We start from the raw sequence: 144,179 nt of genomic DNA on the forward strand, positions 1-144,179 counted from the left end.
TCAAGGAATACTAAGGACTGTGGCATAAACTAGGAAGAGGCAAAAAAGATTATTTTCCTACGGCCCTCAGTGGAACAGGTTACTATTATCCAGTACTCGGAAAGAATCCCTTTCTGTTGATTTAAGCCCTCCAGTTTGAAGTAATTTGCAATGGCTGCTCTAGGAAACTAGTAATTCAATTTAATCCTGAAGTGAAATATTACAGAACTGACATAGTCCTACACCAAGTGCCCCAAATGGCTACATAAAGAATGTATGCTTATTCTTTTGTCTTATTTTGTCTACTTGAGTAGGAGGATGAAGGGGAAGGGGAGCAGGTGGATAATTTACTGTTTAATTAAAATATCAACATTTTATTTTCTAAGAAGGTCATGTTTATTAACATAAATATATCAACAATTATAAATGAACTCTGGAATATTTGTTGAAAAATACATTCTAAGATTGAACAAAGAAAATCAACAAACACTTTGGAATTATATCCTCTTAGGATTGATATTGTTTCTGATTTCAAGACTATTGCTTCTTTATATTTATTGCCATTTATAAATATATAATGTCACATCCTGCATTAGACTGTGAGCCCCCTATTTGGAGGAACCATACTCCAATATTCTTGCCTGGAGAATCCTGTGGACACAGGAGCCTGGTGGGCTACTGTCCAAAGGGTCGCACAGAGTCCGACACAACTGATGTGACTTAGCATAGCGTGGCATAGCATATGTATAATAAGAGCTATTTTACCTCTGTTATTTGAACAGTGTCTGACATATGATTAGCATTCAGTAAATACCTACTTAATTATAAATTATTAAATGAACATACAATTGGTGTTAACTGTTTCAAACACTAGGGTGATGGTTTACCAATGTATCATTGAAAAACACAGGATGAAGTCATGACACTGGCAATGTAATAGGAGAAGGAACAGAAAACTAGGAAAAATTTAATGGAAAAGGTCAACAATCTGTATATATAAAAGATTTTGTTTCAAAATATTCAAGAGCAAAACCAATTGGTAAAGAATAATAAAAGTTTAACACATAAGAACAGAGAAAGCCTCAAGAGAAGGACCTGGCCATGTGGTAATAATGAAGATACACATACTACATGCTCACAAAAATAAAGTATAACCCCCAAAATTGTTCTACCATGGCTATTTCCAGATGGTGGTACTTTATTTTGTTGTTGTTGTTGTTGTTGTATTGCTAATATGTTTATTCTAAATCTTACTTCATAAATATGTACTATTTTATTTTCTTAAAAATTATAATATACAATACCTAATGACAATTAACTTAAAAACATAATACTTAATATTAAGTCCTAAACCGTGCCATACACATATCCATCAATTTATAAATAATAACTACCATCATTGCTATTGTGATTGTTGAAAAATTACTAAGGGATAGTGCCTCATTGGAAGGACTGATTCTGAAGCTAAAACTCCAATACTTTGGCCACCTCATGCAAAGAGCTGACTCATTAGAAAAGACCCTAATGCTGGGAATGACTGAAAGCAAGAGGAGAAGGGGGTGACAGAAGATGAGATAATTGGGTGAGATCACTGACTCAATGGACATGAGTTTGAGTAAGCTCTGGGAGCAAAGACAGAGAAGCTTGGTGTGCTGCAATCGTCAGGTTTCAGAGCTGGACACAACTGAGTGACCGAAAAACAAGTGCCTGCTATGTGAAAATACAGTGCTGGTTGACTAGAGAATAACAATGTCTGTAACCTCAGATAAAAATTGCACGCGTGTGTGCATTCATATATATCCGTTTGTGAGACAAGAAGCGTTTCTCATTTTCTTATCTGTTTTATAACTAGGATTATAATGATTAATCCCATGAACAGTATGAAAAGGCATAAAGATAGGACATTGAAGGATGAACTCCCCAGGTTGGTAGGTGCCCAATATGCTACTGGAGATCAGTGGAGAAATAACTTCAGAGAGAATGAAGAGATGGAGCCAAAGCAAAAACAACAGCCAGTTGTGGATGTGACTGCTGATAAAAGTCTGATGCTGTAAAGAGCGATAGGAACCTAGAATGTTAGGTACATGAATGGAGACAAATTGGAAGTGAACAAACATGAGCTGGCAAGAGTGAATCTCAACACTTAAGGAATCAGCAAACTAAAATGAACTGGAATGGGTGAATTTAACTCAGATGACAATTATATCTACTACTGTGGACAAGAATCCCTTAGAAGAAATGCAGTAGCCATCATAGCAAACAAAAGAGCCCAAAATGCAGTACTTAGATGCAATCCCAAAAATGACAGAATGATCTCCATTCGTTTCCAAGCAAACCACTCAAAATCACAGTAATCCAAGTCTGTCCCAACCAGTAATGCTGAAGAAATTGAGGTTGAACGGATCTATGAAGACCTACAAGATCTTCTAGACTGCTGCTGCTGCTGCTAAGTCACTTCAGTCATGTCCGACTCTGTGTGACCCGATAGACGGCAGCCCACCAGGCTCCCCCGTCCCTGGGATTCTCCAGGCAAGAACACCAGAGTGGGTTGCCATTTGTTCTCCAATGCATGAAAGTGAAAGGTGAAAGTGAAGTCGCTCAGTCGTGTCTGACTCTTAGCGACCCCATGGAATGCAGCCTACCAGGCTCCTCCGTCCATGGGATTTTCCAAGCAAGAGTAACTGGAGTGGGGTGCCATTATGTTCTCCATCTTCTAGACTAAACACCCCAAAAAGATGCTCTTTTCATATAGGGGATTGGAATGCAAAAGTGGGAAGTCAAGAAATACCTGGCAAAATTTGGAGAAACTGGCAAATTTGGCCTTGGAGTACAGAAAGAAGCAGGACAAAGACTAATAGAGTTTTGTCAAGAGAATGCACTGGTCATAGCAAACACCCTCTTCCAACAACAGAGAAGAAGACTACATACTATGCATGGACATCACCAGATGGTCAACACTGAAATCAGGTTGATTATATTCTTTGTAGCCAAAGATGGAGAAGCTCTATACAGTCAGAAAAAACAAGATCAGGAGCTGACTATGGCTTAGATCATGAACTCCTTATTGCCAAATTCAGGCATAAATTGAAGAAAGTAGGGGAAACCAATAGACAATTCAAGTATAACCTAAATCAAATCCCTTACGATTATACAGGGGAAGTGAGAAACAGAGTCAAGGGATTAGATCTGGTAGACAGAGTGCCTGAAGAACTATGGATGGAGGTCCATGACGTTGTACAGGAGGCAGGGATCAAGACCATCCCCAAGGAAAAGAAATGCAAAAAAGCAAAATGGTTGTCTGAGGAGGTCTTACAAATAGCTGTGTATAGAAGAGATGTGAAAGACAAAGAAAAAAAGGAAAGATATACCCATTTGAATGCAGAGTTCCAAAGAATAGCAAGGAGACATAAGAAACTTTATTCAGTGATAAATGCAAAGAAACAGAGGAAAAAAATAGAATGGAAAAGACTAGAAATCTATTCAAGAAAATTAGAGATATCAAGGGAACATTTCATGCAAAGATGGGTACAATAAAGGACAGAAATGGTATGGACCTAACAGAAGTAGAAGATATTAGGAAGAGGTGGCAATAATACACATAAAAACTATACAAAAAAGATCTTCATGACCCAGATAATCACGGTGGTGTGCTCACTGACCTAGAGCCAGAAATCCTGGACTGTGAGGTCAAGTGGGCCTTAGAAAGCATCACTACGAACAAAGCTAGTGGAGGTGATGGCATTCCAGTTGAGCTATTTCAAATCCTAAAAAATGATGCTGTGAAAGGGCTGCACCCAGTATGCCAGCAAATTTGGAAAACTCAGCAGTGGCCACAGAACTGAAAAAGGTCATTTTGCATTCCACCCAAAGAAAGGCAGTGCCAAAGAATGCTCAAACTACTGCACAATTCCATTCATCTCACACTCTAGCAATATAATGCTCAAAATTCTCCAACCTAGGCTTCAACAGTAATGGAACCATGAACTTCCAGATGTTCAAGCTGGATTTAGAAAAGGCAGAGGAACCATAGATCAAATTTCAACATCCGTTGGAACATCAAAAAAGCAAGAGAGTTCCAGTAAAACATCTACTTCTTTATTGACTATGCCAAAGCCTTTGACTGTGTGGATCACAACAAACTGGAAAATTCTTAAAGAGATGAAACTCCCAGACCACCTGATCTGCCTCTTGAGAAATCTGTATGCAGGTCAGGAAGCAATAGTTGGAACTGGACATGGAATGATAGAGTGGTCCGGAGTACGTTGATGCTGTATATTGTCACCCTGCATATTTAGCTTAAATGTAGAGTACATCATGAGAAATGCTGGACTGGATGAGGCATAAGCTGGAATCAAGATTGCCAGGAGAAATAGAAATAATCTCAGATATGCAGATAACACCACCCTTATGGCAGAAAGTGAAGAAGAACTGAAGAGCCTCTTGATGAAAGTGAAAGAGGAGAGTGAAAAAGTTGGCTTATAACTCAGCATTAAGGAAACTAAGATCATGGCATCCAGTCCCATCAGTTTATGCTAATAGATGGGGAAACAGTGACGGACTTTATTCTTTTTTTGGCTCCAAAATCACTGCAGATGGTGACTGCAGCCATGAAATTTAAAGACACTTGCTCCTTGGAAGAAAAGTTATGAAACACCTAGACAGCATATTAAAAAGCAGAGACATTACTTTGCCAACAAAGTTCCATCTAATCAAAGCTATGGTTTTTCCAATAGTCATGTATGGATGTGAGAGTTGGACTATAAAGAAAGCTGAGTGCTTAAGAATTGATGCTTTTGAACTGTGGTAGTGGAGAAGACTCTTGAGAGTCCTTTGGGCTGCAAGGAGATCCAACCAGTCCATCCTAAATGAAATTAGTCCTGAATATTCATTGCAAGGACTGATGCTGAAGCTGAAACTCCAATACTTTGGGCACCTGATGCAAAGAACTGACTCATTGGAAAAGGCCCTGATGCTTGGAAAGATTGAAGGCTGCAAAAGAAGGTGATGACAAAGGATGAGATAGTTGGATGGCATCACCGACTCAATCGGCATGAGTTTAAATAAACTCCGGGAATTGGTGATGGTCAGGGTCAGGGAGGCCTGTTGTGCTGCAGTCTATGGGGTCACAAAGAGTTGGACAAAACTGAGCAAATGAATTGTACTTCAGTGATAATGATTAAGTATTTGATGGTCTGCAATTTTAGCGAAATGTGTAAGAACAAGTAAATCAACAATTTTCAGAAGGGAATGATCTGATAAAATGATCAAAATGTTTCTGTAGATGAATCCAAGTTCTGTTTATTCTACCTAATGGGATGCCACTTTGATTAAATTACTCAAAAGCCCAGTAGCCTCTTTTAAATTCTATAGAATGTTATTGATTTAAGTGCTACTTAACTGTAATAACAATACAGTCAAATGTTCATATAATTTTGTTTTTCTTTGGTACATTCTAATGAAAGGGGGAAAATATCTGGCTTAAGATCAATTTGTTAAATCCTTAAACATCTAGATTCAATTTTAAATTAAATACAAAGATTTAATTAAAAAATAAAAGATGTAATTTATGGAATTGTAAAGTTAGTATCGAATACCTGACAAAACAAAATCAGTACAATTTAGTGGTAACTCTCTAATTTTACTAGCAGTTATTTTACTATAAATTCAACTCAAAAGGTAGTCATTGAGAAACAGCTACTTATATATTCCAACTGATCAGGAGGCTCAGAAAATATAGTGTTTTTGATAATGAAACATTCTTTTACTTTCTATGACATGAGTGGTTCAAAGTAGTGTCTCACTAAATCTCCCTCGAAATGATTTTATTAAAGAGTTAGAATTTATTTAATAATATGTCCATAATAGGACTTTGAAATTCCTGTTATTAAAAATATATTTATTAAGCATTTCATCTTTTTTTCTGTATTACTTACAAGAAAATATAAATGTTGCATTGCGACTCTTCCCTTACTTCTTGCCATAGTCTCATTTTTATTAATTTATTTATCCATGTATGGTGAGTGTATTTATAACCTTTTCCCTGTGTACATGTAATGATATCACACTGGGAAGATTTCTGAGCAGAAATTTCCCTACCTTAAATAAGCTTGGATTTAAGAAATTATCACCATGGTAATCTTAAGAAGATTAAAAATAAGAGTATATATGTATATATAAATACCTGCAGTCAAGATGTATGTTCTAACACTGTGGAATTGAGGTGACTGGTATAAGTGCCAAACATACCCCAAACAATTATACTGAAAAGAGAACAAGGAGAAATTATTTTTGCTCTTATTTTCAGCAGAGAAAATCTGTATTTCATTAGATAAATTATCACCCATTCAGAAAGAGAGTCTTTTAAAATTACATCAAAATATGTGCTTTTCTTAGAACAAGTCTGAAGTAGACGTTGGGGACGCAAATGCAATTGGAAACATTTCATTTCTACATTACTTCTATAGTCTCTGTTATTACAGTTTCTCTCATAGTTAGAGAAGAAATGGAGCACTGAACTTTATGTCACCCAAAGGGAATAGAAAAACAACCCCCAAACTCAGTACTGTTTAGTCCAACTTATGAAGTGATTTGAGGCTGGTAATTCAGAAGCTGGAAAAACTGTCTTTCACTTAAGTACCAAAAACACCTAACTTAACACAGTTGCCATTCATCCCTGACAGGAAAGCTGATTCATCTTCACTCTAGTATAGGTTGCTACTATATGAAGTGACAGGGAGTTTACATGTTCTGCTTGTGTATTTATTTTTTTGAACAGAGCTGAGAGGCCATCATTTTTCAATTCCGTTTGCCATTTAATTTTTCATTCTAGGAAGACTCAAAGTATGAAATGAACACAGTGATCTCATTATTTTAAATTAACTTAGCTTCACAAAGAGGAAATGATTAGTTAAATAATTTGCACATGCCTAAAGATGGAGGATATTAGTATGTCTCCTGATATCTTAAATAAATCAAAATTATTTATTAAAATTCATTCTATGAATGCTTTTAAATAACTGCTACCCGCCAAGGTTTGAATAACAAATCTTTCTACCTTTTTTTTTTTTTTTTCCCTCTTTTCTGCTCTGTGGCTAGCATTTTAGTTTCAATTTCTACCTATTTATAAATCTATCTACCTGTCTACTAAAGAAAGCTGAGCTCTGAAGAACTGATGCTTTTGAACTGTGTTGGTGGAGAAGACTCTTGAGAGTCCTTTGGGCTGCAAGGAGATCTGACCAGTCCATCCTAAAGGAGATCAGTCCTGGGTGTTCTTTGAAAGGAATGATGCTAAAGCTGAAACTCCAGTACTTTGGCCACCTCACGCGAAGTGTTGACTCATTGGAAAAGACCCTGATGCTGGGAGGGATTGGGGGCAGGAGGAAAAGGGGATGACAAAGGATGAGATGGTTGGATGGCATCACCAACTGGATAGACATAAGTTTGGGTGAACTCCGGAAGCTGGCGATGGACAGGGAGGCCTGGCATGCTACGGTTCATGGGGTTGCAAAGAGTCGGATATGACTGAGTGACTGAACTGAACTGATTATACTTGGAATAATTTTTCTTCTTTAATCAAATTAAACAGGAAAACATTGAGTTGATTCTGATATTTGAAAATGATTTCTTAAAGTACAATTTTGTTTCAAAGTTAATAAATGGATGAATAAAAATTTAATGTTACAATGTGTTTTTAATGAGAAATATACTACCAGCATCAAGAACTAGTATAAAATAATTTTCATTTATTCAACTTTTTCTACTCATGTATTCAAATGGAAAGTATTTTAAAAAATATTTGGGAGAGTGAAGGCTTTAAAAGATAGTTATAAAAATGCTGAAATATGTGCTTTACAAGAGTATCTCCATAAGAAATATTAAAGATCCAATTCTGAGAATTCTTATTTAGCCAGTGGGTTTGAAGTATTATTGGGATATTCAAGGCATATTCCTTGAGCCCTTCAGGCAATTTATTTATCTATCTAAATGTGTGTGAAGAGATATGAGCTTAATATCATACTTTAGACACATTTCAACTTCAGAGATGTTAAAAAAATTTCCAGGGTGTTGATGATTGCTTTAGGTTCAAAATGTCTTGTCATTGATTGACCAATTTGCACTTTAAACTTTGGAGTGAAAGTTTTGGCACTGTCCTGATAGTTTTTGAGATCATAAAGAAGGTAAAGTAGAAAATAGTATAAAGTCACTTCTAGAATATTTTCACTTTGAATTATAACTTTATTATTATGAATTATGCATCATTATTGGAGAAGGAAATGGCACCCCACTCAAGTATTCTTGCCTGAGATTCCCATGGACAGAGGAGCTTGGTAGGACATGGACAGAGGAGCCCATGAACATAGGAGCCATGGACAGTCCGTGGGGTCACAAAAAGTCAGACATGACTGAGTGTGCACACACACACACACACGCACATGCACCATTAGTTAATTAGATTTAGCATTTAAAAATTAATTAATTAGCATTAAAAATAAATATATAATCTGCTCCAATCCCTAGGATCTATTCCAAAAATAGTCCCAGGTATGCATTCCAAATAACTGTAAGAAAAATGTTGAATTTAACACTACGTTGACAGTGAAAGTTCACTTCTTGAAGTGAAGCAAAACATTAAAATATTCTTAGGTCATTGACTTTGTCTTTTGTTGGAGAGAACATTCAAGGATACTAAAAAGCTAATTGCTCTCATATGCAACACACACACATACACACACACACACACACATGCACGCAATACACTAAACCACACAAATTCTTTCTCTTTTGTGGAAATTAAATTTACATGTGCACTGTAGTCAGTTCTAAATTGATCTTGCAAAATCTATCTTTATGTATTTGTAAGAGGAATCACTTTGAAGGATTGTTTGGTTATTTTTTTTTCTTATTTTGATTTCCAGTGATGCTTTTTATTTCCCTTCAAAACTTTCTGCCATGATACTTGTGCTTACTAAATGGACATTTATCAAACACAAACACAAAAAATGTATATATGGACTCTATATTTAGCTTTGGCAATGGAAAAGTAAATGTGACATTGTTAATTGCGTTTCTTGATACAGCACAATAGAAACAATTTTGATTCAGTAAAAGTATTCAGTTTCTGTTAATCAAGAAGTTACTATTAAACAGATGGTCTTTGAGATAATTTTTCAAAATACAGATGTTATTAGCAACAAAACAAGCTCTCACAGTTTTTCTAGTCATGCACTAATAATAGAATCATTTTGGGTCTCAAAGCGTTTAAAACATCAGTTTCACTTTAATTCCAAAACTTGACCAAGATTTTTAAAAAATTGAAAAAGAGACTCTAGACCATCTTATTTGTGGGGAAAAAAAAAAAAAAAAAGTAATAACTAAACTTTAGCTAATTAAGTCTTGTTGTTATTGTTGTCATTGTTAGTTACTAAGTCATGTCTGACTCTTTTGTGACCCTATGAACTGCAGCCCACTAGGCTCTTCTCTTCATGGGATTTCCCAGGCAAAAATACTGGAGTGGATTGCCATTTCCTTTTCCCGGGGATCTTCCCCACCAGGGGATCATTCTCCCATCTCCTACATTGACAGGCAGATTCTTTACCACTGAAAAACCAAGAAACCCAATTGAATCTTCAGTTCAGTTCAGATGCTCAGTCGTGTCCGACTCTTTGCGACCCCATGAATCGCAGCAGGCCAGGCTTCCCTTGTCCATCACCAACTCCCGGAGTTCACTCAGACTCACGTCCATCGAGTCAGTGATGCCATGCAGCCATCTCATCCTCTCTTGTCCCCTTCTCCTCCTGCCCCCAATCCCTCCCAGCATCAGAGTCTTTTCCAATGAGTCAACTCTTCACATGAGGTGGCCAAAGTACTGGAGTTTCAGCTTTAGCATGAGTCTTTCCAAACTTACAATGTAGCAAAAAAAAAAAAAAAGAAGCCAAACCTAGAAGTACATCAATATGTTTCACTGCATACAGCAATCAAAAGAATAAAGCATTATTATTCTACCAGTACAAGCTATTCAACTATAATTAAAATAAAATAAAAATAGAAGGGAAAAATAGGATATGGTTACTGGACAGTTATTTTTCTCTCAAGACATTGACATTACTATTCTACCGTCTTTCAACTGCTGCTGTTGATCCTGAGAAGTTACCCATGGGTCCCACTGTAAATAATCTGTCTCTTTTCGGTTGTCTTTGTCCTTTTTTTTTTTTTTTTTTCTATTCTGATGTATGTTCACGTTTTTGTTGTTGTTAAATGATTGTGTTTGATGTACCTTGAACTTCTTTAGTACATTCATAGTACCTTAGGTTTTAAGAACTTTCATCTATCACCACAATGGATATTTTTTTTTATTATTTGTATTATGTCTAATGAAGCATTGATGCTATGTATTAATATTTGGACTTCCCATTCAATTATCAGTGAGTACAGTATTTTATTATTTCCTGTTTGTTTCACCATAAGGTATTCTGGATAATTTCTTTGAATCAGCTTTTAATGCTCTATTTCTATTTTCTGCTGATTTTCATCTGCTCTCTAATTATTCCACCGATTTTATATTTCAATTACCATAGCATTTGCTTTCAGAAGTTTTAAATGCACTATTTTTCATTATGATAGTTATCTCTAGTCCTTTGATTAATTTTTAAAGCCACTCTTTAACTTTTTAAAAAAATATTGAACATGCTTATTTTATTATATAATCTTAATTGCCTAATCTAATAAGTAAAATCTTATGGAACTCATTTTTATGTCTGATAATATCATAACTCTCTTGTGGGGTGCCCTGTTGTCATGCTAACTTTGTGATTTTGATAATGAACTGAAGTTGTCTTCCTCAGAAGGCATATGCATTCAGTTCTATCCATCACTTGAGGCGCTACTAACCTAGGAATCTTTTCACTTAAATTCTACCCATGAGGTGTTTTATCACAAAATCAGGGCAGTATAGACTTAGTACACAAAATTATATACAGATTGGTGGCAATCAATATTCCTGGAAGTTGCTTTCTCTAGCAGTAATCCATTTAGAGTGACTGAGATGAGAAGTGGCTCATCTTCTCTCCTTGTATTATGGATTTATTTATTTTATCTATCTTTTTTTGCAAAGTGTAAATGCCATTTAATCCTAAATTCTGCTTAATTTCCAATTAGAGTTCCAAACTTGAGTGAGCTCCAGACATGTTCTCCTGTGTGGCCATGTACCCTGTGCAACCATGAAAATGAAAGCTCAACACACCCAGGGTCAGAAGACACCATCAGTTAGAAACTATGGTGCTTATTTTTCTCCCCAAACATCTAATTTCATTTTGTTTTTAGTCTCTTAAGACTGTATTTATCCCTCAGAATTTTAGAAAATTGTTTTCGTATTAGATAATCATGTATACTGATGGAAAACATTTCTTTCAAATAATTCTCATCTTAAATATTAACTGCTCTGATTAGTGTACATTAGTTTATGACTTTTAATTTTGAGAGGGAGAATTTAGCCCTATCTTGGAATATAATTTTATCTTATTTTATCCTTAATTTTTAACCCCAAAATCCCATGTATATACATACAATGTTTGTTTGTTTGCTTTCTCTTTATAGCCACTTAACCTCCTTTATGTCAATATTTCTTTAGCACTTTACTTCTCACAATTATTCTATAGGTGGGCTTTATCTTATTATGAACATCAGAATTAAATCAAATTATAGAAGTTTATTTCATTATTGAAGTACAGTTGCTTTATAATATTGTGTTACTTTCAGGTATACAACATAGTTATTTAGGGTTTCTTTTCCAAGTTATATTACATTCTAATTTATTACAGTATGTTGGCTAGAATTGCCTATGCAGTGCAGTAAATCTTGTTACTTATCTATTTTATGTAGAGTGGTTTGTGTCTGCTAATCCCATATTCCTAATGTACCCCTCCCCTTTCTCTTTCCCTTGTGGTAACCATAAACTTGTTTTCTATATCTGTGAGTCTGTTTTTTGATTATGAATTTATTTCCATTAGTTTTTAGATTCCACAAATTTGATAACATGTAGTATTTGTCTGTCTTTGCCTGACTAATTTCAATTCACATTATATTCTCTAGTTCAGGGGTCCACAGCCCCAGGACTGCAGACCGACACAGCCAAAGGTGAGAAGGAGGCAAGTGAGTGAGGCTTCTTCTGCTGATCCCCATTGCATCCCATTACTAACTGAACCATCCCTCCCTACACCTACCCCTTGGTTCATGGAAAAATTGTCTATCATGTAATCAGTCCCTGGTGACAAAAAGATTGGGAACACCTAGTATAGGTTCATCCATGTTGCTGCAAATGACAATATTTCATGAATATGAAATATATCTCCTAATGCTGATTTTGGCTCTATCCAAAAATGGAATGAGATGACTTCCATCGTATAGCAAGCATTATCAGAGTGCCAGCCCTCATATGTGAGTACTTAACACTTGTAACACACCTGCTGTGATTCTAATGTCACATATTTTTGGTTCTGTCCTATACAGAAAACTTCAAGATTCCAATTATATTGGTATCACAAGTCCAACAGATGTTGGCAATTTGATTTCTGCTTCCTCTGCCTTTTCTAAATCCAGCTTGTACATCTGAAGTTCTCAGTTCACATACTGTGGAAGACTAGCTTGAAGGATTTTGACCATTACCTTGCTAGCATGTGAAATGAGTGCAGTTGTGCAGTAGTTTGATTATTTGGCATTACCCTTCTTTGGGATTGGAATGAAAATTGACATTTACCATTCCCATGGCCACTGCAGACTTTTCCAAATTTGCTGGCACATTGAATGCAGCACTTTGACAGCATCATCTCTTAGGATTTGAAATAGTTCAGCTGGAATTCCATCACCTCCACTAGCTCTGTTCATCATAATGCTTCCTAAGGCCCACTTGACTCCTCAGTCCAAGATGTCTGACTCTAGGTCATACCATCATGGTTATGATGAACCTGGTAGGCTACCATTAAAAACATTTTGTATAGTTCTTCTGTGTATTCTTGCCACCTCTTCTTAATCTCTTCTGCTTCTGACAGGTCCATACCATTTCTGTCCTTTATTGTGCCTATCTTTGCTATTCTTTGAAATTCTGCTTCAGATAGGTATATCCTTCTTCTTCTCCTTTGCCTCTAACTTCTCTTCTTTCCTCAGCTATTTGTAAGGCCTCCTCACACAACCACTTTGCCTTCTGGTATATAGTTTTCTTCGTGATGGTTTTGGTCCTTGCTCTTGTATAATGTTACCAAACTCTGTCCATAGTTCTTCAGGGACTCTGTCTACCAGATCTAATCCTTTGAATCTATTCATCACCTACACTGTATAATGATAAGGGATTTGATTTAGGTCACACCTGAATAACCTAGTGGTTTTGCCTACTTTTTTTTTTTTTTAAATTTAAGCCTGAAATTTTCAATAAGAAGCGTAATATCTGAGCTACAGTCAGATCCTGGACTTATATTTGCTGACTGTATAGAACTTGTTTATCTTCAGCTGCAAAGAATATAATCAATCTGATTTCAGTATTAATCATTTGATGTTGTCCGTGTGTAAAGCCATCTCTTGTGTTGTTGTTAAAGTGTGTTTGCTCTGACCAGTGCATCTCTTGACAAAACTGCTAACCTTTTAATTAAAATTTTTAAGGTTTTGCTATTGTTCTTTCAGTTGATTTTTCTGTCTTCTAATTTTGCTTCACTTTCTCTTTGTCTGAAATTATCTGAAACAGTTATTGCCATCTTGGATAGGTGTCCTTATGTGAAAGTGTCCCTATACAAATTGCATGTGTCCAGTACCTTTGGTGGGAAAGCTGAAATGTCTTTTCTCATTGTGTTCTGACAATGGTTACCTAGGTAGGAGGTGGAGCCTGAAAAGGGGGCACTAAGGCAAAAGCCAGGTTTAATTCAGAGTTTTCCCTCTCCTCAGTCATTGTCACCACCCTATCAGGGGCAGGGTCTAGATTGCATGTTGCTAGAACAGAAACCCTAAGGTTTGGGTCCTTAGGGTCCAAGCTGACTCTGTTTCATCCAAATGTGTGCATTTCCTCATCTCAGCACTGGAACCCATCCCCAGAGGTGAGCAGGGTTTGACCAAAAGGGTTTGGAATGTATACTAGACATATACCAGGCTGTGGGATGTAGCTGTCCATCCAGTTTCAGAAACTGAGACTTCTTCCGATGTGCCTCCTGTGAAAGCACTAGAAATGACTGCCCAGACCTTATTCAGTCACCATCTTGAGCCTAAGTCCTCTTTGTCTCTGGAGGCTGGGCTCGCCACCAAACTTGCTGAAGAGCAGTGCCAGGGCAGACAGGATCTGATAGTCTCTCAGCCTGTGCTGGAGTGCAGGCTGTGGTGATCTGGCTGCAGACGGAGAAGGGGCTGATTCTACACCAGCGATGGCCACCTCCATCCTGCTCAATGTTGATTTGGGTTTGAGCCATATGAGCTTTGTCTGTTTCAGAGCCAAGTTCCCAAGTGGTTGGAGTGTTTACTCAGCTCAGACTAAAGTGCTCTCCAGGGTAGGCATGGGAAATCAGCCAGCCAGGCCTGCAATTTGTAATCTATCTTCTCTTCCCTGCCTTATGAGCAAACAAGTTAACTAATGTGCCTCATGATTAGAATTTAGGCTTCCCACACTCTCCTGTAATTCCCACTGACCCTCCAACCAGTCAAGGGGCTTGTCTTCCCTGTGTCATGATGTGGGACTGGGGGATCAAATATGTGTCTCAAACTGCTCAGTCCTCAGGGAGTGACTCTGCCCACGTGACCTCCCTTTTAACCTAAGCTCTTTCTCAGAGACTCAGAGCCTGACCTGCTCATTGCTCTTTCTTCCAGATTTCATGTGGATCTTGATTATAGCCTTGGTTGTACAGGAATCTTTCTGCCAATGTCTAGTTAGTTTTCAGTGATAATTGTTCCACGTGTGGATGAATTTTTGGTGTGTTCACTGGGGAAGGTGAGTTCCCAACCTTCCTACTCCACCATCTTGATTCTTCCAAGAATCTGTAATTGACTTCCAATATGTGCCCTTTATAAACGCTCATAAATGTACATCAGAAGACATGTATGAAAATGTCCACACGTTGGAACTCATATTACGGGAACTGCAAAGAGTAGTGAAAATGCCTTAGTTCCTTTGTCTGCTCACCTGCGAAGTCCCACTGGCAGCAGCTGCAGGAGTAGAAAGATTAAATCTTTTCCTCTCAGCCTTTCGATCACTGGGATTACAGATGTCGGCTGGTTCCTCCAGAGATATGCACTCAGGCCACAGTCATTCTTTTTGTTAGTTATGTCCAAAGGTCAAAGTATCTCTGGGAAATGTTGCCTTTTCTTGCTTCAGGATTTTCCATAGCTGGCACTAGGTTTGGCCCTCACATGACAAGTGTGTCTTTCTAGTCTGTAGCAAAGCCCATGACCTTGTTCACGTCATGGTGACACTTCTAAAGTGATGCCAGGATTTGGGATTGCAGCAGGCAAAAAAGGCAGTAGGCATATACTCAGGATGCTGAGGGTATCTTTACTTGGAAAATAAATTTATATCATATTTAATATGACTTACTTTAATAATGTATTTCTGCTAGTTGACCTGTATAAATATATAAAAATATACCCATGTGACAATGTCATCTATCATTATTTCTGAAAGTTAAAATTAGGCTGATTTTTAAATACTATTTTGCTAGTTTCCAACATCGCATTAATTCTTCAAGTAATCAAATAATTTTAAAAAGAGATATTTTTCTGACTCACTTAAATAGTAAAGCGATGTGTACACTATGAAAATATAGATTGAAGACAATTTCTTTGTAGATAATAGCTCTAATCCCACACTCACACACCTACAAGACATTCTGGAGATGTAATAGTTTACCTACCTTGTTAGAAACTTGATAATTGAATATTACTTTTGAAAAGTTTTAAGTTTAAAATATCTTTGCTTTACACACTTCATAGTTTTCTATGCAAATACTTATCAGCAAAAACAACTGCATTTCAAATTAAGCATAGCATGCTACATCTAACCTCTTTTGTAAAAAGCACTCTTATGTAAAAATCAGCAGATACATTCACAAGAATATAATGCTAAAATCTAATGCTGCTAGAATAGTTTCTATTAACTCACAATGCTTCTAAAGAAACAAAATCCAGATTATCTATTAAATCTATTTTGCATTCAACAAGCACTTTTACAATCACTTTGTAAAATATGTTTTTGGAAGAAGTGTATTTTCTATTAATTAACTATAGCTTCCATATGCCTTAAAGATCAAAGGCCTATCTGCCCTTGTACCCAGGTACACTACACAGTAAAAGCTTTATATTCTCTTTCCATGCTTAACCAGTGCAGAAGCATGGCAATGTGAAGTGTCTAATTCTCTGCACAAAATTTCAGTAGTTGAAGCTCTTCTGTTTTCTTAGTCTTAAACTAATAACTTAGAGAATCTTCAAAATGCAATATGATTAGTCATTGTTAATCAAGTGAATAAACTGACTAATAAGGATCTGCCCAGGGATCACTCTCTAGAGAAGTACTTTAATCTATGTATATACTTGAGCCTTCCTCACAGAGAAAGGACATTTATACATCTGCACTGCTGTCATGTTAAGTGCATCCCAGGCAAGGGAAATATCCATCTTGCTTCAGGAAATGATAGTTCAGGTCCCTAGCTAACTTAGAAGATTGCAATCCCAGCATGCATATGGGAGAGAATTACAAAATTAAAGCAAAAAAAAAAAAAAAAAAAAGAAAGAAATACAGGCTTCAAATGCTTAGCATTTCTTCCTAGTTACCAGGTTAGCTTAATAAATGAAAGTTTCTTTTCAAAAGCATCAGATTAAATCTATAGAAAATAAAGTGGAAAAAAAAAACATTTATTATATCCTTTTTGATTTAAGCATTTTGTAATTTAGAAAAATACTCAGAATATAATCTAAACATAAAAAGATTTAGGCAGGCAATCATGAAATGTGTCAGAGTTAAGCTACAGAAATTTTTTAAAAAGAAAAAAATATGTTTTACAATTTTCAGATCATTTGTCATAATATAACAATTCTATAAATGTGGTGCATTCAAATTTAAAAGCTTTAAGATTCAAATCAGTCCAAATTAAATGATGAGAAAAAATATAAATCTTCAGCTAGGTATTCAGAAACGTATTAAAACTACAGTGCCCTTGGGACAATTCATATTGAAAGACATAATGCTGTAATTCTTGTAATGTGTCTCAAGTCACAGCCACAGCCTACGAGTAAGATAAGTTTCAAGCACATTCTGCAACATACCTAACAGTCCAGCCCCTAGTCTTCGCATTTTTTAAACAATAAATTTCAGAGGACCCAGGGAGAGCAAAAGCCGTTTATATCCAACTTCTCACTATATTCTAAGGCAGGCTTCAGGTGTTTGCATTTTAAAGTTTGCAGAGAAAGAAAGAAAATAAGTATTTTTATGGTGATAGCCTGACTTTTTGGAAATTGCTTCTCCCACTCTACAATGCTAACAATAACACATACTTATACTATCACACTATACCAAGCATTATTTTCTCCATTTTCACAGATAAGAAACATGGGGCTTAGTTGAGGAACTTAAGGTGGCAAAAGTCACAAGCATATTTGGCTTTAAATTCTTATACTTTTATAACTATTACAAGTGTAGGTGGCCAAAAAATGAGTGTGCTTTATGTGCCATGGCTAGATATGGCTCTATTGTGATGGATGATTTCCATCAACTATGTATCTAATAAAGTGCTTCATTCCACGTGGACAAAAATCTGAATCTTTGTAGATGAGAACTTGAATTGGGAGTCACTTTTATATTCTTACATCAATGGACTATTTACTTTCTGAAAACAAATAAGAAAACCAAGAGACAGTTTGCAGGTACAGAAAAGAAAATAAGCACAAAATATAACTTTGGGAAATGTACACTGTTGAAGATAAAGAAGTCACATCTGTAAAGATCTAAGTAGGAGGGAAACCAATGAGAAAACCAGGTGCCACAAAATCAAATTAAGAGAAAATTTTAAATTAAAGATTAAAAATGGAAAGGGGAGTTCCATGATGTTAAAGACATATCTGGATATAGTGTCAGGCAAAATATGTATTTCACAAGTTGAAATTACAGAGGAAGTATGTAGCCAATAATATTCTTTTGTACAATAGAGAGACAAGGTAGCATGTGATAAAATTTAATCTTCATAGAAAATATCTCAACTATCAAATGCAATGGATCCTATTGGTGAAGAGACTCAGGGTAGATCTATCAGAATGGAAATGATTCCAGTTGCTAAAATGAGATGTTGAAGATCTGAAATAAAGCAATATGTATAAAGAAGAGAAGACAGATTTTATGGTGTATTTCAAATTGCTCAATAGAAGATTTAATTTTGTCTTTTACTAAACAATCTCATAATTTTAAATAATAGACATGTCTCTTCTTCCCACATTATCTTCCAAAATTGATGTAAACACTGATACAATGAGGGCCATGCATGTTAGTAACATGATGGCCTGGAAGACTTATAAATCAGTTTAGTGGACAGGGAAATATAAGATTTCAAATGCAACATATAAGGACAAATACATATAGAAGGAAACGATATGGAAGATATTAAATATATATAGTTCATTCACATGTTCCAAAACTGGATATGCTTTCTCAATAAGCAAAACTAATATCATCCCTAATAAATGTAAACCAATAGGACAGAATAAGACCTAAGAAGCAACAGAGTAGCATTACAGTACACTTTTGGCATACAAAGACTATATTCCTCATACCTCTGTCTATTCTTCCAGTTTTGTTCATAGTACAAATGAAGCAGCAATGCTATAATTCTAGTCAAAATAAAATCTTTATCAGGGTTTTATGGATGAAATGTTTTCAACATATTTAAAAGAAATATATCAATAAACATAAGAAATATTCTCAATGTGAGTGGTTATAGAAAAATGCAAATTAAAATCACAGAAAAGCAAAGATCAAGTCTTGACAATGCCAAGTTCAGGCAGGTGTGTGTGGAACATGGGAGCTTTTCATATGATACTACAGGGAGTACAAATGGGAAAGACTAGGAAGCATCTTCTAGCTGTGAACCCAGTGATTTTTAATTCCAGTTACATACCTAATATAAATGTGTGCACATGTTCAACTAAGGATATATAAAATATTCACAGAAGAGCTATTTACAATAGTCACAAACTGGAAACTACTCAAATGTTCATCAACTGTAAAATGAATAAATGTGTGAATTTATATTCATCCAACAGATGATACAAAGCAATGAGAATGAGTGAGTTATAAACATGAATAAGAAGTTAAATGAATTTCAGAAACTAGATGTTGAATTAGTAAAAAAGTAGCACTAAATGTATACTGATTCCCTGTGTATATTGAATACACACACATTTACACAAAAAAATATATATACAGACACAACTTGATATATATTAAAAATATATATACACAACTTGAATATTTCAAGAATAAGGCATACAAATGGTTACTATTGGTGATGTAGTAAGTGAAAGGATTTCTGATGGAGTTTCAGGGGGTTATGGTAAAGTTCCATATCTTAATATGTTTCATGGGTTAAGTCCTCTAAGAAAACTGATCCATCAAGCAAAACTTACTTTCTGTATGTATGTTATACACAGAGTGTGTTAGTCTGCTCTGGGTGTGTGCTGAGTCACTCAGTTATGTCTGACTCTTTTTGACCTCATGGACTGTGGCCCTCCGACCTCCTCTGTCCACGGTATTTTCCAGGCAGGAATACTGGGATGGGTTCCCATTTTCTACTCTAGGGGATTTTCCCAACCCAGGGATTGCCCCAGTCTGCTAGGGCTGCCATAACAAAGCACCACAGACGGAGTGGCCTAAACAACAGAAATTTTCTGAGTTCTGGAGACTAAAAGTCCAAAATCAAAGTGTGAATGTTTGGTTTATTCTAAGGTCTCTTTCCTTGGCTTGTTGACAGCTACCTTCCCACTCTGTCTTCACATGGCCATTTCCTTTGGTACACTCCTTGGTACGTCTTCTTTTGATATGGACATCAGTCCTTTGGAGTAGGGCCCCATCATTTGGATCTCATGTAATCTTAATTACCTCTTTAAAAGGGCTTCCCCAGTGGCTCAGTGGAAAAGAATCTGCCTTCAGTGTAGGAGACAGGAGATGCAGGTTTGATCTCTGGGTCAGGAAGATCCCCTGGAGGAGGACGTGGCAGCTCACTCCAGTATTCTTGCTTGAAAAATCCCATGAGCAGAGAAGCCTGGCGGGCTACAGTCTATAGGGTCCCCAAAGAGTCAGATACAATGAAGTCCCTGAGCACAGCAGGGCACATCTCCTTAAAAGGCTGTATCCATGCGGACATAGAGAACAGACTTATGGACTAGGGCAGGGGAAGGGAGGAGGTAGAAGAGAGTGGGATGAAAGGAGAGCGTAGCATGGAAACATATACACTGCCATATGTAAATAGATAGCAATGGGAATTTGCTGTGTGACTCAAGGAACTCAAACTGTTAGGCGAAGCACACTGACTGAAACTGCCCACCCTGGCCAGGCCCTTTAGTAACCATTCGCATGAGTTGTTTTATGACAGGAGATCCTGGTAAGGAATACGGAACTAATAAGCCACCACCAACCAGAAGAGTTTGGGAAAGGTGAAAAGGAGACACCGCGTGTCCGTCCACTTCCCAGAATCCCTCTCGCTAACATCCATCTTGGCTGAGCGATGCGTGCGCCACCAGGAAAGACTCTGAATTAGAATGATTGGCCAAAGACCACTCGGAAATTAATCCATCACCATAAAACCCGAGACTGCGAGCCACGCAGCAGAGCAGTTCTCCTGGGTTCCCTTACCCTACTGCTCTCCACCGGGGTGCCCTTTCCCAATAAAATCTCTTGCTTTGTCAGCACGTGTCTCCTCGGACAATTCTTTTCCAAGTGTTAGACAAGAGCCTACTCCTGAGGCCTTAAGAGGGGCCTCCCCCTTTGTACAACAAAACTTAGGCTCTGTAACAGCCTAGTGGTATAGCATGGGGTGGGAGGTGGGAGGGAAGTTCAAGAAGGAGGGGATATTTGTATACCTATGATTGATTCATATTGTTATATGGTAGAAACCAACACAATATTGTAAAGCAATTACTGTTCAATTAAAAACAACAACAAAAATCCCCCTGTCTCCAAACACAGTCATAATCATGGCAGGAGTGGTTAGAGCAATAATATATGAATTGGAGGGCTTTCTAATTCAATCCATAAATATAATAAACAATAAGCTAGTAATAAGTTCACAAAAAAGGAAGAAGTGTAGAATCTACAATCTGAAAAGTACCTTACATGACAGTCTTCTGCCCTCACTCCTTTTGTTCCCTATTCTTTCATTTCCCTACACAAGTAGGCATTAAACAATGTTAATATAGCTCTTCTTTCCTCACCTCTATGTCTTCATCAGCTCTATTGTGTGTCTACTTTTAACCAGCAAAACAGAGTTGATATAGACATAGAGGTGAGGAAGGGAGAGCTATATTAACGTTTGTTTTATTCCAAGTTGCGTAAGGAAAATAAAAGAATTGCAAACATTGTTGCTCATATTTCTGATGAAAAGAGTTGGGATTACTTATCTTGCAAACTTGAGACAAAACATTACATGTTTTTAGAGTAAAAGTTTCCATTTGTCTGACATTTTCAAAATAAAACTACATTAAGAAATTTTTCAAACCTCATCTGTTCAACCTCATTCAAATGTAAAAAATAAAAGGTGGAATCTACATTACCAATGCATTGTTATGTTAATTAATGAATACCTACCATGAAATTAATTGTAAAGAAACTTGATGTCATAAATTGCTGGGGGTCCAGCCCCGGTAGATCCAGGGAATTCGAAGGGGAGATGGCTTCAGCAATCAGGATATGATAGAATTAAAGATATAAAGAGTGGTTGAATAAGGATAACTCAGTGAGGAAATTCAGTGGAGAAAAGAGGCTGAGTAGCTTGGTTTACCTGGAAAATCAATATAACCTGTGACATCAGGTTAGCTCTGACCACGGAGACCGCAGGCGACCTCTCGAATAGCGGAAGGTGCCCCACCTTAGGCACCTCCTCGAGTGAGTCTTAGAAGCCCAGGCAAACAAGTGGTTGCAGAGGACCTCCGTGCTCCAGATAGAAACTCAGCCAGAGGTTGAGAGAAAGAATGACATGGAGAGACCAAACTTCGGTGAGCAAGGCCCACACTTTATTTTCCAAAGTAGTTTTTATACCTTAAGTTATGCATAGAGGATAATGGGGGAAGGGGTAGAGTCATGCAGTAAGCCAGGCTTTCTTCCTGCAAACTTATCATATGCAAAAGTTTAGGTGATTTGCATCATCTTCTGGCCCGAAGGCCTGTTAACATTTTAAGACTCTTTCTTCAGAAAACTTATTTTTTCTCTAAAGGTGATTAGTCTAAAGTCAGGTGCCACCCTCCAAAAGCATTAGATAAAGTTGCATTCCTACAGGGCAAAGGTGTGGTGGGCTATAACAAGAAAAAGAATTAACTCAAGGGTCCAAGGTTACAAACATTAAAGCTACTACTTACACCAATTATATTAATCAATACACTGCCAGGGACACAGCAGGTATGGGATATGGAAACTTAGCAGCAAACATTGGCCCGACAAGTGAAAAACCCTTCACCAATACAATTTCTAATCAATCTTTTAACTGCTCAAAGGAATCTGTATTTAGACAGTTTATAACATCTCATGCCTCTCACGGTTGGGAGGCTCTGAACAATCACATGTGGCCGGAAAAACCTATTCAGGCAGGCTAGAGGACTTCCAAAGGAGTTTGTAGGTTGAAACACTGTCACACCCAGGAACTTTATTAACTGGAGCTGTAAGTTAACTCTTTTTTCAGAGAGAGGTAGTGGGGGACAGCCCCCTGTAAAGTCAGAGGTGTAGGTGACAGCACAAAGCAGTAAAGTAGGCAGACTCTGGTTTTGGGGGTAGATGCTCGAGAATTTCCAGGGGACTCCTGAGGCTCGATCCCGCCTTTGCGTATGCCGAGCCTCCTTCCTCATGACCTTTGCCACAGGCGGAGTTCCTCACGCTGGCTCCCGGCAATAAATTTTACTAATCCTTAGAATTCTAAAGGTCAAATTAAAAAACAATTATTGAAGGTTAAGACTTTTACAATTAAATATGTTATGAATCTGTATTGTACTTGTAAATGTTTACTGAGACAATTTATAAATATTATACTCTATCCAATTTTGTTGTTGAAAAATACACAGGAGACAGTATTTGATATGGGATTATACAGCTTGTTCTTAGAACTTGGCAAGCAATTTTAGAAATTTTAGATATCCAAGATAGCAACTTTGAAGTTGGATGAACTCTAATCCTTGAATAAAATCAATGTAACACCCAAGATTTTCCACACAAATCATATACAATATATTTCAAAAGTATACCAAAAATAAGGGACTGAAATACACAGTTAACTAATCCATAGCCCCAGGGGTGTATGAACAGCTGGTTTATTTTTCACTACTCATAAGACTTTGAATTTAGTTTTGTTTTCTTCATTTGAACATGTGGTGCTTATAACATCCTTAATAATCAAAACTACATAGCTGTCATAAACACAAGCCCACATTACATCATACTAAGCACATAAAATATATTAAACACAATCAGCTACTTAGTGCAGAATGATTTGCAAATGATATTATACATGTAAAAGTACTTTTCAAAATGTCTCCATTAATTTTCATTTCTAATAAAATTATATATTTTTCTTCTTAGTATTTTAAAACAGAACGAATGTGTGGTTTGAACATACCTTATGAAAATTTGTCGTATTTCCTCTAAACCACATGTACAATGGAAGAAACTCATCTAACCTTTTGGCATATCTATTTGTTTTTATGAATTACAGCAAATAGGTCAGTTTATAGATTCGTTTTATAAATCTATTGCATATGCTTATGACCATTCAGATAAATCAAAGAGCGGTAAACTCAGTTCCATCAATTCATCCTATATAGAAGGATATATAAGAGGGTTGTAAACCTATAGCCATCCACTAAGTTAACTGAGTCACCCGGGTATCCAATAGAAATGTTATGTATTATGTAATGTAATAAAGTTTGGGGGTACATTTTCTTCATAACTGGAATTGCCATAGCCTTAGCAGTATAGAATAGTTCAGTCCACTAGGATCTGGGCCAACTCTGGCCTGCCACTTTTTTGTGAATAACATTTCCTTGGAACACTGATCCAACAATTCATTAGCATTTGTTTTCTATGAGTACTTTCTCCCTACAATACCAGAGTCATATAGTGTATGACTTGCAATGTAAAAATATTTACCATCTGGCTCTTCACCGGAAAACTGTGTCAAATTTTCAAATGGAGAACTATGTGTACATGTAAAAACGTTAACCTCTTCATAGGCAATAAAGAGACTAGTAATGGAAACACAGAGGACTCTTGCAGTAATCAGGACATGCATTATATGAAAGCACCCTAGTGCCAGTATTAACGCATGTTTAGATATTCAATACATGTTTATCAAAAACTGGACAACAAATTTATCTACAATATACACTGAACACACACGGAATGTCAATTAGTTAAGTGTTCATATAAATGTGAAGGGTTCTTTCTGAGTTTCATCTGTCTTGTTACTTAAAGTACTTATATGATTACTTAATAAATGTTAAAGTGTTTATATATTACTTTACATTGTATGTAAAGTTGTACCAATAACAAAAAATAATAAATTTTATGTTTTAGAATGCCCTTTATTTTCTGAATAATCTTAGAAATTATACTTTACTTTTGCATCCTGCCCTGGTCAAGCCTCTTGTTTTAAATCTAGAACACCACTACTACCAAACTGTAAGAATTTGTTCAGCTTAATATCTTTCATATGCTAAAAAGAATGATATAGTGATGAATATATGTGACTATCCATAAAGTGGTGGAAGAGGTTGGATTCTGGATATATTTTTAAGGTACAGTCAACACAATTTCCTAAATAATAGAGTGTGGAATGTGAAATGAGTCAAGGATTATTTTTACATATTTTTGTTTCTCTGAAAAACAGAGAATAAAACTGCTATTGACAGATGTAAAAAAGAATATGTGTTGTAGATTTTAAATAAAATTATGAGGAACTTATCCTATCTAAACTATTTTAACTTTACGTGGCTGATTTTGTGTTCTAGATTGTTAATACATAAAAGTATAAACGCAGATGACATCTATATTTTTCGCAAATAGATATCCTTCTAAGTGTATTTAAACAGAACAGAATAAGCTAGGATACCAGAAAATTATTTATTTTCCTATAGATTCATTTCAGTTCAGTTCCGTTCAGTCGCTCAGTCGTGTCCGACTCTTTGCAACACCATGAATCGCAGCACGCCAGGCCTCCCTGTCCATCACCAACACCCGGAGTTCACTTAGACTCACCTCCAACGAGTCAGTGATGCCATACAGCCATCTCATCCTCTGTCGTCCCCTTCTCCACCTCCCCCCCAATCCCTCCCAGCATCAGAGTCTTTTACAATGAGTCAACTCTTTGCATGAAGTGGCCAAAGTACTGGAGTTTCAGCTTCAGCATCATTCCCCCCAAAGAAATCCCAGGGCTGATATCCTTGAGAATGGACTGGTTGGATCTCCTTGCAGTCCAAGAGACTCTCAAGAGTCTTCTCCAACACCACAGATCAAAAGCATCAATTCTTTGGTGCTCAGCCTTCTTCACAGTCCAACTCTCACATCCATACATGACCACAGGAAAAACCATAGCCTTGACTAGACGGACCTTTGTTGGCAAAGTAATGTCTCTGCTTTTCAATATGCTATCTAGGTTGGTCATAACGTTCTTTCCAAGGAATAAGCGTCTTTTAATTTCATGGCTGCAGTCACCATCTGCAGTGGTTTTGGAGCCCCAGAAAATAAAGTCTGACACTGTTTCCACTGTTTCCCCATCTATTTCCAATGAAGTGATGGGACTGGATGCCATGATCTTCTTTTTCTGAATGTTGAGCTTTAAGCCAACTTTTTCACACTCCACTTTCACTTTCATCAAGAGGCTTTTGAGTTCCTCTTCACTTTCTGCCATAAGGGTGGTGTCATCTGCATATCTGAGGTTACTGATATTTCTCCCGGCAATCTTGATTCCAGCTTGTGTTTCTTCCAGTCCAGCATTTCTCATGATGTACTCTGCATATAAGTTAAATAAACAGGGTGACAATATACAGCCTTGACGTACTCTTTTTCCTATTTGGAACCAGTCTGTTGTTCCATGTCCAGTTCTAACTGTTGCTTCCTGACCTGCATACAGGTTTCTCAAGAGGCAGGTCAGGTGGTCTGGTATTCCCGTCTCTTGAAGAATTTTCCACAGTTTATTGTGATCCACACAGTCAAAGGTTTTGGCATAGTCAATAAAGCAGAAATAGATGTTTTTCTGGAACTCTCTTGCTTTTTCCATGATCCAGCAGATGTTGGCAATTTAATCTCTGGTTCCTCTGCCTTTTCTAAACTAGCTTGAACATCTGGAATTTCACGGTTCACATATTACTGAAGCCTGGCTTGGAGAATTTTGAGCATTACTTTACTAGTGTGTGAGATGAGTGCAATTGTGAAGTAGTTTGAGCATTCTTTGGTATTGCCTTTCTTTGGGATTGGAATGAAAACTGACCTTTTCCAGTCCTGTGGCCACTGCTGAGTTTCCCAAATTTGCTGGCATATTGAGCATAGCACTTTCACAGCATCATCTTTCAGGATTTGAAAGAGCTCAACTGGAATTCCATCCCTTCCACTAGCTTTGTTCGTAGTGATGCTTTCTAAGGCCCACTTGACTTCACATTCCAGGATGTCTGGCTCTAGATGAGTGATCACACCATCATGATTATCTGGGTCGTGAAGATTTTTTGGACACTTCTTCTGTGTATTCTTGCCACCTCTTCTTAATATCTTCTGCTTCTGTTAGGTCCATACCATTACTGTCCTTTATCAAACCCATCTTTGCATGAAATGTTCCTTTGGTATCTCTGATTTTCTTGAAGAGATCCCTAGTCTTTCCCAGTCTGTTGTTTTCCTCTATTTCTTTGCATTGATCGCTAAGGAAGGCTTTCTTATCTCTTCTTGCTGTTCTTTGGAACTGTGCATTCTGATGCTTATGTCTTTCCTTTTCTCCTTTGCTTTTTGCTTCTCTTCTTTTCACAGCTATTTGTAACGCCTCTTCAGACAGCCATTTTGCCTTTTTGCGTTTCTTTTCCATGGGGATAGTCTTGAACCCTATCTCCTGTTCAATGTCATGAACCTCAGTCCATAGTTCATCAGGCACTCAAACTATCAGATCTAGTCCCTTAGATCTATTTCTCACTTCCACTGTATAATCATAAGGGATTTGATATAGGTCATACCTGAATGGTCTAGTGGTTTTCCCTACTTTCTTCAATTTTAGTCTGAATTTGGCAATAAGGATTTCATGATCTGAGGCACAGTCAGCTCCTGGTCTTGTTTTTGTTGACTGTATAGAGCTTCTCCGTCTTTGGCTGCAAAGAATATAATCAATCTGATTTCAGTGTTGACCATCTGGTGATGTCCATATGTAGAGTCTTCTCTTGTGTTGTTGGAAGAGGGTGTTTGCTATGACCAGTGCATTTTCTTGGCAAAACTCTCTTAGTCTTTGCCCTGCTTCATTCTGTATTCCAAGGCCAAATTTGCCTGTTACTCCAAGTGTTTCTTGACTTCCCACTTTTGCATTCCAGTCCCCTATAATGAAAAGGACATCTTTTTTGGGTGTTAGTTCTAAAAGGTCTTATAGGTTTTCATAGAACCATTCAACTTCAGCTTCTTCAGCGTTCCTGGTTGGAGCATAGACTTGGATTACTGTGCTATTGAATGGTTTGCCTTGGAAACGAACAGGGATCATTCTGTCGTTTTTGAGATTGCATCCAAGTACTGCATTTTGAACTATTTTGTTGACCATGATGGCTACTCCATTTCTTCTAAGGGATTCCTGCCCACATAGTAGATATAATGGTCATCTGAGTTAAATTCACCCATTCCAGTCCATTTCAGTTCACTGATTTCTAAAATATTGACGTTTACTCTTGCCATCTCTTGTTGGACCACTTCCAATTTGCCTTGATTCATGGACCTAACATTCCAGGTTCCTATGCAATATTGCTGTTTACAGCATCAGACCTTGCTTCTATCACCAGTCACATCCACAGCTGGGTACTGTTATTGCTTTGGCTCCATCCCTTCATTCTTTCTGGAGTTATTTCTCCACTGATCTCCAGTAGCATATTGGGCCCCTACTGACCTGGGGAGTTCCTCTTTCAGTATCCTATCATTTTGCCTTTTCATACTGTTCATGGGGTTCTCAAGGCAAGAATACTGAAGTGGTTTGCCATTCCCTTCTCCAGTGGACCACATTCTGTCAGATCTCTCCACCATGACCCACCAGTCTTGGGTGAACCCATAAGCATTTCTTAGTTTCACTGAGTTAGACAAGGCTGTGGTCCTAGTGTGATTAGATTGACTAGTTTTCTGTGAGTATGGTTTCAGTGTGTCTGCCCTCTGATGCCCTCTGGCAACACCTATCGTCTTACTTGGATTTTTATTACCTTGGGCATGGGGTATCTCTTCATGGCTGCTCCAGCAAAGCGCAGCTGCTGCTCCTTACCTTAGACGAGGGGTATCTCCTCACTGCTGCCCTTCCTGACCTTCAATGTGGGATAGTGCCCCTAGGCCCTCCTACGCCCATGCAGCCACTGCTCCTTGGACGTAATCCCATAGATTACCAAACCTAAAAAAAAAAAAAAAAGTTTTGAAATAATAGCAGAATCAAGGACTCAAGTGTCAATCTTTTGATGCCTCAGTTTCCCATATTAGGACATCAGTTACTTTGGAACTAATATCCTGGGAATGTTAGAATGCTAGACAATAATTTATATTGAAATAAATTGCTTTTATTAACAGTGTAGAGAAAGATGAGTACTTTCGAAAATGCATACATAAATTTAAATATATTTTCAAAACATCAAATATTTAGCATTTCCCACTATTCCACTATGGTGTTATGAAGTCAATTTGATTTCCCAACTGAATGAACATTCTCACACCTTCTTTTTCATGCAATGAACTGAATGGACTGTAATTTATGGTTACAATGTGTATTGTCACCAGGGGAAGAAATATAGCTATATATAAAAGTATACACTTTTTTCTTTCCTTAAAACTCCATCCCAGTCACCTTCAATGAACATTAGATTCAGGCTATGTTACTGTTCCTTGGGCTACGTGAATGCAGTGTGGAACTCTATTAGTCTTCTGAATGGAAAAATACAACTTCTTTTAAAATAAAACTAAAAGGAAATAATTTTAGGTTAAATGAAGAATGACAATATAATCTTGAAGAACAAAATCAAATTGTCCTAATTCACATTACTTGAAATGAAGCTTTATAAACTATCAATTTGTTTATACCCTAAATACTGTCTGCAGTAATGGCAGTATTAAAGAGACTGTATATCCATGCCTATGTTGTCAGAAATGGGAAGAACAACTTCTCAAGAGGAAACTCCTCAGACGTGTTAACAATACAAGCATGTACTACTATCCCAATAGCAGGCCAATAAACTGAGAGATGGGATGTTGGAGCAAGGAATAGGGACTTTATTTGGAAAGCCAGAGAAGATGGTGGATTAGTGTTCCAAAGAATCATTTTATCTGAGTTATAATTCAGGCTTCTTTTATACACAAAGGAGAAGGGTGTGGCTGCTAATTGCAAACTTCATGGTGCTGGCCAGACCCAGGAAGAAGTGTGATAATCCTTTGTTCTTTCAGTTGACCATGTAGGTCAGGATATTCCTGTAAACCTCCAACAAGACAAATGTTACTCTTTGTTTTGCAGCTGCAACGGTGCACAAACACGGCCAAGAGAAGTTATCCCACCTTCGAAGTCAGGGGCAGAAGACAGGAGGACCCCATGCACGAGGAATGGCGGCCAAGAGGGGCTACCCCACGTCCAAGGTCAGGGGCTGCAGCCGAGAGTGCCAGGGTCCGACAGCGCAGGAGCAGCTGAGAGGAGCTACCCCATGTACAAGGAGCAGTGGCTGCATGGGCACAGGAGAGGCTAGAGAAACTACTCCACGTTCAAGGTCAGGAGGGGTGGCAGTGAGGAGATATCCCTTGTCCAAGGTAAGAGAAACCCAAGTAAGATGGTAAGTGTTGCGAGAGGAAATCAGAGGGCAGACACACTGAAACCATAATCATAGACAACTAGCCAATCTGATCACACGGACCACAGCCTTATCTAACTCACTGAAGCTAAGCCATGCCATGTGGGGCCACCCAAGATGGGTGGGTCATGGAGGAGAGGTCTACAGAATGTGGTCCACTGGAGAAGGGAATGACAAACCACTTCAGTATTCTTGCCTTGAGAACCCCATTAACAGTGTGAAAAGGACAAAAGATAAGACACTGAAAGATGAACTCCCCAGGTCTGTAGGGGCCAAACATGCTACTGGAGATCAGCGGAGAAATAACTCCAGAAAGAATGAAGGGATGGAGCCAAAGCAAAAAGAATACACAGTTGTGGATGTGACTGGTGAAAGAAGCAAGGTCCAATGCTATAAAGAACATTGTTGCATAGGAACCTGGAATGTTAGGTCCATGAATCAAGGCAAATTGGAAGTGGTCAAACAGGAGATGGCAAGAGTGAACGTCGACACTCTAGGAATCAGCGAACTAAAATGGACTGGAATGGGTGAATTTAACTCAGATGACCATTATATCTACTACTGTGGGCAGGAATCCCTTAGAAGAAATGGAGCAACCATCATGGTCAACAAGAGTCCAAAATGCAGTACTTGGATTCAATCTCAAAAACGACAGAATAATCTCTGTTCATTTCCAAGGCAAACCATTCAATAGCACAGTAATCCAAGTCTATGCCCCAACCAGGAATGCTGAAGAAGCTGAAGTTGAACGGTTCTATGAAGACCTACAAGACCTTTTAGAACTAACACCCAAAAAAGATGTCCTTTTCATTATAGGGGACTGGAATGCAAAAGAGGGAAGTCAAGAAACACCTGGAGTAACAGGCAAATTTGGCCTTGAAATACAGAATGAAGCAGGGCAAAGACTAATAGAGTTTTACCACAGAACACATGGTCATAGCAAACACCCTCTTCCAACAACACAAAAGAAGACTACACATTAACATCACCAGATGGTCAACACCAAAATCAGATTGATTATATTCTTTGCAGCCAAAGATGGAGAAGCTCTATATAGTCAGCAAAAATGAGACTGGGACCTGACTGTGTCTCAGATCATGAGCTCCTTATTGCCAAATTCAGACTTAAATTGAAGAAAGTGGAGAAAACCACTAGACCATTCAGGTATGACCTAAATCAAATCCCTTATGATTATACAGTGGAAGTGAGAAATAGATCTAAGGGACTAGATCTGATAGTTTGAGTGCCTGATGAACTATGGACACAGCTTCATAGCATTGTACAGGAGACAGGTATCAAGACCATTCCCATGGAAAATAAATGCAGAAAAGCAAAATGGCTGTCTGGGGAGACCTTACAAATAGCTGTAAAAAGAAGATAAGCAAAAAGCAAAGGAGAAAAGGAAAGATATAAGCATCTGAGCGCAGAGTTCCAAAGAATAGCAAGAAGATATAAGAAAACATTCCTCAGCAATCAGTGCCAAGAAACATAGGAAAACAATAGAATGGGAAAGACTAGAGATCTTTTCAAAATAATTAGAGATTCCAAGGGAACATTTCATGCAAACATGGGCTCGATAAAGTAACAGAGGCAGAAGATATTATGAAGAGGTGGCAAGAATACACGGAAGAACTGTACAAAAAAGATCTTCACAACCAAGATAATCACGGTGGTATGACCACTCACCTAGAGCCAGACATCCTGGAATGTGAAGTCAAGTGGGCCTTAGAAAGCATCACTACGAACAAAGCTAGTGGAGGTGATGGAATTCCAGTGGAGCTATTTCAAATCCTGAAAGATGATGCTGTGAAAGTGCTGTGCTCAATATGCCAGCAAATTTGGGAAACTCAGCAGTGGCCACAGGACTGGAAAAGGTCAGTTTTCATTCCAATCCCAAAGAAAGGCAATCCCAAAGAATGCTCAAACTACTTCACAATTGCACTCATCTCACACACTAGTAAAGTAATGCTCAAAATTCTCCAAGCCAGTCCTCAGCAATACATGAACCGTGAAATTCCAGATGTTCAAGCTCGTTTTAGAAAAGGCAGAGGAACCAGAGATCAAATTGCCAACATCTGCTGGATCATGGAAAAAGGAAGAGAGTTCCAGAAAAAGATCTATTTCTGCTTTATTGACTATGCCAAAACCTTTGACTGTGTGGATCACAATAAACTGTGGAAAATTCTGAAAGATATGGGAATACCAGACCACCTGATCTGCCTCTTGAGAAATCTGTATGCAGTTCAGGAAGCAACAGTTAGAACTGGACATGGAACAACAGACTGGTTCCAAATAGGAAAAGGAGTACATCAAGGCTGTACGTTGTCACCCTGTTTATTTAACTTATATGCAGAGTACATCATGAGAAATGCTGGGCTGGAAGATGCATAAACTGAAATCAAGATTGCCGGGTGAAATATCAATAACCTCAGATATGCAGATGACACCACCCTTATGGCAGAAAGTCAAGAGGAACTGAAGAGCCTCTTGATGAAAGTGAAAGAGGAGAGTGAAAAAGTTGGCTTAAAACTCATCATTCAGAAAACGAAGATCATGGCATCTGGTCCCATCACTTCATGGAAAATAGATGGGGAAACAGTGGAAACAGTGTCAGACTTTATTTTGGGGGAGGGGGGCTCCAAAATCACTGCAGATTGTGACTGCAGCCATGAAATTGAAAGACACTTACTCCTTGGAAGTAAAGTTATGACCAACCCAGATAGCATATTCAAAAGCAGAGACATTACTTTGCCAACAAAGGTCCGTCTAGTCAAGGCTATGGTTTTCCAGTGGTCATGTATGGATGTGAGATTTGGACTGTGAAGAAAGCTGAGCAATGAAGAATTGGTTCTTTTGAACTGTGGTTTTGGAGAAGACTCCTGAGAGTCCCTTGGAGTGCAAGGAGACCCAACCAGTCCATTCTGAAGGAGAATAGCCCTAGGTGTTCTTTGGAAGGACTAATGTTAAAGCTGAAGCTCCAGTACTTTGGCCACCTCATGCAAAGAGCTGACTCATTGGAAAAGACTCTGATGCTGGGAGGGATTGGGGACTGGAAGAAAAGGGGATAATAGAGGATGAGATGGCTGGATGGCATCACTGACTTGATGGACGTGAGTTTGAGTGAACTCCGGGAATTGGTGATGGACAGGGAGGTCTGGCGTGCTGCGTTTCTTGGGGTCACAAAGAGTCAGACACAACTGAGTGACTGAACTGAACTGATCTTTGTATGAATAGAAATGTGTTATTTTTTAATCAAACCTTGCAGGCATAGCCTTAAGAAAGTGCTACTATGTATATTTCAGGTTATCAGCAACAACATTCTTTAATTATTTGAGGAGACAAGTCAAGTCAGCATGACTAAGCAACAGAGTACATAAATTAGAGCCAAACGGATAGATGCAATATGGTGTCAGGTTGTTTTTTGTTAACAAATGTACCTTGAAAACACCAAAAACAATCTAGCAGATGATTACTTAATATGTCTGAATTTTAGCTTATCATCCAATAAAATATGAGACCTTTTTTTCCGTCTCCTAAGAACATATGCAAAATGCTTTAAAACTTCTTCTATTTAGGCATAAAATCTAGTCTGAAATTATGAGTCATTAAGCAAAGTTATCTGGATAACCAATACATTTATGCCATATTTAAAGTACTATAGACCAGAAAATATTCAGGTTTTGCTACAATATCATGATGGAGAGATGAAGTTACAGGAACAATCCACTGAGGCTCTGTGGTACATGACTGGCGTTTCAAACTTTCAGTTCTTATATTACATGACCCAAGACTAATTCTCACTGCCAAGAAGTTAAAACCAATGTTTACCAAGTAGATGTGCAATTTGAGATAAAAATTTATGAATATTTTGCTATGACGAACATTTATTTTAATGCCTTTCATTTTATTTTTTTAATATTTTTTCTTTTTTTAAATTTAAACTTATTTATTTTAATTGGAGGCTAATTACTTTACAATATTGTATTAGTTTTGCCATACATCAACATGAATCTGCCACGGGTATACACGTGTTCCCCATCCTGAACCCCCCTCCCACCTCCCTCCCCATACCATCTCGCTAGGTCATCCCAGTGCACCAGCCCCAAGCATCCTGTATCCTGTATCGAACCTGGACTGGCTATTCGTTTCTTATATGATATCATACATGTTTTAAAGCCATTCTCCCAAATCGTCCCACCCTCGCCCTCTCCCACAGAGTCTAAAAGAGTGTTCTATACATCTGTGCCTCTTTTGCTCTCTCACATACAGGATTATCGTTACCATCTTTCTAAATTCCTTATATATGCGTTAGCATAAAGTATTGGTGTTTTTCTTTCTGGCTTACTTCACTCTGTATAACAGGCTCCGGTTTCATCCACCTCATTAGAACTGATTCAAATGTATTCTTTTTAATGGCTGAGTAATACTCCATTGTGTATATGTACCACTGCTTTCTTATCCATTCATTTGCTGATGGACATCTAGGTTGCTTCCATGTCCTGGTTATTATAAACAGTGCTGCAATGAATACTGGGATACACGTGTCTCTTTCAATTCTGGTTTCCTCAGTGTGTATGCCCAGCAGTGGGATTGCTGGGTCGTATGGCAGTTCTATTTCCAGTTTTTTAAGGAATCTCCACACTGTTCTCCATAGTGGCTGTACTAGTTTGCATTCCCACCAACAGTGTAAGAGGGTTCCTTTTTCTCCACACCCTCTCCAGCATTTATTGCTTGTAGACTTATGAATCACAGCCATTCTGATTGGCGTGAAATGGTACCTCATTGTGGTTTTGATTTGCATTTCTCTGATAGTGAGTGATGTTGAGCATTTTTTCATGTGTTTGTTAGCCATCTGTATGTCTTCTTTGGAGAAATGTCTGTTTAGTTCTTTGGCCCATTTTTTTATTGGGTCATTTATTTTTCTGGAACTGAGCTGCAGGTGTTGCTTATATATTTTCAAGATTAGTTGTTTGTCAGTTGCTTATTTGCTATTATTTTCTCCCATTCTGAAGGCTGTCTTTTCACCTTGCTTATAGTTTCCTTTGTTGTGCAGAAGCTTTTAATTTTAATTAGGTCCCATTTGTTAATTTTTGCTCTTATTTCCAATATTCTGGGAGGTGGATTCATAGAGAATCCTGCTGTGATTTATGTCGGAGATTGTTTTGCCTATGTTCTCCTCTAGGAGTTTTATAGTTTCTGGTCTTACATTTAGATCTTTAATCCATTTTGAATTTATTTTTGTGTATGGTGTTAGAAAGTGTTCTAGTTTCATTCTTTTACAAGTGGTTGACCAGTTTTCCCAGCACCACTTGTTAAAGAGATTGTCTTTAATCCATTGTATATTCTTGCCTCCTTTGTCAAAGTTAAGGTGTCCATAGGTGCGTGGGTTTATCTCTGGGCTTTTTATTTTGTTCCATTGATGTATATTCCTGTCTTTGTGCCAGTACCATACTGTCTTGATGACTGTGGCTTTGTAGTAGAGCCTGAAGTCAGACAGGTTGATTCCTCCAGTTCCATTTAAATCATAATAATGCTGCTGCTGCTAAGTCACTTCAGTCGTGTCTGACTCTGTGCAACCCCATAGACAGCAGCCCACCACGCTCCCCTGTCCCTGGGATTCTCCAGGCAACAACACTGGAGTGGGTTGCCATTTCCTTTTCCAATGCGTGAAAGTTAAAAGTGAAATTGAAGTCGCTCAGTCGTGGCTGACTAGTGACCTCATGGAATGTAGCCTACCAGGCTCCTCTGTCTATGGGAGTTTCCATGAAAGAGTACTGGAGTGGGTTGCCATTGCCTTCTCCGTTTACATCTTCTCCATTTAAATAATAAGAAGATGTAAATAGACATTTCTCTCAACAGGCATATCGGTTACCAAAACACATGAAAACATGCTCAACATAAGTAATTATTAGAGCAATACAGTTCAAAGGTACAATGAGATATCTCCTCACACTGGTCAGAATTGCTATCATCAAAAAAAAATCTATAAACAATAAATGCTGGAGAGGGTGTGTAGAAATGGAAACCTTCCTATACTGTCGATGGGAATGTGAATCCACAGCCAATATGAAGAACAGTTGGGAGTTTCCTTTAAAAAACTAAAAATAAAGCTATCTTATGACCCAGCAGTCCCACTCTGCATGTAACCAGAGAAAACTATAATTCAAAAAATACATGCACCCCAATTTTCATTGCAGTACTGTTTACAATATCCAGGGTGTGGAAGTGATGTAAATGCCCATCAACAGAGGAATGTGTAAAAAAATGTGGTACATAATACACAATGAAATATTAAAAATAAAAAAGAATAAAACAGTGCCTTTTGTAAAGCTGTGGATGAACCTGAGGGCTGTCATAATGAGTGAATGAAGTCAGGAAAAGGAAAACAAATATTGTATAATATCATGTATGAAATCTAGAGAAAAGATACAGATGGATTTATTTGTAAAGCAAAACAGAGACATATATATTAAGAACAATTTCTGGATATCAAAGAGGAAAGGGAGGAGGAATGTACTGGGACATTGAAATTGGCATATATACTACTATGTGTAAAATAGATAACAAATGATAAACTACTGTGTAGCACAACTGTACTCAATGCTAAATGGGAAGGAAATCCAAAAAAGAGAAGATATGTGTATAAGTATAGCTGATTCACTTTGCTGTAGAACAGAAGCTAACACAACATTCTAAAGCAACCACATTTCAATTAAAAAAATGACAAAAAATATATAGTTACAATTTTTTAAAAAAGAAAAATATGATTGAGACAATTAGGAATTTGAAGATACATTTTCCAGTATTGCATGAGTTTATTTTAAATTTTTATTATTATTTTAATTTTTATTGTTTATTTTTAATTTTTATAAAGAAAAAAAAAACTATTCTTCTTTGTCCCCCCCAATAAGCCAAGATTCTTATGTAACTATTTTTTTTTGCTGAACTTAATTTAAAGTTATAATACACTCTAATTTTGAAAACTATGTTCTACCCATTAAATTTGATATATATATATATATATATATATAAATCACTTATTCATCAATAATAAAAAGAGAACTAAATTTCAGCCTAGCAATATTCTAGATATCTGATTTTTGACATTCAACGGTAATCTCAAATATCATTATTTAGAGATGCTGGGAGGGATTGGGGGCAGGAGGAAAAGGGGACGGCAGAGGATGAGATGGCTGAATGGCATCATTGACTCTATGGACGTGAGTTTGAGTGAACTCTGGGAGCTGGTGATGGACAGGGAGGCCTGGCGTGCTGCAATTTATGGGGTCTCAATGGCAATCCACTCCAGAACTCTTGCCTGGAAAATCCCATGGACAGAGGAGCCTGGTAGGCTACAGTCCATGGGGTCGCTAAGAGTCGGACACAACTGAACGACTTCACTTTCACTTTTCAGTTTCATGCATTGAAGAAGGAACTGGCAACCCACTCCAGTGTTGTTGCCTGGAGAATCCCAGGGACAGGGGAGCCTGGTGGGCTGCCATCTATGGGGTCACACAGGGTCGGACACGACTGAAGCGACTTAGCAGCAGCAGCCCCAAGGAGTCAGACACGACTGAGTGACTGAACTGAACTGAACTGAACTGAATGCAATCTAACACGTTACAGGCATTTTTGCATCTGTTTTTTCCTTCATAGATGAACTTTACTTATTTTGTAACTGGAAGACGTTTTGTTACAGGAAGCATTACATTTCACACATAATCCATAAATATCAAAATAATATTTTGTTGTCAAATTCCTGTTTCATCCAATGTGATTCGTGTATCATAAGTAACAAAATAGCAAATGTTTTTGCTGTTTTATGTTTGTTTTTGGTTGAACTATGACTGTTTTCCTTTACTTGAAATGCATTCTGATAACTGAATTATTCAAAAAGTAACCAGCATACAATCTGTAAATAATTCTAATTATTTATTGAGTAATTGAAAATTAAAATCATTCTCATTCTCAAACATTTGTTTGATAAATTATTTGCCTACATGAGACAGTAATATTTCTTAGTGATCTTTCTGATAAATTTATTGATTTAGTTTTGTCAGCTGGCAAGTTTCCAAAAGCAACATATTCAAAAAACATTTTTAAAAATCCTTTAATCCATTTTTTGGACTTTAAACAAGAATTCATCTACTCTGAAGGTATAATACTTCTATTACCACAACCAACATAGATTAATACTGTTCTTTTCATCGTCCCACCATTAACAGCAGTATATCTCACCAGTGAACATAATTATTAGCATTTCTCATGTATACCATCTTGTTTCACTGTTCTTCACAAACACGAAATAACATATCAAGGCTTTTCATCTTTATTTTCACCAAAAATATGAATGTTTATTTTGAAAAATGTAGAGCTAAGTTATCATATTTCAAGTACATCATTTATACATTACATATGTATGGTGTTGAAGTTTAAAAAATCTATTTACATTAATAATTACAAAATGTGGAACTATCATTACATAAATTAATGTAATTAGTTTTATATATTTAAAGTAATACAACTGTGATGATTACACTGAAATTTTCCTCTAATACATGCTAAATAGGTAGGCACTTATTCCATATGTGCTGAGATTTTTTTGTTTGTTTGTTTTTCTTTCATATATTACTAATATTATACTTGGTTTTATATATCGACTTACCCAAGGTTATGTGCTGGGTGCTAAGTTGATTCCAGGGTATCTTCCCTACCCAAGAATCAAATCCAGGTCTCCCGCATTGCAGGCGGATTCTTTACCAGCTGAACCACAGAGGAAGCCCAAGAATACTGGAGTGAGTATCCTATGCCTTCTGCAACTGATCTTCCCCACCCAGGAATGGAACCAGGGTCTCCTGCATAGCAGGTGGATTCTTAGAGTAATCAAAATATTTAACAGATAACGGAGGTATTAACAGCTTTAAAGTCTATATTAGGAAAATATTTTTCTTATCAAATTGTAAGACTGTAATAATAGATATTATTATAAAAAATTGCAAATCTGTCATTTGCTTCTATAATTTATTACAATATTGTATATTAATTGTATACAGTGTCTGACATTTTGTGTAATGTTTTATCATTAGACAACAAAATGAGAAGTAGCTGACTTTTGGTTAATTCTTCAGATTAACTTGATTGAACCTACTAACTATGCAATCAGTAAATATAGACATTCAAACACATGATTAAGTTAGTTAAAATATCATTACTAAATGTAATATTTTTTCTTCCAATATTTCAGATCTTAATCTTGTTTGTTGATTCCCTGGTGATTATATATATCCACAGAAGACCAAATCATTCCAAACTGAATTGAATGAAATATATTTTCTCTGCCAATTCTTTAAACATAAGAACATACTAACAAAATATTTATTATCTGATGATACCCTTTGCTGTTTTCATATCACTCAGTATGTTTATTGTTACAGACCATTCTTACTGAATCTGAAGAGACAGCTCCGAAAGTATGCAAGAAAGCTAGATACATAATTCTAAGCTTGTAATAAAGAAAAATATTATATTTTAATAATTTTACTTCTGTGTTCACACACATATAAAAATTAACAGATATAATAAAAATTTAATCATATCAAGATAATTTAGTTTAGTATGATGACCATTTAAATAGGCTAAAAATATCTCAGAGTGAACACAAAATCTCTCATTCATAGTCTTAAAGTGTTATCTTCCTTTTTATGAAATAATCAAGTACAATGTTTCTAGGATACTTAATAATCATAAGTATAGCTAACATAACATACATACATTGCAGTTATATCAGTTATAGTATGATGCAAATGTATTTGGGCTTCCCTGGTGGTTCAGACAGTAAAGAATCTACCTGCAATGCTGGAGACTTGGGTTTGAGCCCTTGGTCCAGATGATCCTCTGGAGAAGTGAATAGCTACCCACTCTAGTATTTTTCACCTGGAGAATTTCTTTGACAGAGAAGTCTGGTGGGCTACAGTCCACGGAGTCTCAAAGAGCAGGGAGCTGCCCGTGAGAATGGGGTCCTTTGTCTGAAGGACACAGCTCTGGGAGCTGCCTCAGTCCTTGAGGGTTTGCTTGCAAACATAGCTCTCTGTCCTGCCACCCCAGAGATTAGGCGCTTATTTACTGCAGGCACCTGGAGTTCTGTGCAAACTTCTCACGCACAGAGAAATGTTATCTGGTGTAAGAAATAATAACAGGGAGCCATTCCCATGCTCTCAAGATTTCTTGTGACTGTTTGTAAGATGTATAGGCTAACCAAGAAAAAATGTCAACTGTTTTGTCTCTCTCACGCTTTTCTGTATAAATATGAGATGTTGAATAAAGTTGGGGTCAGACTGCGTCCCTTCGTGGTGACGTGTCTGAACCTCTCGACCCCATCTTTGTAGTCTCTTGCTTTAGTTTCTTTCTTAGCCCCGCCGTGCACGTTCTCGGGACCTGATCGACTTTGCCGGCTGGCTCCGGCATCAAAGAGTCAGACACAACTGACTACTATATCAGCAAATTAGAGATGAAAATAATGAATTTTTAAGTTTTTGAGAGCATTCTAAATTATGAAATGAAGGTTTTAGAAGGCACAAAATAAATGTATCTTTATAATTTGTTTCATGTTGAATATGTTGAAAAAACCTAATCTCATCATTTTCTTGCCAGAATTATATCCCATCACCAATATACTTTTTCTTTAACAATTTTAACTACACTTTGTGTTGGGGACAGTTATATGAGTTTTTCCTATTATAGCTATTTGTAAGACAGCTATCTCAAATATCAAGTGAAGCATAGCGATATTTTATGGTTTTCATTTAGTCCTTAAATGATCACTGTATGACCACTGGGACAACAGTGATGGCAAATGCAATGTTTACTCTTGCAGAATTTATGTTCTTATGGAAATTCACAACTCAGTGCAACCCAGATACTGATAAGAGGACATCATGATGAAAGAATAAGAGAAGGTAAGTACCACAGTTACTCTAGAAGAGGTTTATGGAAATTATGAGTGAAAGCTAATATGTATGTTTTATAAGACTGAATAGTGCAAATTTGTCATTAGGGATCAGGAAAAACTATTCTGTATAGCAGAAAATCATGTGCTGCAAGACCTATAGATTTGTGCCCTAATTTTTTTATTTCTGTTGCCATTGTTTTAGTTCTTCCTCAGCCTTGATTTTATTACATATTTACAGATTCACAATAAATATAATCTCAAAGTGATGATAAAGGAGCCATTAGGCAAGAAGCACTCATTGTTGTTCATTATTTATATTATGACACTAAATATGTCAATATATTTTTAGTCATTAGAAAACAAGTCTCCTGAAGAATGGCACACTGATTTCTAAGTTGAGTTTCCATTACACTCCAAAAGAGAAAGAGTGGTCACAGCAGCTTTCTTCTCCAAGGCCAACAGAAAAGTTTTTCTGTTGATCTGCTTTGATAGAGTCTTATACAATATAGAGCTTCCCTTGTAGCTCAGTAAAGAATCTTCCTGAAGTGCAGGACACCCGGGTCAGGAAGATCCCCTGGAGAAGGAAATGGCAACCCACTCCAGGATTCTTGCCTGGAAAATCCCATGGAGAGAGGAGCCTGGTGGGCTGCAGTCCATGGGGTCACAAAGAGTCGGGCACGACTAAGTAACTAACACTCATTTACTTACTATACAATATAATGTACTTATGGGAGTGACATCTTTCCAGCTTTGTTGTGTCTTATTAATAATAAACAAGGTAGAGTTTCCATCTTTACTCAAGGCAAGAGTGATACACAAGCCAGTGGGTCATGAAGGCTGTTCCTTAAGGTATCCATCCTTTCTTTGTGTGTCTAGTGAACTCATGTGTAATTCTTTGCAATCCAGTGTACTATAGTCTGCCAGGTCCTCTGGCCATGGGATTTTCCAGGCCAGAATACTGGAGTGAGTTGCCATTCCCTTCTCCAGGGAATCTTCCTGACCCAGGGATCGAACCTGAGTCTCTTGCATTGGCATTCGTATTCTTCACCACTGAGCCACCTGGGAAGCCACACCTGGGAAGAGCAGTGGCTGTGATGACGCAGGAGCACAGCCGAGGGGAGCTACCCCATGACCAAGGGAGGGAACAGTGGCTGCGCTTTGCTGGAGCAGCCGTGAAGAGATACCCCACGTCCAAGGTAAGAGAAACACAAGTAAGACGGTAGGTGTTACGAGAGGGTATCAGAAGGCAGACACAATGAAACCATAATCAGAGACAACTAGCCAATCTGATCACACAGACACAGCCTTGTATAACACAATGAAACTAAGCCATGTCTTGTGGGGCCACCCAAGATGGACAGGTCATGGTGGAGAAGTCTGACAGAATGTGGTCCATTGGAGAAGGGAATGGCAAACCACTTCAGTATTCTTGCCTTGAGAACCCCACGAACAGTATGAAAAGGCAAAAAGATAGGACACTGAAAGATGAACTCCCCAGGTTTGTAGGGGCCAAACATGCTACTGGAGATCAGTGGAGAAATAACTCCAGAAAGAATGAAGGGATGGAGCCAAAGAAAGAACAACAGCCAGTTGTGGATGACACTGGTGATAGAAGCATGGTTTCACGTTGTAAAGAGCAATAGTGCATAGGAACCTGGAATGTTAGGTCTATGAATCAAGGCAAATTAGAAGTGGTCAAACAGGAGATGATAAGAGTGAACATCGACATTCTAGGGATCAGAGAACTAAGATGGAGTGGAATGGGTGAATTTAACTCAGATGACCATTATATATACTACTGCGGGCAGGAATCCCTTAGAAGAAATGGAGTAGTCATCATATTCAACAAAAGGGTCTGAAATGCAGTACATGGATGCAATTTCAAAAGTGACAAAATGATCTCTGTTCATTTCAAAGGCAAATCATTCAGTATTATGGTAATTCAAGTCTATGCCCAGACCAGGAATGCTGAAGAAGCTGAAGTTGAACGGTTCTGAGAAGACCTACAAGACCTTCTAGAACTAACACCCCAAAAAGATGTCCTTTTCATTATAGGGGACTGGAATGCAAAAGTGGGAAATCAAGAAGCACATGGAGCAACAGGCAAATTTGGCCTTGGAGTACATAATGAAGCAGGTCAAAGGCTAACAGAGTTTTGCCAAGAGAACGCACTGGTCACAGCAAACACCCACTTCCAACAACACAAGAGAAGACTCTACACATGGACATCACCAGATGGTCGACACCAAAATCAGACTGATTATATTTTTTGCAGCCAAAGATGGAGAAGCTCTAGATAGTCAGCAAAAACAAGACCAGGAGCTGACTGTGGCTCAGATCATGAACTCCTTATTGCCAAATTCAGACTGAAATTGAAGAAAGTGGAGAAAACCACTAGGCCATTCAGGTATGACCTAAATCAAATCCCGTATGACTACACAGTGGAAGTGAGAAATAGATTTAACGGACTAGATCTGATAGACAGAGTGTCTGATGAACTATGGATGGAGGTTCATGACATTTTACAGGGGACAAGAAGCGAGGCCATCCCCACGAAAAACAAATTGAAAAAGGAAAAATGGCTGTTGGAGGAGGCCTTACAAATAGCTGTGAAAAAAGAGAAGTAAAAAGCAAAGGAGAAAAGGAAAGATACACCCATCTGAATGCAGAATTCCAAAGAATAGCAAGGAGAGATAAGAAAGCCTGCCTCAGCGATCATGCCAAGAAATAGAGGAAAACAATAGAATGGGAAAAACTAGAGATCTCTTCAAGAAAATTAGAGATACCAAGGGAATATTTCATGCAAAGATGGTCTCGATAAAGAACAGAAATGGTACGGAGCTAAGAGAAGCAGAAGAGATTAAGAAGAGGTGGCAACAATACACAGAAGAACTGTACAAAAAAGATCTTTATGACCAAGATAATCACGATGGTGTGATCATTGACCTAGAGTCAGACATCCTGGAATATGAAGTCAAGTGGGCCTTAGAAAGCATCACTAGGAACAAAGCTAGTGGGGGTGATGGAATTCCAGTGAAGCTCTTTCAAATCCTGAAAGATGATGCTGTGAAAATGCTGCACTCAATATGCCAGCAAATTTGGAAAACTCAGCAGTGGCCACAGGACTGGAAAAGGTCAGTGTTCATTCCTATGTCAAAGAAAGGCAATGCCAAAAATGTTCAGACTACCAGACAATTGCACTCATCTCACACGCTAGTAAAGTAATGCTCAAAATTCTCCAAGCCAGGCTTCAGCAATAGGTGAACTGTGAAATTCCAGATGTTCAAGCTGGCTTTAGAGAAGGCAGAGGAACCAGAGATTAAATTGCCAACATCTGCTGGATCTTTGAAAAAGAAATAGAGTTCCATAAAACCATCTATTTCTGCTTTATTGACTATGCCAAAGCCTTTGAATGTGTGTATCACAATAAACTGTGGAAAATTCTGAAAGAGATGGGAATACCAGACCACCTGACCTGCCTCTTGAGAAACCTGTATGCAGGTCAGGAAGCAACAGCTAGAACTGGACATGGAACAACAGACTGGTTCCAAATAGGAAAAGGAGTACGTCAAGGCTATATATTGTCACCCTGCTTATTTAATTTATATGCAGAGTACATCATGAGAAATGCTGGGCTGGAGGAAGCACAAGCTGGAATCAAGATTGCCGGAAGAATATCAATAACTTCAGATATGCAGATGACACCAACCTTATCTAGAAAGTGAAGAAGAACTAAAGAGCCCCTTGATGAAAGTGAAAGAGGAGAGTGAAAAAGTTGGCTTAAAGCTCAACATTGAGAAAGCTAAGATCATGGCATCTGGTCCCATCACTGCATGGCAAATAGACGGGGAAACAGTGACAAACTTTATTTTCTTAGGCTCCAAAATCACTGCAGATGGTGATTGCAACCATGAAATTAAAAGATGCTTACTCCTTGGAAGGAAAGTTATGACCAACCTAGACAGTATATTTAAAAGCATAGGCATTACTTTGTCAACAAAAGTCCATCTAGTCAAGGCTATGCTTTTGCCAGTGGCCATGTCTTGACGTGAGAGTTGGACTATAAAGAAAGCTGAGCACCAAAGAATTGATGCTTTTGAACTGTGGTGTTGGAGAAGACTCTTGAGAGTCCCTTGGACTGCAAGGAGATCCAACCCGTCCATCCTAAAAGAGATCAGTCCTGGGTGTTCATTTGAAGGACTGATGTTGAAGCTGAAACTCCAATACTTTGGCCACCTGATGGGAAGAGATGAGTCTTTCGAAAAGACCCTGATGCTGGGAAAGATTGAGGGCGGGAGGAGAAAGGGATGACAGAGGATGAGATGGTTGGATGGCATCACTGACTCAGTGGAGATGGGTTTGGCTGGACTCTGGGAGTTGGTGATGGACAGGGAGGCCTGGTGTGCTGTGATTCATGGAGTCGCAAAGAGTCAGACATGACTGAGAGACTGAATGAAGTGAACTCATAGCTCATTCTTCAACTTGGACAAAAATGTTAACCTTTGTTATAGAATGAACAGTGACTTGATAGTGATATCATATTACTTTTTACAGTTTTAAAATGCTTGCATCTTTCATGCATAAATGCCTTTACGGTTATAAGCTATATTCCTGTATATATATTTTCATATATATATATATATATATATATATATATATATATACCAGATGGTGACTGCAGCCATGAAATTAAAAGACACTTACTCCTTGGAAGGAAAGTTTTGACCAACCTAGACAGCATATTCAAAAGCAGAGACATTACTTTGCCAACAAAGTTTCGTCTAATCAAGGCTATGGTTTTTCCTGTGGTCATGTATGGATGTGAGAGTTGGACTGTGAAGAAGGCTGAGCACTGAAGAATTGATGCTTTTGAACTGTGGTGTTGGAGAAGACTCTTGAGAGTCCCTTGGACTGCAAGGAGATCCAACCAGTCCATTCTGAAGGAGATCAGCCCTGGGATTTCTTTGGAAGGAATGATGCTAAAGTTGAAACTCCAGTACTCTGGCCACCTCATGCGAAGAGTTGACTCACTGGAAAAGACTCTGATGCTGGGAGGGATTGGGGGCAAGAGGAGAAGGGGATGACAGAGGATGAGATAGCTGGATGACATCACTGACTCAATGGACGTGAGTCTGGGTGAACTCCGGGAGTTGGTGATGGACAGGGAGGCCTGGCATGCTGCGATTCATGGGGTTGCAAAGAGTCGGACATGACTGAGCGACTGATCTGATCTGATCTGATATAGTAGGTATGGTCTTCTTTTCAGAGTTTTCTTATTTTGTCAGATGGGCTTAACCATGCATTTTTTACTTCTTTCCATTAAGGACAGATATATTAAAAATATACTATGTGTATATACATATCATGATGCATGCAAACATTTTTGTATATATACATATTTTTATTTTGTTTTCATACTCCATGTTCTAGAAAGGATTTAAATAGGTACTGAAGTATAAAATATAAATTCCCACTTTTATTTCCAGCTCAAGTTCTTTTAAGTTGAATATACTGACATAAATTTGTGTGTGTCTACTTCTTGCTACCCAGAAAGTATTTAAGGCGTGTTTGTTGCATGTGTGCAAAGTCACTTCAGTCATATCAGATTCTTTGCGATTCTATGGACCGTAGCTCTCCAGGCTCCTCTGTGTACAGGATTTACCAGGCAAGAATACTGGCTGCTGCTGCTGCTAAGTCGCGTCAGTCCTGTCCGACTCTGTGCGAAGCCATAGACGGCAGCCCACCAGGCTCCCCCGTCCCTGGGATTCTCCAGGAAAGAACACTGCAGTGGGTTGCCATTTCCTTCTCCAATGCATGAAAGTGAAAAGTGAAAGTGAAGTCACTCAGTTGTGTCTGACTCTCAGCAACTCCATGGACTGTAGCCTATCAAGCTCCTCCGTCCATAGGATTTCCCAGGCAAGAGTACTGGAGTGGGTTGCAATTTCCTACTCAAGGGTATCTTCCCCACCCAGGATTCAAACCTGTGTCTCTTATGTCTTCTGCATTGGTAGGCAGGTCTGAAATACATTTTTTTTTTTAACTATACCACATGGCTTGTGGGATCTTAGTCCCCCAATCAGGGATTGAACTCATGTCCTCAGCACTGAAAGCATGAAGTCTTAACTACTGGACTACCAGGAAATTCCCCGTTTACATAATTTTAAGTAAAAGAAAGACTGTTTACTGATAATTCATTTGTTTTATGCTTTTGCCTATATCTGCTTTTTAATATGCCATGAAACTAGTGTTTCTCAAAATGTAAATGTATTAATAATGTGTCCTTTAGATATACTTCATTAGATCTACTGAACCATAAATCTCATGATATTGGGTCTAGAAACTGGCAGTATTACAATCTCCCAAGTGATTAATATAGATAATAATTAGAAGAGTATTTTGTGAGATGTTATGCATATGCACTGCAAAAAAAAATAAACAATGAACTTTATTAAGACTAACTATTCTGACAGGGCAAAAAGAATTACGCTGACAGGTCTGAAATAAGGAGAGAAGACATCTTGACTATGTAACCAATAATTTCAATAAAATGTGACTCTACTATGTATCAGTTCAGTTCAGTCATGTCTGACTCTTTGCAACCCCATGAATCCCAGCACGCCAGGCCTCCCTGTCCATCACCAACTCCCGGAGTCCACCCAAACCCATGTCCATTGAGTCAGTGATGCCATCCAACCATCCTATCCTCTCTCGTCCCCTTCTCCTCCTGCTCTCAATCTTTCCAGGCATCAGGGTCTTTTCAAATGAGTCAGCTCTTCATATCAGGTATGGCTATATTAAACTAAGCCTTACTTTGTAATGACAATAAAAGATAAATAATTAAACAATATTACTTATATACATAGACTACTGTTTATCTGAAGCACGGATGTAACAATGTTTTTACTTTTACAAATAAAATTTAATTACAATAGAAAATATATTTAATTACTGTTTGTGTATATTTCATGTATATAAACTATCTAAACACATATAATATGCAATATTTTAGGTGCTTTTCATGAATGATATTCTCATTTCTGTAATTTTGAAAAGGATTTCACAAACTTTCAGACCATAATATAATATCTTCTGTAACTACTATACCTCCTTATGTATTGGTGAAATAAAATACCCTGGGAAATGACTAATCATGACTTTCAAGGAGTAACACTAAATAAAACTATCCTAATATAACAAAGAGATTAAGGAAAGAAAATTTGCTGTTATTTCTTCAGTTCAGTTCAGTTCAGTTCAGTTGCTCAGTCATGTCTGACTCCTTGCAACTCCATGGACTACAGCAGGTCAGGACTCACTGTCCATTACCATTACTGGAATTTATGCAAACCCATGCCCATTGAGTCGGTGGTGCCATCCCGCCATCTCATTCTCTGTTGTCCCCTTCTCCTCCTGCCTTCAGTCTTTCCCAGCAAGGGGGTCTTTTCTAATGAGTCAGCTCTTTGCATCAGGTGGCCCAAGTATTGGTGCTTCAGCTTCAACATCAATCCTTCCAATGAATATTCAGGACTGATTTCCTTTAGGATGGCCTGGTTGGATCTCCTTGCAGTCCAAGGGACTCTCAAGAGTCTTCCCCAACAGCACAAGTTCAAAAGCATCAATTCTTCAGCTCTCAGCTTTCTTTGTAGTCCAACTCTCACATCCATACATGACTACTGGAAAAAAACATAGCCTTGATTAGACGGACCTTTGTTGGCAAAGTAATGTCTCTGCTTTTTAACATGCTGTCCAGATGGGTCATAACTTTTCTTCCAAGGAGTAAGCATCTTTTAATTTCATGGCTGCAGTCACCATCTCAAGTGATTTTGGAGCCCCACAAAATAAATTCACCCACTGTTTCCATTGTTTCCCCATCTACTTGCCATGAAGTGATGGGACCAGATGCCTTAATCTTAGTTTTCTGAATTTTGTGCTTTAAGCCAACTTTTTCACTTTCCTCTTTCACTTTCATCAGGAGGCTCTTTAGTTCTTCTTCACTTTCTGCCATAAGGATAGTTTCATCTGCATAATTGAGGTTACTGATATTTCTCCTGGCAATCTCAATTCCAGCTTGTGTTTCCTCCAGCCCAGCATTTTCATGATGTATTCTGTGTATAAGTTAAATAAGCAGGGTGACAATATACAGCCTTGACATACTCCTTTCCCTATTTGGAACCAGTCTGTTCTGTGTCCAGTTCTAAACTGTTGCTTCCTGACCTGCAAACAGATTTCTCTAAAGGCAAGTAAGGTGGTCTGGTATTTCCATCTCTTTAAGAATTTTCTACAGTTTGTTGTGATCCACACAGTCAAAGGCTTTGGCATAATCAGTAAAGCACAGATAAATGTTTTTCTGGAACTCTCTTGCTTTTTCCATGATCCAACGGATGTTGGCAATTTGACTCTGATTCCTCTGCCTTTATTAAATTCAGCTTGAATGTCTGGAAGCTCATGGTTCACGTACTGCTGAAGCTTGGAGAATTTTGAGCATTACTTTGCTAGCGTGTGAGATGAGCAATTGTGCAGTAGTTTGAGCATTCTTTGGCATTGCCTTTCTTTGGGATTGGAATGCGAACTGACCTTTTCCAGTCCTGTGGCTACTTCTGAGTTTTCCAAATCCTATTTCAAATCCTAAAAGATGATGCTGTGAATGTGTTGCACTCAATATACCAGGAAATTTGAAATTTTTTGTTTACTATTTAAGGATATAGAATTTGGTAATAAAATGTACTTTTTCTAGAAGACCCAGTCCTGTTTAAATAGTAATCTTAACTCAGGATTATATTAAGAATCGCCACAACTTGATTCATATCTGATCTTTAGCTACAGTCAGAAAAAAGAAATCTATGAATGAAATAATGCATATATTTCTATAATGTACATATATTTGACATTTCATAATGAATCTATTAGGTAGTTTATTAAATGTTTTGTTTTTTCAAACTATATTGATATTATAGAATTATAAGTTAAAAAAATTCTATGAAAGAGGTCAACTGTTGAGTAATTCAGGAATATGCTAAGTTAATCTAAAATTGAGCAATTCTGAAGTTTAGTTACAAGAAACAAGCCAAAAGTCAACATAGTAAAAGAGCAACATGGTTTTATTTGTTATTCAAATTTGACTTTGTTGTTAAAAGTAGAAGTTTTTTTGTAATCTATATTTCTGGGGGGGAGTGTGTGCTGAAAGTTTAATATCGGTTTAAGTATTAGAATTACATACTTGAGGTTGTTGCTAAGAAAAAAAAACTTCAGGTTTTGTGATGAAAATGTCAAAAGACATTTCATAAATATGGTCTATTCCTTGATAAATCCTATTCATAATTAATACATTTTCAGTAATGAATAGAAAGTTGGCTTTAGCAATATTTATGCTTTTGTAGTACAAAACTCTTTTACAAAGTGATATTCTACCAATAATGTGAAAACCTGTGTTTTTATTGTTCAAACTTTGAAATTCTCTTTACTCGCTGAATAAAAGATACTCTATTAAATCTCTTGATTGTGGGTCCTGCTACTGCTACTCCTATCCTTTCTTTGACTACTCCCATTGCTCCCCATGATTAATCATCAAAAAAGTTAACATTTGTCTTTGGGGGGGAGCCCCCAAGACTCTGATGCAGGACTTCAGACTTCATTCATTCTAAATGGTCAGTAACAACACAATGATTTCCTTGCAAGTCCAGCTTTGAGGTTACCCTGTTGGCTATCCAAAGAGACACAGATAATCAACTTTATTTCTCAGTACTCTTCTCTCAGGGCTTAGACAGCTGGCAGGCCAGAACAGGCACTGAGAGGGAAGACCATCCATAGACACTATCTCTTTTCTTTAATTTCCTAGACCAGTGCAGTCTCAGATACCAGCAGAAGAAATGGAATCCTTTCAGACAAATGTCTAACATTTCAGTTCAGTTCAGTCACTCAGTCATGTCCAACTCTTTGTGACACCATGGACTGCAGTATGCCAGACCTCCCTGTCCATCACCAACTCCTGGAGTTTACTCAAACCCATGTCCATTGAGTCAGTGATGTCATCTAACCATTTCATCCTCTGTCATCCCCTTCTCTTCCTGCCTTCAATCTTTCCCAGCTTCAGGATCATTTCAAATGAATCTGTTCTTTGCATCAGGTGGCCAAAATATTGGAGTTTCAGCTTCAGCAGCAGTCCTTCCAATGAATATTCAAGACTGATATACTTTAGGTTGGAAGGGACTCTCAAGAGTCTTCTCCAAAACCACAGTTTGAAAACATTCATTGTTTGGTGCTCAGCTTTCTTTATAGTCCAACTCTCACATCTGTGTGTAACTACTGGAAAAACCATAGCCTTGACTAGATGGACTTTTGTTGGCAAAGTAATGTCTCTGCTTTTTAATAAGCTAACACTAGTGATTAATATTTATCTTGATTAAAATCTCTGACATATCTTGCTTGGACAGACAAATTCCTTATCCTTAGATCATTTAGTCTGTTATGATACAATCTTTACTTCCTCGTTTCCTGTCATCTCTGTGTACTTTCTCACCTTTGAACTCACTTAAATTTGTATTAAATATTGGTATTCAAATCTGCCTCTGCAAATGTATTATAAGCTTCTCTGAGATAGATCTGACTTCAATAAAGTGTATAGGTCCTAGATGCTCAGCATATGTCTTCAATAAGTGAATCAATGTACTAATTGAATAATTTGTGTCATTAAGCAATTAGTATAATGACACTAATAAATATAATGACACTTTTAAATATTCAAGTTAGAAAAATTAACTGCAACTAAATTAACAAACTGTTATTTTATGTGATGCTTATATTGACCAAGACATAAACATATGAATGTAATTTTGAAAGGCATCATTCGTTATCAGGTTGTATGTAGAGTAATTCAACAACATGACAGGTGTTTCCCACTCTCTTTAGCTTCTTGTTGATTTCTATCAGTTAATGTGACATTCATAAAATAGAACACAATATCAAGGGACAGATCAAGGACAGAGGAGCAAATGTACCAGAAAAGAAGAATCTTATTAATTAAACTGCATTTCCATCCTCCTATTACATAATTTGATTGTAGCATTTGATTGCTTGTTTAGAAACTAACTTCTACACACAAAAAAATGATAATAATTTATAATAATATGAGATATTTTTATTTTTAATAATGATCTACTTTTTTCACATTTTATCTTGCTTTAAATGGATTCCTAATGATTGAATCTATAGGGACCACAAATATATGAGATCACTTAATATTAAATTCTGGTTTTAGATGTTTGCATATGTAAAATGCCCATTAACATTTACACAATATTTTATTTCTTGACAATTTTAAGGTAGTATAATGTAACTAACATATGTGTGTGTGTGCGTGTGTGTGCACGCATGTGCTGTGACCCTAGTTCTAAGCCTACATTAGATCATTACTCAACATCAAAAACATTTCATTTTCAAATTTTAAGAATAAAATACACAAAATAAAGTGAATACAATATTCCTTCCTACTCATTTTGAAAGTTTTATCACATTTTGGGCAATATATATTCAATATTATCATGGTGGTCATAATTAATTTAAATAAACCATTAATTAAAAAGAGACTGACATTAATATATGTTTTCTTTGTTGTTAAATTCCTAACAAGCACTAATTTCAATTACTCTAGAGAGTCTTAAATGTATTTATACTAGTGTTCTAGTAGAGAAAATGGCAAATGCGTATGAGTGGAAAATTTCTTTAAAATATTGTGAGTACTGTAAAATGTATTCACTGAGCCAAAATGCCTTTGCATAAACTTTTCTGAGCCATTTGGTTAACAAATTTTAGTCTCTCCTAGATGTATCAAGATTGTGTCTGAACTTTATAAGTACTAAAGGAAGTTTACTTATTTTGAAATAAAATAGAAATACTTTTATTCTTATCATGTATTTGCTTTTATAAGAAAGATTATATTAATTTCTGTTAGATGTACAGGAATGCTTTATAAATTTTTTACAGTAATAGATAATGTATCTTCTAACCAAATATCTATCTTTTCATTTTACATTTTTGAAAACCTACTTATTCATTGCAAGATATAAAATCAATTATTTCAGTTCAAGCCTTATTGATTTTAAATAGACATACTGACTTGGATTATTATATGGTCAATTTTAGATGATATTATAATTACTTTCAGAGAAGGTGATGTCACCTCACTCCAGTAGTCTTGCCTGGAAAATCCCATGGATGGAGGAGCCTGGTAGGCTGCAGTCCATGGGGTCACTTAGAGTAGGACACAACTGAGCAACTTCACTTTCACTTTTCACTTTTATGAATTGGAGAAGGAAATGGCAACCCACTCCAGTGTTTTTGCCTGGAGAATCCCAGGGACGGGGGAGCCTGATGGGGTGCTGTCTATGGGGTCGCACGAAGTCGGACACGAGTGAAGCGACTTAGCAGCTGCAGCATAATCACTTTGGGGCTTCCGTCTTGGCTCAGTCAGTAAAGAATCAGCCTGCAATGCAGGAGACTCTGGTTCTATCCCTGGGTTGGGAAGGTTCCCTAGAAGAGGAAATGGCAACCCACTCCAATATTCTTACCTGGAAAATCCCATGTACAGAGGCGCCTGGTGGGCTACAGTCCACAGGGTCACAAAGAGTCAGACACAATTTAGCAACTAAACTACCACCAACTGCTTTATTCTATTCCCACAGAAGGTATTATACAGGCACAAAAATTATCTACAGGTAGGACTTTTCTCCCCATCACATACAGCATTTCAAAGCAGCCATTTATCCTAGATAAAGTGACATTCAGATTTTGGAGCTACACTTGAACTTTAAAATAATACTAATTACTAGAGATTTTTGGATGGTCTATGGTCGATGGGTCAGAGTGGACTTAATGGAAGCAGAAGATAAATGCTGTTTTGATCTAAGTCCACTATGTTATGTTAATGCAGATGTAATCCATACTATGCTTATTTTCCCCATGTCCTGGGTGTATTATCATAATAAGAATTTTTACCAACTGAAAGAATACCCATAATGCCATCTTGCACAAAGATAATGATGATGACAATAGAGAAAGTCAAGTAGAAAGATTTGAAATCCCCACTCTCTCCCAAAATCCGTGGTCCATGGGATTTTCCAAGCAAGAATACTGGAGTGGGCCGCCATTTTCTTCTCCAGGGGATCTTCTCAACCCAGGGTTCAAACCCGGGTCTCCTGCATTGCAGAGTGGTGCTTTACCATCTGAGCCACTAGGAAAGCCCCTCTCCCAAAATAATAAATAGCAAATCAATTCCAATGGTATAACTTCAAGGGATTACAAGAATTAGTGTTATATTGAAAGATTGTAAGGATCAAAGATATTGATTCTTATCACATCCACATTTCCACTCTCCTAGGCATAGATCCAACCAGTCAGTCCATTCTAAAGGAGATCAGCCCTGGGTGTTCTTTGGAAGGAATGATGCTAAAGCTGAAACTCCAATACTTTGGCCACCTCATACGAAGAGTTGACTCATTGGAAAAGACTCTGATGCTGGGAGGGATTGGGGGCAGGAGGAAAAGGGGATGACAGAGGATGAGATGGCTGGATGGCATCATTGACTCGATGGACCTGAGTCTGAGTGAACTCTGGGAGTTGGGGGTGGACAGGGAGGCCTGGCGTGCTGCTCTTCATGGGGTCACAAAGAGTCAGACATGACTGAGTGACTGAACTGAACTGAATTAAACTGAGGCATAGATTGTATTTGAGAATGGCAGTGAATTTTTTTAAGGTTAATTACTTGTAAATATTATTGTTTAGCATTAATTGTTAATAAAAAATATTTTTTTGATGTAAACTTACTGCTTGAGCAAATCAAAGAGTCCCTGGCAATCAGTTTGAGGTTATTAAGGTGGAAAATACTGTTAACTCTAGTCCAAGGAACAGAAAATCTCCTAACAGGCTGACTTTTATCTGGAATAGATGCAAATATACATTTCCTATCTTGGAAGACTGCTGTGAAGGAAAGTTGAAGAATGTTCAGAGGGATAACTACTTAAAACAAGCTTAATTGTAGAATATTCTGTCCCACATGAATTATCTTACAGAGGTCTACTATGGATATGTTCATTGATCAAGTGTAAAGGGGACTCTATCCACCCAAAGATCCCAGCTTGTTTGATAGGCTTGTGAACAAAGTAGGTAGAATGGTAAAAATGGAGACTGTACATGGGATAAAAAACACGGATTCTCTAAACCAGGCCCAATCTAACCACCACTGCTTTTCAGTGCTGAAGTTGGAATTGGCCAACTTGAACAGTTGTTAAGAGAACATCTGCTGTGGTGCTATAAATCAGAGTGGACAAGCCAGACTTCAGGTGGCAAATTTATTACACTTAACTTTTTCCTTCACTGAAGAACTGGTAATACGTTGTCACAGAAAGAGATAATGTGTTTGGATTGGTCTTCCTTATCTATTGATATTATAATTGCTTACTTTTCCAAACAAAATTTCCCAAATCTGAGTAGCATGGCATCAGTTAGGGTGGCTTCTTTTTCACATTCTTTTTTCTAATTGACCCTCAGTATCTCTCTCTTGGCACAATGGTAAAGAATCCACCTGCCAATGCAGAAGATGCAAGAAATGTGTGTTCTGTCCCAGGGTTGGGGAAGATTCTCTGGAGTAGGAAATAGCAACCCACTCTAGTATTCTTACCTGGAAAATTCCATGGGCAGAGGAACCTGGCAGGCTAGTCTATGGAGATGCAAAGAACCGGACATGACTGAATGACTGAGCATGCACTACATCTCTCTCTCTCTCCAGGTAGTATCTATCCTCCAAATTCTACCTACATCCTTTGGACTTTTCATAGTGTAATAGTTTCTGAGTCTTCTTAAAAAGTGGCCTATTCCCAAATTAACTGTTCCACTATTCCAAAAGCAAGCACTCCACAGACTCTAAGCAGAGGCTGCAAGACTTATTATGACCAAGGCTCAAAAGTCCAAAAGTGATTCTACTGGCTCAATCAAGTCACTAAGGATATCTTGACCCAAGAAGAGGAAGGAAATAGACATCTCTTCTCAATGGCAGAGTGGTACCTACATATCAAAAGGGAAGAAATTGTTTGAATCTGTCTTAAAGATGAGCCACCATAGTTAGTTGTGTTTGTTTGCCTTTGCTAATCATAGAATATATTCAGGGAAATAAGATTATTTCTACAGAATAAAGTGATGTAGAAAAAGAAATAGATTCTATATATTCCCTTAGGATATATTATCATGTCTATAGGAAAATGCATGTTTTAATTTAATTATTTTATATAGGCATTTAGTTGATTTATTGATACATGTTATGTTAGTTTCAAGGGTACAAGAAAGTGATTCAGTTACATGTCTACATATATTCATTCTTTTTCATATTCTTTTCCCATATAGCTTATTAGGTTATTATAGAATATTGAGTAGTGTTCCCTAAGCTATAGGGTAGGTCCTTATGGATTATAGAAAAATGTTCATAAAAGTTTACTCTAACACTTTACAAATTAAACCAGTAAAAACTTACAATTGATGAAAAATAAAAGTAGGTGAATAAAATTTCTTCTTCATTTTTTTCCTCTTAATGTTTTTGTCTATAGACTGTTAAATACCATGATATAGTACAAGGACCAAAATCAGAGGGGAAAAAAATATCACCTAGAGTTCCTGAACTTGGGTCTGAATACTGCAAGAGATAAATATTTACATATCTTCTGTTTGGCTGATTGTCTTCCTCCTTTTCTTCCTTCTTCTTTCTATACCTCCCTCTCCTTCCCTCCTGCCTCCTTTCCTCCCTTGCTCTCTACCTTCCTTCCTTATTTCCTGTCTCCTCTTTGGAAAAGGAATAAATTTTTAATCAGTCATATGAGGGTTGGCCTCTCGGATGGCTCAGTGGGTAAAGAATCCACCTGCAATACAGGAGATCCCGGTTCGATTCCTGGGTCAGGAAGATCCACTTGAGAAGGGATAGGCTACCCACTTCAGTATTCGTGGGCTTCCTTTGTGGCTCAGCTGGTAAAGAATCCTCCTGGAATGTGGGAGACCTGGGTTTGATCTCTGGATTTGGAAGATCCCCTGGAGAAGGGAAAGGTTACCCACTCTAGTATTCTGGCCTGGAGAATTCCATGGACTGTATAGTCCATGGGGTCGCAAAGAGTAGGACACAACTGAGCGACTTTCATTTGAGTGGCTTTCATTTCACTGGCTTCATGAACTTCACTGTCTTCATTTTATAAGGGTTAGTTGAACAGTTACCATTGCATTTTATTAGGAACATATTTTGTTTGCTTTTTAAATTGGAACTGCAATCAGGAAAAATTGTTATATTGATTGTAACATCCCAAATATGGAATATAGTGAATGTTTTGACTTGTTTAGGTGTTAAGCAATGTAACCCCCTTCTTATACATTGGGACTTTTAGCACTGCATGAGTTTTTGCCAGTCAGGTATGCTTATTTGGAACTTTTAATCTGATCTAGTGTTTAAGATAATCAGAGTCAAAGATCTAATTCAGCAAGGGCAGTGACAGCAGCCATCAGGTTTGAGAGGTATCTATACAAGTGTGCTAACACAGGCAACTGATGCTTGGCAACATTTGGGATAGTAGTGGTACAATCTGAGACAATCTATATGAATGTGTGGCAAGATGGCCCTTACAGATTGCTTCTGTGGTATGATTCAGACATTAACGCTTATTATCTAGATTTCCTTTTTCCCTCCCCAAAATTCGTTCTCCTCTTTTGCTGGTGAATTTATGAGCTACGCAGTAAATTCTCTTATTGCTTAAATTGGTCAGAATACACTTCTGAGAATCTTGTCTTATAAACATATATTCACAAAGACCTACACTTTTTAAGTATATTTTGCATGAAAGATAAAATTTAAAACTGTAATTTATTTAAAAATATTTTTATGTCAATGTCATTGGTAGTCACCTCACACAAAATATGAAATCCATAATATGCATACTCCATTAAAAAGTAAGTATTACAAATCTACCTTAGAACAGTATAAAAATATCAATTCTCTATGAAATATAAGTGAGCACTCATTTCCCTGTTGTGGAGAAAACAGATATTCATTGGCATATTATTTGAAAGAAATGCAGGAGTTTTACAGAATAACAAAAAAGTATTGATCTTTAGCAGTATTAAGAAGAATGCAAACTTAGGTATTAAACCAGCATTGCTTTACTCTGTAGCATTGGCTTTATATTTAGTCATAAAAATAAAATACCTCTAAGTTGTCATTTTCTTACTATTTAAAGGTAACTATATCTACCAAACACTCATACACACAAATTGGTAAAGATGTACCTTCAGATGAAGCAGTATTGAAAATGTTTTACAAATACTTGGTGTAAGTATGATACTTATATTGGTAATTTCATTCCTATAGATTACAGGAAGGGCACTACTCATTTGGATTATGTTGACTGGAAATAAATATTTTTAATCCTATTTAAGCTATAAAAATCAGTATTTATTATAATATAAAAACAACATAGAAAATTTAAAGTTGTAAATGAAATACCTCAACCACCAAATGTAGTACTATTTTTTCCATCACAAATTCTGTCTCTTGGTAAGAATGTCATATATTTTTATATTTGCAACCCAAAATGTCTAAGACAATACTTTACACATTGTGGTAGTCAAAACATTGCTACAGTAAATAAATGAGTCTTGTGAACTTGATATAAAATTATTTATTAAGAGATAATCTAAGAAGAATATATCATGCTTTTCAACAAGTTAGAATAAAACCTTTGTAAAAATAGACATCGGTCAGTTCAGTCAGTCATGTCTGACTCTTTGCAAACCCATGGACTGCAGAATGCCAGGCTCCCTGTCCATCACCAACTCCCAGAGCTTGCTCAAACCCATGTCCATCCAGTCGGTGATGCCATCCAACCATCTCATCCTCTGTCGTCCCCTTCCTCTCCTGCCTTCAATCTTTCTTAGCATCAGGGTCTTTTCCACTGATCAGTTCTTCGCATCAGGTGGCCAAAGTATTGGAGTTTCAGCTTCAGCATCAGTCCTTCCAATGAATATTCAGGACTGATCTCCTTTAGGATGGACTGGTTGGATCTCCTTACAGTCCAAGGGACTCAAGAGTCTTTTCCAACACCACAGTTCAAAAGCATCAATTCTTCAGTGCTCAGCTTTCTTTGTAGTCCAACTCTCACATCCATACTTGACTACTAGAAAAACCATTGCTTTGACTAGAGGGACCTTTGTTGGTCATCTTTTTAATATGCTGTCTAGGTTGGTCATAGATTTTCTTCCAAGGAGCAAGCATTTTTTAATTTCTTGAAAAACTTGGTGCACATATTTATAAGTACTCTGCTTTTTCTTGTCCTTTTTATACTAGAATTTGTCATTGATCAGAATTGAAAAGTATGTCAAGGCTTTAAAATATTATATTTATTACAATATTGCAAATTCAACTTACTAGTTTGTGTTCATTTAATTTTGGGAGATACACAATAATGTTTTATGATAGGGTATTATTTGTGCCACTTTATCCTCCAAGAGACTGTATAACTCCTTTTTATGGACTATGTTACCACGTTGCTTATAATCTTCTCAAACTGGAATAATTGTTCTTCTAGTCAGTCTTCATATTTGATGAGTTCTGCTGAAATATATGACAACCTATTTTTGTGTACTGGCAACTGGCCTATGAGCTACTGGACAACAAGAAATGTAGTTATATCTACTTGAACATTCAATATCCGTACTAGTATCTGGTATAATACAGCATCTTATTGTGCATCTATGAATGTATCAGTCAATCAAGGAGTGCTAACATTTTATAAGGTTAGAGTTTCTTTCTTTCTTTCTCTTTCACTTTTAGTGACCCAGTAAAGTAGCATGATGTCTGATCCAGTAGTTTCAGTGCTTGATGATGAATGAATCATTACCCACTATTAGAATATAAGAAGGATAGCCTAGACTCATTTTTCATGTTCAATAACATTTCATAACACAAGTTAATAGTGCTAGATAAATGCAATCATGTGTAATGAGAAGCATGATTACAGTTTGTTGTGAAAGTGAAAGTGAAGTAGCTCAGTCGTGTCAGATTCTTTGCAACCCCGTGGACAGTAGCCCACCAGGCTCCTCATCCATGGGATTCTCCAGGCAAGAATACTGGAGTGGGTTGGCATTTCCTTCTCCAGGGGATCTTCCCAACCTTGGAATTGAACCCAGGTCTCCCTCATTGCAGGCAGAGGCTTTAACCTCTGAGCCACCAGGGAAACCCATGTTATAGATGGACATTATATACTTCTATTTTACTAGTAACTTTATTTCAGCTACCCTATGTTCTTAGCTCTAGCAGAGCATGTAGATAAGAGTTTAAAATATTCTCCACTATGTTTATTTTAATTAGTTGATTGTAATCCATAGTGACATTGGAATTTCAATCTATGTAGTCATTTTATTGATATAAAGTGATTTATGTAGCATGCTTTATGCCTTTGGAACTTTGTAAATACCAAAAGGATAGTCATACATATGATAAATTTATTGAATAGCAAAAATGTGCCAGATACTGAGTATTCTACCAATAATAACATAATTAATCAATTTAAAATACTATTGCCCTGATTATCCTTTTTGTTTACATATTAAGGAACTAGGGCACAGAAATCACAATGCTGCTGCTGCTGCTACTAAGTCGCTTCAGTCATGTCCGACTCTGTGTGACCCCATAGAAGGCAGCCCACCAGGCTCCCCCGTCCCTGGGATTCTCCAGGCAAGAACACTGGAGTGGGTTGCCATTTCCTTCTCCAACGCATGAAATTGGAAAGTGAAAGGGAAGTCGCTCAGTTGTGTCCGACTCTTAGGGACCCCATGGACTGCAGCCCACCAGACTTCTCCATCCATGGGATTTTCCAGGCAAGAGTACTGGAGTGGGGTGCCATTGCCTTCTCTGAATCACAATGCTATAAAGTGTTAAATCTAGAATATAAAAAGCAATCTGACTCTAGAGTTGTTATCTGTAATCACTACTCTCAAATGTTGAAATAGAACAGCTCTATTGGGTAGATTTGGAAAAATGAGCTTTCATGATTTTGCCTTACTTGTCCATAATATAAATAACATTGTCTTCAAGAACTAAAATTATGATGTTTCATGTGATCCTTAGTTTTCTTTGTCTTTGTCCCATTACCTCTCCTCTCCACCAGACGTCACATGTGTCACCTCAGAACAAAGGTCTTCCTAGGTAGACCTAGTCACTCATGATGGGCAAGGAGTCTGGGATTCTCAGGTAGCTCAAGTGGTAAAGAGTCTGCCTGCTAATGAAAGAGATAAAGGCAGGAGATGTGGGTTCGAACCCTGGGTCATGAAGATCCCCTGAAGGAGAAAATGGTAACCCACTCTAGTATTCTTTCCTGGAAAATCCAACAACCAAAGGAGCCTTACAGGTATAGTTCATGAGTTTGCAAAGAGTCAGACATGACTGAGAACACACACTCACACATGCACACACACACTGTGTTTATGTAGTATAAAAAGAAGCATTTCCCAGATCTAGATGGTTTATTTATCTTGGAGATTTATATATAAGAACTTCTCTTCCTGCCAAGAATATTTTCCTCTAGTTGCTATTCAGTCACTAAGTCATGCCCAACTCTTTGTGACCCCATGGAATGTAGCACGCCAAACTCCTCTGTCCTCCCCTGGAGTTTGCTCAAATTCATGTTCATTGAGTCAGTGATGCTATCTAACCATCTCATCCTATGCCACCCTCTTCTCCTTTTGCCTTCAATCTTTCCCATCATCAGGGTCTTTTCCAATGAGTTGGCTCTTCACATCAGGTGGCCAAAGCATTGGAGCTTCAGCTTCAGCATCAGTCCTTCCAATGAATATTCAGGGTTGATTTCCTTTAGTATTGACTAGTTTGATCCCCTTGCAATCCAACTGACTCACAAGAGATTACTCCAACACTACAACTGGAAAGCATCTATTCTTTGGCGCTCAGCCTTCTCTATGGTCCCATTCTCACATCCATACATGACTACTGGAAAAATCATACCTTTGACCATATGGACCTTTGTCATCAAAGTGATGTCTTTACTTTTTAACCTACTGTCTAGATTTGTCATAGCTCCTTCTAAGGAGCAAACACCTTTTAATTCTGTGGCTACAGTCACTGTCCAGAGTGATTTTAAAAATCAAGAAAATAAAACCTGTCACTGCTTCCACTTTTTCCCTTTCCATTTGCCATGAAGTGATGGAGAAGGCTGCCATTATCTTTGTTTTTTTGAATGTCCAGTTTTAAGCCAGCTTTTTCACTCTCTTCTTTCACTCCCATCAAGAAGCCCTTTAGTTCCTCCCACTTTCTGCCATTAGAGTGCTATCGTCTGCATATCTGTGGTTGTTATTTCTCCCAGCGATCTTGATTCCAGCTTGTGATTCATCCAGCCCAGTAATTCACATGATGTACTCTGCATAGACATTATTAATAAATAAGCAGGATGACAATATACATCTAGTCATGATGCATAAGACTTGCAAACCAGGGAGGCAGGGATATCAAGACTTGATAAAGACTTGCAAACATGGGCAAGAGGGATATCAGGACCTGAAACACTCAATCAGCCTGAAGACAAAATAGATGCACATATAACATAGTTGCTATCTTTATTTTCAGAAATCTTTTTAAAAATTGTCTTTAGTTATCTTTCAAGGGCAAATAAAAAATTAATATAAGGAAACAAATTCCTGAGTGTACCTCAACAATTGAGTGATTGATGAGCTGGAGGAAAATATTTGTTGTACTGATAAATATATATCTAATAGAGTTCAATTAAAAGTAAAATATACATGTTTTCTGAACCTACTGAACCTTCAAAAATAAAAAGCAAAAGCTTATACAAAATGTTCAAAAGTGAACTCATCTTTTATTCCCAAGATTTAAACGTAATATTATTTTACATATTATATTACAAAGTTCCCCCAAAGGAAAAAAAAATACATTGTGAAGTAATTAAATGTTTCATTTTCTTCCTGACAAATTAAGATTCAGACCTAGATGCTGAGTCTTTTTCTTTAGAAACTTATGATTCATACAGTGAAAGAAAATTAATGAGCATAAATATATAATATTATATACTATTATACTAATAGCAGACATGAATTACTACATGTTAAGTGATCAACAAATATATAAATAATGCTATAATGTTTGAAAAGTGACTATTTCCATTATCAACACATTCAAATATTTTAAGGCATGCTTTGTGCAGGTAATGGAGAAGGCAATGGCACCCCACTCCAGTACTCTTGCCTGGAAAATCCCATGGATGGAGGAGCCTGGTGGGCTGCTGTCCATGGGGTCCCTGAGGGTCGGACATGACTGAGCGACTTCACTTTCACTTTTCACTTTCATGCATTGGAGAAGGAAATGGCAACCCACTCCAGTGGTCTTGCCTGGAGAATCCCAGGGATGGGGGAGCCTGGTGGGCTGCCGTCTATGGGATCACACAGAGTCAGACATGACTGAAGTGACTTAGCAGCAGCAGCAGTAGCAGTTGCTCAGGTAAACTACTTCAAAACAAGTTTAAAAAGTTATTGTCCATGTTCTTTGTTAGATAATTACTATCTATTCATTTGCTAAGATTTCCAACTTTTTGCTATTTTCCAATGCCTTGAAACAGCTTCATAATAATAATTCTGTAACTACAGACATGCTTACACACCTTTGCTGCATGTCAAAAATATACTTAAATATGTATAGACACCATGAGAAAGCTCTCTTCACACCATTCATCAGAAGTGTAAGAAGTACAAGCAAGAAATAGTTTCCAGTTCACTTAAAAATACCTCTTTACAACAAACTCTCCAGGGCTCATAGGACAGTATGGTATGTCTTCATCTAACATCACTCATTCTAAAATGGGTTTTGCAGCTAATGAAAACTAATGAGTAAATAAGATTCTCCATTTAGAGATAAATGTGATGAACAATAAAAATCAGTTCTTCAATATTATAGCTTAGAGACAGTGAATTGATGATTCTTTAATTCTTATTCAGACTGCAAACACACCCAAACATAGAAGGAGGTGTTATATTAAGGATAATGATAAGACAATATGTATAGGAATTCTCTTTTTGTAAGATTCACTGATTTCATTGGAAGTGGTAGCTGCTGCTGCTGCTGCTAAGTCGCATCAGTCGTGTCTGACTCTGTGCAACTCCATAGACAGCCGCCCACTAGGCGCCCCTGTCCCTGGGATTCTCCAGGCCAGAGCACTGGAGTGGGTTGCCATTTCCTTCTCCAATGCATGAAAGTGAGAAGTGAAAGTGAAGTCCCTCAGTCGTGTCCGACTCTTTGCGACCAGATGGACTGTAGCCCACTAGGCTTCTCCCTCCATGGGATTCTCCAGGCCAGAGTACTGGAGTGGGTTGCCATTGCCTTCTCCCATTGGAAGTGGACTGCTCCTTTAATAATAATAATAATAATGGGAATTTTAAATAAGAGTGATTTTTGTACAACCTGCTATGTTGTCTTTCCAGGTTGATAAAATTGAAATATTAAAAAAATAAAATAAAATAAGGATAGACAGCACTAGAAGTTAAACATTAACTGAAATAGAAAATAAAACATATTAAACTCACTTTGCAGTTAGAGAAGAGATAATTTATATAGTGATATAAATTAACTACAGTATAGACTACTATGTAAAAGAATAGGTAAAATATATAATTAGTTTAAAATATACTTACATAGCTGGGGTTTTCCTGATAGCTCAGTTGGTAAAGAATCCACCTGCAATGCAACATTGAACCTGGGTTTGATCCCTGGATTTGGAAGATCCCCTGGAGAAAAGAAAGGCTACCCACTCTAGTATTCTGGCCTGGACAATTATGGGACTGAAAAGAATAGGACACGACTGAGCAACTTTCACTTTCTTCACATTCACTTTCTTCACATACTTAAATATCTACATGGTACAAAAGAATGCAAGTAGAAAAAATACTAGAAACGAGTTTTAAAGAACGACCAAATGCCTGGCTATATGACAAGCTAGCAAATATGAATTAAATTAAATAAATAGACATTTTTACAAGAAAAAAAATACTTCTATGTTAACAAATCCAGACAGCACAAAGTTTGTTTTTTCTTATGAAAATATCCTTTATACCTCCACTTTCTATAATATGATTGAAAATAGTAAAATAGTTGACTTATCATGTTGTAGCTTTGTTGAAGATAAGAGTGACTTTTAACCAACTAGGATTTTTACCTGTGGGCCTCCTAGGTGATGCTAGTGGTAAAGAACCTGCTTACCAATGCAGGAGGCATAAGAGTCAAAGGTTAGATCTCTGGGCAGGGAAATTGCCTTGGAGGAGGGCATGGCAAACCACTCTAGTATTCTTGCTTAGACAATCCCATGGAAAGAGGAGCATGGTGTACTATGGTCCATATGGTTGCAAAGAGTCAGCCATGACTAAGGTGACTTAGCACACACACACATTTCGAGTAAACTAGTTAGACAATCTAGGTCCTAGGCTGTATTTAATTTGAAAGCAAGAACTTTCTTGCTACATTGGATAATTGTTTTGATTTTCTCAGAAAAAAAAAATAAATGATATAATCTATTTTTGAAAATTAAAAATCTTAAGTATAATCACAGTTAAATAGAAAACTAAATTATCCTTTAAACTCCTTGTTGACTTTTGAGATTCCTCCTCTATGTCATCTCTTTCCTAAAGTAATTATGAAAGATTCTAGAAAATTAATCATACAAATGAAAACAAATCAAAAGAAAAAGTCTGAGAATGTGACTTATAAATGTTTCCATTACAACTGAAAAAAATCACCAAGCTCTAGGGCTCAGCAAAAAGAATAGAAGAATACCCTTAATACCATCAGCAACTTCTTGGGACCTCAGAAAGTAGCTCAAGGAAGGTGACTTTCAGAGGAAGTCTCTAAAGATGAGAGACAAATGGTGCCAGTAGGCAAAGTTGAGGACCAATTTTTTATATACATCCGGGGATGGAGTTTTGCTGCAAATAAAATAATAATAATTGAAAGTGGGAGAAATAGCTTTAAATAGTAACAGTAATTTAAGCTCATCAATTATTTGATCAAATATTCATTTATTGAATATATTAATTGAACATTTACTATGTTTGTGGCATTTTGCTATTCCCTAAATATATAAATACGAATATATTAAAATAGGTCTCTGCCTTCCTGAAGATTGATTACTGTAATAGGAAGACAATAATGCAGCCTCTAATTCCATTACTCATTTTTTCCTTGAATTTTAAATTTTTCCCCATGATTCTCTCTTCCACAGAATAGTCATTAAAAGTCATACCTGCTCTTCTAATTTAGGACATACTATTATCATTCTCTTATGAAAGGAAAGAAAGTCTAAACACCCAATCCCATTTTCAAGGAATGTGCTATTAACCCAATCTAAAAAACCCAACCCTTTCTCGAATTTCACTTTTTCTTGACCCCCATTTAAGTTGCTAAGTATTTTCCAATTATTCTTTGACAGGGGTTCTTCATCTGGGAATTGTGTTTATCTGCCGGGGACCAGCCCCGGCTGATCCAGGGTATTCGAAGCGGGGACAGCATCGGCGACCTATTTATTTAAATATTTTATCAAAGATATAAAGAGTAATAGGATGCAGATAGCTCAGTAGGAAAATTCAGTGGAGAAAAGAGGCTGAGTAGCTTGGTTTACACGGGAGACCAATAAAACTTCAAGACAAGAAGTTTGCACCACTTATGTAGGCCGCAGGCGTCCTTCCGTTCTCCTGAAGGAGAGGAGACACTGAGGCCTCCTGGTCGGATCTTAGAAGCCCAGGCATAATTAGCAAGCATGGCGGGTTCCTCGCTCCAGATGGAGACTCAGCCAGAATTTGAGAGAAAGAGTGACAGGGGGAGACCAAATTTCGGTGAACAAGGCCCGCACTTTATTTTTCAAAGTAGTTTTTATACCTGAAGTTGTGCGTAGAGGATAATGGGGGAAGGGGTGGAGTCATGCAAGGACAGCAGTTCCTGGTCCTAATCGAAGCCAGGCTTTCAAACTTATCATATGCAAAAGTTCAGGTGAATTACATCATCTTCTGGCCAGGAGGCCTGTTAACATTTTAAGAAACTTATCTTTCTCCAAAGGTGATTATTCCAAAGTCAGGGACTAGCCTCCAAAAAGGCATTGGACAAAGCTGCATTCCTATAGTGCAAAGGTGAGGTGGGCTCAATCAAGAAAAGACTTAACTCAAGGGTCCAAGGTTACAAACATTGAGGCTACTACTTACATTTCTATACACCCATTATATCAATCAATACACTGCCAAGCACACAGTAGGTAAGGAGTATGGAGACTTAGCAGCAAACATTGGCCCAATAAGTGAAAAACCCTTCACCAATACAATTTCTAATCAATCTTTTAACTACTCAAAGGAACCTGTGTTTAGACAGTTTAGAACATCTCTTCGCTCTCACAGTTGGGAGGCTCTGAACAATCACATGTGGCCGAAAAAACCTATTCAGGCAGGCTAGAGGATTTCCAAAGGAGTTTGTGGATTGAAACACTGTCACACCCAGGAATTATTAACTGGAGCTGTAAGCTAACTCTTTTTTCAGAGAGAGGTAGTGGGGGACAGCCCCCCGTAAAGTCAGAGGTGTAGGTGAAAGCACAAAGCAGAAAGTAGGCAGACTCTGGTTTTGGGGGTAGATGCTCAAGAATTTCCAGGGGGACTCCTGAGGCTTGATCCCGCCTTTGCGTATGCCTAGCCTCCTTCCTCATGACCTTTGCCACAGGCGGAGCTCGCTCCCTGGAGACAGGTGTCACTGTTGGCATGGGTTGGGAGTTGATAAAACTAAATAGTTTGCAATATAGGTCAGTTAAAACAGCAAAGAACTGTTCTTCTCCCAAACCCAATAGCACCCACCTGGAGAATCATGTGCAATTTGCACTTCTTAATGTTTTCCACTTGGTTCTCCCTAAAACATAATCCTTCCAAATGTTCCACTTTCTAGAAACATTTCTTCCTCTTTCTATAGCACAACATCAACATATCAAGATTGTCCCAATTTTTTTTTTTTTTCCGAAGTACCTAAAATAGTTTTTGGTTTCTTTTTTTTTTAATTTTATTTTTAGACTTTACAATATTGTATTAGTTTTGCCAAATATCGAAATGAATGTGCCACAGGTATACCTGTGTTCCCCATCCTGAACCCTCCTCCCTCCTCCCTCCCCATACCCTCCCTCTGGGTCGTCCCAGTGCACCAGCCCCAAGCATCCAGTATCGTGCATCGAACCTGGACTGGCGACTCGTTTAATACGTGATATTATACATGTTTCAATGCCATTCTCCCAAATCTTCCCACCCTCTCCCTCTCCCACAGAGTCCATAAGACTGATCTATAGATTGTCCCAATTTTAAGGCAAGGAAATGTTTCCTATGACTTTCTCCTTGCCTTAAATAACAACACTTGAATTGGGAGGGTGAGAAGAGCTTAAAAATTTCCAGTATTATGTTCACAGATCATTCTGTTGCACCTCACTACTTCTGTTAAATTTAATTTTAGATGCTGAAGAATGCAAGGTGAGATATTATTGGTAAAGGACACCATTTAGTGGTAAGTGTGTGTCTAGGTTGCTGGCTAGGAAGGTCAGACTTAAACCATGCAATTACTGAAGCAAGGAAATTCTCAGAGTAGATTGCCATTTAAGTCTAGCAATTTCAAGAATGATGATAATGGTAAAACTATAGCTATTACTACTACTACTGAGAGAGAGAGATAGAGAAAGAGACTGAGGGAAGAGTACATAGGAACTGATGGTACTACTAGGAGAATGATGCTAGCCCAAGCTTGTTGTTTACAAGCTCCTTTACCAACAAACAAAAGACAGTTGTAGAACAAGAAAAAATGTTTGACACAGCACAACTGCCCACATTCAGAGAATGGAAAAAGGAATAACTACTGAAGAAAGTCACAGAATTTGTCCTTCCTTATAGTTTATATCAGATATTCTTAGAGTCTCAAATTAGGTGAGTGAAGGTCAACCTTCCATAAATTATTAAGGTTAACTAGGAGTAAGAAATGTAATGAAAGAACTTACAAAGACATAAGTAGTTTGACTCTCCTCCTTAAGAAGCTCCATGGAACCTGGAGTCTGGTAACAATATAAGTTGTGATCAAGTTAGAATCCCTTTCATCTGGACACTGATAAAGATAAGAGTTTAAAAGTTATCAATGGTGGGTGTTTTATCCCCAATGCCTTAAATGCAAAGATATCCTTATGTAGGAGTTATTTTATCTACATTTTACAGACATGGAAACTTAGAATGGTGTTGGACAGGATGAAATACATTGCCAGGTGCCTTTGGTCCCTAGGTATATCAAAATATGTCGTTTTATTTAATAGCAAAATATACACAGCATGGGTTCCTGCAGTTCATGCAGATGTGAGTAGCCTCAAGCTTTTAGAAATTTCTGCAATCAGCTGTGCCATGAAGGTCTATCAGGAAAAGAATAATAAGAGTCTTCAAAGGAACTCACTTTTGCAATACAATCATTGAAGAGGATCTTATCCTTCATCTCTCCATTAACTCTTTTTATACAACACTTAACTTTATGCTTAACCGTCTTGCAAAATAACTTTGAATGACATATGTTATAAGTACAGTACAGAAGAATGTACAGTCAGAATGACTACAGTAGAAGTACCATAATAAATATTTATATCTCACATTTATTTAATATTCTACAAATAAAGCTTATATCTGGTAAGAGTTACAGAACAGAGGAAAGCTAAATAAACTATTTCTTTATCTAAAATCATTTTTTCTATTTTATTTTTATAAAAAATACATTTGGTTATGGAAAATGCATATGTTTATATGTTTAACTATACACTGGATAGTTCTACTGAAAGCTAAAAACATTTATACCTACAGTTTACTTCCTACTTACTTTAATTTAACTTTATTATTCCATTATATTCCTCAATAGGATATCCTTATTCCTAAAATCATTTAAACAGAAATATTCAAGTAGTCAGCTGATTTATTTTTTTCTCCTAGTAACTTCTGGAAAACCAGAACACTTAAGTATATATGAAACTGTTCACCTTCTTAATAAATAACATCAAAGGATTGTTTGTTGTTGTTGTTCTTGTTTTATTTCCACCTACAATGCAGGAGATCTGGGTTTAATCCCTGGATCAAGAATATCCCCTGGAGAAAGGAATGGCTACCCACTCCAGTATTCTTCCTGGAGAATTCCACAAACAGAGGAACCTGGTGGGCTACAGTCCAGGGGTCACAAAGAGTCAGACATGACAGGAAATAACACTTTCACTTTCATTTTGTGAAGGAAATGGTTGTTTGTGTTTTGTATTTGTTTGTTTGTTTACCAAGAGTTTTTGAACCTATTGCTCAAAACAAAGAAGAGAAATAGTGTACATTTATATTTACATAAGAACATGCTAATAATATTAAGATCCAAAAATTATTTCTTAAGCTAAAGAGATGGGAATACCAGACCATCTTTCCTGTCTTTTGAAAAACCTGTATGTAGGTCAAGAAGCAACAATTAGAACCAGACATGGAACAACAGATCAGTTCAAAATTGGGAAAGAAGTACATCAAGGCAGTATATTGTCACCCTATGGATCAGATGGTAAAAAATATGCCTGCAATGCAGAAGACCCAAGTTTGATCCTTGGGTTAGGAAGATCCTCTGGGGAAGGGAATAGAATCACACTCCAGTATTCTTGCCTAGAGAATTCCATGGACAGAGGAGCCTGGTGGACTACTGTCCATGGGGCCAGAAAAAGATGGAGGGATTAATGCTTTCACTTTCACATTTTATTTAACTTATATGCAGAGTATATAATGCAAAATGCCGGGCTGGATGAATCACAAGCTGGAATCACAAGATTGCCAGGAGAAATATCAACAACCTCAGATAAAAACTAAAATTGTGGCATCTGATCCTATCACTTCATGGCAAACAGATGGGGAAAAATTGGAAACAATGACAGATTTTCTTTTCTTGGGCTCCAAAATCACTGCAGACAGTGCTTGTAGTCAGGAAATTAAAGACAGTTGCTCCTTGGAAGAAAAGTTATAACAAAACTAGACAATGTATTAAAAAGCAGAGACATCACTTTTTGAAAAAATATTTGTATAGTCAAAGCTATGGTTTTTCCAGTAGTAATGTACTGATGTGAGAATTGAACCATAATGAAGGGTGAGCACCAAAGAACTGATGTTTTTGAACTGTGGTGCTGGAGAAGACTCTTGAGAGTCCCTTGGACTGCAAGGAGACCAAATCAGTCAATCCTAAAGGAAATCAGTCCTGATTATTCATTGGAAGGACCAATGCTGAAGATGAAGCTCCAATACTTTGGCCACCTGTTGGAAAGAGACAACTCATTGGAAAAGTCCCTGATGCTGGGAAAGATTGAAGGCAGGAGGAGAAGGGGATGACAGAGGATGAGATGGGTGTATGACATCACCGACTCAATGGACGTGAGTTTGAACAAACTCCCAGAGATAGTGAAGGACAGGAAAGCATGGCATGCTGCCATCCATGGGATTACAAGGAGTCAGACATGGCTTAATAATGGAATAACAACAAGCTATTCCTGGACTGAGCTAATGAAAAATTTTGGGGGGGGAAAAAAAAAACAAACTAATTTTTTTTTAATATATTTTATCTCAAAACTGAAAGCTAAATGTTTTTATCTTACTAAACTCTCCTCTCATTCTTTGCTCCATCATTTCTCTGTGCCCCTAATCCTCTTTTGAACCACTCTCCTTGCCTCTTGACCTGGTAAAAAGCTCCCAAATTCAATTACTTCTTAAAGTTAAATCATTCTTTGAACAAGGAAGCAACATTTTAAGATTTGGTCTTGCACTGAACTGACAGCTACCATCAAAGACTTTTCAGAACCTCAAGTTAGGAATTTGCAGAGTAATATAAATCAGCTATAAGGATATATAACCCATGGATCTTAGATAATTCAAATGTTACTGGAAATTTCAATTTCCAAAATTTGGATTGAAAATACAGAATGAGAAGATTCCAAAATGACTTAAAAGGATTGCAAACTGAACAGGAAATCAGAAACATTTGGGAAAAACTGTAGATCTTAACAAGGCATTTCGGAGGCCATCTCCAAAGGCTTTCCTGTGAAGTAGTGATTCAATTCTCTAAGCAAGGAGAGGTTGAATCTTTGGGAGACTTTTGAATTAGCTCTTTCACACTTTTAAATAGACAGCATGCAAGAGTAGATCCTAAAATAAATGTGACCTCAACTCTTTCCTCAAGTTTTGCTAGTGTCTTTAAGTCAGAAATAGGAAATTTAACACGGATGAAAAACTTGAACCGGTTCATTGGCCCATTGCAAACCTCTAATACTTTGTTCACTTTTTTTTTTTTTTTAAATCCTTGTACTCAGTGAAAAAAAGAAAGCTTTTATTATCTATTTTCTTTTTTTTTTTAGCATTTACCTTAAACATTTTGAAGGAGCTTTAGAACAAAAACATAATACAACTCAGATAAATGATGGCTTTAGTGATTAGAACAAAATAAAAAATAAAAATCCCCACCCCAACTAGTAAATAGCATCCCTAAATAGTGTATACAAAGGATATTTATTTTCTTGTTTGTTTCCTGTGTCAGCTAAAGTAATATCAAATGTTAGTTATCATTGAAGGTGGTACTAAGAAAATTTAGCATCCCAGTTTTATTGTAGGTTCTTTAACTCAAAAGGATAATTTTCCTATAACACATAAGGACAACTTTAAGAAAACAACTTCCAGAACAGATGAGTACCTCAGTGGTCTTGCTACAACAAAAATATGGGCAAGACAACTATGAATTAACCATATCAAAACTCTAGTAGTTAATCTAATTATCTAGCCAATAAAATGACTAAACCTCTATAAACGGGCTTCCCTGGTGGCTCAGAGGATAAAGTGTCTGTCTACAATGCAGGAGACCTGGGTTCGATCCCTGGGTCGGGAAGATCCCCTTGAGAAGAAAATGGCAATCCACTCCAGTACTATAGCCTGGAAAATCCTATGGAAAGAGGAGCCTGGTAGGCTACAGTCCATGGGGTCACAAAGAATCAGACACGACTGAGCAACTTCACTTTCAAACCTGTATAAGACAGCCAGTTTTGTAATTTTTAATTTGAGATTATTCCAAGACTTTTCCCTTCCCAGGTCATTGGTATGATAAATAAAAGTCAGTAGCACTACAGACAATGGAGAGGACTAAGGATATTTGGAGATCTATTAAAAGAACTGTATCTGGAGTATAGTCAATATTGTGTCTGAACTTGAATCCTGTAGGAAAATCTCTACCATAAAACAAGTCTAAATAAATTGAAATGTTAAAATTATACATATTATGTGTTATGATCACAACGAAAATTTTTAAAAAAATCAACATCCTAAATAATCAATGGATCAAAGATGAAATGGCAAGAGAAATTAGAAAATATTTTGACAAAAAAGACAATGAAAGCACAATCCACCAAAGTTTATGAGATGTAGCAAAGCAGTTCTTGTAGATTTACAGTCTTATTTTTCTTTATGGAAAAACAAAAGAAAGATATAAAATCAATACTCAACGTTCCATTGCAAGAATTTAGAAAATGAGAAAGCTAAAGCAACACAGAATAAATAATAAAGATTAAAATTTAAACTGGTAAAATAGATAAAAGTAAAACAATTAGAAAATCAATGAAGTAGAAAATGTACTTTTGAAAAGCTTGGAAAAAATGAAATGAAAACTCTTTGCCTACAAGGACCAAGAGAAAAATAAAATACACAAATTACTAAAATAAAGAATGGAAGAGGAGTGGTCTTAGAGAAATTTTTAAAAAGTATAATAAAATAATGCTATGAACAACTATGTGTCAACAAATGAGATAAGCTGGATGCAATGACAAAATTCCTAGAAATATAAAAACTATCAAATTGAAAAAGACATAGGTAATCTGAATACAATTGTAACATGGATTCATGTTGATGTACGGCAAAACCAATGCAATATTGTAAAGTAATTAGCCTCCAATTAAAATAAATAAATTTATATTTAAAAAAATAAAAAAAAGTTTCAATAAGGATACATCCTAGATCAAATAATTTCAATGGTGGCATTGATGAAACATTTCAGGAATCAATAGGAAAACATTCACAATTTCTTTCAAAATGTAGAAGATAAGGAAACACTTCTCTACTCATTCTATGAGATCACTTCTGTGCTGATAAGAAAACTAGATAGACACAACAAGAAAACTGCAAAACAATACCCCTTATAAATGTTATCAACATATTGCTGTAAAAATGAATCTAGCAATAATTAAAAATGGAACACATATTATAGCTAAGTGCAATTACTCCAGGCTTCCAAGATTCTCTTAACATCCAGAAATCAAATGATATAATATTTTATATTTATAAAATAAAGGCCAAAAGTAACACACGATCACCTCAGCAGACGCAGGAAAAAAAAAAAAAAAAAATTAGAGAATCCAACAGCTTTTTATGATTAAAAAAAACAAAAAAACAAAAAACAGCCCTCTGCAGGCAAGGCCCTGCACCCTAGGCCAGGAGCTGAGAGCTCAGCCCAAAAGTGCTTTGGTATTTTTATATTTGGCCTGTGGATTCTAGACCTGACCTTAAGCATACAAAAGCTATCTGTTAGGGTAGGCTATTCCAGTTAAGTAGATGGGTTGTTGTTGTTTAGTTACTGTGTCCTATCTGACTTTTTTTGACCCCATGGACTACAGCCCGCTGGGCTCCTCTGTTCATGGGATTCTCCAGACAAGAATACTGGAATGGGTGGCCATTTCCTCCTTCAGGGGATCCGGCCCAGGGATCGAACCTGTGTCTCTTGCTTGGTGGGCAGAGTTTTTACCTGTGCCACCAGGGAAGCCCATGTAGATGGGTAGTATACTTCAAAGTCAATATGTGCAGTTTGGATCAGAATTGTTTTGGTCAAATACTGTACTGGGGAAACTACTACACTTTCAATATTTTCATGAAATTTACTAGCAGTCAGAAAGCACAGCTTACATTTACATTCTCCCTTCTAAAGTAAAGCAGAAAGCACTTGCATAGTACATATATATATATATATATATATATATATATATATACATATATAAGTAGATAGAACCATCCAGCTAAAGTTCATATTTTATCAGGTCCAACCACATGAAAAAACTGTTTACAAACAAAATGATCAAATATTAGCAATTTCATAAGATTCAATTTAATAAATAATGTATAAGTACATGTGCAAACATAGTTTATAGGTATTTTGGTAATTATAGTAAAATCACTGCAGATGGTGGCTGTAGCCATGAAATTAAAAGACGCTTACCCCTTGGAAGGAAAGTTATGACCAACCTAGATAGCATATTCAAAAGCAGAGACATTACTTTGCCAACAAAGGTCCGTTTAGTCAAGGCTATGGTTTTTCCAGGGGTCATGTATGGATGTGAGAGTTGGACTGTGAAGAAGGCTGAGTGCCAAAGAATTGATGCTTTTGAACTGTGGTGTTGGAGAAGACTCTTGAGAGTCCCTTGGACTGCAAGGAGATCCAACCAGTCCATCCTAAAGGAGATCAGTCCTGGGTGTTCATTGGAAGGAATGATGCTAAAGCTGAAACTCCAATACTTTGGCCACCTCATGCGACGAGTTGACTCATTGGAAAAGACTCTGATGCTGGGAGGGATTGGAGCCAGGAGGAAAAGGGGATGACAGAGGATGAGATGGCTGGATGGCATCACCGACTCGATGGACATGAGTTTGAGTGAACTCCGCGAGTTGGTGATGGACAGGGAGGCCTGGCGAGCTGCGATTCATGGGGTCGCAAAGAGTCGGACATGGTTGAGTGACTGAACTGAACTGAATGTGAGGATAGGCAGAATTTAGTATATGATGGAGAAAGTGTTATATATAGATAAAAGGAATTTAAAACCTATGAAGAATGCCATTACAATTTCCTTTGGGTGTCAGAACTCCCATCTGAAACTGATGTCTAAAAAGAGTCTCGTTTACCTTTTAAGAGGAATTTTGAAATCGCAAGTTGGTGTGAAAATGTGCATGTATGTAAACTTATGATATTTCTTGTCAAAGGCCTGAGTACTTTGTGAAGAACAGAAAGATCATGTCCTTTTATATCTATCTGCATGGGTCTGAGAGTGCCAACACAAGTCTCTAAAAAGTCCTTTTGACTCTTTACATGGTGGTAATAGTTTAGTTGTGTCTGACTCTAATGACCCCATGGACCAGAGTCTGCCAGGCTCCTCTGTCCATGGGATTTCTCAGGCAAGCAAACTGGAGTGGGTTGCCATTTACTTCTTCAGGGGATATTCCTGATCCAGGGATCAAATCAACATCTCCTGTATTGGCAGGCTTCTGGATTAACTGGAACTTTCTTCTTCTCTCCTGTGAAATTTTCAAGATACCAAAGACTCATAATGCACAAATCTTCCCAAAGGGTTAAATTCAAAGACATGAGTTCACAGAAGAAATCTGGTAGAGAACCACCCTGAAGGTGCTGGTAAACTCGGGTGCAGCTGACAGTCAGCCCATCCCCTCAAACAAAGTCAGCAAGTCTTTCTCTAGAGTGGACAGCTGGACACTGGTGCTTCTGTGCACTAGTCTTCAATGTTTTTCATCAAGTCCAAAGTCATCCTTGTGTTCCAAGGAACAGGAAAGCACATTGTTGCAACTAGTTTAAGCCTTTGATATGAAAAACATTTTAAAGTTAATTTATCATAATACTGATTTTGTGTTTTAACCAACTTCCCTACATAAAATATATAAGTTATGGCATGATTTGTGTATAAGCTCAGAGTCCCTTCATCATTGAAACAGTGAACACAAAACAAGGTATTCTATAATAAAAAGCACTTCTCTCTCTCTCTCTCTCACACACACACAGTTAAGGTGTTGAAAAGAATTATCTCAACCTAATAAAGACCAATTATAAAAAAGCTATAAATTACCTCATACTTATAGAGAAAGATGGAATGCTTAACACCCAAGGTCAGGAACTGGGCAAGGATATCTTATCTCACACTTACATTCAAAAATAGTACTGGAGGTTTTAGCTAGGGCAATCAAACATGGACAGAAGAACATGTCCATTTTGGAAAGAACTATTTGTAGATGACATGATCTTATTTATAGAAATCATAATTAACGTTTCATTTTATTAGAACTAACAAACGAGATATAGATTTAACTTAAAATCCATTGTATTCCTATCCACTAATATTGAAAAACCTAAAAACCTAATAAATAAAGCAATTTTATTTATAATAGCATCTATAAAATACTAGAGATACATGTAACAAAAAAAAAAAAGAGGAAAAAATTGAGACTCTGAAAACTATAAAACATCACTGAAAGAAACTACTAAGTAAATAAAAGAGAGTCCAGGTCCACACATGAGGTGACTTAATATCGTTTAGGTGACAGTACTACCCAAGGAGCATGAGGTCTCCAAACATGCTCTTTTTAAGAGAGCTTTGGCCATTCTAGGTCCTTCCCATTTCCATATGAATTTTAGGTTTAGGTTGCCATTTTGCTTAAAATTTAAGACAGCTGGGATTTTAATAAGGATAGTGGGTATCTCTAGCAATCATAATCCTCAGACATTGCCTTTGTCCCAGTGCACGCTGTTACCTCACACCTTTAAATAAGACATTCTTCCTCAGTTCTGAACCCACATCCACTAACTTAACTGTGAGGCTTTTACTGGGCAAATGGAATTGCTACTTTAAGTATTATCCTGATGGGCTTCTTGAAATTTCTGAAGATATTGATTTTCATGATGAGGTAATAGTTATATTGAAAAATGGCTTATCAGTTGTTTGTTTTTTTTTTTTTTTTTCCTAAACTAATCTCAAATGAAAGACTTTAATAAATGTGCTGACTTCTTGTGGGGTATGAAAAAAAATCTATTCTCATGGTTGGATTTTGAAAGTTGAGTCCACTTGTGTTCTCATTGAAACATCTAAACCTCTAGCCAGACTAACAAGATTATAAACTCAATCATAAAAATCCTAAGGACTCAACATGTCTTACAATATGCCTATCCTTTCTGTTAAAATATACTAAGCGAGGACATAGGTTTATTTGGAAACTGAGACATAAATAAATATAATAGTCACTTTATTTCACTATATTATGAAGCTGGGATTTTGTTTTGCCTTCAGTGACTCCTGATTCTGCATATTCTGCAGTCACAGATTTCTGTGCTGCTTTATTTAGTGGCTCTTTAGAATTAGATCAATATAGACAATATCTGTTTGCCTTGTCCTAGAAAAAAATCAAACAGCAAAACATCTGGTTATTATGCCCAGTACTTTAGTAAGGAACTCTGCTACTTTCATAAGACCTGAAGCAATACCTTAAGGAAACATTAAATTTTCCTTATTTAAGATGTACATGGCCATTTGTTGTTTTAAAGATAAAGAAAATTCTAAAATTGATTGTATACAGCTATTTACTATTACAGTTTAGAAAAATTATGTGATTTCTGAAGATAATTTAAATGTTTTCTTAGTAAAGTTTATTACTTAGATCATGGCTTATCTCAAAGAGATAGATCTCTTATCCCTGACTGACTACAAGTTATAACTTTCTCAGATTAAAAAAAAAAGAAAAGGAAGGACTAGATTTTATTGACTTTTATCAGCAGTGACCCTCATTTTTCTGGAATCACTGTGACATTATATGAAAGTGAAAAAAAAGTGAAAATGTAAATCACTCAGTTGTGTCAGACTTTTTGAAACCCATGGACTGTAGCCCACCAGTCTCCTCTGTCCTTGGGATTCTCCAGGCAAGAATACTGGAGTGGGTTGCCATTTCCTTCTGCAGGGGATCTTCCTGACCCAGGGACTGAACCCTGGTCTCCGGCATTAAAGGCAGATTCTCTACTGTCTGAGTCACAAAGGAAGCTCATAACACTATATGACTTAATTTTTTTTACTACTTGAACCTCTTGCCTGGAAACCTGAAGAGGGGCAGATGTGTGTGTTTGTATGTGCATGTGTGTGTGTGTGTGTGTGTGTGTAAGCTAAATTCACTCTTCAAACATCTGATCTGGGCTTACCTATTATCATCAATGCTTCTACCTATTCATTTATGAGAGCTTGGGACAAGCCTTTAGTATTCTTAATATTTTGGGAATGACTATAAACCAATAGCCAACTACAATTCCATACTGATGCCATATCACAAGCCATATCAGCTGCTTTGTCTAAAGGTGATAACCAGAGCAAATAAATAACCAGAGACTTCTGCCAATTTGATTTTAGCATCTTCTTTCACCTTGAGCATCCCTCATGTTTTGCAATAGTTGCTCATTGAAAAATACACATGTCTTAGCAGATGGGTTTACCTCCTATGAAATTCGTTATTTTCTCCCTCACACATTTCCATTAATCTTTGGAATGTTTCAAATCCTGCTATGGTTATTTCATTATGTTAGAAAAGGAAAAACTCATAATTGCCTAATCTCTTGCTCATGAACTATGTTCAGATAGATTTATTATATAGATAGATAGAAATCCCTTTAGAATATACAGACGATCTTTTTTGCTGATTGGCTGTATCTTGATGTCGAAACAGGAAACACTGTGGGTGTACCCTTTGATATACCTGACTTCTCCCCTAGAATATGACTTCCTGCCAGTGCCAACATCTACCCAGAAGGCAGAAATACAGATCTTCGTAAGAGTTTTCCATTTAGCTGGAGATTAGAGACTAATGTGAACAATAACATAGGATAAATTTTGGGGAGTGGACTGTAATGTTGGAATGCTTTTAAAAATAAGAAAGGTTCCTAACTACATCTCAGAGTAGTCAATACATGAACTTTCATGTTCTCTAGTGTTTCCTTATGACATGGACATGAAAGGGTAACCTGGAGCCTAAAGAAAATGGCACACTGCTCTTTTTTCTAAAGAGGTTTCGCTCATTAACGTTCTAATTATATGCATAAAGAGTAAATCTTTTAAAAGCTTCAAAAGATTGTTATAATATACCAGCAATTGGTGCCACAGTCAGAAGAAAATTACTGAGAAAAATATGAATGCAGATTGAATGGAAATAATCTGTAAAAATGACCACTTAGGAACAATGGAACCACAAATGGAAGCACTGCAACTCTACGTGAAATTTCCAACAAGAAAAGGTAGCTCTTGTATTCAATTAACATTCATGGGAAAACTTTACTAAGTTTTCTGAGTGTGTCTATGGTGCATGTCTCATTTTTCACAAACACAATTTTGGTAAAACCGTAAAGAACAAGGTTTAAGACTGCAAACTGCAGTCATCCTTTGATTAGCTCTAAATGGATTGCAGATACCTGAATGGCTTTTGTTTATATGTCTGCAATTTTCTTCATGTTCTCAAAATAGATTGAATCCTTTCAATGACTGAAAATGTAACAATTACTTGATAAAAATCTGTTACATTAAAAATAATTAGAAATAATATAAAAACGCATTTAAAAACATCAGGTTTGTCTTACCAACAGGAGGAATCTCATTCTGTCCCTCAAGTGACAAGAGTGATCTCTTTATTGGAATGTTGTCACAAAAAATTTACAAAGCTTGGAGTTTTGAGGAAAGTAGAAAGAAAAAATGCAGTTCTGAAACTGAAAGTAGAAAAATTCTCAGCTTCTCCAACTTCCATGCATTTAAAGTATTACCATTGGGTTAATAGCAATGAGATCAACTCCTTCTGGGTGTCATCAATTAATTCTCCACTTATGAGACAGTAGCAGGCAGAAACATGTGTTTAGATATATCATCTCCAATTCTAGATACCATATTATTTCAAGAATACATTGTCAAAATTATAAGGGATAAGCACTGTACTAAAGGCTGCTGTCAATAACTATGAGAAGCCAGTCCTCAATTGTTTTTTAAACAAACATTGAATAACAATATCTGGAGACCAATTCCAGAAACATAAAGATACCAAAGATAGCAGAGAAAAAAAGACCTTGGCCTTTGATTCAAAGGGGTCCCTATAGTCCCACTTAAAAAGAAGGCATTTATAGTATTCTTGAAGAACTGGAAGATAATCCCTTCTAGAACCTTCCATAAGAGAATTATTTGGAAAACTACTTTAGAAGTATACGATCTTTGTAAGGGGACAAATTCCAATCAAGACACTTGGATTGGGTCAACAACTACATGCAATATAGACAACATTAACCAAAATTACAGAGATGGAGACCTGATTGGAAAAAAAAAAAAAAAGTATTGTTTGGGGTTTGTTAGAACTTCAGCCTGGAGACACAAATTCAAGAAGCACTCAAATTATGTTTCTCTGAACTACAAAATGAGGAAGGCTTTTAAAAGTAAAACTCATATAAGATTACAGTTAGCTATATGACTTGCTTATCAATAATTGTAATTGTAGCTGACAATAAGTAAGGGTGTTTAAGTAGCAATTGGTTAGAGTCAGAAATTTTTGCATATTTATAAAGGGAAAACTTGAGACCATAACATTGCAGGTGTTCTGAATAGAGCTGGTGGTATCCTTGGGTCTGGTACAGTTTAAAGAAAGTTCAAGTTCTCAGTGGTGCAGACAAGTGTCTGAGACCAGATCTTCAGTAGTTGCCCAACTCCAGTTTTGTACGTCTGAACCATGATTTCCCAATTATAATTTCAATTTGTCATCAATGGGCTTTTATTGAAGTTTGACTGAATAAAATAAAAAATATATTATATTTTATCTACATTCTTTTGTTCATTTTCCTAGCTATAAAGCAGAGGAGCCTGGTGGGCTGTAGACCATAGGGTTTCAAAGAGTTGGACATGACTGAAGTGACTGAGCACAGCACGCAAAGAAAGTTTCTACTCCTAATATTGCTTTTTACCTCTTTATGCAATCCTTGGCATGATTTCAGTATTGTCTGCAATTGGTTTGTGAACTGGCTAAACCACACAACAAACTGACTATTAGATTTGTGCACACTTTTTTTTTTTTTTTCTTTTTCAGAGAACTACCTAGCTTTTTTAACACCAGTTTTTTGTAATGAATCAGTCGTTTTCCTGGTTAACTGGATTCAACCTATGCAGGACTTTGGAGATGGCAAATGCAACAAGGCAGACATTTCAAAGTCTAAAAATCACATCTTACACAGAAAACTAGGTTAGTTTCTTCAATTAAATATGACTTGAGGACCTTATGTAGGAATCAACTTTTATAACTGAACTTTTAAGCAAAAAGGACTTGGAAGAGAAAGAGAGAACAGATGGTGAATATTTGGAGTCTGTCTCATTTTCACAGATCTTACAACTAAGACAGACTTCTCTTTTGCTTTAGATCTACCTAGTGATCTCAGAATTACAAGATAATTGCCTGGCACTGGACCATTCTAAATGGGTTGCACCATAACATTATAATACTATCTAGCAATCCAAATATTTTGCCCCAAAATTAAAGTGACCTCCAATTTCTTGTATTAGGTCTCTGGCACAAAAGCCAACTGGCTTCAACCTGCTCATCAGACACAAACTTGATAATTCCTTTCCCAAAGATGTCAGTTATGCCCCCCCCTCACCTTTTTTTTGCCATTAGTTTACTCTCTTGGGGGGGAAAAAAAAAGGGTATTGTAAGATAACTATTTAAGAACAATAAAATGGTGTGTCTTGATTTGAGAACAAGTATATTAATTATTCAAAAGGAATTTTAAACTCTATTATGGTATGGACCTAACAGAAGCAGAAGAGATTAAGAAGAGATTGCAAGAATACACAGAAGAACTGTACAAAAAAGATCTTCACGACCCAGATAATCACGATGGTGTGATCACTGACCTAGAGCCAGACATCCTGGAATGTGAAGTCAAGTGGGCCTTAGAAAGCATCACTACGAACAAAGCTAGTGGAGGTGATGGAATTCTAGTTGAGCTATTCCAAATCCTGAAAGATGATGCTGTGAAAGTGCTGCACTCAATATGCCAGCAAATTTGGAAAACTCAGCAGTGGCCACAGGACTGGAAAAGGTCAGTTTTCATTCCAATCCCAAAGAAAGGCAGCCAAAGAATGCTCAAACTACTGCACAATTGCACTCATCTCACACACTAGTAAAGTAATGCTTAAAATTCTCCAAGACAGGCTTCAGCAATATGTGAACTGTGAACTTCCTGATGTTCAAGCTGGTTTTAGAAAAGTCAGAGGAACCAGAGATCAAATTGCCAACATCTGCTGGATCATGGAAAAAGCAAAACAGTTCCAGAAAACATCTTTTTCTGCTTTATTGACTATGCCAAAGCCTTTGACTGTGTGGATCACAATAAACTGTGGAAAATTCTTCAAGAGATGGGAATACCAGACCACCTGATTTGCCTCTTGAGAAATTTGTATGTAGGTCAGGAAGCAACAGTTAGAACTGGACATGGAACAACAGACTGGTTCCAAACAGGAAAAGGAGTACGTCAAGGCTGCATAGTGTCACCCTGTTTATTTAACTTATATGAAGAGTACATCATGAGAAATGCTGGACTGGAAGAAACACAAGCTGGAATCAAGATTGCTGGGAGAAATATCAATAACCTCAGAAATGCAGATGACACCACCCTTATGGGAGAAAGTGAAGAGGAACTCAAAAGCCTCTTGATGAAAGTGAAAGTGGAGAGTGAAAAAGTTGGTTTAAGCTCAACATTCAGAAAACGAAGATCATGGCATCCGGTCCCATCACTTCATAGGAAATAGATGGGGAAACAGTGGAAACAGTGTCAAACTTTATTTTTCTGGGCTGCAAAATCACTACAGATGGCGACTGCAGCCATGAAATTAAAAGACCCTTACTCCTTGGAAGGAAAGTTATGACAAACCTAGATAGCATATTCAAAAGCAGAGACATTACTTTGCCAACAAAGGTTCATCTAGTCAAGGCTATGGTTTTTTCTGTGGTCATGTATGGATGTGAGAGTTGGACTATGAAGAAGACTGAGTGCCAAAGAATTGATGCTTTTGAACTGTGGTTTTGGAGAAGACTCTTGAGAGTCCCTTGGACTGCAAGGAGATCCAACCAGTCCATTCCAAAGGAGATCAGCCCTGGGATTTCTTTGTAAGGAATGATGCTAAAGCTGAAACTCCAGTACTTTGGCCACCTCATGCAAAGAGTTGACTCATTGGAAAGACTCTGATGCTGGGAGGGATTGGGGGCAGGAGGAGAAGGGGAAGACAGAGGATGAGATGGCTGGATGGCATCACTGACTCAATGGACATGAGTCTGAGTGAACTCCGGGAGTTGGTGATGGACAGGGAGGCCTGGCGTGCTGCAGTTCATGGGGTCGCAAAGAGTCAGACACGACTGAGTGACTGATCTGATCTGATCTGATCTGATGTTTTTCTTAAGCTCTTCACACACAAAGTAGAATGAGTCCCAAGTGTCATGTGTTAGAGAATAACAGAGTTAAATAATGCCATATAGACTATAGACCGCTTTAGTGGAGAGATTCATTACATTGGAAAAGCAGTGGTCATAGAAAATCCAATTTAGATATAATTTTAACTTTAATGGGAGCAGAATATTCTGTTTACATACCTGCAGTACTCACCAGGATTTTTACTACTACAAGAAAGACCTGCAAATCAAAGAAAGAAATGAAAATTTGATGATCTTGTGAATTACCCATGTCTGGTTCTATAGGGTTCTTTGATTGTAGATGGGAGATATCCTCCTTGTTTATTCCAACACCATTGGTGTCTGGCTGAGAGTGGACTACAAATTCTGATAAAAATATTTCTCTTATTAGTTACCTGGGTTGAAATTTGCAACTTGTAATCTTCAATATGTCCACAGCTGTACTATATATATATATATATATATATTGTCCACCCCAGTGGACAGGGGTGTCTCAGATTCCTCTGTCCAAGGATTCTGGAGTGAGCTGCCATTTCCTTCTCCAGGGGATCTTCCCTACCCAGGAATGGAACCTGAATTTCTTGCACCTCCTGAATTGGCAGGTGGATTCTTTACACTGTGTCACCTTGGAACCCAATACAACCAGGAAACCCTAACAGGGAACTTAAATTGAAAACATGATGCCGTATGTTGTAATGATCTGGATTAATCAGGTCTCTATATATTAGTTATGTATCATTTAGTTCAGGCTACAGAATGGCTACAAGGGAAAACAATGAGACAAATCCACCTCAAAGCAAATAGCAGATGGTCTAAACATTGTTTTTCCACTGTCTCTATCAACATAACTTTATTATTACAAGAAAGTTTTCTACAGAATGGAAAATATTGAGAATAATTTTAATTTTCCTTCCAATGATTCTTCTTCTTCCCCAGGATGAAGATTAAAGTGTTCAGCTCTACAAAAGAAATTATCAGACAGTTGCTTCCTTTCCAGAAATCTTTGCAGTCATCATATAAAATCGTTATGTTGCTACGCTCCTCCCCCCCTCCACAGTTTTAAACCATTATATCATGATCCTTATAAAACCACACTCTTTGATTTAAAAAAAGCACCTTAAATCAAACTCTAAAACCTCACAATTATATCAAATTTACTTTACCGCTCTCTGAGATGCTACTAAAATCTGCAGTTTTTCCCTTACTCAATAACAATAAACTCAGTATTTTCCTATCAAATGGTTAATTTGGTTGTATTTTGACATGGTTGGTATTAACATCATTCAGAAGCCCCTAAATTAAGAAAAAAACATGCTTATTGCTGCAATTTTATGGAATACTTGTATTTTTCCCTAGACTAGATCAATTTCCTTATATAAAGAGAATAACAAAAAGAAGAAAATATCATGAGTTGGGCACTTAATGTGCTTACAACTTTATCCTAGGCACTGTAACACATTCATTGAATATCTCACAAGCACCTTTATGATATAGCTATTACTTTGTTCATTTGATAGATAAGGATACAAAGGCCTACAAAGTTTAAGTAGTTAGCAGTTATTCTAGCATAGAGGTTGATATGTAGTCTTTCATTTCTAAATTTCCATGGATCTATAATATGAACTTACTGAATAGATAATAAATTAATGAATGCCCCTCAAATTTTGTTTCCTATTCATCAGAGAGAAAGGAAAATTAAGAACCCCTACAGAAAACACCTTTTTGATGAGAGATTGTCTCTGAAAAAAAGTGCCAGAATTTATGCTAGAAATGTCAGTTGTCATCCTTAAAATATGATACCCAAAAAACTACACCAGGAAGCCTTCTTATGCAAATTGTTAAGTGAACAGTATTCTACCTAAGTCCATGGGTATGTAGTATTGAAAGACAGATGTTTAGATAGACAGATAGATAGATATCACTATCCAAGCAGGACACTTTTATTGTGTTTATTATGACAGTTTAGTATTGGATAAACTGGAAATGTATAACCGATACTGGTAACATATTAAATTCAGCCATACACAATAGGCTTAAAAAGGAAAATAAACTGTTTGAAATGTAATGTTGGTATATTTGACCTTTAATGATATCATAACTTCAGAGAAATTAATCAGAACAGTGTTTATTCTTTATCTATTACTATATTTATTTATTAATATTTTATCTATATCTATGTATAGAGTGCCTGATGAACTATGGAATGAGGTTCGTGACATTGTACAGGAGACAGGGATCAAGACCATTCCCATAGAAAAGAAATGCAAAAAAGCAAAATGGCTGTCTGGGGAGGCCTTACAAATAGCTTTGAAAAGAAGAGAAGCAAAAAGCAAAGGAGAAAAGGAAAGATATAGACATCTGAAGGCAGAGTTCCAAAGAATAGCAAGAAGAGATAAGAAAGCCTTCTTCAGTGATCAATGCAAAGAAATAGAGGAAAACAACAGAATGGGAAAGACTAAGAATTTCTTCAAGAAAATCAGAGATACCAAAGGAATATTTCATGCAAAGATGAGATCGATAAAGGACAGAAATGGTATGGACCTAACAGAAGCAGAAGATATTAAGAAGAGGTGGCAAGAATACACAGAAAAAGTGTCCAAAAAAGATCTTCACAACCCAGATAATCACGATGGTGTGATCACTGACCTAGAGCCAGACATCCTGGAATGTGAAGTCAAGTGGGCCTTAGAAAGCATCACGACGAACAAAGCTAGTGGAGGTGATGGAATTCCAGTTGAGCTATTCCAAATCCTGAAAGATGATGCTGTGAAAGTGCTGCACTCAATATGCCAGCAAATTTGGAAAACTCAGCAGTGGCCACAGGACTGGAAAAGGTCAGTTTTCATTCCAATCCCAAAGAAAGGCAATGCCAAAGAATGCTCAAACTACCACACAATTGCACTCATCTCACATGCTAGTAAAGTAATGCTCAAAATTCTCCAAGCCAGGCTTCAGCAATATGTGAACTGTGAACTTCCTGATGTTCAAGCTGGTTTTAGAAAAGGCAGAGGAACCAGAGATCAAATTGCCAACAGCGGGTGGATCATGGAAAAAGCAAGAGAGTTCCAGAAAAACATCTATTTCTGCTTTATTGACTATGCTAAAGCCTTTGACTGTGTGGATCACAATAAACTGTGGAAATTCTGAAAGAGATGGGAATACCAGACCACCTGATCTGCCTCTTGAAAAATTTGTATGTAGGTCAAGAAGAAACAGTTAGAACTGGACATGGAACAACAGACTGGTTCCAAATAGAAAAAGGAGTTCATCAAGGCTGTATATTGTCACCCTGTTTATTTAACTTATATGCAGAGTACATCATGAGAAAGGCTGGACTGGAAGAAACACAAGCTGGAATCAAGATTACCGGGAGAAATATCAATAACCTCAGATATTCAGATGACACCAGCCTTATGGCAGAAAGTGAAGAGGAACTAAAAAGCCTCTTGATGAAAGTGAATGTGGAGAGTGAAAAAGTTGGCTTAAGCTCAACATTCAGAAAATGAAGATCATGGCATCCGGTCCCACCACTTCATGGGAAATAGATGGGGAAACAGTGGAAACAGTGTCAGACTTTATTTTTCTGGGCTCCAAAATCACTGCAGATGGTGACTGCAGCCATGAAATTAAAAGACCCTTACTCCTTGGAAGGAAAGTTATGACAAACCTAGATAGCATATTCAAAAGCAGAGACATTACTTTGCCAACAAAGGTCCATCTAGTCAAGGCTATGGTTTTTCCTGTGGTCATGTATGGATGTGAGAGTTGGACTGTGAAGAAGGCTGAGTGCCAAAGAATTGATGCTTTTGAACTGTGGTGTTGGAGAAGACTCTTGAGAGTCCCTTGGACTGCAACGAGATCCAACCAGTCCATTCTGAAAGAGATCAGCCCTGGGATTTCTTTGGAAGGAATGATGCTGAAGCTGAAACTCCAGTACTTTGGCCACCTCATGCGAAGAGTTGACTCATTGGAAAAGACTCTGATGCTTGTAGGGATTGGGGGCAGGAGGAGAAGGGGACGACAGAGGATGAGATGGCTGGATGGCATCACTGACTCGATGGATGTGAGTCTGAGTGAACTCCGGGAGTTGGTGATGGATAGGGAGGCCTGGCGTGCTGCCATTCATAGGGTCTCAAAGATTCGGACACGACTGAGCGACTGCTCTGATCTAATCTGATGTATAATTTATTTAATTATACATTTATTAAGTAATATATTTAATCTTTATCAAATTTAAAAGTGAAAGAATAGTTGAAAATATTTAATATTGGGGGATTTAGAGAATTTAGAAGCCTAATCATAAGCTACAGAAAAATTAAAATGCAAATTTATGGCATGAATATAGATTATTTTAATTAATTTTCTATGTGATTAAGAGGTCTCCCTGGTGGCTCAGACAATAAAGAATCTACCTGCAATGCAGAAGACCTGGGTGCAATCCCTGGCTACCCACTCTAGTATTCTTGCCTGGAGAAGTCAATGCACAGAGGAATCTGGCAAGCTATAGTCCATGTGGTTGCAAAGAGTCAAGCATTACTGTCCAACTAATACTTCATTTCACACAATGAAGAACACAAGATGTGAAATTGGAAAATTATAAATTTCTATAAGAGTGCATAGGCATAATTAAAATGACCAAATATAAACATGAGTTGATACTTACATACAAACTGTAAATACTAAATATAGCACATACTTAAAAGCGGGACAAGCTTTCTCTGCTATGTTCTGTTAGATGCTAGTCCCTTCAAATACTCCTCTAGAATTTTTTAACCAGAGAACATAGAGTTGATCCCAAACACCAAACAAGGACAGCAGGTAAGGAAATGTTCAGCAGCCAAGTTTAGTATTTCTCCAGAGTGTCCTGAAGTCAATGCTGACAAATCTCCCGTCCCTTATTCCCACCTCCTACAAGTCCTGCTGATCTCAAACACATTTGGAGAAAAATGAAAGTCCTTTCCTGCCAGATGCTGGAATAAGTGGCTGTAGCTGGAGATGAAGGAAGTTAGATTTCTCATGGCCAGAAGACATCCAGTGAGCACTGTCTTCAAAATATTGAATTACTCATATTTATGCTATAAAATATTGATGCACTAAACATTGTTCACTGAGAATAAACTTTTAAAAATTTTGGTGACCTTCTTCAAGTTTCCCATTGAAAAGCATACATAAAACATGTGTTAAATCTTAAAACTTAAGAAAAAAAATTAAATGGCTTTCACATGCTAAGATATATGGCAAGAACCAAGCAAACAGATGGAATAAACAGTAGGCAGATAGAAATTGAAAATCATATTTGATTAGCCCAAGTAATGCCATCTGACATCCAGTTACAAAAATATAGTAAAATGCATTTTATTGATATCTCCATATGAAATCTACTGGTAAAGTAAGGCAATAACATATTGAACAATGATATTTTCTTCCTGATACTGTCAATTCTATAGCATTTTCCTTGATATTCACATCTCTTTTCCAGAGACAAAGTCCAGCAATGCCTCACGTAGCAACCCTCTTTAAATATACGCTTCGGAAAATAATGCTAATGTATTCACATAAATCAACTCTACTGAGAATGAAACTTCCATATGGTTATACAGACAATAATAAAACCATATCATCTTAGGCATCCTTTGCAATGGTTCTGATCTGATTCCAGTTATTGAAAGAGAGGTCTAACCTTCAAAATGATTTCTGCAATTCCTTTTGAAGATCAAAGTTGAAAACAACAATGCTAACAGCATGTATACTTCCAGTGTTATGTTTCCTGTTCTCTTTAGATTTACTAGTAGAAGCTGAGTGGATGGCAAGTTATATTATAAAAATAATGTTAATTATTTTGTTCCTGTGGTAAGCTGAAAAAATACAGTGAAAATATTTAGGATGTAAGAGTCAAGAACATGGAGTAGAAGGATGTGTGTTCATCTTATCCTGTTGAGAACTCCAAAATTACAACTCCCTACTGAGCAACCATCAAGAGGAGAATGTTGGATCCCACCGAGAAAAGATACCTCACGTCCAAAGGCAAAGGAGAAGCCCCAGCAAGATGGTAGAAGGGGCAAAATCCTGAATAAAATCAACCCCCACACCTGCCAGAGCCACTTAGATGGCTCAAACACAACCTTGTGTGCACCAGGAGACCCCACAGAGACTGAGCCAGACCTGCCTTTGAGGGTTTGAGGTTTGAGTCAACAGTGGCCTGCCACAGGGGCAGGGGCTCTGGGTGCTGCAGCCCTAGGTGTGGCATAAGCCTTCTTGGAGGACTTCACCATTAACCCGACCATAGGGCTGCCAGAACTTACACAGGACTGGGGAAACCGACTGTTGGAGGGCACAGACAAAACCTTGTGCAATCCACGACCCAGGGCCCTTGTGCGAAGCAGTGACCCTACAAGAAAATGACCCAGACTTGCCCGTGAGTGTCCAGGAGTCTCCAGCAGAGGCGTGGGTCAGCAGTGGCCTGCTGCAGGGTTGGGGGCACTGAGTATAGCAGTGTGTGCATGGGACCTTTTGAAGGAGGGCACCATTATCTTCATTACCTCCACCACAGTTCAATCTCAGGTCAAACAACAGGGAGGGAACACAGCCCCGCCCATCAACAGAAAATTGGATTAAAGATTTACTGAGCTTGGCCCTGCCCATCAGAACAAGATCCAGTTTTCCCCACAGTTAGTCTCTCCCATCAGGAAGCTTCCATAAGCCTCTTATCTTTATCCATCAGAGGGCAGACAGAATGAAAACCACAGTCACAGAAAACTAATCAAACTGATCACATGGACCACAGCCTTGTCTAATCAATGAAACTATGAGCCATGCTGTTTAAGGGCCACCCAAGACAGACAGGTCATGATGGAGAGTTCTGACAAAATGTACTCCATTGGAGAAGGGAATGGCAAGACACTTCAGTATTCTTGCCCTGAGAACCCCATGAACAGTATGAAAAGGCAAAAAGATAGGACACTGAAAGATGACCTCCCCAGGTCGGTAGCTGTCCAATATGCTACTGGAAAAGAGTGGAGAAATAACACCAGAATGAAGAGACAGAGCAAATGCAAAAACAACACCCAGTTGTGGATGTGACTGGTGATGGAAGCAATGTCCGATGCTGTAAAGAACAATACTTCATAGGAACCTGGAATTTTAGATCCATGAATCAAGGTAAGTTGGAAGTGGTCAAACAGGAGATGGCAAGGGTGAACATCGGCATTTGAAGAATCAGTGAACTAAAATGGACTGGAATGGGCGAATTTAACTCAGAGGACCATTATACCTACTATTGTAGGCAAGCATCCATTCAAAGAAAGAGTAGCCATCATAGTCAGCAAAAGAGTCTGACTTGCAGTACTTGGATGCAATCTCAAAAATGACATAATGATCTCTGTTCATTTCCAAGGCAAACAATTCAGTATCACAGTAATCCAAGTCTGTGCCCCAACCAGTAATGCTGAAGAAGCTGAAGTTGAACAGTTCTATGAAGACCTACAAGACCTTCTAGAACTTCTTCATCTTCAGTTGCTCAGTCTTGTCCAACTCTTCACAACCCAATGGACTGTAGCCCATCAGGCCCCTCCGTCCATGGAATTCTCCAGGAAGAATACTGAAGTGTGTTGTCATATCCTTCTCTAGGGGATCTTCCCCAACCAGTGATCAGGCCATCTTCTCCTGAATCTGTACACAGATCCTTTACTACTGAGCCACCTGGGAAGCTGATCATCTTATAAACTCATTTACTCCTCACACTCCACGGGGGTTATGCTCCCATACCCTGTCTTCACAGATAAGGAAGCCAAAGTGCCAAACAGGTAGCATGTCCAAGATCAGAGCAGAAAACCAGAGGCTGGATTCAAATCCAGACTGTCTGGCTCTAGAGGTCAAACTCTGACCTTCAGGGGAGGCTGGCAGGAAGCAGCACAGGCCTTGACTTAGAGTGCTCTGCACGTAGACCAGCAACCCCTCTATTCAGTTCAGCATAAACTTACTGAACATTTACTGGGGTTGCAGAGCCCCTGCCTGGACTGGTAATGCAAAGGACCAAACTGGGGCATGGTGAATCACTACTCGCAACCAGCAGGAAGAGTGAAAGGCAACCAGATGGCAGGTCTGGGTGTGTCAGAGACTGGAGAAAGGACATGTTAATGCTGGGGCCACTCCTGAAGTTCCTGTGCTCCACAGGGCCAAGGGGTCCAACTATTCCATCGAGGCCCCAAGGTCCTTCCCCAGTCAAGGAGCATTTGTACATTCTCATACTCCAGGATCATCATGCATGTGTAGAAATGGTTGTGAACTGTTTCCTCCGAGCACTGGGCCTTGTGAGCAGCTTCTGGAAAACCAGTGCCCAGCATGGGGCAGGAAACAGTTTACCTTCCATTGCAGAAGGATAAATAGATTCCCACAACCATTCTACTGTGTTCAGAATTTCCTCTGAAACCTTCACTCTCTAGGTTTCTCTATGTCTGGTACCCAGATCAGTACAAAGCCTACAGGAGGACACAACACTCACCATCTAAGTGAGAGGACATGTGCAAAGACAGGGAATACAAAGTGTTTGTGGTCTTTTCTCCAACACCCTAACATCTACAACCCCAACAAGAATAAGAAGGCATCTGTCTTGGATCCAGCCTGGCACAAACTGCAGTCCACACATGTGTGTTCAGTTGTTAAGTTGTTAGACTTTCTAGAACTAACACCCTCAAAAGATGCCCTTTTTCATTACAGGGGACTGGAATGAAAAATTAGGAAGTCAAGACATACCTGGAGTAACAGGCTAATTTGGCCTTGGTGTACAGAATGAAGCAGGGCAAAGTCTAACAGAATTTTGCCAAGAGAATGCACTAGTCATAGAAAACATCCTTTTCCAACAACACAAGAAAAGACTCTACACGTGGACATCTTCTGATGGTCAATAACAAAATCAGATTGATTATATTCTTTGTAGCCAAAGATGGAGAAGCTCTATACAGTCAGCAAAAACAAGATTGGGAGCTGACTGTGGCTCAAATCATGAAAATCTTCTTGCAAAATTCAGACATTAATTGAAGAGAGTAGGGAAAACCACTACAGCATTCAGGTAGGACCTAAATCAAATCCCTTATGATTACATAGTGGAAGTGAGAAATAGACTCAAGTGATTAGATCTGATAGACAGAGTGCCTGATGAACTGTGGATGGAGATCCATGACATTATACAGGAGGCAGTGATCAAGACCATCCCCAAGAAAAAGAAATGCAAAAAGACAAAATGGTTGTCTGAGGAGGCCTTACAGATAGTTAAGAAAAGAAGAGAAGCTAAAGGCAAAGGAGCAAAGGAAAGATATAACCATTTGAATGCAGAGTTGCAAAGAATAGCAAGGAGAGATAAGAAAGCCTTCCTCAGTGATCAGTGCAAAGAAAGAGGAAGAGAGTAGAATGGGAAAGACTGGCAATCTCTTCAAGATCATTAGAGATACCAAGGGAACATTTAATGCAAATATGGGCTCAATAAAGGATAGAAATAGTATGGACCTAACAGAAGCAGAATATATTAAGAAGAGGTGGCAACAACACACAGAAGAACTGTACAAAAAAGATTTTCATGTCTCAAACAATGACAATGGTGTGATCACCCACCTAGAGCCAGATATCCTGGAATGTTAAAGTCAAGTAGGCCTTAGGAAGCATCACTACATGCATCACTATGAACAAAGCTAGTGGGGGTGATGGAATTTAAGTTGAGCTACTTCAAATCCTAAAAGATGATGCTGTTAAAATGTTGCACTCAATGTGCCAAAAATTTGGAAAACTCATCAGTGGCCAAAGGACTGGAAAAGTTCAGTATTCATTCCAATCCCAAAGAAAGGCAATACCAGAGAATGCTCAAACTAACATACAATTGCACTCATCTCACATGCTAGCAAAGTAATGCTCAAAAATCTTTAAATCAGGCTTCAACAGTATGTGAACCATGACATTCCAGATGTTCAAGCTGGATTTACAAAGAGCAGAGGAACCAAAGTTCAAATTGCCAACATCCACCAGATCATCAAAAAAGCAAGAGAGTTCCAGAAAAAAACATCTACTTCTGTTTTATTGACTACGCCAAAGCCTTTGTCTGTGTAGATCACAACAAACTGTGGAAACTTCTTCAAGAGATGAGAATACAAGACCACCTGACCTGACTCATGAGAAATATGTATGCAGGGCAAGAAACAGCAGTTAGAATTGGACATGGAACAGACTGATTCCAAATCAGGAAAGGAGTGCATCAAGGCTATATATTGTCACCATGCTTATTTAACTTGTATGCAGAGTACATTAAGTGAAATGCCAGGCTGCATGAAACACAAGCTGAAATCAACATTGCTGGGAGAAATATCAATAACATCAGATATGCAGATGACACAACCCTTATGGCAGAAAGTGAAGAAGAACTAAACAGCCTCTTGATGAAAGCAAAAGAAGAGACTGGAAAAGTTAGCTTAACACTCAACATTCAGAAAGCTAAGATCATGGCATCCTGTCCCATCACTTCATGGCAAATAGATGGGGTAACAATGGAAACACTAAGATACTTTATTTGGGGGTGGGGTGGGGCTCCAAAATCACTGCAGATTGTGACTGCAGCCATGAAATTAAAAGACACTTGTTCCTTGGAAGGAAAGTTATGACCAACCTAGACAGCATATTTAAAAGCAGAGACATTACTTTATCAACATAGGTCTGTTTTGTCAAAGCTATGGTTTTTCCAGTAGTCAAGTATAGATGGAGAGTTGGACTATAAAGAAAGCTGAGTGCCAAAGACTTGATGCTTTTGAGCTGTAGTGTTAGAGAAGACTCTTGAGAGTCCCTTGAACTGCAAGGAGATCCAACCAGTCCATCCTAAAGGAAATCAGTCCTGAGCATTCATTGGAAGGACTGATGCTGAAGCTGAAACTCCAATACTTTGGCCACTTGATGTGAAGAACTGTTTTATTGGAAAAGACCCCAATGCTGGGAAAGATTGAAGGTGGGAGGAGAAGGGGATGACAGAGGATGAGATGGTTAGATGGTATCATTGACTCAGTGGACTAGAGTTTGAGCAAGCTCCAGGAGTTAGTGAGGGACAGTGAAGCCTGGAATGCTGCAGTCTATGGGGTTGCAAAGACTGGAACACGACTGAGTAACTGAACTTAATTGAAAATTTATTTTTGAATATTTCTTAATTTCCATCTCTAACCACACTTCTCAAAAGGCACTACTATAACTTATCTGAATACTTTCAACTTTATCAAACTTAGTCTTTAGCCTGACATTCAAGGCTGATTAAGATTTCATTTCACCTTTACTCTTCAAACATAATATACAACACTATATTCTATAAACCCATCAGTGAAAGAACATGGGAACATTAAATAATATTGAGCTTGTTATACTTTTTTCAATTAATAGGGGTTGTGATTATCATAGAAGCTATATGTGTGATTCATAGTATATGATTTCCAGCTTCATATATGTTCCTATCAATCCATAAGGATTAATTAATTCAGAAGCATTTTCTTCTAAGGAACTAATAATATTTTTACCTCCTACCTGAACCCCACAAGCCAAACCTGGGAATTATCAGCATTAATTCCCTGAACTTCAGTATTACTTTTATATATTTCCTTTAAGGCACTTAAATATTGCATTAAACTTCATTCACATATCCAGTGACTCGATTCACTATGAATTCCTTGAAATTCATACTGCTTTTATTCCCAGAATAATACTGTATATTACAGATTTCCAATAAAATATTTTCTCTTTTCCTACTTAAGCATTCAAATAGTATTATATTAAAATGTTATTTGAGCAGATATAATTATCAGGCACACATTTCTTCCACATCTGTGTATAGTTACATTCTTAATAGTATAACAGTGATATTTTTAGCTTAAGCTATATATACCCTTTCTAGGTCTGTCAGAAGCACTTTATATAAATTGTATCTTTATAAAAGTTTTCATCAATGGGGCAAGAATTAATATCCTCAGAGTTAAGGAAAAAAGGAAGATTTATAAAGGATGAAACTAATCTGAGCTTATGCTCTGGCTATCTTCAGTTCTTCTTCTAAACCCTTTGTTAGCAGGGATACACTGCAGCCAATTACTTTTCTAGAGCACAAATTTGATCATGTCTGCCTCTAATTAAAACTCACAGATTTATTGAATCTCCTTGATGCAGAACAGTCAGTAAAATGACAAATGAAAACATATTAAAAATAATATATGTAGAACACAAATATATCTGTACAGTCTGTATATATAGATACATTTTTGAAAGAATAAGAAAAAACAGAAGGGAGAAAAATACCAAGATAGTTCAAGGTAGTTTCACAGAAACAAAAGATAAACTTCCTTATATATATATAGTTAATTAGTTCATGGAACAGACACACACACACACACACATCTCTATGCATGCAATGTGGCATTTCAGAAAACAAATAGAAGGGTAATCATAAAAGCATCCTTGAAGAAAACAAAAAACAAAAACAGACAAAAAAAATCTCCCAAATAATCCATTATAAAATAAGTTAGTGAAGATACATAATAATTAAACTGGAATTAGACTTTCCATTAACAACACTGATGATAAAAAGCAATAAAAACATCAGAAAATGATATTTAGATTTATAAAATTTAGTTAAATTACTGAATAATAATGACAAAATAAAGACATTTTTATACATATAAAGAAATCCCTACAAAAAGCTTTCACAATCTATTTCTTGGCATATAATGAATGATGTCCTTTAGTGATACAAAAGTTTCCTTATGGAACTGAAGTAATAAAGGATCAAATCAACAAAGCAGTAGTGAAATAATGTTTCATGAATGCCTTTCTGCTGTTCTTAATAAGATCTCAGCTACATGGTATCTAGAACAATAGTAACGATGAACCTATTTGCAGGATAGCAATAGAGACAGACAGACAACAGACTTGTGGACACAGCAGGGGAAGGAAAGGGTGAGACAAATTGGAAGTAGCTTTGAACCATACACATGACTGTATGTAAATTAGAGAGCCAGTGGAAATTTCCTGTAGGATGTAGGGAGTTCAACCCACCGCTCTGTGATAACCTGGAAGGCCAGAATGAGGTGGGGAGTGGGAGGGAGGTTCAAGAGGGAGGGGACATATGTTCACCTATGGCTGATTCATGTAGTCATATGGCAGAAACCAACACCGCCCTGTAAAGCACTTATTCTCCAATTATATATATATATATATATATATATATATATATATATATATCAGAATAATGGAGGGAGTTCATGAGGAAGGTTTCCCAAGGAAAAAGACATTCTAAAGATTCAGAATTTGAAATAAGAATAAAGGATTTTAAACACAAGTTAAGGGCACTTCCTTGGTGTACAGACTGCATCTTCCAGTGTAAGGGACACAGATTTGATCTCTGGTCAGGGAACTAAGATCCTACATGCTGTGTGGTGTGGCCAAATAAAATAAAATACAAGATAAAAAAAAAATCACAGTACTTTAAATAATTTTACATAAACCTTATTTACATAGTCACACTATGAATCGCTTTTTTAATTTTCAAATTTGACTCAATAAATAGGCTTAATGATATCAATAATAATGACAAAAGATTTCACAGAAACTGAATCAATCAATTGTAATATACATCATTATAGAATGGAATTCAAGGTCAATCTTTTGTTAGATGCAGCGTTGTGTCATATACCACAGCAGAAAAATCTAGCAGCTAAACCCTGATCCAGGACCAATAGCTAAATGTGCATATTAGAATTGAAAAGAGAGTGGAAACTCTAATAACTAACACTTGTTAACTACTTACTGTCAATTCTTTTTTTTTTTTTTTTAACTAAAATCATAGAATTCTAACAGCCAATCTTCACAACTGAAGAAATAAAGGCAAAATGAGATAGTGTAAGCTACCCAAGATGCGATTGTTGAAACCTGCAATTATTTGAACAGGCAGCTCTGTGCTTAATAAAGTGATACTATGCAGTTTTGTCAGAGAAGGCAATGGCACCCCACTCCAGTACTCTTGCCTGGAAAATCCCATGGATGGAGGAGCCTGGTAGGCTGCAGTCCATGGGGTCTCTGAGAGTCAGACACAACTGAGTGACTTCACTTTCACTTTTCACTTTCATGCACTGGAGAAGGAAATGGCAACCCACTCCAGTGTTCTTGCCTGGAGAATCCCAGGGACGGGGGAACCTGGTGGGCTGCCAGACGTCTATGGGGTCACACAGAGTCGGACACGACTGAAGCGACTTAGCAGCAGCATTCAGTTTTGTAGATATATGAAACAAATGTGAATCTTTTCCATAAATTTGAAAAGGAGCTAGCATACGATGCAAAGTTCAGTATATATCTACCATGGAGGAGAAGGGACAAAAGAGGATGAGATGGTTGGATGGCATCACCAACTCAATGGACATGAGTTTGAGTAAACTCCAGGAGTTGGTGACGGACAGGGAGGCCTGGCCTGCTGCAGTCCAGGGGGTTGCAAAGCGTTGGATACGACTATGACTGAACTGAACTGACCATGTAATTTGTGTTACTTGGATGTGCTAAATTATGTTAGAACAAGTTAAATTATTATTTATTATATATGTATGTATGTGTTAGTTTCTCAGACATGTCTGACTCTGCCATCCCATGTAATGTAGCCAGCCAGGCTCCACTGTTCATGGAATTCTCCAGGCAAAAACACTGGGGTGGGTTGCCATTCCCTTCTCCAATTATTTATAATAACAGAGAGTAAATATATAATGGTAAAGTATGTTAGTTTTTCATAAAAAAAAAAAAAAAAGATTAAAAGAAGCTTGCTCCTTGGAAGAAAAGCTATAGCCAATAAAGACAGCATATTGAAAAACAGAGACATTACTTTGCCAACAAGGTCTGTCTAGTCAAAGCTATGGTTTTTCCAGTAGTCATTTATGAATGTGACAGTTGGACCACAAAGAAATCTGAGTGCTGAAGAATTGATGCTTTTGAACTGTGGTGTTGGAGAAGACTCTTAAAAGTCCCTTGGTCTGCAAGGAGATCCAACCAGTCCATGCTAAAGCAGATCAGTCCTGAATATTCACTGGAAGGACTGATGCTGAAGCTGAAGCTCCAATACTTTGGCCACCTGATGCAAGGAACTGACTCAGTGGAAAAGACCCTGATACTGGGCAAGACTGAAGGCAGGAGAAGAAGGGGATGATAGAAGATGAGATGATTGGATGGTATCACCAACTCTATGGACATGAGTTTGAGCAAACTCTGAGAATTGGTAATGGACAGGGAAGCCTGGTTTGCTGCAATCCATGGGATTGCAAAGATTCAGACATGACTGAGTGACTGAACTGAACTGAAAGTATATTACTTAGTAAAACAGAGGTAATAAAAAAAATAACAAAATAATTTAAATTATGTTTCTATAGAGTAAAGATGAGATAAATGGGGTAGGCTACTATTACTTTTTACTGTATTTATTGTCTTGTTTTTAGTATAATTTCTATATCAATTTCATAAAAACTAAAAATATACCCATTTAAAATGTGAATGTTAATTATATACTTCAAAACATATAAAATATTAAAATCCTGTAGTGACTTACATTTACCATTAAAACATAATAGAAGTGCCCATTCATGTCCAACTCTTTGCAACCCCAAGGACTGTAGCCTATCAGGCTCCTGTGTCAACAGAATTCTCCAGACAAGGATACCATAGTGAGTTGTCATTCCCTATTCCAGGGGATCTTCCCAACCAAGGGATTGAACTCCTATCTCCTGAGTCTCCTGCATTGACAGATGGATTCTTTACCACTGAGCTACCTGGGAAGCCTCCCCAATTAACAAAGTAAATTTTTTATATTGGCAGCTGTTAGAGAAACCAAGTGCCTGACATGAAAACAAGTACTTTACTTGAAACTGAATATATTTTGCAGTCATCACTTTTCACATCTTTCACCCACTGATTTTGGTATGTTGAAATTAGATACACATGATTCTACTTTGTGAGGAGCATTTTAAAGAGTACATCAAACAAGACAATACAGCTTTAGGATGAAAACAAGCAGCAAATATTGTTGTCTTTCCTGGGGAAAAATTAAGTCTTTATACTTTGCATTAAATTGATATTAGGTATAGAGAAAACGTGAACAAAAAGAAAATGCTGTTTAGCTCTAAGGAAAATGCATTACATTGTAAGGTACTTAAAAATAGCTATCTTCTTGGGGTTTTTTGGTTTGTTTCAGGTCTAAATAGCTCAGTTTTGGTTACAGTGGGCAACAAAAAATAGAAAATTATTATGCTCCTAGCTAAGGAAACCTCTAAATTGTGATTTCTAAATAAGAATAAGGCTTTCTCTTTTTGAGATGGTTGGATGGCATCACCGATGTGATAGACATGAGTTTGAGCTCCAGGAGTTAGGGATGGACAGGGAAGCCTGACGTGCTGCAGTCCATAGGGTTGCAAAGAATTGGACAAGATTGAGCGACTGAACTGAACTCCTCTTTTTATTTATGTATTAGGAACTAAAATGCAGGTTTCTTTCTAAGAAAGGAAAGTTTTGCTAATTTGATTTAATAAAGGTTACCACATTTCTCTAAAAATCATGAAGTATTTACTAATATTATAAGACATAAAATGAGGTTTTGAGACTCATGACTTAATTCTATAATTTACTTGTTAGCAGAATGTAACCCAAGTCTTGAACCATATCCAGTAAGCATGCAGGATTGTTAGGTCTGAAGATTCTTTTTTAAATATTAACCTCAACTTTGACACCATAATAAATATAGTACTGGCAGTGGTATACTTGTTTTTTTTTTTTTTTTTTACAGTCTACAGCTTATAGTGTTTATAGGTTGCCATTTTTAAAAGAATGAGTTTTGGACATTTTTTATAGAATACCATGATGGAATCTGTACTTTCAAATAATTTCTAAAATTTCTAGTTCCATCAATGTTTATAGTTTCTGGATTGGCTGATGATGGCCTACATCACAATCAGTAGAATGTCTTTTGAGACACTCCACGTTCTTCTATATCAACTGGCCACTAATATAAACAGGATTTTTATCTCTCATTGCTCCCATCTGCTTGAAAATGTTGCCAGCTGAAAGTATAAAGTGATTTGTGAAACATTTACTTTTTACTTTTATTTCCTCATAATAATTATACGTAAATTAACATACTTGATGTATATACTGCTGCTGCTGCTGCTAAGTCACTTCAGTCGTGTCCAACTCTGTGCAACCCCATAGACAGCAGCCCAACAGGCCCCCCCATCCCTGGAATTCTCCAGGCAAGAACACTGGAGTGGGCTGCCATTTCCTTCTCCAATGCATGAAAGTGAGAAGTGAAAGTGAAGTCTCTCAGTCGTGTCCGACCCTCAGCGACCCCATGGACTGCAGCCTTCCAGGCTCCTCTGTCCATGGGGTTTTCTAGGCAAGAGTACTGGAGTGGAGTGCCATTGCCTTCTCTGGATGTATATACTAGGAAGAACTATATAAATAGAAATTTATATTATAGATTGGGTAAATATATCTTAAAAAAAATTATTCATTGACTGTTCTGACTTCATTGCTGCATGCAGACTTTCTCTAGTTGTGGTGAGCCAGAGCTACTCTGTTACCATGCGTGGACTTCTCATTGCAGTGACTTCTCTTGTTGCAGAACATGGGCTCTAGACTTGGACTTCAGTGTTGCAGCTCACAGGCTATAGAGGGCTGGCTAAATTAGTTTTGGCTCATGGCCTTAGTTGCTTCTTCACACAGGGGATTTTCCTGGACCAAGGATTGGACATATGTCCCTGCACTGGCAGGTGGATTCTCAAACACTGGACCACCAGGGAAGTCCAAAACCGTGTTTTTAGTGTTAGATTTGCTAATAATTCTGTATGTGACTTTGCTGAACTGATTGAACTTTGCTTCAAATTAGTTTTATAACAAGTTTAAGGGAACTTTTATATCTAAAGTTAAAATACTGCTGTTCAGTTCAGGGCAGTCATTCAGTTGAATCTGACTCTTTGTGACCCCGTGGACTGCAACATGCCAGGCCTCCCTGTCCATCACTAACTCCAGAGTTTACTCAAACTCATGTCTATTGAGTCAGTGATGCCATCCAACCATCCCATCCTCTGTCATCCCCTTCTTCTTCTGCCTTCAATCTTTCTCAGTATCAGGGTCTTTTCTAATGAGTCAGTTCTTTGCATCAGGTGGCCAAAGTATTGGAGTTTCAGTTTAGCGTCAGTCCTTCCAATGGATGCTCAGGACTGATCTCCTTTAGGATGGGCTGGTTTGATCTCCTTGGAGTCCAAGGGACTTTCAAGTGTCTTCTCCAACACCACAATTTAAAAACATCAATTCTTTGGCACTCAGCTTTCTTTATAGTCCAACTCTCATATCCATACATGACTACTGGAAAAACCATAGCTTTGACTTTTGTTGGTAAAGTAATGTCTGTTTTTTAATATGCTGTCTAGGTTGGTCATAAATTTTCTTCCAAGGAGGAATAGTCTTCTAGTTTCATGTCTGAAGTCAGCATCTGCAGTTGTTTTGGAGCCCAAAAGTATAAAGTCTGTTACTGTTTCCACTGTTTCCCCATCTACTTGCCATGAAGTGATGGGACTGGAGGCCATGATCTTAGTTTTCTGAATGTTGAGCTTTAAGCCAACTTTTTCACTCCTCTTTCACTTTCAAGATACTCTAGTTCTTCTTCACTTTCTTCCATAAGTGTGGTATAATAGACATAAATATTTCCTGCAAAAATTTTAGTAAACTCAATTTCTTTTGGGAAACTGATTTCAAATTATTTTAGAAAAAGCATAAATTAAAAATTGCTTTAAAAAGTAGAAAAATGTGGACTAGTCCTGTTTAGCACTCTAAAAAATGAATTTCACTTAAAATTGATCTGACCTTAATAATATTAAAATTAAAAAGAAATTATTGAATTCAATCTCATTAACTTTTGGGGGTTGAATACCAAAATAGTTTGCCATTTTAGATATGTTCTTTTAATAAATAAAGTATATAAATTAACCTATATTTTATAAATTGTAAATTCATTTTTTATAAATTAAGTAACTATAAAATAATTATTTTATCAATTATGAATAAATAAATTATAGTTATAACATTTTTGAGGAGTCAATAAATGCATAACTTATAATTTCTGTTTAGTGTGTATAATTTCAGTGTTATAGAATAACTTTTTAATTAATTCATGAGACTTATGATAATTTTACATGACTTGATCTTTAAAATCAATTTTTTTTTCTATCATGTAGACTTTCCTTATTCCTTTGAATGTTGGAAGCTATGCTAATACTTGCACGCCTTTAGTTCCTGACACTGTCTTCAGAATCTACACTTCAATTCCAGATTGAAACCACAAATTAAGTTTTTCTGTGAATACCCACTAGGTGCTTTGGAAAATATAGTAGCCATGTGTTTATATGTACAGATAGTTTACCAGGCTTATTTTAAATATTTATACATTTTTTTTTCCTTTCTCACGTAACACCCTTTCCCACATAATTAAAAGAAGCCCATGGCACAGTCTCTTTTCTGAATTTATTGTATATGCCTGGAATAAGAATTAGAAAATCAGTAGTTATAGAGAAAATTGAATGAGGGAGAGTGTCATAAAACAGGTACTTGTGGTCTAGCTTGGCAGAAAAATGGAGAAGAAAGACTGGGAAATGAGAGATTTTAGAGTTTTTAGCCTTAGGAAGAGTTAGAGAATGCTTTTTAAAAAATAAACTGGGAAGTCATAGAAAATTTGGAAAGTGTTTTTATGATTTACAAGTCCTTAACTTTACATAAAAGAAAAAAATATTTTTAAGATGTCATTATTTCCTGAATTGTTATATGTTGTTTATAATAAAAAATTATAATAAGATTATAGCAGGCAGCCTTTAAGATAGGCCCTGATGATCCCTAACTCCTGATCTTTACACATTTGTGCAATCCCCTCTCTCTGGGTATGGGCTGGATGTACTGACACGCTTGAAACTAGTAAAATATGATAGAAATGATGTCATATTGTATGCTCCTTCTAATATTAGGTTGCAGTGAGAGTCTTACTCCACTTTCACATGCTCACCAGCTCTATCTGTTTCAACTCACCCTGGCAGAAACAAGCTGCCATATTAGAGACTCATGTGACAAGATACTGTGACAGGAAAATAGTCACATAAATGAGCTTGAAAGAAGATTTCTATCCTTACAGCCCAAATTGACAAATTTCCTGAGCCAGAAGCAATCAGACACACTAACCCAGGTAACTGATTAACTGTGAAAAAATAAATGTGCAAAACTAAGTTTTGATGCAATTAATTACACATAAGTGAATAAATAATACAGAACTTGGCATCTGAATGTTAGGTATAGCTAAAAGAAATGACTAAATGGGGGAGTAAGCTTTGAAATCATGTTGTAGTCAGAATCTAGAAAAGCTGTTATTTTGAGGAGAGTGTTAATAAAAGTGCTAAGTGCATTGAACACACTGTTAAATTTTGAACTTTAAAAATGTTATAGGTAAAGGCTAAGCAGGATAATTAGAGAAATCTTATTTGAAACTAGAGGAAATGAAATTCTTGTTACATAGTGACAGAAAGTCACTGTTACCTGAAGTTATGTGGAATATTCTTATTGTAGAAAATTAATTTTACTCACCTAAAGTAATAATATGTGCAGTAGTATAATAATAAACTCATTTTCTAAGACATCACTGATTTTATGCATATTCATGCAAACATATATGCTTATTATATTCTTCACAAATATATATATTTATATATAAATATACACACATACATATGTATTTATACAACTCAATTTAAATATTTAGTCTCTTACACCACACATCAATCCTTGAGGGCTATGATTATCCTGGTCTCTCAGAGACCCTTGTGGATGGAGCATGTGTCATCTTGAATATTACTTATTAGCACGTCAGAGGGAAAGGAATTTTGAAGGGTATCACAGTAGTGATTAAATGTTTCAGCCTTTCAGATTATAATGTTTTGTTCTACCAAAACTATTAAGATATTCAAATGATCAAAATGAATCCTTGAAACACATGTCCATGGAAAAGGAGAGTATCAGCAATGTTGGAAAACAGTCTGCGTGACAATTTAAATGCAGTGATATTTCAGTGATATATCATGATGTTTGGAAAGGTTAAACATAAATGTGTAAGAAGTTTACAAGAAGACACTATAAAAACAAGTTTGAAAGATCGAGAATCAACCACAATAAATGATGTGATGATTGTAGAGTGGCAGTAGGGAGAATTCAATGCAACTTTATGATACGCACACAGAGCCAATACTCGTAGATTTTCGAGACCATTAGCAGTTACTTTTCTATACTGTTTGTGATTATATACAACACCAGAGTCATCTGAGTAGTTTGCTTTCTTGCAAACTTACATGCTGCTTCAAATCTATACATATCAATTTCATTGTTATCTTTACCAAATTGTTTCAACATTGTTTACAAAACAATGACAACAGCAGCAACAATAAATTAAACTATATTACACATATTCTATATAATAGAGTAGTAGAGTTTATAAAGAATTTGTAAAAAGTCATCTAACTATATCTTCTGTCTCATAAAATTCAAGCTCGTTTTCTTTATATTTCAAAATATTTCAAGATAATTCTGATGCATCTGGATTTGTTAAAAAAGTGATTACTGCCTTTTTTAGTAAATGGTAGATTTGGTAATATAGAGTTCTGTTATTTTTCTCTTGACCAATCATGATACAGTGATATTAAGTGAGTAATAGATGATCACGATCATAGAAGATGTTTATCCATTTTCACAATCAATAGCAAGAAATAAAAATAAAAGATAATTACAATTGCAAGCCATAATGGGAACCTGATTAACCTACCAATAAAAAATAACTACATACAATTTGGGGGGTCAAGCAGAGTGATGTAGTAAGTGGAAGAGCATACATGCACATTTTCATCCACCCAGCCAGTCTGTGTCTTTTGATTGGTGCATTTGATCCATTTACATTTAAGATAATGATGGATATGTATGATCCTATTACCATTTTCTTAATTGTTTTGGGTTTATTTTATGAAGATCTTTCCCTTCTTTTGTGTTTCCTGTCTAGAGAAGTTCCTTTAGTATTTGTTGTACAGCTGGTTTGGTGGTACTGAACTCTCTTAACTTTTGCTTGTCTGGAAAGCTTTTGATTTCTCCATCAATGCTGAATGAGAGTCTTGCTGGATGGACTATTCTTGGTTGTACATTCTTCCCTTTCATTATTTTAAATATATCACACCATTCCTTCTGGCTTGTAGAGTTTCTGTTGAGAAATCCGCTGATAGCCTGATTGGAGTCCCCTTGTATATTTGTCTTTTTTCCCTTGTTTCTTTTAATATTTTATCTTTAATTTTTGTCAGTTTGGCTACTATGTGTCTCATTGTGTTTCTCCTTGGGTTTATCCTGACTGAGACTCACTGTGCTTGCTGGACTTGGTTGCCTATTTCCTTTCTCGTGGTAGGGAAGTTTTCAGCTACTATCTCTTCAAATATTATCTCAGGTCTTTTATTTCTTTCTTCTCCTTCTGGGATCCTTATAATGCAAATGTTGGTGCATTTAACTTTGTCCCAGAAGTCTTTTAGGCTAACTTTATTTATTTTTATTCATTTTTCAATATTCTGTTCTGCAGCAGTGATTTCCACCATTCTGTCCACCAAGTCTTGTGTCTGTTCTTCTGCCTCAGTTATTCTGCTATTGATTGCTTCTAGTGTGTTTGTCATCTCGTTTGCTTGTTCTTTAGTTCTAGGTCATTGGTAAAAATTTCTTGCATCTTCATTATTTTCCCAAGATCCTGGATCAGTTTCACTATCATTATTCTGATTTATTTTCCTGGAAGATTATCTATCTCCATTTCCATTAGTTGTTTTTCTGGGGTTTTATCTTGTCCCTTTATTTGGAACATAACTTCCTGCTTTTTCATCCTGATGAATTTTCTGTAATGTGGCTTTTGTTTTAGCCACTGTAGGACTGTGGTTCTTCTTGTGTCCTCTGTGCCCTCTGATGGAAGAGGCTAACAGGCTTGTGTAAGCTTCCTGATGGGAGGGACTGGAGATGGGAAAAATGGGTCTTGCGCTAGTGGACAGGACATTGCTCAGTAAAGCTTTAATCTGATTATCTTTTGATGGCTGGGGTCTACAGGCTGTCTGGTAACTTTAATGGAGACCTCCAAGAGGGCTTATGCCAAGTCAGAACTTCACAGACTGCTGCACCAGTGTGCCTGTCCCTGTGGGGAGTGCCTGCAACCCCATGCCTTCACCGGAGACCGTCCAACATTAGCAGGTAGTTATGGTTCAGGGTCCTGTCAGGTCACTGCTGCTTTCCTCCGGGACTTGTTGTGTGCAAGATTTTACTTGTGCTCTCCAAGACTGGAGTCTCTGTTTCCCTTAGACCTGTGGAAGTCCTATAGTCAAATCTTGCAGTCTTCAAGGTCATTTTCTCTGGGAATCCCAGTCTCTTTGTCAGATCCCCGGCTGGGAAGCCTGACGTAAGGTTCAGAAACTTCACAACAGTGGGAGAACTTATTTGATATTATTGTCCTCCAGTTTTTATGTCATTTACCTGGTGGGTATGGGATTTGAATTTTATTGTAATTGTGCTCCTCCCATCATCTTTCTGTATTTGGACATGTAGTATCTTTTTTGAAGCCTTCCAGCATTCTTCTGTTGATGGTTGTTCAACAGCTAGTTGTGATTTTAGAGCTCTCACAAGAGGAGAGGAGTGCAAGTCTTTCCACTCAGCCGTATTGACCCGAAAGCCTCACGTTCTTTTTGCTATTCTGGAGGGACCTATATTATCTGACCCAAGAAAATTTAGTTTATTTTTTATTTTTTTCACCTACAACTAACATTCTTATTGTTTCTGGAATTTCACTGCAAATGCCACATTTGAGCATCCATATGCAGAACGTGAATATTAGTATGTCAACTGCAAAACTCAAATTTTGTACATATTAGCTTCATGGTACAACTGTAGGAGAACAAAAAATATTTTCCCTTTATGCTTCTAAGTTCTTGGCTGAGATCCCCATGTAATAACAAAGATTAACATGAGACAAACAGACACAAGTTTAATAATATACATACCTTTGTATTCACTGGAGACACCCAGGAAGTGTGGGTAATTTCCCCCAAACAGCTCAAATCACCACCTTAAATACCATATCCAGCTAAAGACTAAACAAGATTCCATAAGGGTAGAGGGAGTTGGTTATGGGCGGTTATCAAGCAAGAGCAGTAAACAAAGTTAAAATTGTTATGCAGATTTAAGTGGCTGCCTTTGAGATTGATAAGTTTCTAGAAATATTGTCCTCCTTTTCCAGGTGTTAGGTAGTTAGAATAGGAAACAGGAGTCCAAAATGGCGGTGGCTAAAAGACAAGGAAGGGAAAAGCCCATGAAAATAGAACAAAGGAAGGTCAAAGGAAGGTCAGAGGACCAGAGTGAGGACTTCAAGTAGAACAAACAGCACTCCTGGCTAACCCAATTTACATAGGGTAGGCACAGGGGGAGGAAAAACATAAAAAAGGAGGAGCCAAAGTGTGCATTCTCTCTCTCTCCCCACTACGTGTGTGCTCTCTTTCTCTTTCTCTCTCTCTCCCATGCTTGCTTGTGCTCTCTCTCCCCCTGTGTGCGTGCACTCTTTCTCTTTCTTTCTCTCTCTTTCTCCCTCTCTCTTTCTCCCACACACTGGGCATTCTTCTCTTTGCCTCTTTGGGTTGACATGCCCTCACACATCGAGGATGGATTTTCCTGCTATTATCTAAATAAAATAGAGTTGTAACATGGAGCTGTAACACTTATTTGTCTAAGAGCTATAACATAGTCCGTTCGAGACCTGAGAGCTATAACACAGTCTGTCCAAGATCCAAGAACCATGACACACCACGGGTGGGCTGTAACGTCCGTCACTCCAAATTTTTGTTGTGGATAAGACAGAACTGAGGAGCATACACTGTGTCAGGTGAGTACCTGACACAGGTAAAAAGAGGAATACATCCTTCCAAGTGAAGATTTCTCTTATGAATATAATTTTTTCTTACAAAAAAATAACTTCTACTTTGCTATCAGAGCTTCTCCTATGCTTGCTATTTCTTAAAAACAATCAGGTCAAAATAATCCTTTTGCCAAAAAGGCATATTTGGGGGTACTATGTTCACCTTCACCACAAAACGGTGACACTTGTGTTTGACAATTTTGGTAGTTAATAGTTATGTACTGCAAAATTATTTGTGTATTTTATTACATTTTTAATTTATCAAATAGATTTTTTTTCAAGATTGGGAAGTGATAATGCAAATGTTGGAGAAAGCCCACAAACTAAAAAATTCTATCAAAGGTTAGTTATAAAAATTGTGTCAATCCTCTAGCTTTAATTTGGCATTCCTTTTAAGCTATTCCATTGCCTTTCCTAAAGTTAAAAAAAAAAAAAAAAAAAAAACTAAAATAAAATAAAGTAAAACCACATACAATACTCCAAAACAATATTGATGTAAAAATGAGATATTATACTTATTCTCTCTCTAAGAACAGAACAAAGATCTACCTGCCACCACACTTCAACCTAGAAAGTTATTGTTTGGCTCAATTTCCTTTCATTAGTGTTTTAGAAGTGCATTATGCAGGAAAGAAACAGTTTGCTGGTGATCTAATCACAAAGAAGGTTATAGCAACCTCCTAGAACTCAAAGAGACTGCCTGCAGGCAGCCTTCTCTTCAGATAAGGGAAAATGCAGGACACAAAGAAAGGTACTTTCCATTACAAAGGCTTTTAGCAAAGAGTACAAAGGAAAGAAAAAGGTCTATTAGGCTTAGATATAGAAATGTTGCCTTAGAGAAAGTATTATTCATCTTAAAGGATGCTGGCAAAGAGAGAGAGAAGAGGAAAAATAAAATAAAAAACACTTATGAAAAAAGGTTTGAACCCAGATTGTAACTCTATATGACAGTAGTTCATGCTGACCCTGACCATTTTAAGCTTCATTGAAAATATTGAAAAAAACGAAAAAATAAAAAAACTGAAAAACGATTAAGTTAGGGTGTAATAATATAAAATTAACAACATATAAATCTAATTTACTGTTAATGTAAAGTTTTGTTTCACTGAAAATAGTAAGTTTTAAAGGCATTTCAAAGGAGTTTATTTTACACATTTTAAGATTAGTATTACTAAATGTTAAATCACACCTTTAGGGATTTTTGATCAGTTATTCTTGCCTTGAGAACCCCATGAACAGTATGAAAAGGCAAAATGATAGGATACTGAAAGAGCAATTCCCCAGGTCAGTAGGGGCCCAATATGCTACTGGAGATCAGTGGAGAAATAACTCCAGAAAGAATGAAGGGATGGAGCCAAAGCAAAAACAATACACAGCTGTGGATGCGACTGGTGATAAAAGCAAGGTCCGATGCTGTAAAGAGCAATATTGCATAGGAACCTGGAATGTCAGGTCCATGAATCAAGGCAAATTGGAAGTGGTCAAACAAGAGATGGCAAGAGTGAATGTCGACATTCTAGAAATCAGTGAACTGAAATGGACTGGAATGGGTGAATTTAACTCAGATGACCATTATATCTACTACTGTGGGCAGGAATCCCTCAGAGGAAATGGAGTAGCCATCATGGTCAAAAAAAGAGTCTGAAATGCAGTACTTGGATGCAAACTCAAAAATGACAGAATCTCTGTTCATTTCCAAGGCAAACCATTCAATATCACAGTAATCCAAGTCTATGCCTCAACCAGTAATGCTGAAGAAGCTGAAGTTGAATGGTTCTATGAAGACCTACAAGACCTTTTAGACCTAACACCCAAAAAAGATTTCCTATTCATTATCAGGGACTGTAATTCAAAAGTAGGAAGTCAAGAAACACCTGGAGTAACAGGCAAATTTGGCCTTGGAATATGGAATGAATCAGGGCAAAGGCAAATAGTTTTGCCAAGAAAATGCACTGGTCATAACAAACACCCTCTTCCAAAAACACAAGAGAAGACTCTACACATGGACATCACCAGATGGTTCAACACCAAAATCAGGTGGATTATATTCTTTGCAGCCAAAGATGGAGAAGCTCTATACAGTCAGCAAAAACAAGACTGGGAGCTGACTGTGGCTCAGATCATGAGCTCCTTATTGGCAAATTCAGACTTAAATTGAACAAAGTAGGGAAAACCACTAGACCATTCAGGTATGACCTAAATCAAATCCCTTATGATTATACAGTGGAAGTGAGAAATAGATTTAAGGGCCTGGATCTGACAGATAGAGTGCCTGATGAACTATGGACTGAGGTTCGTGACATTGTACAGGAGACAGGGATCAAGACCATCGCCATGGAAGAGAAATGCAAAAAAGCAAAATCCTGTCTGAAGAGGCCTTACAAATAGCTTTGAAAAGAAGAGAAGCAAAAAGCAAAGGAGAAAAGGAAAGCTATAAGTGTCTGAATGCAGAGTTTCAAAGAATAGCAAGGAGATATAAGAAAGCCTTCTTCAGTGATCAATGCAAAGAAATAGAGGAAAGCAACAGAATGGGAAAGACTAGAGATCTCTTCAAGAAAATCAGAGATACCAAGGGAACATTTCATTCAAAGATGGGCTGGATAAAGTACAGAAATGGTATGGACCTAACATAAGCAGAAGATATTAAGAAGAGGTGGCAAGAATACACAGAAGAACTGTACAAAAAAGATCTTCACGTCCCAGATAATCAGGATGGTGTGATCACTGACCTAGAGCTAGATATCCTGGAATGGGAAGTCAAGTGGGCCTTAGAAAGCATCACTATGACCAAAGCTAGTGGAAGTGATGGGATTTCAGTTGATCTATTCCAAATCCTGAAAGATAATGCTATGAAGTGCTGCAGTCAATATGTCAGCAAATTTGGAAAACTCAGCAGTGGCCACAGGACTGGAAAAGGGCAGTTTTCACTCCAATCCCAAAGAAAGACAATGCCAAAGAATGCTCAAACTACCACACAATTGCACTCATCTCACACGCTAGTAAAGTAATGCTCAAAATTCTCCAAGCCAGGCTTCAGCAATATGTGAACCATGAACTTCCTGATGTTCAAGCTGGTTTTCGAAAAGGCAGAGGAACCAGAGACCAAATTGCCAACATCAGCTGGATCATGGAAAAAGCAAGAGAATTCCAGAAAAACATCTATTTCTGCTTTATTGACTATGCCAAAACCTTTGACTGTGTGGATCACAATAAACTGTGGAAAATTCTGAAAGAGATGGGAATTCCAGACCACCTGATCTGCCTCTTAAGAAATTTGTATGCAGGTCAGGAAGTAACAGTTAGAACTGGACATGGAACAACAGATTGTTTCCAAATAGGATAAGGAGTACATCAAGGCTGTATATTGTCACCCTGCTTATTTAACTTCTATGCAGAGTACATCATGAGAAATGCTGGTCTGGAAGAAACACAAGCTGGAATCAAGATTGGCAGGAGAAATATCAATAACCTCAGATATGTAGATGACACCACCCTTATGGCAGAAAGTGAAGAGGAACTCAAAAGCCTCTTGATGAAAGTGAAAGTGGAGAGTGAAAAAGTTGGCTGAAAGCTCAATATTCAGAAAATGGAGATCATGGCATCTGGTCCCATCATTTCATGGGATATAGATGGGGAAACAGTGGAAACAGTGTCAGACTTTATTTTTGGGGGCTCCAAAATCACTGCAGATGGTGACTGCAGCCATGTAATTAAAAGACGCTCACTCCTTGGAAGGAAAGTTATGACCAACCTAAATAGAATATGGAAAAACAGAGACATTACTTTGTCAACAAAGGCTTGTCTAGTCAAGGCTGTGGTTTTTCCTGTGGTCATGTATGGATGTGAGAGTTGGACTGTGAAGAAGGCTGAGCACCGAAGAATTGATGCTTTTGAACTATGGTGTTGGAGAAGACTTTTGAGAGTCCCTTGGACTGCAAGGAGATCCAACCAGTCCATTGTCAAGGAGATCAGCCCCAGGATTTCTTTGGGATTAATGATGCTGAAGCTGAAACTCCGGTAGTTTGGCCACCTCATGCGAAGTGTTGACTCATTGGAAAAGACTCTGATGCTGGGAGGGATTGGGGGCAGGAGGAGAATAGGACGACAGAGGTTGAGATGGCTGGTGGCATCACTGACTCGATCGACGTGAGTCTGGGTGAACTCTGGGAGTTGGTGATGGACAGGGAGGCCTGGTGTTCTGCAATTCATGGGGTCGCAAAGAGTTGGACAGGACTGAGCGAATGAACTGAACTGAACTGAACTGATCAGTTAAGTCCTTTGATCTGCAGGGTTCTGTATTTAGAAAAAAGTTTGCACGTATATACCTATGTTTGTTGAAATTGTTAGTTGCTCTTTGTGAGCTAATTGTCCAACTCTTGGTGACCCTTTGGACTGTAGCCCACCAGGCTCCCCAGTCCATGGAATTTTCCAGGAAAAATACTAGAATGTGTAGCCAGGGATTGCATTCTGGGTCCCAGGATTTAACTCTGGGTCTTCTGCATTGCCGGCAGATTCTTTTACCATCTGAGCCCTCAGGGAAGGATAGCAAGTATTATAACTTCGTAGAGAAGCTCTATCCCTTAAAAGGGTATAAACAACAGATTGAGACTCAGGTGTCCAGAGAAATAACGCAGACAAGACTGACGGTGTGCACCGAAGACCCAGTGCAGACTCAGCTTTTCATACCTTTAATTCTCCTGACACACCCGTTTAAGAAGTGAGTTGCTCTAATGTCCATTTTATGAGGAAAGCGAAACATAAAGAGGTTAAGTAACTGACTGAAAATTATTTTAGAAAATATAGTATGCTTTAAGTGGAGTCAGTCATGATTCCAGCTCTAGCAGCTGGCTTCCAGAATTGCGGCTTTTATACTTGTTAAAAAACAAAATTCAATTGAGTAACATTCGAAGATCTCACTAGCTCTACTCAACATTTCCTGAATCAGGCAACATCCCACACAGCAGACAGAAGGGAGCACCAAGGAGCTGCATACAATGAAGGACTTCTCCAGGGACAAGGGTGTGAGAAAAGAAAGGTATACTAGCAAAGAGCAGTTTGGTTGTGGCATGGTGACTGTCCTTGAAAGGACGGCCGTAGTCTATCATGCAGATGACCTCACTAGCACCGATCAGGTGATTTCTGATTGAGAGGTTTAAGATGCATTACTGGGAGAGGTTGAAACTATAGTCAAATCTTGGTTTGATGACATGGCATTTAGCATAAATGAGTCCATTTTGATCATTTTTGTTGTCAACATGCTCAGAGTGCTGCAGAAATACACTCCTTCTGGCCTTTACCTAACCATGCTTGTATCAAGTATCATCACTTTTGTTCTTATTTCCTCATGTCTAAAATTTTCTGGTTGAAAGATAGAATATGCAACCCCAAAATACAGATTGACATGTATTGGCATAAGGGTTATTTTGAGTTGATATTTTTGTAAAAGTCTAGACACAGGAAAATCTGGGGAGAAAAAAAAAAAAAAGTAGAAGTTACTCTTTGGTAAGCAAAACCTCCACTTGTAAGGGTTTCTTGCTCACTGTACCAGAAAGAGAAGGGATGTTACAATGGCTGTTGCTCCACAATCACACTCCTGTCCCTCTCTGGGATAGAAACCAATTACAATTATCTAAGTTTCAGGAGGAAGCTGTAAAGAGGAATAATAATAATAATTGCTTAGAAACAACTAGGCCCAAGATAGCAGAAGATTTGACTTCAGTAGACCTTGAACCTGATATAAACACATTGTAATACATTACCTAAATGACACAACCACCAGCACCATGGCAGTTGATGATTACCATGACAACAATCAAAAAAACCCACACAAGGACTGAAAAGGAGATCTCATTAGTTCCAGGTCCAAACCATACTTTTGTTTCCAGATAACTCATGAATAGTGAAGAATAGATTGAAGGGATTAGATCTGATAGAAAGAGTGCCTGAGGAACTATGGATGCAGGACATAACATTGTATAAGAAGAAATGACCAAAACCACCCCAAAGAAAAAGATACTAAGAAGACTAAGTGGTTGTCTGAAGAGAATTTATGAATAGCTGAAAAAAGAACAGAAGCAAAAGGAAAATGAGAAAGGGAGAGACAAACTGTCTGTATGCTGAGGTCCTGAGGATAGCAAGGAGAGATAAGAAAGCTTTCTTAAGTGAACAATGCAAAGAAACAGAGGAAAACAATAGAATGGGAAAGGCTAGAGCTATCCTCAAGAAAATTAGAGATACCAAAGGAACATTTTATGCAAAGATGAGCACAGTAAAGGACAGAAATGGCAAAGACCTAACCGAAGCAGAAGAGATTAAAACAAGGTGGTAGAAGAACTATGCAAAAAAGGCATCAATGACCCAGATAACCATGATGGTGCAATCACTCACCTACACCCAGACATCATGAAGTGTGAAGTCAAGTGGGCCTTAGGTAGCGTTCAGATCAGATCAGATAAGTTGCTCAGTCATGTCCGACTCTTTGTGACCCCATGAATCGCAGCACACCAGGCCTCCCTGTCCATCACCAACTCCCGGAGTTCACTCAGACTCACGTCCATCAAGTCAGTGATGCTATCCAGCCATCTCATCCGCTGTCGTCCCCTTCTCCTCTTGCCCCTAATCCCTCCCAGCATCAGAGTCTTTTCCAAAGAGTCAACTCTTCGCATGAGGTGGCCAAAGGACTAGAGTTTCAGCTTTAGCATCATTCCTTCCAAAGAAATCCAGGGCTGATCTCCTTCAGAATGGACTGGTTGGATCTCCTTGCAGTCCAAGGGACTCTCAAGAGTCTTCTCCAACACCACAGTTTAAAAGCATCAATTCTTTGGTGTTCAGCCTTCTTCACAGTCCAACTCTCACATCCATACATGACCACAGGAAGAACCATAGCCTTGACTAGACGGACGTTTGTTGGCAAAATAATGTCTCTGCTTTTGAATATGCTATCTAGGTTGGTCATAACTTTTCTTCCAAGGAGTAAGCGTCTTTTAATTTCATGGCTGCAGTCACCATCTGCAGTGATTTTGGAGCCCAAACAAATAAAGTCTGACACTGTTTCCACTGCTTCCCCATCTATATCCCGTGAAGTGATGGGACCGGATGCCATGATCTTCATTTTTTAAATGTTGAGCTTTCAGCCAACTTTTTCACTCTCCACTTTCACTTTCATCAAGAGGCTTTTGAGTTCCTCTTCACTTTCTGCCATAAGGGTGGTGTCATCTGCATTTCTGAGGTTATTGATATTTCTCCCGGCAATCTTGATTCCAGCTTGTGCTTCTTCCAGTCCAGCGTTTCTCATGATGTACTCTGCATAGAAGTTAAATAAGCAGGGTGACAATATACAGCCTTGATGTACTCCTTATCCTATTTGGAACCAGTCTGTCGTTCCATGTCCAGTTCTAACTGTTGCTTCCTGACCTGCATACAAATTTCTCAAGAGGCAGATCAGGTGGTCTGCTATTCCCATCTCTTGAAGAATTTTCCACAGTTTACTGTGATCCACACAGTCAAAGGCTTTGGCATAGTCAATAAAGCAGACATAGATGTTTTTCTGGAATTCTCTTGCTTTTTCCATGATCCAGCCGATGTTGGTAATTTGGTCTCTGGTTCCTCTGCCTTTTCGAAAACCAGCTTGAACATCAGGAAGTTCATGGTTCACATATTGCTGAAGCCTGGCTTGGAATATTTTGAGAATTATTTTACTAGCGTGTGAGATGAGTGCAATTGTGCAGTAGTTTGAGCATTCTTTGGCATTGCCTTTCTTTGGGATTGGAATGAAAACTGCCCTTTTCCAGTCCTGTGGACACTGCTGAGTTTTCCAAATTTGCTGGCATATTGAGTGCAGCACTTTCACAGCATCATCTTTCAGGATTTGGAATAGATCAACCGGAATCCCACCACTTACACTAGCTTTGGTCATAGTGATGCTTTCTAAGGCCCACTTGACTTCACATTCCAGGATGTCTGGCTCTAGGTCAGTGATCACACCATCCTGATTATCTGGGTCATGAAGATCTTTTTTGTACAGTTCTTCTGTGTATTCTTGCCATCTCTTCTTAATATCTCCTGCTTTTGTTAGGTCCATACCATTTCTGTCCTTTATTGAGCCCATCTTTGCATGAAATGTTCCTTTGGTATCTCTGATTTTCTTGAAGATATCTCTAGTCTTTCCCATTCTGTTGTTTTCCTCTATTTCTTTGTATTGATCTCTGAAGAAGGCTTTCTTATATCTCCTTGCTATTCTTTGAAACTCTGCATTCAGATGTTTATATCGTTCTTTTTCTCCTTTGCTTTTCGTTTCTCTTCTTTTCACAGCTATTTGTAAGGCCTCCCCAGACAGCCATTTTGCTTTTTCGCATTTCTCTTCCATGGGGATGGTTTTGATCCCTGTCTCCTGTACAATGTCACGAACCTCAGTCCATAGTTCATCAGGCACTCTATCTATCAGATCTAGGCCCTTAAATCTATTTCTCACTTCCACTGTATAATCATAAGGGATTTGATTTTGGTCACACCTGAATGGTCTACTGGTTTTCCCTACCTTGTTCAATTTAAGTCTGAATTTGGCAATAAGGAGTTCATGGTCTGAACCACTTTCAGCTCCTTGTCTTGTTTTTGCTCACTGTACAGAGCTTCTCCATCTTTGGCTGTGAAGAATATAATCAATCTGATTTTGGTGTTGAACCATCTGGTGATGTCCATGTGTAGAGTCTTCTCTTGTGTTGTTGGAAGAGGGTGTTTGTTATGACCAGAGCATTTTCTTGGCAAAACTCTATTAGTCTTTGCCCTGCTTCATTCCGTATTCCAAGGCCAAATTTGCCTGTTACTCCAGGTGTTTCTTGACTTCCTACTTTTGCATTACCGTCCGCGATAATGAAAAGGAAATCTTTTTTGGGTGTTAGTTCTAAAAGGTCTTATAGGTCTTCATAGAACCATTCAACTTTAGCTTCTTCAGCGTTACTCGTTGAGGCATAGACTTGGATTACTGTGATATTGAATGGTTTGCCTTGGAAATGAACAGAGATCATTCTGTCATTTTTGAGATTGCATCCAATTACTGCATTTCAGACTCTTTTTTTGACCATGATCGCTACTCTGTTTCTTCTGAGCCATTCCTGCCCACAGTAGTAGATATAATGGTCATTGAGTTAAATTCACCCATTCCAGTCCATTTCAGTTCTCTGATTCCTAGAATGTCGACATTCACTCTTGCCATTTCTTGTTTGACCACTTCCAATTTGCCTTGATTCATGGACCTGACATTCCAGGTTCCTATGCAATATTGCTCTTTACAGCATCAGACCTTGCTTCTATCACCAGTCGCATCCACAGCTCTGTATTCTTTTTGCTTTGGCTCCATCCCTTCATTCTTTCTGGAGTTATTTCTCCACTGATCTTCAGTAGTATATTGGGCACCTACTGACCTGGGGAGTTGCTCTTTCAGTATCCTATCATTTTGCCTTTTCATACTGTTCATGGGGTTCTCAAGGCAAGAATACTGAAGTGGTTTGCCATTCCCTTCTCCAGTGGACCACATTCTGTCAGATCTCTCCACCATGACCGGCCCATCTTAGGTTGCCCCACGGGCATGGCTTAGTTTTATTGAGTTAGACAAGGCTGTGATCCTAGTGTGATTAGATTGACTAGTTTTCTGTGAGTATGGTTTCAGTGTGTTTGCCCTCTGATGCCCTCTTGCAACACCTACCGTCTTACTTGGGTTTCTCTTACCTTGGGCACTGGGGTATCTCTTCACGGCTGCTCCAGCAAAGCGCAGCCATTGCTCTTTACCTTGTACGAGGGAGTGGAGGTGATGAAATTCCAGCTAAGCCACTTAAAATCCTAAAAGATGATGTTGTTAAAGTGCTACACTCAATACATTAGCAAATTTGGAAAGCTCAGCACTGGACAAAGGACTTGAAAAGATCAGTTTTCATTCCAACACCAAAGAAAGACAATGTTAAAGAATGTTCAAATTACCATACAATTGGGTTAATTTTGCATTCTAGCAAGGTAATGCTCAAATTCCTTCAAGTTAGGCTTCCGCAGTACCTGAACTGGAAATTCCGGATGTGCAGCTGGATTTAGTAAAGTCAGAGGAACCAGACATTAAATTGCCAACATCTGGCGGATCAGAGAGAAAGCAAGGGAGTTCAAGAAAATCGTCTACTTCTGCTTCATTGACTAATATAAAGGCTTTGACTGTGTGGATCACAGCTGTGGAAAATTCTTAAAGAGATAGGAATACAAGATCATGTTATCTTTCTCCTCAGAAACCTGCATGCACATCAAGAAGCAACCATTAGAAATGGATATGAAACAAAGAAGTGGTTCCAAATTGGGAATGGAGTACTTCAAGGCTCTATATTGTCACCCTGCTTATTTAACTTATATGCAGAGTAATCATACAAAATGATGGGCTGGATACATCACAAGTTGGAATCAAAATTGCCAGAAGAAATATCAACAATTTCAGATATGTAGAAATGTAGATAATACCACTCTAATGGCAGAAAGTGAAGAAGAAGTAAAGAGTCTCTTGATAAGTGTGAAAGAAAAGAGAGTGAAAACATTGGCTTAAATATCAACATTCAAAAAACTAAGATCATAGCATCTGGTCACATCACTTCATGGCAAATAGATGGGGAAACAATGGAAATGATGACAGATTTTATTTTCTTGGGCTTCAAAATCACTGAGGATGGTAAATTCAATCAGGAAAATCAAAAGGTGCTTGCTCCCTAGAAAGAAAGCTGTGACAAATATAGGCAGTGTATTAAAAATCAAAGACATCACTTTGCTGACAAAGGTTTGTGTAGTCAAAGTTATACTTTTTCCAGTAGTCATGTAAAGATGTGAGAGCTGAACCATAAAGAAGACTTAGCACCAAGGAATTGCTGCCTTTACACTGTGGTGGGAAAAAAAAAAAAAAAAAAACTCTTGAGAGCCCCTTGAACTGCAAGGAGATCAAATCAGTCAATCCTAAAGGAAATCAACCCTGAATATTCATTGGAAGGACTGATGCTGAAATCAAAGCTGCAATACTTTGCCCACCTGATGCGAAGAACTGACTCATTGGAAAAGACCCTGATGATGGGAAAGACTGAAGGCAGGAGGAGAAGTGAGCAACTGAGGATGAGGTGGTTGGATGGCATCCCAGCTCAATGGACATGGGTCTGAGCAAACTCAGGGAGAAAGTGAAGGAGATGGTGCAATCCACGGAGCTGCAGAGACACATGATTTAGCTACTGAAGAACAACATCCTTCTTCCCACTCTTTTTATCCACCCTCTTGTGTATTTGGCATCTTCATCAAAACTGGGTTCAGAAGTTTGTCAACAAGGTTCCAGCTTCTGTATTCTTTGGCCATTGAATAAAACTTGTGTGGTCTAGTCTCAACACTAGTTCCATTATTGACTATGTGAATCCAATTGTACAAAGAAACTCTCTGGGTGATACAGAAGATCTCTGCTAAGGCTAGGACTCGGGCATGGTTCTGGTTGACAAATTCAGTAACAAAATGCTTCTAAATCATAAGAAACTCATCAATGTAGATGGCTCAGTCTTAAAACTATGTAAATGCCTTACTTTTGTTTACTGTCCTTTTCCTAGTACCTTAAACTGGTCCCCAACATTTTTCTTTGAAGTCTTTAGCTGAAGATGGTATTTAAGGTGGCACATGCATGTTTGCTAAGTTGCATCATTTGGGTCTGACTCATTGCAACTTTGAAGACCATAGCCTGCCAGTCTCCTCTGTCCATGTTTCTCCAAGCAAGAATACTTGAGAGGATTGTCATGCCTTCCTCCAGGGTATATATTCCCTACCCAGGGGGTAAACCTGTGTCTCTTGTGTCTACTTCATTGGCAAGGGGTTTCTTTACCACTAGCACCACCTGAGAATCCCATTTAAGGTGGTGAGTCACTGAGTCGTGTTCTGGACTGTATAGTCCATGGAATTCTCCAGGCCAGAATACTGGAGTGTGTATCCTTTCCCTTCTCCTGGGACTGAACCCAGGGATTGAACCCAGGTCTCCCACACTTCAGGTGGATTCTTTACCAGTTGAGCCACAAGGGAAGCCCATTTAAGGTGGTGGTTTGCGCCATTTCAGGGAATTTTATTCAGTTTTCTCGTGTATCTCCCCATCCACATAAGAGATACACTTAATAATCAATATGTGCTTGTTGTTTTCATTAATCTTTGAATATGGAGTGTAGGAGTAATGATTTCCCAGCCGAGAACTTAAGAAAATATAGAAAAAAATTCCTCTTCTACCAGATATAGTATAACATACAGATTTTTTGTCCTTTTTATTACCTTTTTGTTCTTTCTTATTCCTCTTTTTCTTTGTTTCTCTAATATCCCTGTCTAATTGTAACTTATCACCCTTTCAATTTACATCTATGCCTGTATGCAGTGTATGCCACTGTTCTCTTACATTTGTATAGCTATATTTCTATCATTGTAAATAACCCACAATATTTATCTCATCTGTATCTATAGTATTCACTTTTATATATTTTGTTCTTTGGTAAATAAACTGTTAATAGTTATTGTTTTATCAGGGTCTTCTCTAAATTTTCCTTTCCTTAAGTGAATGTTTTCAGAGTCTGGATGTTTCATCAGTATAAACTTAATGGGCATAATGTTTTATTTATTCTGTCTAAATGTGGAGGTAACTTGACCTTTGCATAACTGAAGCTTTCTTTCCTTTTTTTTTTTTTTTAAAGAATGCTGACATTTTAACTGCTTCTAAATGACCCAAAAAGATTCTTTGTAGTAGCACAAAGTGATTTTGGCTTTTGACAAAAAAAGGCATCTCTTGGCCTATGGGTAGGGTACCTGTGTGTACCCACTGGGAACAATATGTTAAACCATGTGCATCACATAAAAAAGCCTACAATACTAACCATTTGGGGAAAAATGTTTTAATAAATGTTATATTAAGAAAAAGAATGAAGAGTCTTTCATTTCTTCTCTGAAAAGTGAATGCAATTCCCTTAAAATAAGAAAGACTATAAAATAATTTGGAGAACAAAGCTGCTAGTTGCCATAAGGCATTATTTCATTCTTTTGTATAAAACAAGATAAAAACCCAATCCATTAGAATGACTGTAGAGAGGACAGGAAAAGAATAGAGAAGTCTAGATATCATAAAGTCATTATATCATTTAAAATTGGAAGATGGAACAGAATCTCATGGGGAAAGAGATGAGATAATCAGAAACAATCATGCAGGAGGTCCTTGCCTTCCAGGTGACCAATTCAAATCCGATTTAAAAGAAGAATACAAACCAGTTTAAAGGCATGTGTGACATAGTCAATGTGATGTGTAAATAGTGATTATTTTAGCCCCCTTGGATGAGGGTGATATGCCTGCAGGGTAGAAGGCTAATGAGGGGAGAGATGCTGGTTCATAAGTCACATACTTTGGGATCAATTGGTTAGGAGTGACACAACCCTCTGAACATCAAGGAACAGTCACACAGGAGTGTGCAAAAATGCACCTATCTGATCGTTCTCTCTACTACCTATAAAGGACTTTCAAAAAAAAAGGGGAAAAAAATAGTGTATGAAAACACTTGTCAGTAGCTTTACTTTAAAAGTTGTGCTTTTGTAGGTATATGTAATATGAAAAAAAAAAAAAATCCAAGTTTCCTTTTGGGATAAAAAGGACATAAAACTGAAATCATTTTCTGTATTTGTAAGAAAAAATAGAAATTAATTCACCTCTTTCTCAGTTATAAATACAAAGGAAAGTCCCGTGTGTGAGAGGTACAGACAGAACTGCCCTGGACTATGGGACATTCCACTGTAAGGACATGTGTTTCTATCATAAACCTAGTACTCTCTGATTTCTCTGGTCTCATTTGCAATTTGTATATTAGAAAGGCTCAGAAAAATTAAAGATTGAAGTGTTCAGTTGGTTTAGAATTAAGCCACACATTCTAGTGTAAAAAGAGAACGAATGTAAGTTAGTAGCAAATACTGCAGAGGTTCAGTATAGGCCTCCCCAAGATGTACCACTTTGGCATGTAAATTATTTTGAGTTATAGATAGTGAATACTCCAAGGGTTCAAGAGAAACTACTGCAGTCCCTTAACTACCTGGAAGAATTTAAATCAGGCATTTTTCCCAGAAAGAGAGTTACTGCCAGAGATAAATTTTATCTAATTTGCCCCATCTGTATGGCAGGGCAAACATATAACTATCAAAATGTTAATATCTACACTTTGTTTTTTATGATTCTATGAATGACCCTCCTGTGCCTAGAAATCCCAGACACCTATTCCATTTCTTATATGAGAATGGCATACATACTTCATTTTACAATTCTGTCTCGAACCTCTTAAGTATGTTGGTTTCCTGTATGTAAAGAGCTAAATAGTTTTTCCTCTATTAACCCATTTTATATCATATTAATATTTCAATCAGTCAAAAGAACAAAAAAGGGAAGGGGGATAGCAAAATTCCCCTTCTTGCAATATAAGTATTCATCTACCTAATTATTAAGAAGTTACAAAGTAATATATGTATAAAATATATGAGCAGACTATGTATCACATATGGGCATATTATAGATAACTGATGATGCCTGAATGAATTCAGATGTTTCTAACTGTAATTATTTTGACTAAATTCATATCTTAAAGCCCAAAAATGAAATTTATTTCTGGTTTCTTGCCATCTATTCTAAAATAATTTTAGGGAACATACTATTTAAAAACCCTTATCCATTCTTATTGTGGTTGAAAAGCTGGAAGCAATGCTCTTTATTTTACTCAGGGAGATAAGGGCAAAATAATAAATAACAGGGAAAATGACAAAATACCCAACTTGTTATCTAAACCTGCCTATGACTTATAGGCATTCTTAGCTCTCAAAATGAATTCCAATTTTTCACAGATGTCAAGGGAAAAATGTGATCTTGAAAGGGTAGATTTCATAATTAGAATAAAGTGTACTAGACAGAAGAGGAAGAAAGCAAGAGAAAGGCACCGGACATATGTTGATAATTGACATTTATCAACAATTTTTTTCAGGTCATGTTTGACTTGAATAAAATAGCCATTATTTTCTATAATCGTTTACATTTTATGAAGTCTCTAGAATGAATTTAAGATTAATTATTTATTTTGGTCAACAGCCTATCATTTTTATAGAGATAAAATTGAATTAAAATGTTTTATCAGGGTTTTTGCCAATAAAACCCCAAATGGCAGGATATGTAGACTCAGAAACGTGTTTGATGAAAGTGAGCAAAGTCAGCTCAGTTTATTTTTATGTACAAAAGAATCTTCTTAAAAATTTAGGAGACATTGTTATGAATTCAATGATGATATTTACATACATTTTAGATCTTTAGATTATTAAAAATTAATTACATAAATTTACTTGTTTTGGTGCTTAGCAGGAAGCAACATAAGCCCATCATTTCCCTCCAGCTCCTTGCTTTGATACTGCAGTTGGAGGAAGCCTCCCAAAGTAGTCCCAGAGCCGGGGGTGCCTGTTTTTAACCCTTAATCTCCACACTCCTTCTGTCTCCATATTCCTTTCAGTTACTTCTTGGTCTTGCATTCATAATAATAAATTTTATAATTTTCTCTGAAGGCAATTTCCAAAATAGAGAAAGCCATAAATTCTAATGCAGAATCCTCCCCACCCCTGTACCATCTGAAATGTTGGGTAGAAATTTATGGCAACAATAATTACAATAAAAGTAACCATTTACCAAGAGGTATAAAAAAAACGCAGCTGGTTTGAAAAAACTTTGCTTTACAATGCTTTCATATTTTATGAAATTTTACAAAAATTACACTTTATGTTCCTAGCTTTTGTTTTACTAATGAGTCCTAACATGTTTAAATTGTTAAGAATTTAAAGACCAAAAAGAAGACAGATTTTTTTTTTTTAATCATTAAACTGACTGCCAAGAAAGTAAAATTCTCCATTAGTTTGATTTTACTTTTCTATAGCTTAGATTTTCATGTAATATTCCTTTTGGTACATAATCAAATTTTTCCTGTAAATGTCAGTATTCTTTATAAATTAAAGGTGTCAATGTCCTGTTTAAAGCTATACTTCCATTTGTGACAGTGCCTTTTAATTATGTGTATGATGAACTATGGAATGAGGTTCGTGACATTGTACAGGAGACAGGGATCAAGACCATTCCCATAGAAAAGAAATGCAAAAAAGCAAAATGGCTGTCTGGGGAGGCCTTACAAATAGCTGTGAAAAGAAGAGAAGCGAAAAGCAAAGGAGAAAAGAACGATATAAACACCTGAATGCAGAGTTTCGAAGAATAGCAAGAAGAGATAAGAAAGCCTTCTTCAGTGATCAATGCAAAGAAATAGAGGAAAACAACAGAATGGGAAAGACTAGAGATATCTTCAAGAAAATCAGAGATACCAAAGGAACATTTCATGCAAAGATGAGCTCGATAAAGGACAGAAATGCTATGGACCTAAGAGAAGCAGAAGATATTAAGAAGAGGTGGCAAGAATACACAGAAGAACTGTACAAAAGAGATTTTCACGACCCAGATAATCAGGATGGTGTGATCACTGACCTAGAGCCAGACATCCTGGAATGTGAAGTCAAGTGGGCCTTAGAAAGCATCACTACGAACAAAGCTAGTGGAGGTGATGGAATTCCAGTGAAGCTCTTTCAAATCCTGAAAGATGATGCTGTGAAAGTGCTGCACTCAATATGCCAGCAAATTTGGAAAACTCAACAGTGGCCACAGGACTGGAAAAGGTCAGTTTTCATTCCAATCCCAAAAAAAGGCAATGCCAAAGAATGCTCAAACTACCACACAATTGCACTCCTTGCACACGCTAGTAAAGTAATGCTCAAAATTCTCCAAGCCAGGCTTCAGCAAAATGTGAACCGTGAACTTCCTGATGTTCAAGCTGGTTTTAGAAAAGGCAGAGGAACCAGAGATCAAATTGCCAACAGCGGGTGGATCATGCAAAAAGCAAAAGAGTTCCAGAAAAACATCTATGTCTGCTTTATTGACTATGCCAAAACCTTTGACTGTGTGGATCACAATAAACTGTGGAAAATTCTTCAAGAGATGGGAATACCAGACCACCTGATCTGCCTCTTGAGAAATTTGTACACAGGTCAGGAAGCAACAGTTACAACTGGACATGGAACAACAGACTGATTCCAAATAGGAAAAGGAGCTCGTAAAAACTGTATTTTGTCACCCTGTTTATTTAACTTATATGCAGAGTACATCAGGAGAAATGCTGGACTGGAAGAAACACAAACTGGATTCAAGATTGCCGGGAGAAATATCAATAACCTCAGAAATGCAGATGACACCACCCTTATGGCCGAAAGTGAAGAGGAATTCAAAAGCTTCTTGATGAAAGTGAAAGTGGAGAGTGAAAAAGTTGGCTTAAAGCTCAACATTCAGAAAAAGGAAGATCATGGCATCCGGTCCCACCACTTCATGGGAAGTAGATGGGAAAACAATGTCAGCCTTTATTTTTTGGGGCTCCAAAATCACTACAGATGGTGACTGCAGCCATGAAATTAAAAGATGCTTACTCCTTGGAAAGAAAGTTATGACCAACCTAGATAGCATATTCAAAAGCAGAGACATTACTTTGCCAACAAAGGTCTGTCTAGTCAAGGCTATGGTTTTTCCTGTGGTCATGTATGGATGTGAGAGTTGGACTGTGAAAAAGGCTGAGCGCTGAAGAATTGATGCTTTTGAACTATGGTGTTGGAGAAGACACTTGAGAGTCCTTTGGACTGCAAGGAGTTCCAACCAGTCCATTCTGAAGGAGATCAGCCCTGGGATTTCTTTGGAAGGAATGATGCTAAAGCTGAAACTCCAGTACTTTGACCACCTCATGTGAAGAGTTGACTCATTGAAAAAGACTCTGATGCTGGGAGGGATTGGGGGCAAGAGGAGAAGGGAACAACAGAGGATGAGATGGCTGGATGGCATCACTGACTTGATGGACGTGAGTCTGGGTGAACTCTGGGAGTCGGTGATGGACAGGGAGGCCTGGAGTGCTGTGATTCATGGGGTCGCAAAGAGTCGGACACGACTGAGCCACTGATCTGATTTGATCTGATCTGATACTTGTGACTGTTTAAAATTTCATCTTATGGTACCTCATAGTGGTTTTGATTTGCATTTCTCTGATAATGAGTGATGTTGAGCATCTTTTCATGTGTTTGTTAGCCATCTGTATGTCTTCGTTGGAGAAATGTCTATTTAGTTCTTTGGCCCATTTTTTGATTGGGTCATTTATTTTTCTGGAGTTGAGCTGTAGGAGTTGCTTGTATATTTTTGAGATTAGTTGTTTGTCAGTTGCTTCATTTGCTATTATTTTCTCCCATTCTGAAGGCTGTCTTTTCACCTTGCTAATAGTTTCCTTTGTTGTGCAGAAGCTTTTAAGGTTAATTAGGTCCCATTTGTTTATTTTTTCTTTTATTTCCAATATTCTGGGAGGTGGGTCATAGAGGATCCTGCTGTGATGTATGTCGGAGAGTGTTTTGCCTATGTTCTCCTCTAGGAGTTTTATAGTTTCTGGTCTTACGTTGAGATCTTTAATCCATTTTGAGTTTATTTTTGTGTATGGTGTTAGAAAGTGTTCTAGTTTCATTCTTTTACAAGTGGTTGGCCAGATTTCCCAGCACAACTTGTTAAAGAGATTGTCTTTAATCCATTGTATATTTTTGCCTCCTTTGTCAAAGATAAGGTGTCCATATGTGCATGGATTTATCTCTGGGCTTTCTATTTTGTTTTTCACACCAGTCAGAATGGCTGCGATCCAAAAGTCTACAAATAATAAATGCTGGAGAGGGTGTGGAGAAAAAGGAATCCTCTTACACTGTTGGTGGGAATGCAGACCAGTACAGCCACTATGGAGAATAGTGTGGAGATTCCTTAAAAAACTGGAAATAGAACTGCCTTATGATCCAGCAATCCCACTGCTGGGCATACACACTGAGGAAACCAGAAGGGAAAGAGACACATGTACCCCAATGTTCATCGCAGCACTGTTTATAATAGCCAGGACATGGAAGCAACCTAGATGTCCATCAGCAGATGAATGGATAAGAAAGCTGTGGTACATATACAGAATGGAGTATTACTCAGCCATTAAAAAGAATACATTTGAATCAGTTCTAATGAGATGGATGAGACTGGAGCCTATTATACACAGTGAAGTAAGCCAGAAAGAAAAACACCAATACAGTATAATAACACGTATATATGGAATTTAGAAAGATGGTAACAATCACACTGTGTCCGAGACAGCAAAAGAGACACTGATGTATAGAACAGTCTTATGGACTCTATGGGGAGGGAGAGGGTGGGAAGATTTGGGAGAATGGTATTGAAACCTGTAAAATATCATGTATGAAAAGAGATGCCAGTCCAGGTTCGATGCACCATACTGGATGCTTGGGGCTAGTGCACTGGGACGACCCAGAAGGATGTTATGGGGAGGGAGGAGGGAGGAGGGTCCAGGATGGGGAACACATGTATACCTGTGGCGGATTCATTTTGATATTTGGCAAAACTAATACAATTATGTAAAGTTTAAAAATAAAATAAAATAAAAATTAAAAAAAATTTCATCTTATGCATTCTGTAAGTTTCTTTTTATTATTCATCCACTAATATGTATGCTTTATTTAGCTTGTCAAACTCCAAGTATTATAAATATACTCTTGAATGATTTTTCCATTTTTCTACATTTCCCACATGATTGTAGTCTGCTACTTCTTCTGAGGTTTTGCATTAATGAATAGTATGACTTATTCTATTTTCCTTAGGAAGAGCAAATTTTGTTTTTACTCAAGTTTTCTTTGAACCCAGTATTTTCTCAGGTATTTTTAAAATCCAGTCCTCTCATTTGCTAAATTTAATATGCCATACTACAATCAAATCCTTAGATATTTGTGGTAAGCAGAAATGTCTCTCTGAAAAATGTTTATGTTTTAATCCTTGAATATGTGAAAATACTAGGTTTCACAGTAAAAAAGAATTAAAGTTATAGGTGGAAGTTTGTAGATATGGTGATTGTTTGTTTATTATCCAGGGGTGAAACTAGTGGGGCTCCTGGGCATGGAAGAATTTCTGTTCAACTATGTGAACTTCCTTGAGTTCCAAAAGGCAGATTCAAACAGTTGTTAATTAACGAAGTAAAGGGATTCAGAGACAAGAGAGGAACAACCAAGAAACAATACTACAGTCTTGGGCTGAGTCCTTGTTCTATCTCAAGGGGTACACATAACAATATCTTTGAGCTTTTTATAGAACCAGAACCCCCAACAGAAGGAGTTAACATTCTTCATTCGATAGAAGACTTTGTTGTTGTTGTTCAGTTACTAAGTCCTGTCCAACTCTTTGTAACCCCATAAACTGCAGCACTCTGGGCTTCTTTGTCCTTCACTATCTCCTAGAGTTTGCTTGAACTCACATCCATTGAGTCAGTGATGCCATCCAACTATCCCATCTTCTGTCACCCCATTCTCCTGCTATCCAAAATCTTTCCCAGCATCAGGGTCTGTTCAAATGAGTCAACTCTTTGCATCAGGTGGCCAAAGCCCTGGAGTTTCAGCTTCAATATCAGTACTTTCACTGAACACTCACAACTGATCTCCTTTAGGATGGGCTGGTTGGATCTCCTTGCAGGCCAAGGGACTCTCAAGAGTCTTCTCCAGCACCACAGTTCAAAAGCATCAGTTCTTCAGTGCTCAACTTTCTTGTAGTCCAACTCTCACATTCATATTGACTACTGGAAAAACCATAGATTTGACAAGATGGACCTTTGTTGGCAAAGTGATGTCTCAGTTTTTTAACATGCTGTCTAGGTTTGTCATAGCTTTTCTTCCAAGGAGCAAGTGTCTTTTAATTTCATGGCCGCAACCACCATCTGCAGTGATTTTGGAGCCCAAGAAAATAAAGTCTGTCACTGTTTCCATTGTTTCCCTATCTATTCACCATGAAGTGATGAGACCAGATGCCGTGATCTTCATTTTTTCTTTTTTTTTTTTAATTTTATTTTATTTTTAAACTTTACAATATTGTATTAGTTTTGCCAAATATCGAAATGAATCAGCCACAGGTATACACGCGTTCCCCATCCTGAACCCTCCTCCCTCCCCCCTCCCCTACCCTCCCTCTGGGTCGTCCCAGTGCACCAGCCCCAAGCATCCAGTACCGTGCATCGAACCTGGACTGGCGACTCGTTTCATACATGATATTATACATGTTTCAATGCTATTCTCCCAAATCTCCCCACCCTCTCCCTCTCCCACAGAGTCCATAAGACTGATCTATACATCGGTGTCTCTTTTGCAGTCTCGTACACAGGGTTATTGTTACCATCTTTCTAAATTCCATATATATGCGTTAGTATACTGTATTGGTGTTTTTCTTTCTGGCTTACTTCACTCTGTATAATAGGTTCCAGTTTCATCCATCTCATTAGAACTGATTCAAATGTATTCTTTTTAATGGCTGAGTAATACTCCATTGTGTATATGTACCACAGCTTTCTTATCCATTCATCTGCTGATGGACATCTAGGTTGCTTCCATGTCTTGGCTATTATAAACAGTGCTGCGATGAACATTGGGGTACACGTGTCTCTTTCCCTTCTGGTTTCCTCAGTGTGTATGCCCAGCAGTGGGATTGCTGGATTATAAGGCAGTTCTATTTCCAATTTTTTAAGGAATCTCCACACTGTTCTCCATAGTGGCTGTACTAGTTTGCATTCCCACCAACAGTGTAAGAGAGTTCCCTTTTCTCCACACCCTCTCCAGCATTTATTGCTTGTAGACTTTTGGATCACAGCCATTCTGACTGGAATGAAATGGTACCTCATAGTGGTTTTGATTTGCATTTCTCTGATAATGAGTGATGTTGAGCATCTTTTCATGTGTTTCTTAGCCATCTGTATGTTTTCTTTGGAGAAATGTCTATTTAGTTCTTTGGCCCATTTTTTGATCGGGTCATTTATTTTTCTGGAGTTGAGCTGTAGGAGTTGCTTGTATATTTTTGAGATTAGTTGTTTGTCAGTTGCTTCATTTGCTATTATTTTCTCCCATTCTGAAGGCTGCCTTTTCACCTTGCTAATAGTTTCCTTTGTTGTGCAGAAGCTTTTAAGGTTAATTAGGTCCCATTTGTTTATTTTTGCTTTTATTTCCAGTATTCTGGGAGGTGGGTCATAGAGGATCCTGCTGTGGTGTATGTCGGAGAGTGTTTTGCCTATGTTCTCCTCTAGGAGTTTTATAGTTTCTGGTCTTACGTTTAGATCTTTAATCCATTTTGAGTTTATTTTTGTGTATGGTGTTAGAAAGTGTTCTAGTTTCATTCTTTTACAAGTGGTTGACCAGTTTTCCCAGCACCACTTGTTAAAGAGATTGTCTTTAATCCATTGTATATTCTTGCCTCCTTTGTCAAAGATAAGGTGTCCATATGTGCGTGGATTTATCTCTGGGCTTTCTATTTTGTTCCATTGATCAATATTTATGTCTTTATGCCAGTACCATACTGTCTTGATAACTGTGGCTTTGTAATAGAGCCTGAAGTCAGGTAGGTTGATTCCTCCAGTTCCATTCTTCCAGTTAGACCTAATTGATATCTATAGGACATTCATCCCAAAACAATGAATTACACCTTTTTCTCAAGCGCACATGGAACCTTCTCCAGGATAGATCACATCCTGGGCCATAAAGCTAGCCTTGGTAAATTCAAAAAAATTGAAATCATTCCAAGCATCTTTTCTGACCACAATGCAGTAAGATTAGATCTCAGTTACAGGAGAAAAACTATTGAAAATTCCAACATACGGTGGCTGAACAACACCCTGCTGAATAACCAACAAATCACAGAAGAAATCAAAAAAGAAATCAAAATTTGCATAGAAACTAATGAAAATGAAAACACAACAACTCAAAACCTGTGGGACATTTTAAAAGCAGTCCTAAGGGGAATGTTCATAGCAATACAGGCATACCTAAAGAAACAAGAAAAAAGTCAAATAAATAACCTAACCCTACACCTAAAGCAACTAGAAAAGGAAGAAATGAAGAACCCCAGGGTTAGTAGAAGGAAAGAAATCTTAAAAATTAGGGCAGAAATAAATGCAAAAGAAACAAAAGAGACCATAGCAAAAATCAACAAAGACAAAAGCTGGTTCTTTGAAAGGATAAATAAAATTGACAAACCATTAGCCAGACTCATCAAGAAACAAAGGGAGAAAAATCAAATCAATAAAATTAGAAACGAAAATGGAGAGATCACAACAGACAACACAGAAATACAAAGGATCATAAGAGACTATTATCAACAATTATATGCCAATAAAATGGACAACTTGGAAGAAATGGACAAATTCTTAGAAAAGTACAACTTTCCAAAACTCGACCAGGAAGAAATAGAAAACCTTAATAGACCCATCACAAGCATGGAAATTGAAACATTAATCAAAAATCTTCCAGCAAACAAAAGCCCAGGTCCAGACGGCTTCACAGCTGAATTCTACCAAAAATTTAGAGAAGAGCTAACACCTATCCTGCTCAAACTCTTCCAGAAAATTGCAGAGGAAGGTAAACTTCCAAACCCATTCTATGAGGCAACCATCACCCTAATACCAAAACCTGACAAAGATGCCACAAAAAAAGAAAACTACAGGCCAATATCACTGATGAACATAGATGCAAAAATCCTTAAAATTCTAGCAATCAGAATCCAACAACACATTAAAAAGATCATACACCATGACCAAGTGGGCTTTATCCCAGGGATGCAAGGATTCTTCAATATCTGCAAATCAATCAATGTTATACACCACATTAACAAATTGAAAAACAAAAACCATATGATTATCTCAATAGATGCAGAGAAAGCCTTTGACAAAATTCTACATCCATTTATGATAAGAACTCTCCAGAAAGCAGGAATAGAAGGAATATACCTCAACATAATAAAAGCTATATATGACAAACCCACAGCAAACATTATCCTCAATGGTGAAAAATTGAAAGCATTTCCTCTAAAGTCAGGAACAAGACAAGGGTGCCCACTTTCACCATTACTATTCAACATAGTTTTGGAAATTTTGGCCACAGCAATCAGAGCAGAAAAAGAAATAAAAGGAATCCAAATTGGAAAAGAAGAAGTAAAACTCTCACTGTTTGCAGATGACATGATCCTCTACATAGAAAACCCTAAAGACTCCACCAGAAAATTACTAGAACTAATCAATGATTATAGTAAAGTTGCAGGATATAAAATCAACACACAAAAATCCCTTGCATTCCTATACACTAATAATGAGAAAACTGAAAGAGAAATTAAGGAAATAATTCCATTCACCATTGCAACAGAAAGAATAAAATACTTAGGAATATATCTACCTAAAGAAACTAAAGACCTATATATAGAAAACTATAAAACACTGGTGAAAGAAATCAAAGAGGACACTAATAGATGGAGAAATATACCATGTTCATGGATTGGAAGAATCAATATAGTGAAAATGAGTATACTACCCAAAGCAATTCATAGATTCAACGCAATCCCTATCAAGCTACCAACAGTATTCTTCACAGAGCTAGAACAAATAATTTCACAATTTGTATGGAAATACGAATGTTGAGTTTTAAGCCAGCTTTTCATTCTTCTCTTTCACATTCATCAAGAGTCTCTTTAGCTTTCTGCTGTAAAGGTGGTGTCATCTACATATCTTAGGTTATTTTTATTCCTCCCAGCAATCTTGATTCCAGCTTGTGATTCTTCCAGTCTGGCGATTCACATGATATACTCTGCATACAAGTTAAATAAGCAGGGTGACAGTATACAACCTTGATGTACTTCTTTCCCAATTTTGAACCAATCCCTTGTCCCATGTCTGATTCTAACTATTTCTTCTTGACCTGTATATATGTTTCTCAGGAGGTAGATAAGGTGGTCTAGTATTCCCATCTCTTTAATAATTTTCCACAGCTTTTTGTGATCCAGAGTCAAAGGTGTTAGCATAGAAAATGAAGCAGAAGGAGATGTTTTCCTGAAATTCTTTTGCTTTTTCCAAGATCTAACAGATATTGGCTGTTAGATCTCTGGCTCCTCTTCCTTTTCTAAATCTTCAAGTACTATCTGAAACCTCGCTTGAAGGATTTGGAGCATTACCTGCTAACGTGAAATGATTAATTTGTGCAATAGTTTGAACATTCTTTGGCATTGCCCTTATTTAGGTTTGAAATGAAGACTCAACATTCAAAAAATGAAGATCATGGTATCTGTTCCCATCACTTCACGGCAAATAGATGAGGAAGCAGTGGAAATCGTGACAGACTTTAGATTCTTGGGCTCCAGAGTCACTGTGTATGATGACTGCAGCCATGAAATTAAAACACGCTTACTCCTTGGAAGAAAAGCTATGACAAACATTGACAATGTATTAAAAAGCAGAGACATTATTTTCCCTACAAAGTTCTGTATCGTCAAAGCTATGATTTTTCCAGTAGTCATGTATGGATGTGATATTTGAACAATAAAAAAGACGTCCCAGTGCACCAGCCCCAAGCATCCAGCATCGTGCATTGAACCTGGACTGGCATCTCGTTTCATACATGACATTTCACATGTTTCAATGCCATTCTCCAGAGGGATGGTATGGGGAGGGAGGAAGGAGGAGGGTTCAGGATGGGTTCTTAAATTTGTAAGGAATATATTAAATTAAAAAAAAAAAAAAAGACGGAAAAATCGATGCTTTCAAACTGTGGTGCTGGAGAAGACTCTTGAGAGTCTCTTGGAGAGAAAGGAGATCAAATCACTCAATTCTAAAGGAAATCAACCCTCAACATTCATTGAAAGGACTTATGCTAAAGCTGAAACCCTAATACTTTGGGCGCCTGATGCCAAGAGAACTGATTGGAAAAGACCCTGATGTTGGGAAAGATTGAATACGGAAGAAGGGGTGACAGAGGATGAAAGAGTTGAGTTTGAGGAAACTCTGGGAGATGGTGAAGTACAGGGAAGTCTGGCATTTTGCCAGCTATGGGGTTACAAAGAGTCAGACACGACACTGTAAAGGAACAAGAAGGAGTCCTGTGGCCACTGCTGAGTTTTCCAAATTTGCTGGCATATTGAGTGCAGCACTTTAACAACGTCATCTTTAAGGATTTGACATAGCTCAGCTAGAATTTCATCACCCCCATTAGCTTTGTTTGTAGTAATGCTTCTTAAAGCCCTCTTGAAGTCCCACTCCAGGATGTCTGGTTCTAGGTGAGTGACTACACCATCATGGTTATCTGGGCTTAAAGACCTTTATCATACAGTTCTTGTATGCATTCTTGCCAGCTCTTCTTGATTTCCTCTGCTTCAGTTAGGTCCATGCTGTTTATGTCCTTTATTGTGTGCATCTTTGCATGAAATGTTCCCTTGGTATCTCTAATTTTCTTGAAGAGATCTCTAGTTTTTCCCATTCTATTGTTTTCCTCTATTTCTTTGCACTGTTCATTTATGAAGTCTTTCTTTCCTCTCCTTCTCTTCTTTGGAGATCTGTATTCATATAGGTGCATCTTTCCTCTTCTCCTTTGTCTTTTGCATCTCCTCTTTGCCCAGCTATTTGTAAAGCTTCTTCAGAAAACCAGTTTTCATTCTGGCATTTTTTTTTCTTGGGGATGGTTTTGATCACGTCTCCTGTATTGTGATTATGAACCTCCATTCATAGTTCTTCAGACATTCAGTCTATCAGATCTAATTCCTTGAATCTATTTGTCACTTTCACTGTTTAATCACAAGGGATTTGACTTATATCATACCTGAATGGCCTGGTGGTTTTCCCTACTTTCTTTCACTTAAGTCTGAATTTTCCATTAAGGAGTTCATGATCTGATCCATAGTCAAATCCCAGTCTTGTTTTTCCTGACTGTATAGAGCTTCTCCACTTTCAATTGCAAAGGATATAATCTATCTGATTTTGATATTGACCATCTGGTGATGTCCATGTGTAGAGTTGTCTTTTGTGTTGTTGGAAGAGGAAGAGAACACTACCTGAGGCCATATTAAAGAAAACAAAGATGTTCATCAAAAGATTATCCAAGACCAGGCTAAAGGAGTGCAGGCCCTATACAGACCTATTTATCAGCTACCCCACCCTTAAACGCTTGTTTTAGAACTCTTCATCAAATTCTCCCTCTTTGCCTGGTAAAGCTATAAAGCTATTCTTTTCTACTTCACCCAAAACCCTGTCTGCAAGATTTGTTTCAACACTAGTTCATAGATGTCAAGTTTTAGGAGTCAAATGTGTCCAATGTGATCACAAGAGTCCTTAAAATTGGAGCAAAAATTGGAAGATGAGAATCAGTTCTATACTATAGAACTGTCAGGCGAGTGTATGCTCCTCAGTTCTGTCTCGTCACAACAAAGATTTGGAGAGACAGACATTAAAGCTCCCCTCTGCGTGTCACAGCTCTCAGGTCTTGGGCAGACCATGTTATACCTCTCAGGTCTTGAACGGACCGTGTTGTAGCTCTTAGACAAGTTAGTGTTACAGCTCCATGTTACAACTCTATTTTATTTAGATAATAGCAGGAAAATCCATCTTAAAGGTGTGAGGGCATGTCAACCCAAAGATGTGAAGAGAAGAGCGCCCCAGCAAGTGGGAGAGAGAGAGTGAGAGAGAGAGCCCCTTGGCTCCTCTTTTTATATGTTTTTTTTCTTCCCCCTGGGCCTGCCCTGTGCAAATTGGGCTTAGCCAGGAGTGCTGTTCTACCTGGACTCCTCACTCCGGTCCTCAGACCTTCCTTTGAGCTTCCTTTGTTCTATTTTTGTGGGCTTTTCCCTTCCTTGTCATTTAGCCACCGCCATTTTGGACGCCTGTTTTCTATTCTAACTACCTAACAGAACTATAGGTTTTTTTTTGTTTTTTTTTTTAAGTCATCTTTAAGCTACTCAGTTTGTGGTAGTTTTTAACACAAGCATAAAAAAATAATATAGTACTGTATTTATTGACTTCTATGTAATCAGAACTCCAATTCATTCTTATTCTCATTCCTATTCATTCAAGAAATGTGCATTAAGCTCCCTTTTAGATTAGGGGCTATAGTGGAGATGGACAAATGAACATGCACATGTATAACATATGACGTGATAAAAGCTCCAAAGATTAAAACAAAATAGCATGAAAGTAAAATTATATTTCATTAAGATATATAATAGCAAACATAATGCATCTGAGGGCTGGGAATCAGTATTTCTGTTGGAGACATTAAAATGTCAATGTGCACTGTTTAGAAAAGAAGCCTTGCCTGGAGATAATATTTTTGAATTGTTAGTGTGCTTAAAGTCCAAAGTCTAGGAACTGTCATAGCCCTGGGTCACTCCTAGGGTGTAAAGAAACCCTGGGGCCCTCTCAGATATAGTTTCAAAAGAAAAGGAAGAACCAACAAAGAGAATGCATTGAAAGGAGAGACAAAGGGGAATTGCTATTTTTCTGCTTTATTGACTATGCCAAAGCCTTTGACTGTGTGGATCACAATAAACTGTGGAAAATTCTTCAAGAGATGGGAATACCAGACCACCTGATCTGCCTCTTGAGATATGTGTATGCAGGTCAGGAAGCAACAGTTAGAACTGGACACAGAACAACAGACTGGTTCCAAATAGGAAAAGGAGTACGTCAAGGCTGTATATTGTCACCCTGTTTATTTAACTTATATGCAGAGTACATCATAAGAAATGCTGGACTGGAAGAAACACAAGCTGGAATCAAGATTGCTGGGAGAAATCTAAATAACCTCAGATATGCAGATGACACCACCTTTATGGCCGAAAGTGAAGAGGAACTAAAAAGGCTCATGATGAAAGTGAAACAGGAGAGTGAAAAAGTTGGCTGAAAGCTCAACATTCAGAAAACGAAGATCATGGCATCCGGTCCCATCATTTCATGGGAAATAGATGGGGAAACAGTGAAAACAGTGTCAGACTTAATTTTTCTGGGCTCCAGAATCACTACAGATGGTGACTGCAGCCATGAAATTAAAAGACCCTTAATCCTTGGAAAGAAAGTTATGACCAACCTAGATAGCATATTCAAAAGCAGAGACATGACTTTGCCAATAAAGGTTCGTCTAGTCAAGGCTTTGATTTTTCCTGTGGTCATGTATGGATGTGAGAGTTGGACTGTGAAGAAGGCTGAGTGCCGAAGAATTGATGCTTTTGAAATGTGATTTTGGAGAAGACACTTGAGAGTCCCTTGGACTGCAAGGAGATCCAAGCAGTCCATTGTGAAGGAGATCAGCCCTGGGATTTCTTTGGAAGGAATGATGCTAAAGCTGAAACTCCAGTACTTTGGCCACCTCATGCGAAGAGTTGACTCATTGGAAAAGACTCTGATGCTGGAAGGGATTGGGGGCAGGAGGAGAAGGGGACGACAGAGGATGAGATGGCTGGATGGCATCACTGACTCGATGGACATGAATCTCAGTGAACTCCGGGAGTTAGTGATGGACAGGGAGGCCTGGCGTGCTGCGATTGATGGGGTCGAAAAGAGTCGGACATGACTGAGTGACTGATCTGATCTGATCTGATCTGAAAAATAGATAATGGGCTTCCCTAGGTGGCAGATCTTAAAGAATCATTCTGCAGTTCAGGAGACACAGGAGATGAGGGTTTGACCCCTGGGTTGGGAAAATATCCTGCAGGAGGAAATGGCAACTCACTGGAGTATTCCTGTCAGGAAAATGCTAGGGCCAGGCAAGCTTGGTGGACTACAGTCTATAAGGTCACAACGAGTAGGACATGACTCAGGGGCTAAGTGGATAATATAAGTAAAATTATCTTTTTATTACCACTGAGAGGAATAGATTCAAGTTTCTCATTTTGTTGGAGCTATTGCATGGTTGGTTATGATAATAAAAAGTGTAAGAACAATTGGTAAATCTCTTCTTTCTATACCCAGCCCTTAAACCTCTTAGCTCAGTTTTGTAGAAAAAGGTGGGTTTTCAGGACCCACTGCATTAATGTGAAAGAATAATAATTTTTAAAATATTTTTTTTTGTATATCAATTACACTAAAGGAATATAAAAGACTAGTGCCATCTAAATAAAAATTCTGAAATAGTGAGGTTTTTTTGTTTATTTTAATAATCTAATATATATTTACATTCTGTGTTCCTATATTTTAGTTCAGCTTGGTATTTTCTCTCTTACTGAGTAGCATTGATATTTTTTTGTATGTGAATATAAAGATAACTACTATTTCCAATTGTCCACAAAGTGTTATTGTTAGGGGAAGCACACTGACTGAAACTGCCATCCCTGGCCGGGCACCATAGTAACCATTTTCATGAGTTATTTTGTGACAGGAAGTCCTAGTAAGGAACACAGAACTGATAAGCCACCACTAACCAAAAGAGTTCAGGAAAGGTCAAAAAGAAACACCACTTCCCAGAAGCCTTCTCACTGGCATCCATCTTGGATGAGTGTGCCTTCCCAAGAAAATCTCTTGCTTTGTCAGCATGTATGTCTCTTTGGACAATTTATTTCTGTTTGTTAGACAAGAATCCACTTTCAGGTCCGGGAAGGGGACCCCCTTCCTGCAACATTAGTATGCCTGAATTTTCATAAATACAATATTTATTTAGTGTTTTCATAATCATTCCACAATATATTTTCAGAGGACATTTTTACTAAAATTACATATGGTAAAATTTGGCAAGCATGAGCCTTATTGTTTATATTTATATTGATTAAAACATATTAGGACCAGAAATTGACTTCTAGCTTATGATGTTCAAATTTATTTCGGTACCAACAAGTAGCTCTATACAAATTAAACTTCTGAACTTAAATATCTATTTGCTATTTAGATAAATGCAATATTGATGTTATAAAGAAACTTGCAGTTTGAAGGGGTGTAAAGCAGATGGCTTATCTTTTTGAAAAAGAATGAAAAGTAAGGGGGCAAATAATATATTTAGTTCATGACTTCCATGAAGGGTCTTAATGATAGCATCTGTTAATGATGCTAAAAAGTGGCTGAACAGAGGAGGACGGGAAGTTACATTTGTTCAGTAATTGAGCAATGCAGCCAGGATGTTGACTGGGACAAAGAGAGAGAAGGAAGATGAGGAAGAGACAGACAGAGATGCCTAGGAGCAAGCTTTAATAATACTGAGAAGCAAAGAGCAAGAGACAGCTGGCATTTTGACAGAACGGATCAACTGCTCTGCAGTAACCTTTTTATTTTTATTTTTTTCCTTTTTTTTTTTCCTCTTTAATCTCTAAGGTTAACTGCTGGTTTGCCATATAGATCCTATACTGAGAGAAATGTCATGCGTGGATTGTTGAAAAACAATGTGTATGTGTGTGTGTGTGTGTGTGTGTGTGTGTGTGCTAAACATTTACCAGAAAACTTTGTATAAAATTTAACCTGCCAGAGGACCTTTATTCAGCATTCAATAGAATTTTATTTCAGGACATCTATATGCCCAGAACTAGGTTTTGAAGAAAAAAGACAAAACTTTGCTTCGTGGTTGGCAAAATAACAGTTCCATTCAGTCATGACATACCTAGAAATTTACAAAGCAATTTCAGCTACATTACCTATTTAATTCTCAGGACACCCTTGTGAGTTAGGTATTATTTTGCTCTTTTCTAGGTCAAGAAAATGAAACTCAATGAGGTGAAAAGTGATTAGTAAGTGATGGGGATGATCTTTGAATTCAGAGTTCTAAAATTTAATGATATTCTTACTCATACTTTTTTTTTTTTTGAGAATATAGAGATTTTAATGATTTACTCATTCAGATATTCCTCACAGATTTAATCAAAAGCTCTTTAGAACAAGGACATTGTTAAGATTGTGAAGAGATACCAAATTATATGAACTGCAATTCTAACATGAATTTTGTTACATGGTGGTAGGCTAGACACTGAGCACATATTAAAATACAAAAAGTCACTTAAAGAAACTTGGTTTAAGTTTAAAATGATTATCATAAAAATAAGTCACAAAAGAAATTATTTAAATTTCACTAACTCAGAAATCACAGAGAATCTGGCTAAAGTTTCCTTAATGTTTTGTTTGTTTGTTTGTTTGTGTGATTTAACTAATGAACTAAATCAGATCTCCAATGTTGTGTTTATATCTGTATTTATAAAATCATTATGTTAGACAGCATCACTACCTCAGTGGACATGAACTTAAGCAAACTCCAAGAGATAGTGCAGGACAGAGAAGCCTAGCATGCTGCAGCTGATGGGGTCAGAAAGAGTCCGACACAATTTAGAACCTGATCAACAACTATGTGTTAATTACAAATTTGTACTTTGAAGCCCCTATACCACAGACCACTAAGGGGCTCTGGCAGTTACCATCCTTTGAGAAAATTAACAAAAGAACATGCCTATAACTAGATTTTTAAATTAAATCAACTTGTGTTTTCCTGAGTCAATTTTTTTTAGTAAATGAATGATGTGATGTTTCTATATTCCCCCAAGAAGTGAAAATATTAATCCTTTTCTTAATTCTGTATATAGTCCTGTAGAATGAGAAAATAAAATACATACTTTACTTTTTTTATGGAAACAAAAATGATGCTTTTTCTTTCTGTTTGATCAATCAGAATCCAACATTTAAAAAATGGCTAAAATTCACATGTTCCTTTTTTTATTTTTTTCAATCCAGTGCAATGACATTTAAACTGACTTTATTTAAACAGTTCAAATCTCAGCCACTAGTACGTAAATGTTAGGTGGAATTCTTGTTTTTTTATATGTACTACAGTCTAGGTTCATAATAATTATTTTCTAGTTCGTAAGATTTTCATGATATGTTATTATGCTTGCACTGATATAATAAAATGAGTTAAAATTCAAATCTAAAGTAAAATGGGATTATTAAAAGAACATTTTAAAATAAACATTAAGAAAATACACACATTTTATAAGAATTGACTCTTTCAGAGTTCCCTGCTGGTCCTTTGGCTGAGACTTCAGGCTGTTAATGCAGAGGCCCTGGGTTTGATACCTGGTCACCTGGTGGGGGAACTAGATCTTACTTGCCGTAATTAAGATTTTGCACAACTGAACTAGAAATCGTGCATGCTGCAAGGAAGATGGAAGATATCATGTGCCGTAATTGAGACCTGGAGCAGTCGAATAAATAAATAAAAATAAATTTAAATTAAAAGTCAATTTGCTTTTTCATGGTAATTACTGAAACATGTTCATGTGGTAGAGCTTATTTTTGTATCACTACTTCCCTTCTTTTCTCTAACCCCCTGCTTGCCAGATTTTCTTTACATTATGTCTTATACTATGTTTTGAGAGTCCCTTGGACAGAAAGGAGATCAAACTAGTCCATCATAAAAGAAATCAGTCCTGAATATTCATTGGAAGGACTGATGCTGTAGCTGAAACTCCAATACTTTGGCCACTTGATGTGAAGAACTGACTCATTTGAAAAGCCTCTGATGCTGGGAAGATTGAAGGCAGGAAGATAAGGGGACTGAGGATGAGATGGTTGGATGGCATTACTGACATGATGGACATGAATTTGAGCAAGCTCCGGGAGTTGGTGATGTACAGGGAAACCTGGTGTGCTGCAGTCCATGGGGTCTCAAAAGAATCGGACATGACTGGATGACTGAACTGATGTCATATTTTTCCCATAGCATTTGTTTCCTACTATAGTAGGTAATTTATTTCTATATTATGTTCACTGTTTATTATCCATCTTCTTTTTTCCACTAGAATATAAATTCCTGACTCAGATTTTTGTTTGGTCAAAAGGGCCAAAGGAGTACTAGACACTTATAGAAATCCCTCAATTCATAATTTTGGGAAAAAATGGACAAATAAATCTAGCATTATTTACAGGGGAAATACCTGCTGTGCAATCTTTCTATGGGCTTATAAGTAAGAAGGAAGTATTCTTTACTTCTTATGAAATTTCATGCTGAGAATAGTTCAAAAGGGGAAGTCTGAGACTTCCAAGTTGGAAGATGCATCCGCATTTATGTAGTCATTAAACAAGCACATATTCACATAAAGTGTGCCAGATGAAATTATTGGCACTGAACATACAGATTTTAAAAAGCACAATTCCTGCTTTGAGGAACTAAAAATGTAACAAGCTATTTAGTTAAGAACACGACATTTGAAATAAAATCTGACTGTGAATCTTGACTCTCTCTCTCTTATTTTTTTTTTTTAAACTGGCTGTGAACCCAAGTTAATGAAACTAGAAATGTTTCAATTTATCCATTTGCTGTATAGAGATAATAATAAATATATCTCATTGAGCTTCTGTTCAAAATTGAATGAGACAAACTATATAGTATGCTAGGCAGAGCATAGGTGCTTAATAAATATCAGTCAGAAGTAACGTGGTTGTCATCACGTTGCCAAATACAAGTTCACGTACCCAAAAAAACACAGTGAAGCCAAACCAAAATGTCAGAGTTTGGAACAAAGAAGCACTTATTGCAGGGTAAAGCAAAGAGAATGGGTAGCTGATACTCAAAAGATCCAATGGTTTTGGGGGAAGAGCTTTTATAAGCAAAATGTGGAGTGAGGGT

The sequence above is a fragment of the Bos indicus genome, chromosome 12 (genome assembly GCF_029378745.1).
Source record: "Bos indicus isolate NIAB-ARS_2022 breed Sahiwal x Tharparkar chromosome 12, NIAB-ARS_B.indTharparkar_mat_pri_1.0, whole genome shotgun sequence".
In the NCBI taxonomy this organism is placed as follows: Eukaryota; Metazoa; Chordata; class Mammalia; order Artiodactyla; family Bovidae; genus Bos; species Bos indicus.